Raw genomic sequence first — 121,896 nt, 5'->3', positions numbered from 1 at the left:
TACAATTTCCACATGAACTTGAACAAATATTGTACAAAAATTGGATGATTTTTTTTCATAGGGCAACATGTTACGAAAATTACAGTGACTACTTCGCAACAAATCGATAAATACTAGTTAATAGTTACCTGCCAACGTTGCGATTGGAATATTCTCCCGAAGCATTTCATCATCTGAAACGTTCTTCAAACCATAGTACTGTATATCTTTCTCTAAACTGTCCAAATAGTACCGATAGAACAGCTCAACATCAATTAATACGGCATTCTTTTCCTTGTTTTTCTTTAAAGTCATCAAACCGTATGCGAACTTCGTTAATTAAAACACCACTTTCATCTGTTTTCTTTGTGAACTAAAAGAGACCACACGTCAATAAGTATATATGTGGAATGACAATTCTCCTATCTCGTGTAATCATAATACATAACATCATAGAAAAATTATCGAGATCACGATTCTCATCATCGTTCATCATTTTGATTACCAAATAACTATGCCCTTTAGAACTTTCGAAAAAACGAGCAGGCATATCAGAACTCACCGGTTCATTTTGTTTATCTCTCTGGATTGATTTATTTTGTAGATTAATCATCTCGGTGGTCAATAAGAGTGTTGCGTCATTCATTACAATTACTATTACTCCATGCTTTCTCCTATAGCCGGAAGTGTACATCCCTATTTCTTTACTGAAAAAATAAACTTCATTCCTACTGTTGTCCACTAATAATCAATTCCGCAATCATTATCCCGTTATTTCCTGTTGTCTACCAATAATCAATTCCGCAGTCAATATCACGTTATTCCCTGTCGACCACTTATATCCTTTCCGCAGCTAGGTTCACATGATACTCTAAACTGACCGTGGGCTTCGCCCAGCCAAGCACCCCATTCGACCGATCGACAAAGGTTCTAACCTTGCATTTCATGTCTCAAGTGTCTAGGTTATATCCTTCGTAGTCCGCCCATGGTTTTGACCCATGTCCGTGATATACTTTGACTTGTCATGCTGTGTCATAGAAACAAATGTCCATACGCTGACAAAATAGGTTAATTATGAGAAAATGCAAACATTTATGTCCATGATATTTGTGATAATCTTTGTCAAGCACAGACATTTATGTCCGTGATATTTATGATAATCTTTGTCAAGCACAGACATTTATGTCCGTGATATTTATGATAATCTTTGTCAAGCACAGACATTTATGTCCGTGATATTTATGATAATCTTTGTCAAGCAACAGACATTTATGTCCGTGATATTTGTCATGCTTATCCTTTGTCTTATGATAACCTTTGTCAAGCACAGACATTTATGTCCGTGATATTTGTTATGCTTTACCCTTTGTCTTATGATAACCTTTGTCAAGCAAAGACATTTATATCCGTGATATTTGTGATAATCTTTGTCAAGCACAGACATTTATGTCCGTGATATTTATCATGTTTATCCTTTGTCTTATGATAACCTTTGTCAAGCACGGACATTTATGTCTAAGGTTGCTTGCCGAAACCTGTTTGGCCTAATGCCGAAAGGTGAAACCTCTTATATAGTGCCGAAACGCCGAAACGCCGAAACTGCGAAACCTGTCAAAATTGCGAAACTGCCGAAACATGCCGAAACCTCTATAATAGGTTTCTCCGTAGTTTCGGCATAGTTGATCATAAGATTTGCATATAGTTACGCCAAGTTACACCAATTAATAATATAATTTAGATGATCAAATAATCTACAGATAAAAGATTAAACTTCAATATTTTACCGTCGTCTTAGTTCTTCTAAGCTTTATCTAGTGTTAGAATTTTCATTTCTAACTCCCATATTAATATTATGATATTACACGTTTTTACAGTTTTTTTTTAAGGGGCTTATATTCATTAAAGGAAAATGCGTAACATGCATTTAATAAACCCAATTCCGTCATCTCCTTTAACACTGAACTAAAGTTTCTTTTACTTTCTTCCGTTTTCTTAATAATAATATTAATAATAAACTGTTTCAAATGACTGATCACATAGAAGATTCACCCATTAAAATGAAAAATAGAGGAGGTCGGCCACCTAATAGCATTTGGGAAGATATTAATAAAGGAGAAGCTGTTGGTTCTGGCAAATTTGCCGCCTCCTGCAAGTACTGTAAGAATACATGGTCACGCGGTGAAGTTTCAAAGCTCGAAGAGCATCTTTCAAACCATTGTCCAGATGCGCCAGCAGCAGTTGTTAGAAGGTATATGACTAAAGTAATGGAACGGCAAGATAAGTCCAAGTCATCCAAAAAAAGAAAATACTCTGAAGGTCAAAGTAACATGGATGATTACCATGATTCAACAGAGCTTAACGAACAAAGATGTACACGAATTAATCGTGCATTAGTTAAATTTTTTATTGCGTGCGGAATTGCGTTTAGAGTAGTGGAACATCCCTTTTTCATCAATTTTATAAAAGAGCTTAATGCCGGGTACAATACACCAACAAGGGAAGTATTAGTAAATCAACTACTTGAACGTGAATTAGCTCAAGTGAACTTCAAAGTTAATTCTGAGCTTGAAAAGGAAACGAATTTAACGTTAGGTTTGTTAAATTAAATAGGCTATCATACGTCATTTTTATTTAATCTTACTTACTATATAATATTAATTTATAATTTAGCCTTTGATGGTTGGACGTCTGGTACACATCGTTCAATTTGGAACTTCATTGTAATGACTCCGTCGCGTAAAGAATATCTTTATCAACTTTCTGATTTGTCTGAAAATTCGCACACTGCAGAATATCTAGTTACGGTAATTGAAAAGGTTATAGAAGGTATTGGAGAAGATCGAATATGTGCTGTAGTTTCCGATAATGCGGCCAATGTTCGTAATGCACGAAAAATTATACATGAGAATCATCCAAAGATTGAGAATGTGCGATGCGTTGCACATTCTATCAATTTAATTGCATGCGACATCGTCAAGGAGAAGTTTGGGGAACGTTTATTAAAACGTGTTAATATTTTGACAACCTTTTTTAGAAGTTCTCATCAGGCTAATGCAAAACTTGCTCAAATAATTAAAGAAAAAGGAATTAGTGGAGGAGGATTAAAATTATATTGCAAGACACGCTGGACTACTGCTAGTGAATCCGTAAATTCAGTAATAAATTTGGAATCAGCACTAGAAGAAATGGCCAGCGATCACGATAAAGTGCTAACAAATGATAAAATAAAACCGATTATTCAATCGAGAAATTTTTTTTCAAATTTACGAGTTCTTGGATTTGTTCTGGATCCTCTAAGAAAAGCGGTACTTTCATTAGAATCGAGAAGAGCTACACTTGCAGATTGTTTCCTGAGCTTGGCAAGACTTGCAGCTACATTAAAAAAGTTACCCAAATCATTAAATCCTGCATTCCGAAGTCATTGTATCAAAGTAATAAATGAAAGATTTGATGAATTCGATGATGATAAGTATATTACTTGTTTTTTTATGGATCCCAGATTTAGAAACGCGCCACTTAAAAAATGCGCCCTCATGAGAATTATCAAATGTGCAGCTTCAATCGGGAAAAATTTAGGTTTCGACCGTTACGAAGCTGAAACTTTATGTGATCAAATACAGAAATATATTAATGAGCAAGAGCCATTTGACCTAGATATCGGTTTTGCTAAAGATAATCCCGTGAATTGGTGGAAATATATTAATACCGAACCAGAACCAGATGTCCTGCCAAGAATTGCAAGTTATCTATTTGCAATATGTCCTAACTCAGCAACTTGCGAACGTGGATTTTCGACTTTAGGATGGCTATTTCATAAACGTCGCTTAAATCTTAATGTGGATAAACTAGAATCCATGTGCAAATTAATTTTGTATTGGAAATCCAATTCAAAAACTGAACTTGGATTTTATGGAATTGATCAAAAAAAGAATACTCGTCTTAGTGATGATGAGATCAATATACGTATTGCAGAAGCTTTTGCAGAAGATGACGATGAGGAATATAATGAGGAGCAAGCTTCTACTCAGAGATTAACTACAAGCGGCGAAACAATACCCGAAGACAATTGCCGTGTAGTAATCGAAAGTCTATGGATTGATCAATTTGTTAATTTATCGCATGATTCAATTACTAGTGAAATCGGCGATATTCCAAGAGATATATTGGATGATTCAGATGAAAATAATGCGGAAGATGATGAAGTTGATGATAGTGGTAATAACAAGAGACCCGGAGAAGGTGACTATGATTATGATATAGATGATGTATTAGGTATGGATGACGGTGATAATAATGACGATAATTATGATGATAATGAGGAATAATAATAATGAGAAATAATTACAATAGTTAATCCAATGAGAATTAATTCTAATATCATGTGATTTAAATAATGATACTATTTAGGAAATAAATGATGTAATTATGCAGGGCAAAATATTCGCGATCAAAGTCCAGTTAACATATAATTATGCAGGCAATGCAGGCAATTGTAATTTTATATTATATTTTAAAACATTGCAATTTAATTAAGGAATAAGGATAAGCATATTATATTTTAAAAATAGTGCAATTTAATTAAGGAATAAGGATAAGCATATTATATTTTAAAAATAGTGCAATTTAATTAAGGAATAAGGATAAGCATATTATATTAGAATCAATAAGTTTTAAGGACTTCGTTAATTAAATTTATTACATTAGATCAATAAATTTTAAGAACTGCGTTACAAAAAAAAATTTAGAACTGCGTTAATTAAATTTATTACATTAGAATCAAAACTGTGTTTATTTTGTTACAAATACTTTAATTATGTAGAATGTTATTATGTTCATCAGTTCATGTTTTAAACATTATAACGAATTTTAAAATTATTATAAATATTATGAAATTTGAATTTTTTTTTCGCAATTCAAAACCAAATTGTATTTTAATTTTCAAATTGTATTTAATTTTCAAATTTCAAGTTACGAAAAAATCATAAAAATAAAAAATGGCAGCATTAGTACCTTTTGTCCCACCGCCACCACCAGTATTCCAATGGACGATTAACGCAGCTAGGCAATTAATCGCGGAGCGGAGAAACTTACATCAGCAATTCGAAAGAATTGCAAACCGTCATCATGTAAATGCATGGACAATAATAGCAAATAGGGTGTTCGTTGCAACGGGATTTGCAGCGACACCCAGGCAATGCCAAACAAAATGGAATGCCCTCAAACGAGGTTATGAAAACCTCAGTAGGATAATAAATAATAATGATGACGACATTCCTATTATAAGCCCAAATAGTTTCGATAGAGCGTGTTTTGCTGATATGAACGATGAATTCTGGTTACAAACCGGTAATTATTATTAATTATTATTTTAAATTAATTTTATTTAGGCAATTCATTCAATTCATTAATATTTTTATTGGATTTTAGATCTGTTTAGACGAGAGTATCGACGGCAGCATGCTGCGCATGATCGACGTCGATATGAATATAGATTGCGAAGGGAAAGAAGAAGGTCGCGATCTAGGTCTCGATCAAGAAGTAGATCAAGAAGTAGAGATAGAAGACGAGATAGAAGTAGAGATAGAAGACGAGATAGAAGTAGAGATAGAAGACGGGACAGAAGTAGAGATAGAAGAAGAGGTAGAAGCAGGTCCCCACATAGAAGATAAAGATATTATTAAATTTTAATTTTTATTATATTTTTAATCGTGTATTTTATTAGTTTAATATTAAATATTATAAAATAAATATTTACATACAAAAAATCATATTGTCTTTAATCTTTATTCTTATAAATTGTTTAAATGCCGAAACTCTAATTAAATCATATAGAAAGTATTGCCGAAACGCCGAAACAGTTTCGGCAAGTTACGGCAGTTTCGCGATTTTGATAGGTTTCGCAGTTTCGGCATTTCTTGATGATTTCGCGAAACTAGTTTCGGCAGTTTCGCGTACGCCATTCTGCCGAAACCCTCTAGTTTCGGCAAGCAACCTTATTTATGTCTGTGATATTTGTCATGCTTATCCTTTGTCTTATGATAACCTTTGTCAAGCACAGACATTTATGTCCATGATATTTGTCATGCTTATCCTTTGTCTTATGATAACCTTTGTCAAGCACGGACATTTATGTCCGTGATATTTGTCATGCTTATCCTTTGTCTTATGATAACCTTTGTCAAGCACGGACATTTATGTCCGTGATATTTGTTATGCTTATCCTTTGTCTTATGATAACCTTTGTCAAGCACGGACATTTATGTCCGTGATATTTGTCATGCTTATCCTTTGTCTTATGATAACTTTTGTCAAGCACGGACATTTATGTCCGTGATATTTGTCATGCTTATCCTTTGTCTTATGATAACCTTTGTCAAGCAAAGACATTTATATCCGTGATATTTGTCATGCTTATCCTTTGTCTTATGATAACCTTTGTCAAGTACAGACATTTATGTTCGTGATATTTGTTATGCTTTACCCTTTGTCTTATGATAACCTTTGTCAAGCACGGACATTTATGTCCGTGATATTTGTTATGCTTATCCTTTGTCTTATGATAACCTTTGTCAAGCAAAGACATTTATATCCGTGATATTTGTCATGCTTATCCTTTGTCTTATGATAACCTTTGTCAAGCACAGACATTTATGTCCGTGATATTTATCATGCTTATCCTTTGTCTTATGATAACCTTTGTCAAGCACAGACATTTATGTCCGTGATATTTGTTATGCTTTACCCTTTGTCTTATGATAACCTTTGTCAAGCACGGACATTTATGTCCGTGATATTTGTCATGCTTATTCTTTGTCTTATGATAACCTTTGTCAAGCAAAGACATTTATATCCGTGATATTTGTCATGCTTATCCTTTGTCTTATGATAACCTTTGTCAAGCACAGACATTTATGTCCGTGATATTTGTCATGCTTATCCTTTGTCTTATGATAACCTTTGTCAAGCACAGACATTTATGTCCGTGATATTTGTCATGCTTATCCTTTGTCTTATGATAACCTTTGTCAAGTACGGACATTTATGTCCGTGATATTTGTCATGCTTATCCTTTGTCTTATTATAACCTTTGTCAAGCACGGACATTTATGTCCGTGATATTTGTCATGCTTATCCTTTGTCTTATGATAACCTTTGTCAAGCACGGACATTTATGTCCGTAATATTTGTTACACTTACCCTTTGTCTTATGATAACCTTTAAGATTAGCTATAAATAACCGTTATAACATTGTTCATTATACTTATTGTCAGTTTCTCCATAACCCATTTATAATGTTCTTTATTAAATTTAGATATTTAATAATATTTGTCAACTACAGTCAGACCTATGTACCGATATCCTATGTACCGATAATTGCCTGTACCGATAAATTTTCTATGTCCCGTTTCACAATTAATAAAAAAATCTCATTGTACCGATATTATATATGGTTTCACGATCATATACCGATACTTTTCTTTGCCCCTTTATAATTAATACATAGTAAGATGTACCGATACTTTATGTTACACTGGTATTAATTCGGGTCAACACTATGAATTTGGCCGGAGTTAACATAAAGGTTCCATCCAAATCACATGACATTTAATATATTAGCTATCCAGAGTTTACATAATGCTGGCAAGAATTGGATTTTGGCCCGCATTATGATTCACTGATGACGGTTATGTAACGATAATTTGATATACCGATATATTTTCCCAAAACAACAGTATCAGTACATAGAGGTCCGACTGTAGTTTTTTGGGCATAAATACAAATATTTATAATATTGTATATAACATTTCTTGTTAATTAGTTTATAAGGATCCGTACAAAATCCTGGCGGATCAAAATACGAAATCCTGACAAATGGCCTGCATTATGTAGAATTATACAGAGTCATGTGATGTGTTTGACCAGCATTAGGGTTCGAGATTTTGTACCAGACCCAGTTTGTAATATTTATATATAACATTTTTTATTAATTATGTTTATGATATTTAAAGGTGATGTCAGTGACTTTCTTATTCAGTTTATAAGTAATATTCCCAGTTTGCATTGGCCGTATATCTGGAAGCTTATATTTTACATTATAAGCCTATTTATTGTTACTGTAAATTATAATCATTATTAGTATAATATCCTTTGGAAAGTTGTAAATAATTGTATCATTTTAATAAATTGAGTTTTATATTGCTTCCATTTTATTACATTATATAAATAAAACATTTAAAGCAAATATTATTAGTTTATTGCCAAATTATTGAAATCCAAATTTAATATTATCAAGTGATTCTAATACTTTAGATCGTTCATCACTTTTGAGATTCGCATAATCTTTGAACTCAACATCTGATGGCCATCCTACAATCTTATACAAGATTTGTTCTTTCCAATTTTTATATGGAATTATTCCTCCTTGCACATCCTCATCTATATAGTTTAATTAAATCTTTTATTAATAATATCAGAATCATCATATTTACTTTATTAAACATACCAAATTTTTTTCTTAGGATTGCCCTAACTTTATCCCTTGTTTCTCTACTATTTGGCTTTGCATAATTTATATAATTTAACAAAGTTGGTGTTGATTCAGGGTTAGTAGGATTCATGATATTTTCCAATGCATTATTACTAGTTCCAGTGATAGATTTAATTACTCCATCTTTTTCTTATAAATCAAAAAACAAATTTAAGTAAATATAAAATTAAAATGATTAAAAAAAAAAAATAGATATTCACCTTGTTTTTTCAAAATAGAAAAACAATGAAACGGAATAATTGCTTCATTTAAAATATTATATGAGTGATAAAACTCTTCACCGATACTTGATCCAAACCAGTGACTTCTTAATTCGCTATTATTAGATACTGTAATAGCAATAAACTCCATACCACATGTAACTTGTAATAATCGGAACTTATAATTAAATTAATCAGTAAATTATTAAATATTTTAATCAAAATGTTAAAACAAAAACAAAAAGTTAAATACCATTTTTCTCATTTCTTGAATTGCTTTATCCAATTTTGTTTTTCTTGCTTTTGCATTAATTATATAAGATTCATTATCTTTTAAATTGTTAAGTTTTTTTGCCTCATTTTCAAAGTGAATGCAATCATCATCATTTAATTCTTTCCATGAACTTGCACACATTTGTTGTGCACCTGAATCCAATATTTGCATACCTAAGTAAGATTAAGAATTTAGTATTTAAATTTCCAATAAATTTAAAATCATAATTTATACTTTTATAATTAATATCATACTTTTTCCTACATTTTCCCACCAATTATTTTGCCAAACATTAAATCCACTAATTTTTCTTGGCTTTTTAATTGCTGGTGCCCGGTAATCTTTCATAATATCCTATATAGAAATAAATTTAATTAAAGTATGTTTAAATTTAGATCTTGATTTTTATCAAATATAAACATGAATTTAACCTTTATAAAATGAGATTGTAAGTTAAGTTCGCTTGCTAATAATTCAATTTCTGTATCATGTTTCTCTTGTAATAACTGGATTTTTTCAAACACTTCTGGACTTAAATCTAAAATAAATAATCAAAATACTAGATAAATATTTAAAGCATTAAAATTAATTATGCAAATTATTTATCAACACTACCTGCTACTTTAAAATTATCATTATTGTCACTGTCACTACAGTATATACAGTTTTCAATATAAAGATATAATTTGTTAACTCATAAAAAAATACAATGGTGAACATTCTTTTCATGTAATTGTACCTATCCATATTGTGAATAATTTTGCAATATATGGAATATTTAGAAATAATTGCTCCTGGTTTTTTAAGAAAAAAATCGAGATCCCATCAGTAAGTCGGATCTATGCTAATAGCACAGATTAACGCCAAATCACATGATCCTGTGAAGAAATATATTATTTTATTTATTAAAAATGTGAGTCACAATATTTAAAATAAAGGATTATTATAATTACTGGACAAAAATCGGATAATGTTGTCTTGCAATAGTCCTGTAATCGTCTTGTAATCATAATCACTTAGTAATCACAATATACCGAAAACTGCTAATAATTAAACGTTTACAATATGAGAATTGTTTAATATTAATCTAAAAATCTAAAAAAGAAAAAGTTGTTAACATTGTTTCATGTTAGTTTCATAACGCTATTCCACCATAATTTAGTATCTTTTTTTTTGTTTAAACTTTTAAAATAAATACTTACCGGCATATAAATAATATTTTAGTAAAAAAATCAATATTGTTATTGTTACATTTCTTGTATCCAGCATCGCTAAAGAAAAAATTTTATTAAGCAATTGGTTACACTATTTTTCAGCGGAGTAATACAAATTTGGCTAGTTAATTTCTAGGTAATATCACCAATTTGTATAACATCGTAACCTTAAATGGTAAATATATATTGTGAAATTGACTTTTACGGGTCTTACCACACTCTCGGTTACACATGTATCACTGTTAACCACAACTAATATACTTCCCATTTCATCAAAAATCATCATTAATCGTTATTGAAAACTTGCACAAAACAAACTAGATGAAATAAAGATCAACCACTCAAAAAAATCTAAGTCCCAGATAAATTTACGTGACATGTGACGCTAAATGTCACCATGTAACCGAGGGTGGTTTGGCATTATGATATCTTTGTAGTTATACAGTTTATTATTTTTGGAAAGATTTAGCTATAAACATTTACTTTCAAATAGAAAAACACATTAAGTTTATGAAGCATTTGTGAATTGAATTTTAATTAATAACATTCAAATATTATCAACAATAATGTAAAAAAGTTAATGTCAAAAAATCAGCAGTATAGAAACATTTGTGGTAGAATGATGGGAATTTTATTCTCAATTTCGGTATATAGTAAAAAAGCTAAAAAATAGTATAAATTACAAAGACACATGTAGTTAATTAAAAGTATACCATATATAAATTAACTGAAAATTTCTCAAATATTATGGAAGAGTATAAATAAAAAAAAATTTATGCAGATAAATACATATATATTATTATAAGCCTAAATATAAAAAAATTACTAAATTAAAATTTATTTTTAATTTATCAATAATAAATCCAGCTTTCAAATAAGATATAATTTGATGTAATGATCATCCAATTATTTAATTTTAATTTTTCCGAGATTTTCTGAATTTTCCCGAAACCCATTTTTACATAAATTAATAGGATGGTTGCATGGATCAACTATTACAGTATTACCAGACAATTTCGTATGGTTGGCTCTGGCCTTCAAGTTACATGTCTTGAGGACTTGTTTGGAATTTATGGAAGGCCACCCATTTACTAGCGGGTTGGGATGAGATCGAATTTTACATTATAGGACTGAATAAAAAAAAATGAATCTTTTATTAAAGTTGAGTTAGGATCCTTCTTTATGAGTTTTGAAGTATGTACTTCGAATTTTTTATTTTAATTATTTTGAAGAAATTATTATCAGTTATTTTTTTCTTTTTTTTCTTATGTAGGTTAATATCTATGTATTATCATGGTTTTTGAGTAAATCACCTTATCTGTTAAAGGTAATGAAGAATTTTTTTGAATCTTTTCTTGCAACGAAAGATATACTAATAATTTCTATTTTTTTTTTTGTTTTTTTTTTAGGTGACCATTCTTTATGCGAGAATTTCGGTAGGGGAGTTTTTTTTTTTAGTTTTTTCTCTTTGTGAAATGATCGCTAATACTTTTATTTTATTTTATTTTTTAAACCCAATTATGATTTCAAAAATCTCAGAAAAGTTCAAAATACACTTGACTTCTATCTTTAAGATTCTCCAATAAATTTTTTAAATTTACTATAGAATTTTGGTGAGGATTCTGAAGTTTTTTTTTGTTTCTATCAACGAAACGGTTCTAATGTTTCATTTATTTTTCTCTTTTTGTAGACGGTCAGTTCCTATAAACACTTGGATGTGTAGAATATTCAGTGAGATTGTTTTTTCCTTTAAATAATTATTCTTTTAATAAAGCATTTTTAACATTTCATTTTTTTTTTTGCAGTCAGCCAGTTTTTTCAAGTGTTTGGACACGTGGAAATTTGGTGAGGAAGATTTTTTTACTTTTAATTAACTCTTAATGAAGCGATCACTAACATTTCGTTATTTCTTTTGTAGAGACTTGTTCTTTGGAATATTTAGATGCGTGAAAAATTTGTGTGGGTCTTACTTTGAAATAATAATTTTATAATGATTTCAGTTTTTCAGATTTTTGGACGTGTAGGAAATTTGTGAGAGAATTTTTTTTTCTTTAATTTGAATCAGTTCTTTTAATGAAATGATTAAATGATTGCTGATTTTTTTTTCTTTTTCTTGACTTTTTATAGGAATTTCCGATTTGAAACATGAATTTCAGGCAGGTCAAAGATTATTTTGAAAACTTTATTATACTTTTTTAACGTTTTATTCTATCCTATAGGAATCTATTATCGCCTCAGAACTCTGAGTAAGTTTTGAAAAACTTCATTTTAAAGAAAAAAGCATTATATATTAACGACTTTTTTTTTATTTTGTAGGACTCTGACCATGATTTAGAAATACCGTATCTTAGGTAAATTTGCGATTTAAGGTTCGAAGACTATTTTAAAACATTTTTATTCATTTTTTTTTTGATTTTATGTAGGACTCAGATTTTATTTTGACCATTGTCTATGCGTCCTGGAGGTGAATAATGAATTTAGAGAATTTTTTTCTTTATTTTTTTTAACTCTTTCCCTTTTTTTTTGTAGTTATCTTCAATTCAATTCATTTCGCCATAAACGATTCTTTTTGTTACATTAAAAAGATCTCTTTTAAGGCTCGGAAGGTTGAAATACAACCAGTTGCATAAAATTCAATTAAAGTGGATGATCAATATTTTTGTTTTTAAGAATATAGGTAGTATTAATTTTTATTAAATAACCTTCTTTTTTCTAGGTTCGATTTCTGTGATTGTAGAAACAGAGATGGGTTTTTATTTTTTTTTATTGTGTGTTTTTTATCGTAATTTTTTTTTTATTGAAATGTTTCTAACTTTCAATTTTTCTAATCAGGACTACCGGATTGATGACAGAAAGTTTGGTTTGAATATTGTTTTGGAAACGGATTCATGAAGTTGAGATCTCAGTAGATATTAGAATTTCTTTTTAAATTATATCTATAACGAAACATTTTTAACGTTTTGACTTTTCTTTTTTTTTTTTAGGTGATCAGGTAGGATGCGACTGGGCCTTTAAAATACTATTCCCTCTTAAAGGTAACTGTTAGATGGTAGTAAAATTATTTATAATAATTTTTTTAACGTATACAATTTATAATATTTTTTCTTTAACTTATAACAAAACTTGTGTTTTATTTTTTTCTATCTAGGTGATTTCTGGAAGTTTTTTTTTTGATTCGAGATACTAGAAATGGTAAGTTTAAAAATTGTGAAACAATTTATTTACTATTTTTTTTTTTAATTTGGAAACGTTTTTTAATTTTATTTTTTTTAATTTCAGATTTAAATATTTGAACGCCAAAATGGTAAATTATTTTATTTTTTTTTTAAAGAAATGTTAATTATCTTGTCTCTACTCTTTTGTAGATTCCTTCCAGTTTTATTTTGATTAGAAATGTCAAACTAATGTTTCTCTTTCTTTATTGAAAAGAATTAGATGTAAGGGCTTACGATCACTGGTTAACTGATACCATCTTCTTTTGAAGCTATTTTTGAAACAATAAAACAAACCAAAATGGATTAGAATAATCTCAGATAATGGAGCACATTATCATTCATCAGAACTTATGGCTATAGTCGCACATTGGAATGAATGGTATCGAATTGATGTTTGAGATTGGCAATTTCTTAAGCCAGGAGAAGCTAAAACAACAATTGATTCCCACCATGCTGCAGTAAGTACTACTGTTATAAATAACTTTCAATAAATTTTATATTTAAAATTACCCTTTATTTTAGATTTCCAATGCAATCAAACGTATATTCGGATTGGATATGATATCCGTGATGGAGAACATCTATCTGGTACATCGCTAGCAAATTAAACCAATCAATTTGAACCTGTAGATGAAAATTTAAACAATGTTAAAAAAAAAAGAACTAAATTCGAAACCAAACTATAAAAGGTATTAGGTATTTCAAATTTGTTTTACTAGAGATGGCCAATTTCTGGTGAAATGATAGGTTATATATGCGCCCGATCACTTCCACATTTTGGTCCAAAGATTTCTGAACAAACTGAACCTGACCAATTCTCTACCAGGTAAATCAACTGAAATAGATTATTTTTTTCCATAAACATATATGACTAACATATTTTATAAATATAGAATCAGCTAGTATACCTGAATTTATGGATAATAATAATAGTAATAATGAATTAGATATAAGGTAATAAATATGAAGCTTAAACAGATATAATTCAAATTATAATCTTACTTTTTTTGCATTGAATTAATTCTATTAACGTGAATTTTCAATTTCCTATGGGATAGGCGTTGAAAAGTAATCAAAATTAGGAGAAAAGGGAAGGAAAAAGAATAAAAAAGAAGGTGAAGGAGTTGTTGAAAAGTTTTTTTTGAATGAAAACCTCAACCAAAAGGATAAAATGTCGGTAAAGTTATGTATAATGAACTTCTAATGTTCGTTGATTCTGGTGAATTAGAAGCTAAAGATATTCTAAGATAGCAACAATACAAAATTGGATCTCAGCTTATGCATGAACATTCAAAGAACAGGCTACAGGAAATATGGTAAACACACACATAGTATAGTATAATGAGCAGAACTTTGTTAATAATATAAAATATTAGTGAAAGAGAATTATTTAGTATATAAAAGATAAAAAAAATAAAAAAAAAGCCGAACTAAACCAAATAAAGGTTTAAAACTAAATAAGAACAAAAATTAACTCACTTTTGGTAAAATTGTTCGAAAATAAATCATTTAAAATTTGAATCAGCTAGAAATTATGGTCGGAATCTTACGTTCCTCCATAGCAAAGTCAACGTCATCGTGGAACTTTAGCGACTTGCAAATTTTGCAAGTGGCTTAGCTAGGATTGGCATTATTAATTACCATCTTCATGTGACGATATGACAATCCGGTAAATAGCGTTTTTAGAGATAATCTGCGTAAATTGGAATTATTAAAATTCTCCTGGATTTTTTACTTATCGGTATTCAAATCAAGACTCCAGTCAAGTGCATAGGTCACCAGCCAATTATTTTGCGGTATTCTCAAAACGGAGTAAATTAAGATCGAATTAAGTTCTAATTATCGGTATACTCTATATTGATGTTCCGATACCTAAAAAGTAAATAAAGGAGGTGGGCGAAAGTGACATCTTACCACACTTCCCTGTGATGATTTTATCACATTGTCACGTGCTAACATGTTTACGTTTTTTATTATGTTTCTGAGGGACTTGTTTTTTTTTACTAGCCTGATCTCTATTTGTCACTGCATTAATGTCACCTGTACTACCACGTTTAAAGTACTATTTATATTGTGACAGGATAGTGTGGTAAGATTCCCCTGAGATCTGTTTCACAAATTCCTATTGTTTCACAAGCTTCTTTGTTCATGATACTCGTTGCAATCAATCTTTTTTTTAAACTAACGATATTGTAAAATTTGTTTCTTTTCTTTAAAAAAATTTTTTTCCTTAGAGCGCAAATTATATTAACGAAAATACAATCTCATAGATATGTATATTACATCGCAACGATACTTATTCAGGTGACAATATTATTTATATACATATTTGATATAGTATCGATATCACTGTATTATATCGCTCGATATCGATCATTTTCATCTTTAATTAAAATAGCCTTTAAATAAATGTATTTTATTATAATTTATCCGAATATACTTAATTTAAAATACATAAAAGTTGAACTTATATTATTTAATTTATGGATTTTCCCATAATCGGCTGATCAGTTCTATTTTCAATATTTTTATTCCCACAGTTATTATTAAAAAGAAAAATATTTTATTTTTTTCAAAAAAAAAAAAATACCCACCAAATGTTTTTGCGAACTTTTCTTGTTATTTCGCTATGGGTAAAGTACACCGCTCGTATAGTTCCAAAAGAAAGGCCTTGGAATGAATAAAGGCAAAAAGAAGAGAACGAAAAAAAGAAATAAGGGAACCATTAAGTCGTCATGATAAAAATGGTAAGTTATTGTTCGGTGGCGGAGCTGTACCAATGGATATGGCTTGTGCTTAAAGTTGACTGTAGATGCTCTCGCTTGGTTCATTTTTCCTTGTCTTTTAAAGGATACTGTAGACGTCATGGATGAAGTTGGTACAGTAATGAACATAATTTACTTAACGAGTGCGCATAGTTAATCCCTTCTCCTCTTCCTTTTTGGACTGCTTCGGCAGTTTATATCTCTCAACTAGAAAAACATATAGGGTTGCAAGATGATAAAATAATGGAACAACAATCACAACTCTAACAACTGCAGGGAGAGTTGCAACAACAGCAGCAACTCATCAATAATTTGGGACAGATTGAGGTCTCCCAGGACAAACGTATACAAGATTTGGAGAAGCAGAATTCACTAATAAGAGGTAAGCTTCGTGAATATGGACTTTAGCATCAATATCCTTAACTTTTTGTTTAAAATTATAGCAAGGGAAAGTAAGATTTCTCAAGATAGTAAGAAAAATCTTCAACGGGCGTTTGGAGCTGAAGGTCGTATTAAAGATCTAAATAGTCAAATACGATCTTTAAAATATCAGATAAATAGTCATAATTGTAATTATGTATTAAATAAAATAAATTATAAAAAATAAATAATATTTAATTGATTTACAATAAAAAAAAAAAATTTTTTTTTTATTAATATAAATTATTCTCTACTGCTGATAAAACTTGTGATCGACCTTATCAAAAATAATATTTCTTTTTTGTTTGTTTAAAATAGTAATTTTAGAATAAATACATCAGTAAAAATTCAATTTTAAAATTACCACAATAAAAATTATTTTTATTTTGCAATGCATAATTAGCATAAGTAATCTTTGAATAATACCACTTAATAAAATCTATACGTCCTTCCAAATCTTCGAATAGCAATATTCAAATGGCAAAGATAATTATCATGAACCCTGTTTTTTGTTAATTAATATAATCAGAAAAAAATGTCAATACAATGACATGCAGGATTTAAAAATTATGATTACATTAAATGATCATCATATAATTTGAGTAAATTTTTTAATATGACATGCTTCGAATATAGCGTAATTAGAAAAAAATATGCAGATAATTACATTAAGATCATAAAAATTTGTAAATTGTTGCTACGCAAGATCGTAATATAGAGTTCAAGAAATTTATTATAAATATAGAGCCTTTTCTCCATTTCTCTCATTTCAAATAATTTTTTCTCAATCACTCTCAATTAAATCAATTGTTTTTCAAAATACTTTTTTTTCAATCACTCCAAATATTTTTTTTCATTCGTAATATTTTTTATTCATAATATTTTTTTTTTTATTAGTAATAATATTTTTTATATTCATAATTATATTTTTTTTTCACTCGTAATAATTCATATTTTTTATAATATATTTTTTATTCACAAAACATTTTTTTATTATAATATTTTTTTTATATTCATTATATTTTTTTTTTCATTCGTAATAATAATTCATATTTTTTTTTATTCGCAAATCTTTTTTTTTATTATAATATTTTTTTTTTCATTCGGTAATAATTTTTTTTTTTATTAGTAATAATATTTTTTTATTCGCAAACCTTTTTTTTTCATTCATAGTAACAATATATTTTTTTTTATTCACAAACTTTTTTTTTTATTCATAATATTTTTTTTTTCAGTCTTAATAATATTTTTTTTTTTTTAGTAATAATATTTTTTTTATACTTTTTTTTATTTCATATTTTTTTTTATTTGTAATAATATTTTTAATACTAAAAAATGGCCCAATTAAATGCTGGTGGTGGAATTGGAGTAGTTAATTATTACGTTACGTGGCCGAATGACGGTATTCTCTCATTAATTCAATATCGGCGGTTTTTTCAGCAAGAATTTTGTAGAACTCCAATATATGAACAAAAACAAATCTGGAACCAAGTAGCTCAAAATATAAATTTGGACCACCCAAACTTCGCCCCGACAAAAAAATAATGCAGGACTAAGTGGAACTCATTAAAGTCAGGATACGAAAATTTAAAAAGATTATTAAATGGAAATCCAGAAGGATTTCCAACGCACACCCCAACTCTTCATGATGAACATTTTCATGAAGAGTTGTCAGATGAATTCTGGCTCGCCGAACGTAACTATTTATTATTTAATTGATTTTTTTTATTTAATTTATCACATTTATAATTAACTAATTGTTTTATTTTTAGCAAGAGTTCGTGCTGCAAGGAGGAATCAGGTGGACCGTAGAAGATACGAATATCGAGAGTGCAGGCGCTCTCGATCCCGATCCTTCCATCACCGTCACGAGCGCGGGCGCTCTAGATCTAGATCTCCTCGTAGAGAGCGTAAGAGCGTAGAGAGCGCAGGCGCAATTATTCCCCTTACCCCGTGATCGAGACCGACACCGTTATTATCATTAAATAATTTTTTTTATTTTTTATTTTGTATTTTTTATTATATTTTTTTTATATTTTACATTTTATGCTATAATTCTTTTTCTATTTTATAAAATTTTTATCTATATTCTATTTTTTATTTTATTTTTATTTTTATATTTTTTATTATATTTTTTTTATATTTTTACATTTTTATATTATAATTCTTTTCTGTTTATAAAATTTTTATATTTTTATTTTATTTTTATTTTTATATTTTTTATTATATTTTTTTTATATTTTTACATTTTTATATTATAATTCTTTTCTGTTTATAAAATTTTTTTATTTTTTTATTTTTATTTTTATATTTTATAATATATATATTATTTTGAAAATAAAATTCAGTACAATGATCATTGCATCATCATTCATTTAAGCGTTGTGTTTGTAATACAAGTTGAAATTATATAATTGTTTGAAAAAAATTGACTATCCGTAATGGAAAAGTGATTAATGTTTTTAAAAAAAAGTATTTTTTTTTAAAAATATAAAGAATAAAAAATAATATAAATTTTATTTATTTTTTTTGTTGTAATGCGCATTCTTTATTTATAAAATTTTGTAATACTATCCACTAACTCCATATTATTTCTGGAAGTACTTATAAAAATTAATACTTAAACTATTCTAAAGGCTATATATACTAAACTATATACTATGCTAATTCTACTAACCATAATTTTATACCTAAATTAAAAAACCCGTTTCAATTTTGGTCTATTATAGATGGCCCCGCGTAGATTGTCTCCATTTACATTCAAGCTACAAAGACGTCAATTTTTTTGTCCTCCCTTGTAAGTAAGCGCTGAAAACTTAGATATATTTTACTATTATCTCGGTATACAACTATCTTAAATCTTGGAAAGTCTCTTAAAAATGTCATTAATAACTCTGTGCACATATAACATCCGCCCTTAAAAAAATTTGTTAAAGCTGCTAAAAGACCTGAGGTCCCTCATTGCGAATTTGCTCTACAGCAAACTTCTCTAATTCCTTTAACTTATTTCACTCCTCTTAAATCTGGGTATCTGCCGCTAATATAAATTTTAATTTTAGCAGTAAAAGAAAGTAACTTTTATTACATTTATATACTGACACTTTTTCATTAAAAGAAATAAAAAAATGTTTTTTAATTAAAAACGTCGAACCCTACGTTTTTGCCCTATCCTTTTAATAAACCCACTATGTAACTACTAAATTACATTTACAATATTAACAATTAACAATATCTACTTCCATATTGTCAACATCATTTTCATCCCTATCGCCTTGCTCATTAATTTCTTGAATTTTTAAACTAGAAATTTTATTAATACTTTTGGTCAGTTTATTTAACATTATTTTTGGATTTGGCCGCTCGACTGATACATCATCATCACTTTCACATGAATTTTTAATCGTTTGAAGGTCAAGAGCTGATAGAAATTTCAAATAATAAATGTTATCTGTTTCGAAATCTGTTATGGTCATACCGATGTCGACTATTTGGTCAAATGTGATGCCTGCATCAATTAAATCTCGCAATCTTTTTGAACTCTCCTTTCTTCAACGCTCCGTTCGTGGCGCTATCTGTTGTAACGCGCAGAACATATCTCGTTCTAATTGTCGTTCTAGGACCTCCTGTTTTTCAACATCATCAGCATACTTATTTGTAACAAACTGGTTGAACTCCTCATAGATGTAAATTAAATTAATTCTGTGGTAAAATTTATAAACTTTAAGCGCTGACTCAATCTTATCAGAACTTTCTTTTTGTGAAATCCACTGAGAAACCCGTTTCTCAGCTGATGTTATATCAATAATCTTAATTGGTTCATTTGAAAATACTTCAAATGACTTCACTAAGTTCCGATTATAATTAACGAGAGAATCATTGTTATTGGTTGCTAATTGGGAGTCGTCTTGAATTGCTTTAATGGCCTTCTCACGAAGTTCTTGTCCATATTGTATAAACTTTTCAATTTTTTTATCCCTATTTTTAAGGGCTTTATAAATGCAAATAATAAATTAATATTAAGGAAAATAATAAAAATTTTAAATATTATTTAAATATTTACCTTTTTCTTTTTTTTTAAAATTTAATTCTTCACCAGATTTATCATCCTCAATTTCTTCAGAAGTATTCTTGTTAATAGGATGATTTGTAAATGCCGATGATGGCTTTGATAATTTTTTTAATTGTTTATTAACTTTTTGTAACCAAAATTTTATCATAGGACGTAAATTATTCATACGGTCCCAATTTATGTATGCAGGTAAGGTTTCGTGAGCCCAATTTAGGTCTTCTAACATTGCTCCTCTTTTTATTTCTTCTGCGTAACCAAACATTTTATGGAGTCGTGTATTTAATTCCTCCCAGATTAAATCAATGTCATCATCTAACTTACACTTCATTAACTTAACATCATTAGTTAGTATTATATCTAGCCCTTCATTATTGGTATTATTATTGACAACATTAGTTTTGAATAAAGATGTTTGAGACACATCTTCTAATGATTGACTAGCGTTATTAGTCTAATAATTTATTAAAAGCATTTTTATTAGTAATAATTAAATTATAATTTATTCATCATATTAATAAAATAAAATAATTCAATTATTACTTGTTCAGAATCTATTTTTTTCTTAAGAGCTTCTTTATGTATTTCGTAGGTTTGTAAATCTTCAATTGCTTTATTAGCTCGAATTTCTGAAGCATTAAGTTTTTCCTAACAAAAATAAATTAATTATATGAATTAAATAAGAAAAAGTATTATTTTGTTTTTGCTTACTTTCAAACTTTTTATTGCTTCGTTATATTTTTTTATCGTATTATTATTCTTTAAATCAAACTCCTTTTGTAGCTTTTCCACCTTAATAAATAATAACAAATTAAATCATTAGATCAAAATATTAACAAATACATATCAGATATAATAACATACTCTATTCTCCTCATTCAATATATTTCTATTAACAATAGTACAATTAGACTTAACCAAGTCTATTACAATTTTTTCTTGGTGTTTGCCATAATTAATAAAGGCGCGTTGATCTTGAATCACAACATTTTTTAATCTTCCATCAAATTTCGTCCAGAGTAAGCACAAAGAAGCATTAATTTCTTTTTGGTCATCATCTGTGAGCATTAAGGGTTCGGAAGAATTTGCATTATAAGGTTTAGTAGCCATAATTATTAGCTTCTAAAATTATACAAACGAATAAATTTTAAAAAAGTCTTGAGGAAGCAAGTGAAGATAAAAAAAAAATGCGAAAAAAAATGATGGGTTTATGAAAGTAATAAAAATGAAATAATAGGGAGATAAAGATGAAAAAAATGAAGATAATAGAGCGAAGAAGACTATATATATTAAAAAAAATTGACTATATATTAAAAAAATTAGAAAATAGTGTAGTTAAGTAAATTTAAAAAATTTTTTTCGTGGCTTTTAAAAAAAAAAATTTTTCGTGGCTTTTAAAAAAAAATTTTTTCGTGGCTTTTAAAAAAAAATTTTTTTTTATTAAAAAAAATTTTTTTGTGCGTCATCTAATAAAACAAAGATTAACCAATCATATTTATTATTGTTATTCAACTTACAGAGAAAAATATAACGTGTTTTCTATTGTTCTATAAAAAGGAGCAGTTTCAGATCAATAAATAAAATTAGCTAATCTTAGTTATTCACCACATGTCTAGTATTGTTTGTTATTTTGTTTATAAAATACGTAATTAAAAGAACAAAAGGCACTCCGGTTTTGTGGGCGCGGTTTGTGTCGATCTTCACCATATAAGGAACAAGTGACATTTAACTGTCACCTGATCACGTGCAGCCACGAGTTCAAAAACATTAAGTATCTGAGGGACTTAGTTTTTTTTAGCGGCCTGATCTTTATTTGTCACTGAATAAAACATCACACCCCACCAAAAACCGCGCCCACAAAACCGGGGTGCGAAAAAAAGAAATTTACAATTTTATAAACAATAGCAAATAGTTGTTTAATTATTCTAAAAATAACATTCTTTATTAATAATTAAGAAATTTTATAATAACAAAGAAGAATAATTGTAATACGCAACAATACTATGTATAATTTATGGGCATCTTTCTTTTTTTAATACATTCTTTTTAGCTAAAATTTTTTTTAATAAAAAAGATTATTGAAATTAATCAATAATAAGCCTGATTGTACTTATATTCCAAATATAGTTTGGTTTTGCTTATTTTGATAATCTAGAATCTAAGATAGATAAAAATACTTATATGCATTAAAAAATAATTGCGATTATCTTGATTTTATTAAATTTAAAATGATTAGTAATTTTTTACTTTTTTGAAATTCGTGAAATCAAAGCATCCTGTACTATTAAAATTCTTTTATTTGAGCTACAAATTAAGCTAGTTAACCAGTAGTTAACCTCAAAAAAATATTGCTAATCATGACTTCCCAAAACTCCAGAAAATGAAAGCAGGAATAAATCTAGCCTTGTCTCTTCTCGTTTAGAGTCTTTTTTTATGACTGTCTGTTATTTTTATTTTTTACTTATAACTTTTCATATTTCACTTAATTGTCATAAAAAATAAAACCTGAAAATATTATTTATTATTTAACTATCACATCCTATGATTTTAATATTATTCCCTTTATTAAAAATCAGAAAATTAATGCTAATAGCAACAAATGAATTAATTAACTAAAAAAAATATAATAATTATTGCGTAGACTATATGATTGCTAATACTTATTAATGAAATTATGTGTATTTAGATGGATCATGATACTGACAAATCTAGATTTCACTTATCTTATAATCTATAATATAACTTTAACTGATATTTATTATCATTATTTTTCTTTGTTCTCATAGACCAGTAATATATCAAACTTTACAATAATTGCTTGTTCTACCAATTACTGATATATTATTATGATAGTATGTCTTTAATTACAATTAATTGTTTGCAAATACCATTTGTTATGATTTAAATTTTTTAACTATGTACAATAATTGCTTGTTATATATTCTTCCACAAATAATATCAATTATTTTTGCCATAGTACGATACAATTAGATCATGATACTAACAAATCTAGATTTTACATATCTAATTTTTAATTCTTTGTTCCCATAGACCAGTAATATATCAAAATTTTTTAAATTACAATAATTGTTTGTTCTATATTTTTTATGGATAACAATACAATTCCTGATCTATTATTATAGTATGTCTTTAATTGTTTGCAAATACAATTGCTAATCCATTTGTTATAATTTAAATTTTTTTTAATTATGTACAATAATTGCTTGTTATATATTCTTCCACAAATAATATCAATTATTTTTGCCATAGTACGATACAATTAGATCATGATACTAACAAATCTAGATTTTACATATCTAATTTTTAATTCTTTGTTCCCATAGACCAGTAATATATCAAAATTTTTTAAATTACAATAATTGTTTGTTCTATATTTTTTATGGATAACAATACAATTCCTGATCTATTATTATAGTATGTCTTTAATTGTTTGCAAATACAATCGCTAATCCATTTGTTATAATTTAAATTTTTTTTAACTATGTACAATAATTGCTTGTTATATATTCTTTTACAAACAATATCAATTATTTTTGCTATGGTACGATACAATTATTACGATCACATTTTAATATCAATTTTTTTTATTTATATGTCCACTTTTTTTTAAAATTGCAAAAATTTTTTATCTCTTGAAGATAAATTTAAAACAAATGCAGCAATCAGAATCTTCAAAAGTAAATATTTTATAAATATTATATTTTGGTTATTTGATAAAACAATAGTATCAATATTAACTAGATTTATTTGATTTAAAGAAAAATAGTAAGTCAGATGATTCAAAACTTAAAACCAAAATAAGCAATGAAAAATTAGGTGTGAACTTTTAGAACTTCAAAATAAAATTTTCTTTTTCTAAAAATAATGCAGTAATTCTAATTATTTTATTCAATAATTTTAAAGGACCAAAACACTATAGGCCATATTCTGTTTCTTTTAATAATAAAGATGGTGGAAAAACTGTTATAAACAAATATGCTCGAGGCTCAAAAAAATTTAAATTTTCTAACCAAGCAAAAGGTTTAAGTAATAATAAAAATGAGGAACAATCAAATGGAGAATTGGAAAATATTGGATTTGATTTTAGGTCATTAGATAATTATGGACTTAATAATCCCAAAACAGCAAATTATCAGCAAAAGCAAGACCGACTTGCAGCAAATTGGAAAGCTTTATTAGACAATATATATAATTTAATGTTGGATAATGAAACAGTACCAAACAACCCATCTTGTTTTAATTGTGATAACACTGCTATATTAAGATGCTTGGATTGTGGACCAAAAATATTCTATTGCAATAATTGCTTTAATCATTTTCATAACAAAATTAATTTATTCCATTGTTCCATATATCTTGATAATAATCAGTTCAATTCAAATGAAATTAAACTGCCACAATTGTGTGCAGGAAAATGTGAACATCCAATGAATAGAATATTAGCAATTTGTTTAAAAGGTATACATAAAATATATATTTTTTATATTTATTTTAAATTTAATTCTATTTACTTTTTTTCAGGATGGTTTTATATACAAATTCCAATATGTGAAGGGATAATAGAATCTTTAATTAAAAACAAATTATTCCCAGCATCATTCTGTAATCCAACTTTAGCATTTTCATTTGATGTATTTGATATGTATTATCAGTTACTTTTTGAGGCACAAGTATCACATTTGGCATTTTGCAAAGTTCTGGAGGCATTTCAATATCGTCAAAATATCAATCGAGTAAGTATTTTACTTATCAGTATTCAATATTAATTTTTAAATTTTAAATATATATTTATAATTATATGATAGAATATATACACTCTATTTATATCGGCATTTCATAAATATCTTGGTTTTAAATCAAAACTACAAGCTGATTTAAGAAAATCTTATGAAAGTGAATCAAACAATTTTGAGTGTCCTGCATGCCCACAGGTATTATTTGTATATTTATTTAATTAATCTAATTATTATTTATTAATTATTATATTTATAATTTACTGATATTTCAGCCAAATGAACATAATTCAACTACTATTATATCTTTTGATGGAAATTTTCAACTCAGAAGATTAAAAAGTTCAGGAAATAGTTATGAAAATAGACTTGTTAATGATAGATTTATAATTTCAGAGGAATTCTTTTCAGATTGGGTATCAAATAATCAATCATTTTATAATAATAAATTACAGGTAATATTTAATAATAATTCAGTTACATTAATTATCTGATAATTTAAAATTAATATTATTTTTTTTTTATTTTTAAAGAAGGACAAAAAAAATGATATTACGTCTTGTGAATCAAATTTTAAGGCTGCTGATCAATTAAGATCTTTTAATAAATCTAAATTTCTTGATGATACTGGTATTTTTGGTAGTACTTGCAGACATGGAGTGCCCTTGAAATTTCTTAATTTAAAAAATATGGGAGAAAGGTAATAATATTACGTTGTGTTAAGAATCTACAAAATCATTTCCAAATTAGGGTTCAAAATTTTGTTAAACAATTATTTCTAATTATTATTTAATAATTCTATAGATATATTTTAGCAGAATGCTTAATTGATAATTTTCAACATAAATTTCCAAATTCTGACCAAAAATTTATTTTTTTATATGACATTGCTTGCTCATTTCACGCTCATATTTCTAAGTCCAATAATCCTTTACATTTATATCAAGATCGATTTAAATGGGCAGTATCAATTTTTCATGCTTATGCTCATACACCAAGTTGTCAAAAAATTTATCATCCAAGGACTATAGAATCAATTGGCCTTACTGATGGAGAATCATTGGAAAGATTGTGGTCATACCTTGGAAAGTTTGTAAATATAACTAAATACATGAAATCAAATCATAGATTAGATATTTTAGGAATGGCACTTGAACATATATACCAAAAATTAATTAAAAAATTAAGTAAATCATTTATTTGTTTTATCTTTTGCGCTGTTTATAAGTCAACATATTAATAATTTCTCGAATTTATTGTATTTAAAATAAAGCCAATAATCTTTTAAAAAGATTTAGAAATGCTCAAATGGTAGAGAAAGACTCTTTAGGAAAACTGGCTACATTTGAGCAACAATATCAGATAACTTTACAATTAATTGAAGAAATAATACAAAAGCAAAAAGAACATGAATATAGTATGTAACATAATTTTTATATTATTTTAATTACATTTTTATTTATTTATTCATTTGTTATTTACTCCCATTCAATTATTCAAGCAATTAAAAATAATTTAAAAAGTGAAGATGCTTATTTCGAAGTATTGATGGAACTTAATACTATAATGTTAGTATATATTTTTTATAAAATTAATTTTTTAAAAAAAAATTATTATTTATACTATTCTATATTTATTAGTAATAATATTTCAAAAACTAATGATAACAAAAAATTGGAAACACTTGAGAAAAAAAGATTGAATGCTCTTAAAAAGATTGAAAGTCTTGAATCAAAATTGAATATTCTTGAGTCTCATCGTTGGAATCCAATGGATTCTAAATATTCTAATTATCTTATTAATTACTGTATCAGTCAGCTTAATATGATAATTAATAAACTAAGAAATGAAAGGAATGAATATTTTTTTAAAACAGCATATTTATATGACAAAAATCATAAAGGTAAATAAATTTATTTCATTTGTAAGCAATATTATAAATAATAACAGTTAATTTATTAATCAACCTATTTCAATTAAGGAACTAAAATTTCTACAAAAATCAAAATATCTAGTGCAAATTCAATTTCTAAAATTAATCAATTGATATCTAGATATAATGATATAAGAAATATTTTACCCCTACAACAACAGGCTAGTTATCCATTAGCTTTAATAAATGAAGTTCTAAATAATCAATCAACTTTTTGGATAAGTTTAGATGTTAATATAAATGTGGATATTCAAATTCCACAAATAGTTATATATAATGCTATTCAAAAATTTCATAATCTACACCGAAGTAAGGAAGAACAAAATATTTTAAAAACTGAAATTACAAGACTTGTTGATTTTTGGGCTAAACAAAATGAAAAAATTGAAAATGTTATAGCTGAATTGGAAAAAAAGGTAAAAAGTTATTTGTTAAATCATGAAACGTACAATAATTAAATTAATATTTATTTTTGTACTATTAGAATGCTATTTACTATTATTTAAAAATTGAATTGCAAAAGACTAATACAAATTTGAAAAAGTCACAGTACATGTATAATAAGATTTTTGAAGATAGTAATTTGACAAACCAAATAATTGAAAATGAAGATATCGAGGAATTTGAAAATAATATTGAAGGGGAGTTTGATTTTGAAGATATTGAAGAAGAATATTTTGAAAATGACAATAAAGAGGACATTGAAAAAGATGTTGAAGAGGATTTTGTAGAGGAATCTGATTCTGATGAAAATATTGAAGAGGGCTTTAATGAATACTATTTTATTAATAACTAAGATTATTTTAATTATTTAGCCTAATGTATTTAAATATATTTGTATTATTTTATGTTTATTAAAATATTTTGTTAAATTTTATTTTTCATGTTCTAATATGTTGATTTAGTAGTATAATAAATATTTATTATTATAAAAATACAAATATTAATTTTCTTATCAAAAATTGAAATTATTTATTGATAGAAAAGAGACTTGAAGAGATTTTCTGATTGAAAGTCTTGTATCTATGCTCCTTTGTAATTTCTTTAAGAAATATTTCCTAATGTGAAGCATGATATAAATATAAATGATTAACACTAAAATATATCATATACATTCTAGCAAGCAAAGTTAAATAGTAACAAATATTATGAAGAAATATCATGAGCAATTAACAACAAATATCATGGTCATATCTGACAAGAAGCATCATTAACAAATATCACGGACATAAATATCCGTACCTGACAAGGAGTATCATCATGAGCAATTGACAACAAATATCATGGTCATATATGACAAGGAGCATCATTAACAAATATCACAAACATAAATGTCCGTACCTGACAAGTAGTATCATCATGAGCAATTGACAACAAATATCATGGTCGTATATGACAAGGAGCATCATTAACAAATATCACGGACATAAATGTCCGTACCTGACAAGGAGTATCATCATGAGCAATTGACAACAAATATCATGGTCGTATCTGACAAGGAGCATCATTAACAAATATCACGGACATAAATGTCCGTACCTGACAAGGAGTATCATCATGAGCAATTGACAACAAATATCATGGTCATATATGACAAGGAGCATCATTAACAAATATCACGGACATAAATGTCCGTACCTGACAAGGAGTATCATCATAAGCAATTGACAACAAATATCATGGTCGTATATGACAAGGAGCATCATTAACAAATATCACGGACATAGTAAATGTCCGTACCTGACAAGTAGTATCATCATGAGCAATTGACAACAAATATAATGGTCGTATATGACAAGGAGCATCATTAACAAATATCACGGACATAAATGTCCGTACCTGACAAGTAGTATCATCATGAGCAATTGACAACAAATATCATGGTCATATATGACAAGGAGCATCATTAACAAATATCACGGACATAAATGTCCGTACCTGACAAGTAGTATCATTATGAGCAATTGACAACAAATATCATGGTCGTATATGACAAGGAGCATCATTAACAAATATCACGGACATAAATGTCCGTACCTGACAAGTAGTATCATCATGAGCAATTGACAACAAATATCATGGTCGTATATGACAAGGAGCATCATTAACAAATATCACGGACATAAATGTCCGTACCTGACAAGGAGTATCATCATGAGCAATTGACAACAAATATCATGGTCGTATATGACAAGGAGCATCATTAACAAATATCACGGACATAAATGTCCGTACCTGACAAGGAGTATCATCATGAGCAATTGACAACAAATATCATGGTCGTATATAACAAGGAGCATCATTAACAAATATCACGGACATAAATGTCCGTACCTGACAAGTAGTATCATCATGAGCAATTGACAACAAATATCATGGTCGTATATGACAAGGAGCATCATTAACAAATATCACGGACATAAATGTCCGTACCTGACAAGGAGTATCATCATGAGCAATTGACAACAAATATCATGGTCGTATATGACAAGGAGCATCATTAACAAATATCACGGACATAAATGTCTGTACCTGACAAGTAGTATCATCATGAGCAATTGACAACAAATATCATGGTCGTATCTGACAAGGAGCATCATCAACAAATATCACGGATATAAATGTCCGTATATGACAAAAGGATTATAATTTACAAACTATAAGTGAGTATAATAATATATTGTTGGATTAAATTAATTAGCATGATTTGTTTCTATGACAAAGCATGACAAGTCAAAGTATATCACGGACATGGGTCAAAACCATGGGCGGACCACGAAGGATATAACCTAGACACTTGAGACATGAAATGCAAGGTTAGAACCTTTGTCGATCGGTTGAATGGGGTGCAGCCAAGGGCTCTTGCCGCTCAACCACGCTTTTAAAAAGAGGAGATTCTAGGAACCTATGTTCCTGGGTTCAGAGTGTCATATGATAACACGTTGTTGGTTACTGAACTATTCGATGCATTGTTTTTCTGTCAGTCCGATAAATAAGCTAACAGTGGCCAGAGGGACACTGTCTCGTAGTTATGGCTTTCTCAAACATTGTACTACATGATGACAGCTAAATTATTTTTCTTTGTGATGATCATTCCATACCGTGGAATACCTTTTACCTGTATTGAATTATCCGCCGGAACAAAAAATAAAATCCCTAGACACAAATGAGCAGTTATTGTTTCGGAAGCAACGCTGGGAGGAACCGAGATGAGCATAGTATTTGTCTACTACTTGTTCTCACGAGTCTATCCCTCCATGAAAAAATATTTTAGATGTTACTATCCCTAAGAAACCAAGAATACGCAAACTATTCCAATGAATATTTTTGCAGACAAGTATACTAAAGGCCCTTCGGGCATGATGTGGTACCAGAGAATCCTTCCTTATATTATTAATAGCTTCTGTCTCGTGATATTTTGTAAAATCGTAGTACTATTTACGATGATTAAATAGATGAAGAATAATAGGCTACTTGTTGATTTCTTTATTAGTATACATATGTTACTTGGATACGACTTACATGTTTGATATAGTTTGTTTCGAGAGAAGGTAATTGATATTGAACAACAAAAAGTCTAACATCAGGCTAGGACAATGCGCCATATTCTTTCCATAGAAGCTAGTTATTTTTAAGGGTAACAGAAATAACCATTATTTTACATTACAAGCTTCAAAGGAGTTCTAATCGATTTCATGTGCGATTATTTCCTTTGTTTTAATGATCTTGTAAACATTCCTTTCACATGGAGTAGAGTTAATAAATAGAAGAAATTACGATGAGAAACGTAGGTTGGCATTTATAATGGCCGCTGCTTTTCTCCTTTTTGAACTTCTGAGTACGGAAAACAGTTATTTGTTGGGGCTTTGTTCCTGATATATATGTGATGTTTTAATCAACTAGTTTCGAGTCCATGTTTTTTCTAACCGATTTCACAATACAGCATAAAAATATATAATTATCATTTGCCCTTTGGGCAGTCTCCGACTGATGCTCCTGCAAGATTTACAATCGAGAAACAATATATCAGCATATTTTCATATGTATTCTAGCTGAACTAGGAAATAACTCTGTTGGTTTGTTCTACTTCCAAAAAAATAGGGGTCATTTATTGCGTCATTATACGTAAAGTTAGCCAATCATATTTCATTATTTTATTGTACCATGTGTGATCTACGATTGTCTAATACCGGTTATAATTTCATGCGAATATATTCATATATTCTCATCGTTTTTTCTTCTCAAATTGAAAACACAATACCCGTAGGTATTTCCACCTGGAAATATAAGTTTTGCAACTATGTCAGAATATGTGCTCTGGTGCTTCCTCCAAGGAGATTCACAAAAGTTTCCCATATCCGTTCGCAATAGCGCAGAGTCGGAAGAAATGATTTCTCACCTCAAGTATTTGATTAGAAAAGAAAAGAAGAGTATTTTTCGTTATACCGACCCTAGTGACATTGATTTATGGAAAATAGAACTTCCATTTGACGAAGAAACAAAACTGCAGAACCTCGAAAATCATCCAGATATTGATACTTATGTTGAAGAGACACTTCATGGAAAAGCATTGCTTAGTCCAATACAAACTATTAAATTTATCTTCGGCCCTTCTCCTAATAAAAACCATTTTCATGTTTTTGTTAAAAAACCCGTATTTATCTGTTCTTACGAGTTTCACGAGCTTCATCATATAATTAATAAAATTATAGAAGAGCGTAAAAATCAAGGTAAGCTTTGAGCTCTGTTTTATTGTAAAATTATCGTTCGCAAACAAACGGCATTTGTGTGCTTCCTTTTTATTTAGATACACCTTCACATACTATGGGAGTTGGAAAAGAGTTAACAGAACTATGTTCTCTGGGAATCAGAGAAGGAGATATCTTACGCTTTAAAAAAAAGTATACGAAATTACTAGGCACATATGTTAAACTCGACTTTAAGGTAAGATAACACTTGGATGACCATTTTTACATTGAAGTTTGTTCTTAATATTCATCGTAATTATTCTCATGAAATCTCACGTACTTTGTTGGACAGGTAATAAAAATAGATGATAATAGTAGACCCTTGGTAAACATTATTAGTCCGCCATATCAAAGTGACTTTATCCAACGTTTTTCTGGTATAGTGAATAGCAAGGCCTATAAAAGCTTGAGTTATCTAGAAATAGACATTATCACCCATGTCGCCAAACATCAATGTATAATGGACCTTGAACAGGATCATCCTAAAACTAGAGAACGGATCGGCCAAATTATCAAAGAACTCGAAATCCAACATATTATTGAAGAATCTGAATACCTTCAATGGGAAAACAAATTGGATGAAATAAAACAGGCCATATTAGAAAAACAAATGCCCAATATAAACTCCAATATGCAATTTGAAGTGTTGCGGAACAATGTTAATCTGGGAAAAGTTAGTGATATAATTAAACGATATCTCAAAAAAGGATAAACAGTCGTTCACATGATTTCGATTTATTGGGATGTTTTTTATAATCAGTCAGAGATTGCTCAAAGAGCAAAATTCTTGGCGTAGTCGAGACATATCTTTAATAGTCATAATACTTTCAAGCAGTCTCTTGTTATGGGAACTTTAGAAGAACAAAAAATTAGGTGCATGAGTTTTCCTTTGCCTCTAGTTCTCGTTTCAACATTTCGTAAGATGTTTCCAATGAAAAGCTTATTACGTTGATTTAGAAATGGAGTAAAGTAAGGCAACTAGTTTAATCGAAATATGTGGGCTAACAAGTGGCTAACATGTTGAAAGGACAATTTTGTAAGCTAACACACTAAGCCATTTTCGAAACATTAGTTCCACAATTTACATCCATAATACCCTATAACCCTAAGGCAATTCTACGTTGTGACTAATAAGTGTGGTTGATGGCAAGGTGGTCATCATGAAAGTTAATATCTGCAGTCGACATCCTCATATTCTTTCTCTGCAGTTATTTACATTACTCTTTTATGTTTACATCAGGACATTATAAATTACAGTTGCACTATATCAAGTAGCGGTATCACTTTTTAATGATGTGAACACAGGGCATGATTCGATTGATTCGTACAACAGACACATATGGCATTTTTTGTTCGCAAATAATTTTCGATACCTCTGCCAATAACGTTTCACAAAAAGAGTATATAAGCCAATGATTTCGTGTGAGATGTTCACGTTATAGAAAATGTCTCAGTCTGATCTGGTTTTCTATAGGTTCCACTAACATCATTGACGAAGAAACACTTAATTCGCAATTAGTTTTTGAAACGAAAAAAAGTAAAAAAAAATGAAGATTGGGGATAATGAAATCCTAAGAAATAATCAAATCAATACCATATTGGAACGTTGAAGAAAATCGCTTCGCAATGTGGATTTTGGGTTTGTCCCTTCCATTCTTGGATTACGAATTAATGCATTCCGAATGATGGGATCCTAGCATTAGAAATATCTTCAACATCGGTTTCGCATATGTGTATATTGACGTTATTGTAGACATTATCCGGGCAACAAAAAATCTCTAGACTCTTTGCTCACGAAAACATTCCGGAAATCAACAAATGGGAAAGAACGTCTTGCCAAATTATCTGCGCACAATATGATAACATATATAGTATTAGATAAAAAAAAATGCAGTAAGTGGTGATAACGGGAGCTTAATCTATTTTTGTCTGAGAAGTCACACCGGTCCCACGACAATCATACCAATTACTAATCGCAGTCGCTAAGTCTATTATCAATTATGGTATTTATGTGAGCATGAATCACAGAGACAGGACTTTGGTATGTCCGTCTCATTTACTTCAATGACGAAATTAATGGGCAGCAGAGTAGGAGCAAAAATGTTATCTAAACCGAATTTATGTGAAATAATGATGTTTAATATTCCCAAAGAATTACTTTTAGAATACGGTCACCTTAATCTAAGTTAAGACTTAAGAAATGGAAGCATGTGGTGTGAAAATTTCGGAATGGGATTTTTAACGAAGCTGATGATCACGTCTCAATGTATGTTCCTCAAGCAGAAATGCTATATTTTGACAAAGAACAAAGATTCACCATCTTCTAACGAAGATCAGTTGGCACTTAAGAAAAAAATCGACAAAGAATGTTGATGAACGTCTTAGGAACGATCATTGATAGGGCAGAATAACATTAGATTCAACTCCAGGGTTTACGTAATATATTCGCAATTTTTTTATGTATTGGTCGCAACGATTTTTATTAAATGAATCATTGAATGAACTGTATCTCGGCCATTAATCTACAATTTACATGTAATGATATTTCGCTTCCATTAATCACTATGATGCTTGAATATGATATGGGTGGATGACATTAATTGTTAACACATACGACTTGTGCTTAGCTGTGACTCTTGGGTCACGGTCTCGTTGTTTTCAAGGTTACACGATGCGCAGACATTACATAATATACACATGACCTTTATTATTAGAAGTAATCACTGATAAATTCGTATTAGTGTATCTACCGCTAATCAATCATGGATATGACATCATTGATAGAAGAATGGTTCGAAGATAGGATTTGATCAACAGAAAGTTCTTATCGGTGTACAGATAGTTGGTGTTTCCGTAATCGAGAAACACATGTAATCGTAATCCTTAATGCGTTAGAAGTGTTTGAGAAAAAAATTAGACATGAATTGAGCCACAGGGAACAAACAACTAGACTATTATGTAATTTATGATGCCATTTTGAGATTAATTATGTATTTATAATTCAATTTTCATTCCCACGAATAACCTGTTATGTGCATTCACAATTCCGTTATCTGTCCAATCAGGTTAATCCTTATTTAGGATTTTTTTGTGCATCTAATGCAACCACTTATTAATGGGCGGCAAAAATCTATTATGATCGGCATTATATGTAATACACTTCATGTAGAAACTTGCAATTGTCAAGATCTACATTCTTTTACGCCCTATGAAAGAACGAAAGAACCCATATCAATGCTGCAGACTATTTGTAAAACTGGGTTGTCGTGGCAACGGTGTGCTTTTCGAACATTTTACAAATAATGTGGAAAGGTTTTGAAGAAACGACAGATGCTCGCTCGAGCAACCATATAGTAGAGAATTTTTGTTATCGTTCATCGTAGCACCACTGGTAAGAATCTCCAAATGTTTTACCTCTCGAAGAAGAAATTTATAGTTATCGTTCGTAACAAAATATCAATTTGATTTTTTTGTACTAGTTTATTAAAATATTGTTTCTCCATTCCGTAAGACTTTTTTAAAACGTATATCATCGTATAATGGTAGAGAATAATCTCGAGAAGATAACGTGAAGAAGACAAAACAAGCAGTATTTCTTTTATTAAATCAACTAGTTCATCATTTTCTTCAAAAGAACTATGTATTTCCTGCATTGTTAATAAAATCAAGGTGTCTTCTATATCTTTTTTAATTGACATAGTTGGTTAGTATCTTTGAGAAAGAATAATCGAACACGGATTTTTCTGTTCAATTTACGTCGATATTTGATTGGCTAAGGAACAAAATAGGGCTAAATTAAGTTCGTAACTGTGATTTTTGAACCTATGGTGTGGGCGTGTAAATTGTGAATCCGAGAAATAATAAATGGTTGTGTGCCGGCTTCACAACAGAAATTACTCAATGTTATGTGGCAAATGTAAAAAACTCGCTTCATTAATACATGCAAAAAATAAATAATTTAAACTTTATTTCGAGACAGGATGATATCCATATAATTGTGCGACAATATACGGATGTCGGATGACCCGAAAAGAGCATCCAAGATTATTGACAAGTATCTGCGAGAACGAAATTTCGTAGTTTCTGATTTCACTAAGCCAATAGATGACCCGTTAGCAATTAGACTAGGTTGGGACAATGGGACCTTTACCATATTATCCCGTTATGTTTTTATTATTAAGCTTAAAACTTGTTTAATATATTATGCGTTGCTCATTATTCCTTTTGGGTGCAATTATTAATCATATTTGTTATCGGAATTAGAATTAACCGTTCTTGGCGTTTTTGATTACTATGCACCTGCGATTTCACCGCATTAATCACTATACTCTATTTATCACCTTTACTGTATAATATTTATTTATATTATGTATGAGCGTGACAATTAGGTTGCTCCCTTTTTATTTTTTCCCATGCTGAGAAAAATTAAAGAACGATAAGATAACGTGTAACTTCAAATATCATAAAAGTTTTATCTCAATATGTTAGTATAAATATCTTTGAATTCAACTCACCGAATTATCAAACTTTCAATATTTTTATCATTGAAATATCAAAGCAAAGGGAGATAGCGGTATATAATTTAAGAATTTTTTATCGATGTTTATTCCAGTGCTAATTTTTAAGTATACTTAAATGCTATATTCATTAGGTGTAATTGTTGTGCCTCAGATCGATTCTTGCCTCAGATTGAAGCTCACGCACCTCAGATTGAGATTGTCATCTGACGCACCTTAATTGCTAATAAAAATGAGCTATAATTAAACATCAAAATTTCCAATTTTAATGTATTTTTAAGTACTAAGTAAACTTATTTATCATTATTTTAAGTATACAATCCTATAATTTCAGATTAATTGGAATCATACTTATTAAATTTTTTCATTTGAAAAATGACTTAAAATTTAATGATTTTTCAGATAAAACACAAATATAAACTTCAATATAAATCGGATTTACATAAAAATTTCAGGAAACATGTAACTCATTATGGTGCACAAGTTTGTTTATGTTACAAAAAGTGGTTTTAATTAATGAGAAAAAAAGTTTACTTATAACAGACTTTATTGAATAATTCAAATGAGGTGCGTCAGGTGACAATCTCAATGTGAGGTGCGTGAGCTTCAATCTGAGGCAAGAATCGATCTGAGGCACAACATAATTAAAGCATACCTAGAAGATTGGAAAGGTACTCATAAAAAAAATGAATGGTTGCTCAGATGTGATCGACAATGTTCGGGGAATTGTTTCTCGAGTAGAAACGAATACTAAGAAACATATTAGTGTACACAAAACATCAAAGTTAAGTGCTACGGCAAGGAATAAGGTAGTTAATCGGAGTGGGGGTAATTATTTAAGTTTCCGAGCAGACATAAATAATCCGAGTTATGGTCCAGGAATTGACAATCCAAGTACTAAAAGTTGTGCTGCTAGCGGTTGTTCTGAAAAAATAGATGATTCGCTGACTTATTGTTCAAAACATAGTCAGGTTTCTTCTAGTTCTTTGTCAAAAACAGTTACTAAAAGTGAAAAAAGCGACATTTCTGAAGAGGAAGGAACAACACACCATCCTGACGGGAGTGTAACCAAATATAAAAAGAGGTCTTTTTCATCTACAACTACAACTACTACAACTACAAATTAATCTTATTTAAAGAATACGGCGATCTTATGGTAATAATGACAAAATTGAACCAAACCCAAATGTTCTTGTTGATAGTTTCTATACATAATAATACAGGTCATATTCATATATAGATTAAATTATTGTTCCGTAATTGTATTGCAGATTTCTGTTTTTTATAATTGCTCATATATAAATTACTCCATTTTCACGTGTTTATCTCAGGGTCCATTGTAAAAATATTGGTATTAATGATAATCATGCTGTTTATAAGTCGCAACTAAAAAATTTATACTTAATGTGATAATACTATAGCTTTTCCCATTTTGGTCAGCAACAGAAGTTGAATAATTACCCATGTAGTAACGTAGATTGCTTAATTTCCGAAATAACACATAACACTTGTAATATAGACCATGTTTGGACTATTCCGATATCCGAACAAAAAACAAACTTTCTAAATATAATTTTTCATTTCTCATTAGTAAACATTTTGTTTTTCTCTATATGAGGCAAAGGATTCTGTCACATAATATCTAAGCTTTTTAATGATGAGAAATATGAAAATTTTTTACAAATATTCCTAACTACTGCGCATCATCAGTTCTAAGGTCAAAAAAGATTTTTACGTAACTAATAGCAAATGATAATGTAATGAACTTACTTTGAATTTGATGTCACGAACTCACGATGGTTGGACAAAAAAATATTGTATCGCTATAAGTCCATCGCTGTTTGTTTCTATGCTTGCATCTAGTGGGAAACTTTTATCCTCATGTAATGCTTTTTTGTACGAGATGCTTAAATTTCTGTCCACTAATTTGCTGTCATCCTATCTTGAAATGATTCTCATTATTCCCATATTATACTAAAATATACAACTACTAAGAATCAGAAAAAGAATATAGTCTCGAAAGCGGTAACAAAAAAAATAGATCACTTAAAAGTCTAGTTTCGCACCAGTGAGTAATAAACAATATATACACAGAAAATTGCGCTTACTAGGTTGGCCTTTAAGTTAGATCGCTAACCACTGAATTTCTTTTAATCTGTTCTCTTCCGATGCTGCTTTTCATCATAGCTTATACCATGTATATTTCCCGTGAAACTTTGTTTTCGTAATGGGACCGTAGTGATCTCTATGTCAAGTTTAACAGTAATGTTTTGCTTTTAATCAGAATGAAAATCTTCGGCTTAATAGCTTGTTATATCCGCAGCAACTGATTACCTTATGCAATTAGCGGTTAGTCAATGGGATATCATACCGTTTAAGGAAATAGTCAAACTGCGAGACTAGCCCTGTTCATTTCTGGTCGGTTGTATTTTTCGGTTGGTTTGTTTTGTGCCAATAAGATTGTTTTTTGCGGTCGCCCTAAAAACCCAAAAAAAATATTGGTCTAAAATACAGGAAAATCTGGCCAATCAAATTAAACCTCATCCAACCGAAAAATACGACCGAAAAGGCCTACTGTAACCTTGGGTCACAGTTGATTTAGTACGAGAATTTTTTAGCTAGAACAAAGTTCTTGGAATTCATAATCTCTTTTTTATTTCATAGTCTATTATTCAAAGCGGATTTCCCTTTGCATATTACATGATAATTATATGTTATAATTGATTACCGAATATTTTTTCCATGCAATATTCGGTATGTTATACACGAAGTATTATTTTCTATTACAATTGTTGTAACTATATTAAATTCAAAGAACCGTTCCTAAATATTTACAATCTTCTAAATGTTCTTTTACATAACTAGTAATGACATATCTGTCGTGGCGCAAAACTTTCGAGAAGAGATTACAGAAACATAGTAACTTTTTTTTGTTTTCGAACTTGTCTGTAACGAGTCGGCAATATTAGACAACAAGAAAGCGTGTTATTATTTTGCAGCAGTGTTCTACAACAAGAGCAATGAGATTTTCAAGTGGGTACCTTTATTAACAAACTATCATGTACTCATGACATCAATAAAAACATATCTGTTTTTATATCAACGTACAAGGTGTACTAGTTTTTTCGGTAACTATGTTACTAATGACAAGAAAGAATCCGATGTTTATAATCCTCTAGTGGCTAACTTTTCCTATCTTGTACTGGTCAATTTTTTTATAGTCCATTTAAAAAATGAGATTAACATAAAAAATGGATAACTTGAAATCTGGAAAACTTTGTTCATTGAAGCAGAACAACAAAATGTTTACTGATCTTTACGAAGTCGAGGCGGTATATGACAAAGAGGAGTTGTCCACACAGTTGATAGTGCAAGATAACAATGCTTGTGGATATAGAGTGCTCGATTTCCGTGAAGAATTTTGGAAGTATAATGAAACTTTTCCTGAATGTTTGCGTTGTTTTTCTGAAACAATTTATGGGGAGTCACCTCAATCACCCAAAATACAAGTAGATTTTTCATCACGGTCTGAGATTCCAAGGAATGAGATTGCCGGCATTCTTGGTCATATTACTAACAAAATGTTGGAAGATTTTCGTGATAATTTCAGTGACAGAAAAGATGTTCACAAGAGTCTTAATTGCTAGTCCGGATAAGATCTGCAGTGACACATATAGCTATTTACTATAAAAATTGGGGATAAGTAACATATAAAAAATATATTGTTTTTGAATCTCAAAGTCGTCTCTTTTTTATGGCGCCTAAAGCTCGTGAAATTGTTGTTACCTTGTTAGTAGTAGGTTCTATACTATTAGACTTGCACTATGGGCCATATTCGCGTCTTTGGTGGCAAAAAAATAGTGACAATAAAGAAAATGAAATCTCAAATTATTTTCCGATTCGTATTGGTCAAACCACAAAAGCTGTTCTAAATGAAATGGACTTTTATACCACTATTTTACTAGGAAATTCTGAAAACTCTTTTGCTCCTGGGTTTATTTGTACTTCAGGCGTCTTTTCAAGCAGTGTAGAAAGTAGTTCTTCTGCTGCAGTTTCGAATCTATACGCTAGCATATTTCAAAAATGAACGCGTTTTTCTGGTCCACTTGTAATAGGATGGAATGATAAGGATATAATTTCACAATTATCTCAAAATATTCCTTTTTTTCCTTTCTCTTTTCTTCTTGGAAAATATCTAATATTTGTTTATAGTATTGGCACTTCATTACGCGAAGATTGGAATAATGGTGGGTTAGGATACAAAGCTTCACTCAACAATAAATATCATGATAAACCGGCAATATTTGTATCTACAATTGAAGATAAAGATTGTACACTTGAAATTTATCAAGATTACAAAATTAAAAACCGGTTTGTAGCCAATTCTCCAAATGAAGTATGGGAAATTTCAAAGTTTATAAAACAATATAAAGGAATCCAACTTTTTGGCCTTGAAAATTCCTTTACAAGAAAATTTATTCAAGAGAATTCAAAACCCACATGCTCGCCAGATAATTGGCACAATTTTCCTTTATTAAAATCTGTATTTGATTACAATCTTAAACGTCGAACACTTGCAAATGTAAAATGGTATCAATTCTTTGAATCTTGGGCTAAGAGTGAAAATCCAATAATTGAATTTACGTCTAGTCTTGAGAAACTTTATCCAAGTGAGTATGAGTTTAGTGATCGAGAATTGAGAGCATGGAAAACAACATTACGTGCTGCAGGTTGTCACAATATAACGCCTTGGTCATCTCATGAATCTGAGGTATGGTAATGTGTAAAAATTTATTTTTATGTATAATTTAATTTGTAAAAATATGTGTAGAAAATAGAGTAACTAAAAATTATTAGTATGAAATATATTTCAATAGTAATTATTATAATTTAATTTAGTAAAAAGATATGGCAAAATATCATGTAAAGAAAGTATAAATAGAATTTATCAAATTTTCGTTACGAAGTAATAAAAAATCTTATATGTTATAGTAGTATCCAAAAAGAGAAAAATATTCGAAGTATTATTTATACCAATTATTATTTTTTTTTTAAAAAAAAAAAAAATTACGGGCAAAAAAAAAAATTTAGATTCTCATGACCCGACCCATCAAAGAAAATTTATGATATAGCAAATAACCACCATTTTTTTTATTATAAGCTAATAAAATAATATTCTATCATCACTCTAAGTGGCAATTTTGGACGCGGTCAATTGATTACAAAAAAGATGAGAATTTATTATACATGTTATATAAATCAGGATTTCTCCAGACCAAGCCCCGACATATTCCAAACCAAACTCTAATTTTTTGGGATTGCTTTATACGTGCAATGATGATAAATAATAAGACTCCAGATGGCAAGCGACGTATATTATCAATTATTGCTGATGATTTTACATATGCTGAATTAGAATTACAATTGGGAGTAAGATATTAGTTTCAAATTATATGAATAATTAATTCTTTATTTTAAATTCTAATATCAGATATTAAATATTTAAATTTAGGTCAGTGCACATACCATTCTTGAAGCCCGTAAACATGCACGATTTATTGGCTATGGTGTTCCACCACTATTCAAACCTATTGTTCAACGAGTTAAATTATCAGAGGAATCATTAGTTCAATTTGAAGTTTTTTTTTCAAACAAAGAAAATGTAAATATGAGTAGTTATAAGACCGATAGTGAAACTGGATTGCCTGTACTGTACCTTCAAGATACTAAAGCATTGTTATGGAAGAAGTTTTCAGAATCATTCCCTAATGGTATGCGAAGAACTTCATTTATGACACGTCTCCAGGGAAATCGATATCAATATAAAGAGGATTTGGGAGGCCTATGCTCAACCTGTAATGAATGTGGATACGAAGTTTTTGTGGAGATTGAAGATTTGATTGACAATTATGTTTCTGATATTCAATTACGGGTATATATTTACCTATTAATTAATGAATAAATTATTTTAGTATTTATACTTCTAATTTAAATTTTTAATAGAAAGAATTAAAAATACAAGCACAAGTTTTGAGACGTTATTTGCGTAGAATTTTGCAAAAGAATTGAATATTGATTCATCAGGTTGTGCGAAACATAGTAAATGTATCAGTCATTGCCTACCCCATGCATTTGGTGAATGTTATTTGGACCATCCAGATACTTGTGACAACTGTGAATCCCTTTTATCATTCTTTGATACTTTACAAAATAGCCTTGAACAAGAACAACAAGAAAAGTTACCAGCCTATCAAAATCGGTTGATTATTTTTATGGCACATCATGCTCGCAAATCTTACCTCAATGCACAGTTTAATGCTCAATTCTCTCAACTTGATTCAGATGGAGCTTTAATAATTGTAGATTATAAGATGAAAATTCTTCCCAAAAAAGCTCGTGAAACAAAAAATGAATGGTTCGGAAAAAGAGAATGGACGCTTCATTCTGTTCTTGTGTATACGAAAAATCTTGAAAATAATAACCTGGAAGTGCAAGCTTTTGACCATTGGTCTGGAGATACTTGGCAGGATGGGTGGTTTACGGCGTCCTCATTACATTCAGTAATAGAAACTTTGGAGCGAAAACCAAAATGGGTTACTATTATTTCAGACAATGGAGGACATTACCGTAATACAGAATTAATGATTATTATAGGCCATTGGAAGGAATGGTATGATATAAGTCCTCGTAGATGGTTATTTTTGGAAGCAGGTGAAGCAAAAACCGCAATAGACTCTCACCATGCTCAGGTATGAACAAATACCTGATTTTTTTGTATTATTAGTAATTGATACATATTATTATTTGTTTTAGATTTCTCACGCAATAAAAAGATGGGTAAAAATAGGACATGAAATAGAAGAAGGAGAAGACATTGAAAATGCCATCAAAGACCTTTCAGGTACTCATGTATCTCATCTTGAACCAGATCGTGATAAAGGTAAATATTTAGTTTCATTTTTTTTTTGTTGAGAAAATGAATGATAATATATTTTGAATAGAAAAAGGAAAATTAGGAACGATAAATGGTATATCAAATTGGCATGAGTTTACTTGGCCTGAAACAGGAGAGAACACTGGATATATATGTACCCGTGCGCTGCCAGAATTTGGTAATTGGAATAAAATTTCCCACTGTCAAATTGATAAAATTACAAAATCACGCACCTTTGGAAAACCAACTCCGATCTATACAACACATACACAACCTTCAAAATCATGGACTGTACCATTGACATCAAGAAAAGGTAATTTTTTCAACAAAATTGTTCCGTAATTAATTTGTATTGACAAACATCATGCTTTTCAGAAAATACCCAAGGAGATCAAGAAATTCAGGAAGTAAGTAAAACGAAACATATCAATGTTTATTTTTCGTCAGGATACCTGATAAAAGAGTTGTAAACACTAAACAGGTTGAAGAAGAACAAATCGAAGATATGGATATTGATCCAATATCAAAAAGGTATGTTGTACTCCTCTATATCGTCAGTGTTATTTGAATTATCGTGAATATATTCATATTTTTTGTTTGTAGTGCCATTGTATTTGGTTGTGGATGGGCACTATCTGAAAATTTAAAAGTGAATCAAAAAGTACCAACTAAACGAATCACAGAACATGTCAAGGGATTGCTTACTATAATGTTTCACTCTGGTACTGCTAATCCTAGGCTCAAAATGAATGCTAATGAAATGCACGAGGAGCTTTTGAAAAGAGTGACTGATAACGAAATTTCCAAAGATGACGTACCAAAAGTTTCCACAATTGCGAATTGGATAACAAGCATGTCACGATCATTCAAGAAAACCATGGCACTAAGGCTTCTTGAGAAAGCGGAGTCATCTGAGCAATAAGTTTGTATTCAATTATGCAAATAAAATTAGATAATTTTGTTTTTGTTTTATTTACTATATAATTTGTATCACGATCCAATATATGATTGTGGAAAGAAAATAATAATAATAAATCTATAGCTAAAAAAAAAAAAAATTCTAATCTAATCGAACCTAAATCAATAATCTAAATTTAAAAAAAAATAAGATTGCGAAATATTCTCAAATTGCACAACAAATTCAAAAGGACTAAAAGATAAAGAATAAAATCAATAAAAAAAAATAAAAATAAAATCAGAAAAAAGATCACTTCAGAACCTCTAAAAAAATCACCGAAATTAAAGGATTCCAGGCAAATCGTTCCTAAAAGATAAAAAAAAAAATCAAAAAAAGAAACAAATCGAAACAACACCCAGAAAAAAAGATCCCACTTCCGAATCTCATAAAAATTACCGTGAAATCCTAGGACAAAAAAGATCAATTTCCTCTCCAACTCATAAGAAAGACGAGAGCGATGAACTGTTACTAAAAGATAAATAAAAAAATCAATAAAAAGAGACAAAATAAAAAAAAATCTAGAATAAAAAGGAAAACCCTTCCCATCTTCGAACCTTAGAATAATATTTACCACAAAATCCAAGGATAAATCAACAAATTCTACTTTGGATCCATAAAGAAAGAGAAACAACGCGAGGACGAACTGTTTCTAAATATTGATCCACAAAAAAATTTACAATGAAATAAATCAACTAAATAGAAATATTTCCGACTTCCGAATACATAAACTGTTTCTAATGATGAAAAATAAAATCAATAAAAAGAAAAAAAAATCGTAATCACCAAAAAACTTACCACGAAATCCTTAAATCTAAGAAAAATAGAACTCAATGTTGACAAAAAAACTGTGGTGTCGTAACTTTTTGAGGAGTCTAAACCTTTCAAATAAACAAAATTTATATTACTTTATTATGGAAAATTGCTAAATGCATATTTTATAATTTTCATAATTTTCTTGGAATCCAGCGTTCGTACATAGTAAAGTCGTTAAAAATACAACTAAAGACTGTTTTACGAAGGCTTATTCGAATTCTCTGGCCTTTTTTGCATTAGATCGTATGATTTTTGTGTGCACAAAAATAGTTTGTGTAAACTTACTATTTAAGCGTTTTGTGCCATATTGAAGTGTTCAATAAGTGATCGGCGAAATTTTACCCCAAATTCTTATATCAAATTTCTGCTGATCATATCCGAATCGGCAATTAAGGAACTTGTGATTATGGAAGAATGCGGACAAAATACTCTTGGTATTTGGTCATACAGTTATCATATACAACCCGTGTAGCTAACCACAATGAAGCGAAGATTTTTGCAAGTAGAGTCCAGTTACGTTTGCCTAGAGAGATTGCTTACTCTTTCAACCCTTGCTATCTTAATCCTATTCATTGTATCCGCATCTTAGGCTCCACCTATTATAAGCAATCACTTCACAAGAAAATTTCTCCTCTTAGTCGTTCCTTAGGAACGGCAGTTGAAGTGGATAGGGATAGACTTTCGTTAACAGATTCTCGGTTGATCACTATAACAATATTCTAGCAGAAGCAAACAAGAAAACGAAAATGGAGTGTGATCCACCTAATACATCTTTACATAGTCCCTTTCACTTCGCACCTATGATGGTCTCTTTAGGACTGAACAGAGCTCATAATAATGACACTACGATCATTAAGGATGTCAGATGTGTAGTCGGTTTTATTCAACCCGAAACGGTTAACGAGAGTAGTAAAATAACTAATACATGTTACGATATAGATATGGGCCAACAGATGGTTCATGAAAAACAGTTGGCCATTTCAATCCCATCAGGTGATTATCTTACGACATCAAAAAATTTATCATCACTTCGTGAAAACAGCTCAGAAATTGTGAACATTTTGCCACATAACACAGGTAGTCACTCCGCCTACGTTGCTAAAAGAAAGTCCTTCGCAAGTTAAAAAGATTCTTTTCCCTAATAATCAGGATGTTCTGTAATCTCTACTTCTCCATCTCTGTCTACAGATACCTCTTCGGACATTTTAACAGAAAAAATAAGGAACGTTAACATGAAACATACTCATAGTTGTACTAGAGCCAGATCACAACGTGATCAAGATCATCATTCACAGAAAAAATTTTTCCGGATGATCAACATGAAAATTGAATTATAAATACGTAACTTAATTTATTATGGGTAACCTTATTAGAAATATGACTGATATTAGGCTCACTTGTCGTATTCATCGAGAGATTGATGAAAATTTTTCAAAATTCGGGATAGAGGTTCACACCGATTATTTGATCGATTCTCTAAAAAATAAAATTTTTGAAACTGTTAAGAAAATTGATAACAAAATCTTTTCCGATATTGATGCTACTGATCTAACACTTTGGAAGGTAGAGATCCATGATGCTGATTTTTCAAAACTTGAATTGAAGAATAATGGTGCAGAAAGAACAAAGAAGATCCAGAAAATAGTTAGCGATTATTGGAAAGAACAACCATCTACTGAAATTATCCATGTTATTGTCGATTCGCCCAGCTTACATTATAAACAGGAGAATGCGGAACTACAAGAAGAAATTAGAATCATACAAGATGCTAGGATGTTTAATCGATCTTAACAAGACAGTTAAGATATAATAACTCTCGTTGTAATAACATATTTTTATGTTCTTCATTATTTTCGTTACTATCAACTACTGTTTTCATCTCCAAGTCATTCCTTTAGAAATATATATTTAACCACAATATACCGCTTATATCACTTACTTTTTCGTTACGTTCACGTTATGAAGATATTTCGGAACTTGTTTTCATCATATCTCAATTAAAGACTTAGTCTGTGATCTGGTATATTCTTGATACATGATGAGCATATATTAACACTTAATGTATTTCGAAATATATTTCACGACAATATACTCGATATGGGGTATTTTATGCCCTAATTTATTTTTGATAACTTACCACAACCAATGATCGCAATTTCATTCTCGCAAGACCCGATAAAGGGTTGCAAGTTACAATTAAGGATTTACTCAGCGATAGATATGTCGCAGTAGCATATGACTTGTTCTCGTCCAATTTATCCTTGTTACTGGTTTATAAATTCAAGTTTGTTGTTCGTGAGAACCCAATATCTTTGGTGACATACATTATGTTTTATTCTGGTCAATGAATCTTTGTCCTGTAAAATTTAGAACACAAAAAAACTATGATCAGTTTATATGCAATATCCTCCTTATACTTATTATTAACGCTAGTGATTACATGGTAACAAAGATTTTTCGGATGTGCTTATTTAGTATTCATCATGACAAATAACGCCACAAATTTTTGTACCACACGAGAATGTGTAACTTCGCAATAGTTAAAGTGTGCATGTAACAGACTAACAAATTACAATACTTTTTTGTGTGTCAGGTTAAGCCACAGAGTGTCGTACAACTGTTACCTTTTACGGTTATGTCAAGTCATTATAAATTACTGCGGTAAAAACCTTAATTGTTTCACGTAGTATTTTACTTCGTAGGCATAGCCTAGTAAATGTGGGAATGATTTTCAACAAGGTAACAACGGTATCACTTTTAAGGAATAAGCTAGGAGTAATACGTGCAACAGTGAATTTCTCACATATAGTACCATTCGGAATTTTTTTTCCGCAAATAAAATTTTTTTACTCTTGTCCTCACTTACACTAGTTCGCACCAATAACATTTCATAAAAAATTAGTATATAACCCAAAATGTCTATCACTTTGTTCTGTCTTGTCCAGGGAAACGCACTCACAAACGCTTTCCCTGTCCACGTAGATGGAAATAGTCTTGTTGGTGACCTCAAAAAAGCTATAAAAGCGGAAAAGGCACCCGAGTTCGACAATTACCAACCAATCAGAACGATAGGGGTAAATTAGTGAAAAAACAAAAATGTTACACTGCCACAAAATAAGAAATAGCATAACCTTATGGAATATGTTATTTCCGTTTATATTTGAATGAAATAGATATAAAATGCACCCATATTTTTCAGTGATGTCGTCCATTTATTATTTCGTTGGTTGAAAGTTGAAACTGTGACTACTAAACGATGATACATGTGGGCTGTATCTGGAGCAGTTTTTACTTTACGTTAACTCATACCTAGCTAGGTGACAAAGTGTATTTCTTTTTTTGTATTTTACAAAGAAAGCTATCCTTTATAGAATATAGTGTACACTTTGGAGAGCAATCTATATATTTAGGCGTAGCCCAGTCCAATTGAAATACCCACACTAATATAATGGCTTCTAACGATTTAAAAGATTATATAGTAACCCTGCAGTGTTTAGTTGTTCCCCAAGAAAATATACCGAGGCGTAGAATTTCAAACAGACTGACTATATTGACAATAAACATTTCTGGATTTTTATCCATCGGACACCTTAAAGAAACTATTTACGAAAAAAAACCTACTGCGTTTACAAATGTTTCGGCAGACGATTTGGATCTTAGTTTAGTTAAAATTTCCTGTGAGGAACTTCTGGCGTTAAGTAACGACCCAGATCCATATACTAAAATATTACCATCGAAAAAAGAGGACTCTTGCCTGTAGAAGTAATCGCAAAAATATTTCCAAGAGACTCTCCGCCACCCTCTGAACATGTCCATATTCTAGTTGAACAACCAATATGTGGGAGCTCTGATGATTTCCAATATGAAATTCGGCCAAGATGCGAAAATGACAAAATTCGGATAACAACTGCGTGCGTTTATACTACCCCAGAGACTTCTGTTGTGATAGAATCCCTCCTTCGGCAAGAGATTCGACATGTTATGCACCGAAATATCGATAACTTTTTCGGTTCCATTTTTCCTATGTCACAGAGCCAAGCGTTAGTTATTGACGAGATCATGGAAAAATGTAAACAAGAAGAGAAATGGAACAATGAATGGATAGGATGGCCTAAAGATGGATCATTGGAAACCCAGTTTTATCAACCTGTCCTCGTCTTGGTAAACTATGTGATTCAGCAGTGTAATAGAACTTCTGGTAAATTTGCAAGGACTGCGGTAGTTCACGCTAACTGCTGTCCGATACAAAATCGAATATGCGCAGTGGCTCGTAAACCAGATATCGTTTTAGTCGATTGTAGCAATGTCCAACGAAGAGAAGGGGAACCTGTAGTACATTGGAGCGATATTCACGTTGTGGGTGAAATAAAGCGTACAGACAAAAATGACAACGTAAACACGGATCTAGAACTGGCGGGATATGTTCGTGAAATTTTTGGCAATCAACCAACTAGAAGGTTTGTTTTTGGGTTTACGATATACGGGGCATCAATCCGTATTTGGCTTTTTGATCGTTCAGGAGGCATTGGCTCCCATGCTTTTAGCATACATAAAGATCTGAAAATGTTTATTTGAGTTATCACTGAGTTTGCGACTATGGAAGATTCTCAGCTTGGCTATGACCCCTCTGTCCTAGTCTACCCTTTTAGTATTGGTCGTATGGATTTTAAAAAAGATATGCATTCAGTATCGGAGGGACAAAGTGGTATCACAGCAGAAAGTAAAATCGAACGATTTGTATTAGTTAAAAAAATATTTCATCGGGCTGTCATATGCGGCCGTGCTACTGTCTGTTGGAAAGCACATCGTCTGGACGAGGATGGTAAAGAACTAATGGACAAAGCGTATATTATAAAAGACTCCTGGCGTTCCACCTTACGGGATTATACAGAAGGCGACCTTCTTAAGAAAGCAACGATTGCATTAAAAGATACTGTGAATTCTCGAGTTACGAAGTACTACTACCACGAAGATGTTACTATCTTTCCAATATCTGATCCCGCTGTTTACCAACAGTCTCAAGGGAGCAAAATAGTTGATGACACGTTTGAATGTATTAGAAAGAAGCTTTTTCTGTCTCTTGATGACAACGGTAGAGTGGATTCTGAATTTCACGCCAACAATCCCGCAGGGAATCCAGATTGTGAGATTCACGAGCCTCTTCAGAGTTGTTCGATAGGTTCAACTTCGTCTGCTGTCAATGTTAACAACATTCCGTTAAAAAAGCCAGAATATCGAATCCATACTAGACTGGTAACATCTACGTATGGGAAACCTATTTACTATTTTAATGACCATTTGGAACTACTAGTTGCTTTTCGTGATGCCATCAAAGGACATCGTAATTTGTATCAAATAGCTAGAATTCTTCACAGGGATATCTCACTGTACAACATTTTGATAGGAGATGATGGACGGGGATTTATTATCGATTTGGATTATGCGATTGATACTGGCTCGTGTCAAGAAAAGAATAAAGTACAAGGGCATCGAACAGGAACATTACCCTTTATGGCAATTGATATTCTTCTGCAACAGTCAGCTCATGGTTTTCAACATGACCTAGAATCTTTCTTCTACGTATTATGTTGGATCTGTTGTGAATTTGAAGGACCTTGTGGTACACCACGTGATAAAGGGTGTGAAAGAAAAAATTTGATCGCATGGGCTACTGGTCTTCCAGAAAACATTGGCTTTATGAAGCTTGGGATGATGCAACAATTTGATTATGTTATGGATACTTTCTCGCCCTATTTTAAGAGTTTCCATCATTTCATGAGAAAGTTACACAAAATGATGTTTACCGCCGGGAGGATAAAACATGATATATCATACGAAAAAATACTAAAAGTATTTCAAGATGAAATTAAAAGAAGGGACGATGAGAATTTGCCAACTAATTTTGGGGATCTAGGAATTGGCACATAATCGGTTCTCTAGTATTGTATATGGGATAGGAAGGACTAATATGCCCAACCAGATTTCTGCGTAGACATTATAATCAGTCGAAGACTGCTCGAAGAGCACATGATCTATAATATTTTTTATCAGATGTGTATAGTGTGACCACCTGCGTTATCATAATATAGATAGTATATACGTTTTCATTTGTTGTATAACTACGAAAAAAACATTAACAGAGAATTTATGGATAGAATGTTATTACAATAAAGCGTTCGAGATTGTATTCTCAATTCTTGATTCTTGATCCTTGTATACGAAAGCCCATGCTATTTGTGTATCTTATTTTCTCGTTAACATTTCTTTTAGTATACAGATTGAAGTGATTAACAATAGAACTATCTTCAGATTTTCCGGAGATTATCCGCCACCCATAGATTCTTCAGAAAAATATGACGTGTGTTACCAGGCCACAAAAAGAATGTAACTCAACTGTGACCCTCGGGTCACAGTCTCGTTGTACACAATGTGCAGACCTACCAATAAAAATATAATCTCGTGATCCATATTATTAGGGTAATTTTTGTTACCAGATTTCACTAATGCCTTGCCGAATATGTCAAGTGTAATAAAGTTTGTGAACGATTTTGTAAAAATTTAATTGGCTAATTAAGAGATCATCACGTGAAATTAAACCAATAAATGTGTAACGTTTAGTGGGAGTTTATGAAGGAGAGTTGTTAGATTCTTACAATATTTTAACGCACCTAAAATTCTCTTTTATATTTCACTTCAATCAGTCTCTATAAAATAGTTATCAAACCCAAGGGGCGATAAGAAGCAAAAACTTGTTTAGGTTTATGATCATTATTTGTAGAAGAAGCAAAAGTTCTATGTTCTGCCATTTCGTAGCATTTTTGCCATAACTTGCTCTCGTTATTGTTTGACAATTCTGTTTGATATTTTCCTGAACTACTATGGAACAGCTAGTTGTTAGGCAACATCCCCCCAAAGGAGCCACAATAAAAAATATTTCGAGGGAATGCCGTCACTTATTCAGGTGTCCATTCTTTATTGACACTTGTTTCAAACTACTATTTACAACAACCGAGAGATGGAATGCTACTAGGCCCCGCCTACGAAGTAAATTGTGAGTTAGAAATAGGCACTTGTTAATACAAATAGTGGTTCGATAACAGATATAGTTATTTAGTAGTTGAAAAGGAAGACAGGCGTGTTTGATCAAAAAGAAAATAGTGGACATGCAGTATTCGATTAAAGAGGCTAAAGTGGACAAATATTATTTCTGATGCAGAACCCACGGGAGTGACGGGACACATGAAGTGAAATGATACTTGATTACAGATTCACAAGAAACATATCGCAAATGAAAAATTGTATAAAAAATAATAGTTTCTTAAAGTTTCTTTGATCGCAATAAAAGCATTATTGTACAAATTTATTACATTAATTATCTAGTATTACATATATTATTATTATTATTACATGTGCTTATGTAGTGAACAAAATTATTTAGAATGCAAACAGCAAATTATCATCCTTTGATGCTACCCAATTAATATTGATCATTTCTTATAAAAAATCACAAGTACTTCGGTTTGTTGATACACAATTTAACGATAATCTTCCGGTGGATGTAATTATAATGACTATTATCAGATTGGGATAAACATTTAGTTTCCATACTATACATTACCATGCCAAAGTAAAACATCCGACTCTCACCTATAATTGGTTATTATGAATAAATCCTCTAACATCATTATTTAATAAGCTTAAATTCCAGTTGTTCCTTTATGTAAACACTTTCTAAGATAGTGCCAATAGGGATGACAATAGATATGTCACTGTATTTTTCATGGGTAGCCTCGTAAATTCCCCACAAGGCACCAGTTTCATCGTAGACTGGGGCACCTGAATCTCCATGATCCCCTGTACACAGAAAATAATTTTATTAAAAAAATGTCAGAAAAGGAATTTAATAAATAATGACTTACCAAATTTACCATCAATACCGTAAACCAACAAACCATTAGCTCTTTTAGCTTTTTCAAACAATTCAGTTATGACCACAGGTTCTAAAACAGGGATCATTCGTCCTTTGGTATGTCCTGACTCTCTGCCGACCTTATAGACATATATAAATTGATCTTCACTTTCATGATCCAAAATAGACTCTACACTGTTAATAACCACTTCAGTTCCACACGCTTTGTTAGAAATTGAATCGCAATACTCGTCAACCATACAAAAGGCGTAATCTACGAGCATTTCTGAATCATCAATATTCAAGTCCGAATATTTAACACGAGCACAATGATCATCAAGAGTGCCCTAAAAAGTAACAAGGTTGGCTTAGTGGTATCACGATTCATAATTTCCATTAACTGCATACATTATCTACCTTTCCTGGCTGAATTACTGAGTCATCAACATCACCGACTCCGTGCTTTACAGTAAGAAGATATTCATCTTTATCTTGATTTTTTACCCTAAATAATGCACATAATGTGCAAGCATTATCAATTTCGGCGTCACCTATACTGATTCCAGGCTTGAAAGTCTTCTGAAATTGGCGGTTATCGCATGATGGTTTAAAAGCCCCGTAATCGACCAACAAAGGAAAACCTTTATACTCTGCTGGAATGTTATGAACTGGCGTCCCTTCTGTCAAATTTACCGAAGCGATAATGTATTCTTTTCCATCAACAATTCCAGGGTATGTAACGGACAATGGAACCTTTTTTCCAAATTCTTTACGAAGGTCTCGTCCCACTTTAGCCATTTTTATAAAAGTATTATCATCACAAACGGGAGAGACCTTACGATTACCAACTATTGGTGCTATTAACATTTTATATTATTTTTAATGAATTTTTTTATAATATGTAATGCTTAAATTAGCCATAACATACCAATAATGTTTGGATCGTTTCTGGCTTTTGTAAAATTAGAAAGTATTGAATTGTCAACTTCACTGTCGGCAATCGCTAAAAGTGCACCAAGTTCTTCACTTAGTTCGTCAGCCCTGCCAGAAAATAATAGACAAATCATTTACAAGGTTAATAATTTGGGAATTTTACTAATGCAAACATACGTCATTTCGGCTTTGTCTGTTGTAGGTTTGAAGTTTGAATCACTGGTCTTTAGATATTGATAGAGATACTCTCTAATGGTTTTCTTCGCAGTTATTTCTTCGCCCTTTTCCAAAAAATTTGTGTTGACTATGTATTTGTGGCGCCTTTTCACATATGCATATACATTTTTATTTAGATTTTTCCCAGGATATTTATTTGGACTCCATCCCGGAATTTTCTTGATCTCCTCAGAAAGGAGATATTTGATTGTCGTATGTCCTTCAGTTGAATCTTTATTAATAGCATTATTCTGGTATGATCTGAAACAGAAAGGGATTAGTCAAACATCGTGTCAACTGCTGCAATAGCGTCATTGTGAAACTGGAACATTCATATTTTCTAATAACTCGTAATTAATTATTTTGATTTCTTTTATTTTTTGCATTCATTTTTTTATCACTTACCGTATAGACAAAGCCGTTTTCTTTCTTGACATCATGAATTTTGCTAAAGAAGTATCAGATAATATTAAAAAAATATTGCATCTTGGTATTAAATGGTAGTCGACCAATTATGATGTAACACGATGATGTAACACAAATTCACATGTTAAATTTTCACGTGATGATCATCCTTAATTAGCCAATTAAATTTAACAAAAAAAAAATCGTTCGTTACAAATATATAGCCCTGTTCATTTCTAGATCGTATCGGATTGACCGAAAAATGTATAACCAATCAGATCATAGTTACAATTGAGCACAATTTTTGATTGATCGGATTGGTTATATATCCATAATAGCTTATAGGGCAAAAACACGTAGTTGTTGTTTATTATGTTTATTATAAAATCGATCAGGGAAAAACACCAATTTTTGTAAATCGGCTTGACTGACCGCTGACCGCATCAGTAACCAATTATTTTGGAGTACAAATTTGCGGTCAATCCGGTCTGATCTAGAAATGAACAGGGCTTATATTTAGACGACCTTCATATATTAGTGATATCCTGTTTGAGTTTATGAAAGAAAGGTTAGTTTGAAACTCTAAAAGTACAAATTGTTAAAATGTAGTTGACAAATCCGTTTGTATTTTTCTGGCACTGCTATTGCTGGGCAACATATTCTCCAAAGAGGAAACAATAAATAATACTTCAAAGGCTGATGTCTATCCTTTATTGACACTATATATAGTATTGCAAGTTAGAAATTGACAACAAAAATAATGGTTCGATAACAAAGGAAGGACAGGCGTGCTCGATTAAAAAAATAGTGGACATGCATGTTCAATTAAAGCATGTTCGAATGTAAAAACAGTGGACAAATATTAATGCTAATGCAGAACCCATGAACTCGTGAAGCGAAATGATATCTGTGGATTCTGTTATTTGGCTATGAAGTATGACATTGATCAATAACAGAATACCTGGAGGGTATTCCATTGGATATGCTTTTAGCACTTTCAGATATTTTTCGGTGATCGAAACATGTATGCGTGATCGATAATAGAGGGAACAGCGGTCAAATATTAATTCGAACGTATGGTTTTTTTATTGATCGCTAAACGATTACAGAGAGCATACTAATATAGTAAGTTTATTTATTCATCGACTTTCGTTGCAGACGTCATTCCTTTGGAAATGTTATTGTGTCGCTACTTATATTCTCCTACTTCCTTTAAACAGTAGAAAGACATATTTGGACGCAATCATTTCAACGAGATACCAGTTACTTGCCGCCTCATTACCATCCATTACTCCGAAATTCTATTTAGACATTTGTCTCTTTTTGGATATCTCGTTTTGGTACTATTAATTGGACATTTGTCTCTTTTTTGGCTACCTCGTTATACTATTTGAACTAATTCGTATTTTATAAAAATGGATTATAATAAGTACGAAACATATTTAGCCGATGATTTGTCTACCAAACTTGTTGTTCAGGACCATACTGCCGATGGCTATAGGGTATTTGATTCTTTTGATGAGTTCTGGGATTTTAGTGATAATACCCCTCCACACTTACGGTGTTTCTCTGAAGTAGTGTTTGAGGATACGCCCCAGACTCCCATGGTACACGTAGGGATTTCTTCTCGTTCTAAAATGCCTAAAAAAAAGATAGTTGGTACTATTGAGTCTGTTATTACTAGCATGCTAGAGGTTTTCCATACTAGTTATCACAACACGAAAAATGTCCCTATTTCACCAAAGGACTTGGTAGTTATGGATGAATGTGGTCTTTCTTCTCACGGATTCTGGATTTACTCTTTTCATATACTAGCTCCTTCATTTTCTTTTTCCGGATACCAAGAAGCATCTATTTTTCTTGATAACTTGGCCTTACGTGTACCAAAAAAGATTCGACAGTACTTGTTTCTCCCTTGTAGCCCTCCTACTCAGTATATCCGTATCCTTGACTCTACATTTCCAGATGACGCTAGAAACAAAAAAATTTCATCATATAGCCGTTACTTAGGGACTGCTACTGATATTCCCCGGAATGGACTATTTGTTAACCATTTTCCGGACTTAAAGGTTGATAGCGTTTCACAAACAACTAGTGAGAACTATTGTAATAACATTTCCGAAAAAACAAATGAACCTATCCAAGCTGATGAGGTTGATGATCCACAACTCGCTGTTATGCAACAACATGTCCTTCCCCACCAATTTACCCACAGCGACTCTGTTGCGAATGGTAATGATTGCTCTGTTAGCTTCGTCTATTCTAAGGATGCGATTGATGAAAATATTCCGGAGATTGTTAACTCTCTAGAAAAGGACAACCACGAAAACACTGTTACAAATGAGATTGATAGGGACAACTTTAACGAGGATAGCATTCCCGAAACTGAAGAAGATGTTATCTCATCTATCATTGAAACACGAAGTATTGGACACGACATGCCAATTTCCGACAAAACTGATACATCAGTTAACGATAATGTTCACGGGATAGAAGCGAATATTACTCCGGTTAACTTATCCAACACCGAAACACAACTTGTTGAGTGTGACACTATGATATCCAAGGGATACTGTGTATCTATTTGGGACATGTGCTGGGCTATTACTGACATTATTTATGCAGAATCGCAATTTGCTGAACATAGCCCATTAATAACAATTCAAAACAGTACAGATACACTAGTCCTAAAGGGACTACCAAAGGTGCAAAGCACTGCCCTCCAGACATTTAATAGTAATATGTGTGATAGTATTAATTCCGTTGATCTACCTGACACATGTTCACAGGATATTATATATGATATGGCGACTCTGTTAAGAACAGAAGTTAATAAAGAAGAGTTTTCAGATGTACATACCAACGCACCGACTATGGAAAAAGAATACATTAAGGATATTCCTTCAGGACATGTGGTTCATCTACAAGATCATAACATCTACCCGTTGATAAAATTTCTATTATGTTCTTTAGTTATAGCAGAGCAAATAAGACGAATTGAAAATTTTGTTAAGGATGGCAGTTCTAGTCATCAACAATGTCAAAACACTACATCTCTTCGATGTTCTTCCGATTTCTTTCAACCAACACTTGAGAAGCGTCAAGACATTTTTGGCATCATCACTAAACAGACACCTTTCAGACATACAATACTCCTACATACGATATGCGTTAACAATGAAAAAACCCGTAAGCTAGAGATTCTATTACTGTTTTATTCAAAGGACAAGAGTAGTAGTTGGGGACGTTCTGTTACTAACAACATTCCCACTAATTTTCGGATTAAGTATAGTAGATGTACCCGTTCGAAATGTCTGAATATTCTGCCTCCGCATTGTATAAGATTTTGTTCTTCAACGGTGAATCACTCTTCTGCTAGAAGAAGCAGTTCCCGAAGGAAATATATTAATTGGTTTCGAGGTGCTTGTAAAACAGCTATAGTCTCAGTCGGAGACTGCTCGAAGAGCAAAATATTATCATCTGTTCCATTCTCAAATCAAGAGTTTGTTCAGGGAGCGAATCAAAAAGCTCCATTATCACGATCCTTTAATGTATCCGAAGAATGGGTTACGAAAATAGATTTCTATGTGTTCTGGGAAATAATAATCTCACATATTACACTAAAATACCTGGCACTTCAAGCTGGTGCGAAGCACATGAAGGACATCCTGCGGAAATGTAGAACACTAAAGGAAATAACTAAAGAACACATTCGGAGCGCTGTTTTATATCATAGTCTCGTAATTATGTGGAAGAATGGACACAAGTTATTTTCAACAAACAACAGAACCACAATATCTTGCCCATATGGTTGACGAATAAACAGCCTGCATTGTGAGTGGAAATAGTGTTGCTCTACTATAACTTGCAACATATATATCTGCCCTATTCTGTTCATTGGTATACTATATTAGCAGCCGAACATATTCCAGAGGAATCCAGACACTTGGGTGTTTCACAAATACGGGAGAATAACCATTGGCAAATATAGAGGGGATATGTTCATCGACAAACAGAGGGGGATTGCGTTTACCAACAAACATAGGGGTTTTTGTGTCTCCTGTCAAAGACAAACACCACGCAGTTAACAACTTCATTCAATGAAATGGGCATATCATACATCTTTGGCGTAGTACTATTCATGTGACACTCTGCACCTAGGAACCCAGGTTCCTAGAACTTCCTTATGTAATGAGCGTGGTTGAGCGGCAAGACGGTCAGTTCAGAGTATCATGTGATCTATGACGTAGCATTATTACAATCAAGAAAATTATGTGTATAACGAAAAAGGAAAGGCGGGTGAAACTATTTGTCATTAGGATCAGTTTTATTAATAATTTGTGTCAACATCGAAATCAAGAAAAAATGTAATCAGACGATAAAATCCGATTGCGCTATGTTACAATCTAAAAATGTTTCGATATAGAATTTTATTAGGCGTTTTTTAATGGACAATATTACCACAAGTGAGTAAAGTAATAATTAAAAAGATAATAGACTACGTATGATAAGTCATTTCTTGTACGCATTGTATATGAGTTGGATGTTATACTAACCATGTTCTTCATACCTAGGGAGAATCTAAGATATAATACACCGATCAGTCAGAGACTCTTATAATCTCTCGAATGTAGAGGATTTGGGCTTCACTGGTTTTATGGGAATGTCTCCAGGCGTCTACAATTGTTTTTGTTTCCTGATATTTCATAAAATATTATTCCGCAAAATAAGACGAGCCATTAATTTCATTAACACGGTAAATATACGTTATCGTATTTGTCCTACAAAAAAGAAACAATTTGTGCTCTTCGAGCAGTCTCCAACTGATTATGTCTACTCAGGTTCACTTCTATTAAAAAACAGTGATTCTGTCTTCGAGAATGGATTCATCTACGAGTATTAGTTTCGTACTTCTAATTTTTTTGCCAACCAGTTTAGAAAATGGAACTTGATGTAAAAAATTACTTCGTAAGCTTTACCTACCCGAAGGGTATGAAGTAGAATATATAAATGAAAATATGGCATTACGTTTGAGATTCGACTCCAGAATTGAAGAATTATGGTAATATCTTTCTTACAACAACAATGGTTAATGTAGGATGTATGGATCTTTATCATAAAATACAGTATTAGTATTCGTTAACTAAGAGAATATGCTGAGAATCTTCAGATTCTAGTGTAATCTCGGAATATAATTTAAGAATACGGGAGCAAAAGATTATGTTTAAAATAAGTTTTCCGGTTTAAATCAATTAATTGCAATGTATTTATGTAAACATGTATAATATTTATCAAGAAATTCTGTTTCGGTTACAGAAATTTTTTTTTAGTAATCGAATGTGAGGTAGATTATTGAATATGAAGGGAGTACTCAGAATAGCTTCCTGATTTTTGAAATAAACAGATTCTATAATCACATGAAAACGAAATTCTTGGAAGAGAATACAAACGTCCTCAAACAATTGAGGATGATAGCTTTTTTTATTTATCCCGCAAATTTATACTACAAGACACCTCGGCGAAGCCTGCTGTCTAAATACTTTGTAGCAATCCATCCACGCACTAATAATTCTCTTTTCCCTAAAAATCCACGCCATGATCGCATTTCTGTTAATTCGAATAGGAATAGTGCGGCGTTTATAAAACCTGTACAATGTGTCTCTACTAATGCTATAGCCTAATTCATTAAATTCACGAATTAACTCTTTGTATCCAAATTTAGACTTGAGTAACCATTTCTTAATGTGCAAAGTAGCAGCATACTCTCTCCATAATTGTTCAATCTCATGCGGATAAACACGTCTCTCATTATTTCCGTCATCACAAATATCTGATAATAAAAAATAATTGAAATAATGAGATGTGTAATGTGCCGGACAAATTCTAACTATACAAAAATATTACCGACCTGTGATAATATTTAGAATCTCGTTTAATTGCTCAGAATAATTTGGGTTTTTGTTCGGCACTGCTACTTCGATACACTTATATTCAGTTTCTTCTATAACGGTTTGAGAATACGAGGCATTTTCGATGTGTGATAGTGATTCTTTATTCGAATCGACTATTTTATTGGTTTCATGAAGAATTTCCTCCTCTTCAACACCTTCAAAAAAGCCAAAATAAAGTTAGATATTCGTATCAAATGAACTTTGAAAACAAGGAACTTACAATCTGACTGCGTTTCCATGGTCCATGGTATTTTTTTCTTTTTCTCTAGCAAGTAATTCCTATATTTTTCACTATATAGTTCCAACCATTTCTTGTATTGATTTACTTCACTAGTCTCATGGGCGATTGTAGACGGATCAAAGAGACTTGAAAACTACAACGGCATAACGCAAATATTTAATTATCGTATCCATTTCTGTTCTTCACGAAGAAATACATGAATAATATTTAATTTACCGAACATACCTTAAATTCTTCTATACATAATTCTTTATTTCTTGTGCGATACTTGATAGTAATGTCCCATGAAGTACCCTTCAAATCCACTAAACACGAATCGGAAATGTTTACACGTATTTCCATTGTTGTAAAACAGAAAAAAATAACATATGGTTAAAACACTACTTAGTTCTTTACATAGCTCATTGATCTTTTTAATTAAACTTGGTTTTAGTCTATGGTTACATAATTTTTCTTTCGTCGACTCATCAAAAGTTACATGGAGAACTTGAAGGTCGTCGTTTGAAATTGTACTAGGGAAACATGAAGTGTTAACAAAATTATTCGACTTGTTATTCTCTTTTTCCATAACAGGAATGTTCGACCAGTCAACAAAAGTTTTTTGGAAGCGAAAAAAATATATATATATATATATACTTCGTAGGCTTCGCCTACCCGAAGGGTACGAAGTAGAATTTCTAGCATGTTCTAGAGTAGAACGATCACATAAGCCACAGAGCATGATGAATTGATGATTAATTATAATCGTCGTCATAGTGATCAACTATGGTTACATCAATTTTATCACTAATTAGTAACTTCCATTTTTCGTGACTAATAATTTTTTTTGTTCCTTAAAAAATCGTGTATAAAATTTTGTAACATAACAAACATCAAAATGTGCGAAGCGGCCTTGACCAGTTTCACTAAATAACTGTATAGCGTGTAGATTCTCGAGGTCCCTTGAGATGTCAATGACAAAAAATTGAATACAGAAGAAAAGAATACTAAGAGTTTCGTCATATGTAGAGCGTAATACTCATACACTGCTTGAGCATTTCAAGAAGAATCTACTTCGTAGGCTCCACCAGGAAAATACATTGTACATAAAATATATGAGTATGATGTCTACAACGGAAAATAATACTTTGTTGTCAAAGGAAAGTTCATCAGTCAGAGACTGCTCGAAGAGCAAAATGGTAATGTAAACGCAAGATGGTGGTAGTAAAAAAATAAAGATAACGGGATGGTGTAGTATTTTTCGCTTCTTTGTAACATTTTTTGAAATATTTGATCGAGAACAAGGAGCATATGATAAATCGAAGTGGGGTATACAATCAGAGAATAAATACAATTATTCGACTACAAATATCAACAACAATTAGTTACGTGATTTGTGGATCTAAATTTCTGATGTAGTGAATCTATGTAGATAACCGTAATAATTTTACTACATAACTCCTAGGAATCCTTAGAACAGTTCTTTGAAGGGAAAGAGATTAATAATTCGATCACATTTTTTATGCCAACCAGTTTAGTGAAACTGACTAAAGCTACTTCGTAAGCTTCGCCTACATTAACATACACTTTTGTTACAGTTAGTTTTTTGAATTAAGTGAAATAATCCAAGGGACACGTATTAATTCGATTACACCTATTAATGATGAGAATTCGAATGAACAAGGAAACAATAATAGCTTTTTAGTAATCGAAAACTTAGACGTTATTACTTCAAAGGACACATGTAGATAGAGGTTTGATTTTGGTGGTGCTTCTTGAGCAATGCGGTTCATTAATTGTCAACAGAAATTAGTCTTAGACGTAGCAGTACAATTAAAAGAGCGACATCGTGACCTAAGGGATACTGTACATCATCTTTTTTATCGTCACCAGAACTAACAAAAAATAGACTATAATCGTCCCTTTAGAAAATTTTACAAGGACAGTCGCATTACCTTCCAGGTACGAAGTAGATATTGTCTCTTTCAAAAGTGGATATCTGCAATGGAACATATTCTGTAGTCGACGAACTGTTATATTCTCAATTATCTTGCTACTAATCACAAAGTCGATTGGAACTAATTTGAGAATGCAATAATATCATAACGGTATATTAACGGGAGCAAAAATAATACAATTGTCGTTTATAAGGATATCCGAATATTTATGAAAGAAAACTGGGACGTCTAAAGAACCATATAGAGAACGTATAGATATAATTTGGTAAAGCTGTGAAAGTTATTTCTTTGAAATTGGGAACACATTGCTTCGCAATGCCGGTCCTACTCTTGCCCTACCCTACGGGTACGAAGTAGATTTCATCTACCCTTTTAGTTCAAAAAAATAGATATATAATTCGAATACTTGCTACGATCATGGTTGTTATGTTATACTTTTTTATCGTAATAAAATTTTGCCACGTAGACATAATATAAGACAGAGAGTAGTTACAGGAAGAAACTGTCAACAGTTATTTTGGAGAAAAGAATTTCCTTTCGGACCTAGTAATATAGACACATGAGAAACGGGTTCGTATTTTTCCCCCATGAACCTTTTTTATTTCATATCTTGTCTTATATAGATGACCGTAGATGATGCATTTGTCTACCAAGATTATTCCAATGTGGTTTTACAATAAATAGAAGAAATCGTAATACAATGGACTGTTGCATTATACTTATTCCAAGTGAGAACACTTGCATTACGTCTATGCGTTGATACAATATCTACAAAAGAATCATAACCTACTATTATTACTGCGGAAATAGAAAGGATAAGATTTATTTCGGCAATGCTCTTATTGGGTACAATAATCGTCATACCGATTGTACAACCGCTCCGTAAGTATACTATTTTGTTCTTAAGCTATTTATGTTGCATGAATATAATAGTCTGAGAGTTAACGTGTTCCATTTCAATTACCCGACATAATATTACTTTAGGGTAGCTTACATCGAACACGTGGATTGACTTTTACATTATTTCCCTTGGAATTTATCCTTCAGGTCTCCTTTATTAAGTTATCAACCCTTGTTCCAGATCATTGTCTTATTTTTTACGGTGTCAAAAATTTGTGTCCCAGTACTGTTTTAGTATACGAAATCATATCTTTTTAGGTTTTGTTTTCCATTTGAATTAACATGACCTTACTAAAGAATGGAATACGGAACAGATAATTATAGCTGCCCAACAACACAAAAACAACATGAATTGTCTGTTGAGGATGTGTATGACAAAGAAGAGCTATCTACGAAATTAGTAGTTAAGGATCACAATGCAGACATGTATAGGGTTTTTCATTCACGTGAAGAGTTTTGGGAGTTCCACGATAACGTAACCGAACACTTAAGATCCTTTTCCGAAGTAGTGTATGGGGATTTACCACAATTTCCTCGGATACATGTAGAGTTCGGTTCACTCAATAGAATCTCTGGAACAAAAATAGTTAATTTACTGAGACAAGCTCTTGACGGGATGTTGGAAGTGTTTCGTGATAATTATAGTGGAATAACGAATGTGCCTAAATCACCAAATGACTTTGTTGTCATGGACGAGTATGGTCAGAATAGGCATGGTTACTGGACAAACGATTTTCACATACAGGCCACATCATTTACATTTACAGACTATAAAGAGGCTAAGGAGTTTACTCATCGTGTACGCTCAAGTTTACCTGTAGAGGTTGGACGATTCATTAGTCTCCAATACAATGACCCTATTCAACTAGTCCCTATACTTGGCTCTACATGTCCTAAGGAATCCTTACACAAGAAAGTTTCTCGTTTTAGTCAATTCTTAGGAACAAACGTTGATATTCACAAGAACGAATTATTTGTTAAAAAGTTTCCGGACTTGAGTTGCATGGTTCCTTCTACACCAATAGCCAAATGTGACATACAAAATGGATGTATCTCGTCTGGTTCATCAAATAATCATGAAAATATGAATGAAGTTCCTCACACTGTGATCAGCAGAAACGACTTTACTGTCCAACAACAAACTACCTCATTGGCGAAACAAGATGATTTGTGCGGTGAAGAATCGTTACAGAACAAAGGTTATCGTGATAAACAATCTGACAGTACCGGTAACGAACAAAGGGAAGGCACGATTACAACGTTGCCAACAAAAAAACATCTGCCTTCGATTAATAATCAGTACGCTATTGCATTAAACTGTTTGGTCCTGCTTTTCTTCATTGCAAAGGAGATTAAACAAAGCAGTATAAGACAAATGCGGAGTGGAACACATGTCACTGAATCAAAGTTACCACAGAAGAAAAAAGATGGTATGTTGGAAAGACAGCAGCATCAACGTCAACATAGAGGAAATGCGAGAATTGGAAAAGACCTTGGACGCAGAAGTAGTAATCGTTGGAATGGTTGGAAGACTCATAGTAATCAAAATATTCGGTTCAAGAACTATTTTCGCAAAAATGAGACGAATAACTGGGAGAGAATATTAGTTTCCATGATTCCACTTGTTCGTAATGTTATATGTGTACACAATACCAGTGGGTTTCGCCTAGTTTTCACTGAAACAAGATCATATGGGTGCGGTCCTCACATGTTCATAGCAATTACACCATCGTGCCAATTATACCAATTCAATCCACCATGAACAAGATATATACTACTTCCTGAAAATGTTTAAGGCTTCGAAGTAACAATGACACAAATAGCACAAATGCTGGTTAATAAAATGGGGGGCGATATCGAACATTCCAAAATGGGGGGGATTACATTTATCCAAAAATAGGGGGTTTTTGTGTCTACTACAGAACAGAGTATATTTTTTGTTTTGTTTACTAGCATGTGTACTGGAATTGAAAAATAGTGAGCAATGTTTACGTTTAATGTACCAGTGCTATATCATGATGATCTTAAATAATAATCGGGTCGGTTATAGCAAATAATAGTAATAACTTCATTATACATGGCTGTGATGATTGGATCACACTCAATCAGGTTCAAAGGTTGCGACAATATTTTGGATAAGCTATTTAGTAATCGAAACGGAGGAATATGTATCCTATCATCGAAGAAACAGGAGGACATAGTATTTGATTGCAAGGAAAAGTATTTTAGTAATAGAAGATGAGAGACGTAATGTTTGATAGCAGAGACAGCATGTTCGATAATAGAAAAAAAGTAATTTGATCATAGATATGTGGAGCGCATCCCTTGAATATGGGCAATATTCGAAAATAGGAATCAGCCATGCAATCTGGATACCTATGAAGTATAGTTGTTCTTTTTTCTGTATGTGTTCCCTTCCGATTTTTATTCTTACATATGTTAGTCGTTAGATATTGTCTCATTATATACTAGTTGTTATCTATTATAATATTCATTTACCCGTTATCGTGATATTACTTATCGACCACAGCAAATATTTCTTCGTTCATCAAAAATTGTTAACAATAATTCTAAGAATTGGATTAGCGGGTTCTGTAACAAGTAGTCGCACTTTCAACAAATGTAATATGTATCCCTGTATTTTTCGTAATATTTTTTTAATGTATGTTTCCACGTATTATAAATAAAGATTAACACTTGAAATCATTGCCAATAATTATTCTTATGCCAGTTAGTACATGGTAACATTTTTATTTCACAAGTAAAACACGTTCTCATTAATTCTAATATAGTAATCGCACAATGTGTATCTCATCATTTTTTTGACGATATTCTTTTCCAGTTATTATACTTTACCACGTGATCACATTGTTTTGATATCGTGACCCGTGGGTCACAGTGTCGTTCTTTGTCCCGCTGCGCCTTAGAACGAATTTTTGTTGACTTCAGTATGCGACAAGTAAATAATTAATGAACTACATTGAGCAATAAAGTACACCAAATTCAGCCATCCATCTAACAGTATCCTTTGGGGTAATGATTTCTAAGTTACGATTACTAAAAAACTATTACTGTTTCCTTATTCATCCGAATTCTTATCATTAATCTCACATGCGTGGTGTATTAATATGTGCTCTCCTTTGTTCTCATGGATAATTACTCATCTAGGCTAGTAATTCGTGAAACTATCTATAACAAAACATGACAATATAAGCGAAGCCTGCGAAGTAGATTGATAGCATCGGATACAAATACCTGTAGAATGTATCCTCTCAAAAACATCGTCCACATGAATGTGAGCAGATATAATCAGTCTTAGGAACACATTTCCTAAAACCTTTGCAAAGGAAGTTCTAGAAACCTAGGTTTCTAGGAAGACTGCTCGAAGAGCACATATTGTTTCCTTTTTCAAGGACAAATGTGATGTCGAAATTACGTTATCTTTTACCTTGTTAATGAGATGGGCAATTCATCTTATCTGCGGAACAATTCTTAATATTCAATAATAATAATCCTGATTTTCGGGAGACTAAAAACAAGGGTATAAAATATATGCATAGGGATGTGATTGATATCTTAAATCTTCGGGTATGAAGAGTATGGTTAAGTGGCATTCAACTCATATACAATCTCAATACACAAAAAAACGACTTACCATACGTATCCAATATCTTTTCCAAATATTATTTTACTCACTAGTAGTATTCTTATCCGTTAAAAATCGCCTAAGAAAGTTTCTATATCGAGAACATTATTGAAAATGTTATATAGCGCATATCATTGATGAGAAATATGAATTTTATTGTCGATTTCGTTTTTCTTGATTTAATGTTGTCATCAATTGTTATAAACCAGATCCTAATGACAAATAATCTTTAAGATAAAATAGTAGTACTAACTGATGTTAATTGATATCTATAATAATGATAAGCGTTTACTCGAAAAATAATACGTAATAAATAACTACACGGCTATCTCTCTCATAGGCTTGTTTAGTTTGAGTTGTTTTGCATTTGTCTACATATTATGTGTGTGTCTAATGAGGTGCAAAAAGGGTCTTTCATTGGAATAGCTTCTAATAATCAAAGATTGTCGTATATTATTATTTCGATTATAATCAGCAATACAAATACGCAAACCTTTTGTTAACATTTGAATAGACAGACTCAGATGTCATCTTCGTGGCCTACAATGAATCTTCTACGGCTCCGTTAGAGTACAGTATCTTTCCGAAAAAATCAATTGCACACCTCTTAATAAATCTATTTCATATCCTTGAAGTGTACAGCTGCCCTTTTTCCTTCGATAACGCTATAAACAACATGGCATAACATTTTATTTGCTTAAAATTTAAAGTGAAAATATAAATAGACAAAGAACAAACACTTGCACTTTATCTAAGTCTTCGCACGTAACTAGTTCTCATGTTATCTATCCATAATCAAATTCTTGCTTATTTCTATAATCTTTTGTAGGTGCGATTGCCATCAAATTTGTATTAATCCTAATGGTTTCCGGACTTCTATCAAGATATAGTTATGCCTTAGTTGATGTTATTTACTATTCTTTATTTCGCTTGTTACTCAAGAACAATTCCACCCTTCATACATAAAATATTGCTCTATCACAGCTGTTGTTCGATCTATGCTAAAAAATAAGACAATACTATTGTTAAAACAATAGACGATACATTTTCAGGCACCGAATTGCATATTAATAACAAGTGCAACATTGGTTCGCATGTAACATAAAAATTCCGTATACACAAAAAAAAAATAAAAGTTGCTTGCCATGGTAGACCTAGAACAGAAAATAGTTATGTCCTTTGGAAGTCTACAACTGAATTCACAGTTATAACTCTCTTGCGAACTAGGGACAGTAAGTGGGACAGTACATGTCGTAATATATACTCACGTGTTTTGTACAACATGATTCATATGGGAAACTTATCTGTACGACATTCTTCTACTTATTTTTCATCATCATAATATTCTTATACTCGTTTTACACCTCATCATACTTCTACTGATAAAAAACGATATTTACTGTAAACATGGCTTCTCCTAGAGATTTCGTAGCACTATCACAAACAACTCCTAATTGTTATCGAATGAATCTGTCTGGTGGAAAAATTGAAATAATGCCCGTACACCACGAAACTGGTATTCTATTTTTCGATGTACAGTAATGAGGAATGTTTAAAAATGTTACTTATTTGCAATAAAAAAAAATACCATTAGGTCGAAAGGAACTGATACTTGGTTCTCAAATTCACGCTTGGTGTCACAATAACCCATTAGTTGGAGAGTACGGCGGTGCTACTGTATGCTTCAAAATATCTGTTGATTTTTTTTTTCTTGTGCTAATATCATTTTTGGTTTTACAAATATATGACTGTAGACGGGTTGGACATTACCAACAGAAGTAGTTGAAATGAGATGTGCCGATGCATCCGTTGTACTCATGACTAGGTTTCTGAATATTATACAAATTTTGAATATGGTTTCATTTTTAGATTTTTTAACTTTTTTATCTGCTACAGATGGAACAATCTAACAAACGATGAAAAAGCTGAAGCTTATCCTGCGGTAGCGCCAAATTTCGTTATCGAATTACGCTCAGTAAACGATACTGCAGAACGAGTTCACGAGAAAATGCTTATGTGGATGAACGCAGGGGTAGAGGTAAGACTAGATATTTGTTGAGCTACGTTTATTGATCCTTGCTATTAATTATTAATATCATTTGTCTAGGAGGGTTTTTCCCTCGATCCATTTGATCAAAAGGCGAGGATATACAGAACTTTAAGTAGAAATAGGGTCACTTGGACAGAATATCAGAATCCTCCCAATTTGCGTTCAAATGTTCTCAATGGTTTTGTATTAAATTTACAGGGAATAATTTAACCCATTGCTATAGTAGAATAACTGTTTTGCATAAAAGGATTTATTTGAACAACTTAAAATTTGCTATCTTGCATTCCAATTTTAAATAGGTGAAATCGTCAGATAGTGAAAATATATGTATATGCGAAATTACTTTTACAATTTATCATTTAAAAATTCAAAAAATAAAAGCATTAAGTTTGCATAAAATTATCCTTTTTAAAATATTTATAGTTTATAATATAATAAATTTGAATAATCATCATAAACTGTATAGGAAAATATCTCCTTATCAGACTTCCTTTACTAGTTTACATCTCATGAGAAATATTATAGCGAATATAGTTAAGTATTTAAACTACGACTACGAAATGATTTCATATGATTCAACATAGAGATAAGATATCTAAGAGTGTTCATCTATTTACCATTTTTATGTAAAAATTCCGCTACGTGTGAATACCTGATGAATCCTCACCAGAAATATTGTACTTTTGATAGGTTTTGTCCTCACAAATAAATTCCTAATTCATCTGCAAATACATATTCGTGAAGTGGGTCTCTTCAATATTTCTATGCTTCATTACAAATATTCTTATGGAACAAAGCGTATAACAAATAGTCTATTGTTACGTATATACTGAATGGTTTTGATCTCATAGGTGTCCAGTTCTGTACTACATAAGGTTCCAATAAAATTGACATCCCATTAAGAATTCCATAGCCACATTATTGCATCGCAAAACTACATTGTGTCGCCTACTTCTTCTATTGTATACGGCACACTCTTGTCAATCTCGCAACATACAATAGGGAAGACTAAGTCTTTCTCGTTTTGTAAAAAATTGTTTCTGTGATGAAAAGACAATAACAAGGCGCTATAGACTTTGTGAAGTGCAATGAAATCTCAATTTTTTTTTGTTACCGAGTCCGTCGAAAATAATAAATTGAGTTTGTTGAGTTTCATGTTGATAGATAGTTCGTAGTACAACGTGCTAAAAAATACAAATATGGACATCCCTCCATGCTAATGTCATTTGTATTACTAGTAGCGTTACGACAAACTGTAAACTGTAACCCACTCTGTAACCCCCTTTTTGGATCATAAGGAAATGAAGTTCATGGTATCTTACCCGTATTTGGGAAATCGAGATGTAAACAGTGAAGTTTCCGGTTGGTCATGTTGATACTTTTGGTTGACGAAATTTTTTACGAAACTCATACTGTGCTGAAACTCGTCCTGTTCTTTGAAGTCTCTCCAATAATGACAGATAATACGGACTGTAATAACGTTATATCTTCCTCCGAAAAAAAAGGACTGCTTGAAACTCTGGGAAAGGATATAGAAATTATCAAGAAACGATTATGTGTGATAACTCAAGAAAAAGAAAGTTTTAAACGTAGGTGTACGGAACTTGAAAAAAAGAATAGGGAGCTCTCATATAGAAACGTAGAGTTGCAGAAACGGCTTGATAATTTCGTAAAAGAAAGTGAATAACAAACCTCCGATGATTACCAAAAGCTGAACTTGATTACACAAGAAGTGAAAGATATATTGGGCCTGATGAACTCCGACGAAGATGGTCTTGGTGGCAACGAAAAAGAAGTTGGCTCTAACGTAACTGAAGCTAGTGTTTCTAAGGAAGTATTAGTGGCAGACGAAAACGTTCCCAATGATGAAGAAGGTCAAGAGTCAGACTCATATACGGACGAATGCGTCATTGTTCCGATTGATCCTAAAAAAAGTACGGATGGCAAGCATAATCATCACAAGTCCACCTCCGATACTCCTGGACAAAATACGCATGTTTATTGCGAATATTGCAACAAATACATAACTTCAAAGGGATATAAAAACCATCTCTATACCCAAACTCACCTGACGAACGTATCTTTACGTGAAAAGGAGGAATAAGGATACAAAAATTCTTTTTCTATGTAATAAAGAAAGTGCGTTATGTCTGTACTTTTGGTATGTTGCATATACTATATACTGTAAATGTCTCGTGAGGCTTTTTGTATTAACTTGATGCGTGAAGCGTTAGGGTGTGCGGTCAATTAATCAAATCAAAACTATATATGGTACCATATAAAAATTTATTATTGAAGATTTTTTGCATATAAAATTTTTTTTATTAATAAACAAACAAACAATAAAAGTATTGTATAGTTAATTATTATACTTTTTATACCTTTCAGTCATATACACTTATATTAACAATTTAACAATTATTTTATTATAATTATTCAATAAACTGTTTAAAAAGTGTTGACGCAATATTAGATCCAAATTGAACTTCTTGAAGTGGAGTCCTTTGTTTAGTTCTTTGTTTTCGCATTTCTTTTAACCCATCAGTCAAGTTTTCTTTTGTGATTTTGTCTGATGATAGACGAAGCTTTGATTGTTTTACCGATGGTGACATATTTGGGTGCGTCTTTAAGTCCAATTTGTTAAAAAGACCTTCCACTTGCTGTTGATGAATAACAATGAAATAAATATGGCTTTTAACGAAATCATAAAGATTAGGAACGACGTTTATATGACTTGTGTATACCCATTGCTATTTTCCAAACTTTAATTAGATGCACAGCTCTAACGGCTCAATATTTTAAGGCGAAATTTTGTAAAAACCAATATTAAAGCCATACAAACAAAGTTACGAGACTATTCCTTACATTTGATATGAAAAACTTACATCTGATATAATTGTTTGGAATTTTTTTTCAGTTTTAAGATTTAAATTGGTATCTTCTTTTAACTGGCTGGTTGATGTAAATAAAAATGTCGTAACTTTGTAGCTGTGGTATGGAAAAACTGATTTATATTTAAAAAATTTGGAGAAAGAAAGCAATTCGAACTGGGCATCTAAAAATAGCTTATTTTTTTATAGTTAATTTATATATAGTATTATAAAGCTATAATGTCGATCAAATTTTTGCCAAAAATCATTCACTAGTTGAAAATCAGTGTGACCACATATAGTTTTGATTTAATCAGTTGACCGCACACCCCAGACTGAAGCGTATCCCTTGGCTATCATGTAATAGAATATTAAATGCAAAAAATAAAGAATTTATATTTTCAAACACACATGTTAATGGAGGAGCATCTTCCTCTGATATGCTGTTTTTACTTTTTAGGGAACGAATTTTTATGATCGAGAAGAATTTTCCGAATTTGTTGTTACACAGTGATTTTAAGATTGCATGTCTCCAACTCTCCATTATCAATTTCATTAAACTACAATAAACGGAGGAATAATGCCAATGACAAATTCTAAACGGATAGTTACTGCGGAAATTTTATTAATTATTTGTCAACTGCCGTGAGTACAAACATCTGGTGATGTAGCGCATCAAATCATGACAAACGGGTAAAATATTTGAAGTTTTCATTGTTTCATTATACGATATATTTATGTAAAAAAATAAACCCATATAATTTATTCATTCTATAAAAACTAATTGTCTCCAAATGATACAAATAAAAAAGTAAAAGAGAAATAATGATAAAGTAACAAAATCTGAATAAAGGAAAGATTCGAGTTTTGGAAAATGTGAAAAAAATTTTGGCGGTATGTTTTCATACTTATGATAAAATAGATGTGATTAATCAAGAGGAGGTTTTTGTAAATCTTAATTTTTTTGTTGTTCGAGTGTAGTTAATAAAAAAATTCGGAAGTCTTAACTTATAAATCGTGAGAACGAAACAATAGAAAAAGATAGATACTCCAAAGGAAAAACACCCGCCCACAATAACATGAAAATCTAATTTATACTTAAAACAAAATAACCAACACAAGAAAAAAATGGAAAACCCCATGCTGCAAAAAATCAAATAAACCTAGCTCCGTGTGCCGATTCAATTCTTCATCAGAGAATACATTTGCACCGTATGCTGAGCGTGGACCAAGCAGTGACCTGCGGTTGATTACATCCTTAGGAATCGAACAGGTTGACAGTGACCAGCTTCAATAGTTTCTATAATTTCTTGGAGTGTGTCTTTCCACTTGTTTGGTGTAAGGATATATTGGTTTAAAGTAAAAAACAGCCCCATATTCGTGTGCGTAAGATCCTTTCAAAAGAAATCATCCAGCCCTTTGTTTGGCTTTGACGACAATGAAGTGAGGGTGGTTGTAGCGAGGAAAATTTGTTTTTTTCATTAAAAGTATATATTCGAATAATCTATAATAAAATTTTTGGTGCGAAGATTATGTTGCGAGAGGTAAGGTACTCTATACCTTTAAGTGATGAAAAATGAAAAAATAGAATCGAAGAATTTTTTAAACTATACAGGTAAAAGTATGATGGAATAAAGTTCATGAAAACAAAAAAGCCTAATAAAGTAAAATGTTCATTATAACCCAATATAATATATAATAAGAGGAAAAAATGAAAGAAAAAGAAATTATAAAAAAGTGTTTATACTCCATATAAAAATATAAAGTTGGTTAGCGGAAAGTAGTCAATTATAAAATCGATTTATGAACCGATAATTGGGACAAATCTTATTAATCTGACAAGTATAGATCCTCATTTGCTTCGCCTTTCTTGGGAGTAAAAGTAGTTGATGCAATATTGTCTTTAGGACTAAAATTATCCGATACGATATTATTGAGTTCTGAAATCACATGGCTAACCTCTGGTCTTTCATGTGGTTCGTGTTGCCAACACTCTATTGAAATAAATAACAGCAGGTAAATTAGATTGCAATAAAAATCATAGTAAAAATGTACATACTTACTTTCATACAGCGCAACGAATTTATGGTTTGTGCCTGGAGAAGGTTTTTCTCTCGTACCATTAAAAATGTTCGACATGATTTTAAAAATTTCGAGATTGTCGTTATTTTTTGTCTCGAAATCAAAAGGCGATTTACGACTTGTCAACTCCCAAAATAATACCCCTAGACTATAAATATCGGCCTTTTCAGTTAAGGGATATGGATGATTTTGGGTTTCGGACGAACATAGGTTATGCTCAAAAAAATTAGGATCCATGTAAGGTATCACACCCCGTACTTGAGTATTACGTTTTGATCCTTTTAAATATGAACATCCAAAGTCCGCTAACTTTATAGTACCTTTACTTATTAAAATATTATCTGGATGCTAAAAAATAGGTGGTACGATAGATTAAGAAAATGAATTATAAGATAACATAGATATAATATACTTACGAGATCAGCATGTATGATTCCCACAACATTATGCAACCATGAGATTGCACTTGCGATTTCCTTAGCAAATCGCAACTGATTCTTCCATCCAAAACTTACAGCATTGTCTCTTAAGTATTGTTTTAATGTCCCGCCTTCAGCATATTCAAGGACAAGTGAGTAATTTGTTTCATCTAAAGAATATCAAAATAAAGTCAAAAATCATTATAGATTAATAATTACAAAATCGTTATTTACCCTGTAATTTAGTAAGTCCATAGAACTGAATTATACTCGGGTAAGGACTTGCCATTCCAGTTAAAAAAATCTAGGAATAAAAAATCGTAAATACTTATAGAATAAGCTTTATCATAACGTATCAAATAACATACCTCATTAACGATGGCGGCCTCTTTACTAGAACTTCTAAATTTTTTGATTGCGAACATTGTTGTATCTTCCCTACATACATTATAAACCAAAGCGGATGCTCCGGAAGAAACCTCACTAAGGATCTTAAAATCTTGAGGATCATAATAAGTAATGGTTTGTGATACTTCATCATCCAATAATATCTTTAGCCTGCTGGCATCACACTTCTCGAGACGCAGCTATCATAATATAATGAATTCGAATTACTACTTTTACTATATTAATTAGATGACACAGCAGACAATATAATTTTCAGATTTGCGGATTTTCGGCATGTACATTGTTAGTACACGTGTACATTGCTTATACTGCTGCTGTGTCATAAAAAAAAAACCATTTAAATATCGGGTTTTTGGTGGGTTTCGGTTTTCTCCCTCGTTTTTCTTATGCGGCGCAGTTGTAGTAAACTTAGTTATTTTTAACAGCTAAATAAAATCAAAAAATGAATTAATGTTGACTAGAAAACAAATGAAACGGAAGTACAATATTGAAGTAATAGCAAATCGTCTTTCTTACTTTCTATATTATTGCAGATGCTCCTCGCCATTTACTTATTCAAAATTGTTTCTTTGTTTCACTGATGTTAAGAAACAGAGCTAAAGCAATACTCTAACGGTATTAAGTTTTATAAGCGACCAAGACAGCGACTAAGTGTGGCCTTTTAGTAGATTATAGAGAACAGATGACAAGAAAAACCCGGTTGTTGTGGTGCAGTTCCTTTGGTCAGCAAATTTCTATTTAATTCCTTTTAACACCTGGAAGAAAAGCAAAATAGGTATTATAATATAGACAAAAAAAAGTGAAATATTGAAATGACAATAAACGATATTTCTGTATACCTGTGAATGCTTCTCGCTGTACTTTTTTTAAATAACTCGTTTCTTTGTTTCCCCAAGGATGAGAAACAGAGGTAAAATAATACTATAACTGTATTAGGTTTTATATGCGAACAAAAAGTGGCTAAGGGCGATTTTTTAGTAACTCCAGAGAATAGATGTTGAGAAAGTCCAGTTTATTGAACGAAATGACAGATTTAGGCGGTGAAAAATGTTTCAACAGTTATTTTCTGGGGACTAGAAATAATGGCCATTTGGTGCGACAATTAAAACTGCTCGTTAAATAGATTATTGGTCTTTATACTCGCACAGAATAGATAACTATTTCTATTTTATAATATTTCGAATACATATGGAGTTAGTCAAGTTACTCAAGTGATATGCATCTTTGACATATTACTGCAATTAGTGTGACAAAAAAAAAACCGCCAATACCTAAAAACATTATTTTCTCATCGACTGAATATATGAACAGAACTTAGAGTGTTGACTAATGTTTTTGGGCAAGATACGATAAGTTTACACTTAGACTATAGCAATCAAAACGAGAAGGATTATAGAAATGATGAGAATACAAGTGATATCACTTTCGATTACACTGTATATCGGTTTATGCACCACAATGAATATCAATTGTTGTGTAAGGATAGACATAAGCTGCTGATACTTTTACAAATGAAAACAAATATAGACTCGTAGCATTCGAAAATAAGCAAGTAGGAGACAACTTGTCACGTTTTCCCGATGGGATTTTACACTTTTTTATTAAAGCACAGTGGTACCAGAAATTAGTATTGTATTATGTGAGGCGTGCCAGATTTTCTGAAATAAGCTGACCGTGACCTTGGGTCACGATCTCATTGTTAGGTATCTACTAAGAAACAAAACAATTTCCTTTCATATCTAGATCACTTAAAAGTACACGAATAAACAAAGGTCTTGTAGAAAACTGGTGCCGAATAAACCATGGTACTATTGTATATCCGAAACGTTATTTATGCTAATCATGATGATTTACAATTCCATAATCTAATGGTATTACCGTATTCCGAGATGAAATAATTTATCCGTTATGTTGTGTATGCCAATCATGATGATTTTGCAAGGAGAAAGATTAACGAAATGACGAAAGAATTACGCAATAGAGGATGAAGATCTGGTGATCCCCTGTTCCTGCGGAAATTTTTTCGCTATAAAAAAACTGGATTTTTATTCTTTGTACCGATGGATCACTATGGCTCCCAATAATCTTAAAATACTTGCATACAATATCTTGAAAAGTCTTGGAGATGACCTTGTCAAAGATATGAAAATACCTGAACTGGGCCCATGTTCAGAGTGCAATAACGAGATTCTTTCACTAAATCTCAGACCGTTCACAACGCTCTCTTGTGGACATACATATCATAGACTTTGTATTGAGAACAAGATATTGCATAATGCAGCAAGTGTATGTTCTTTCCCGGGATGTGGAAAGACAATCGAGACCGAAGCAGTGGATACTAGACGAGATTATGATTCATCGCAATCAAGCGGAACTTCGACTATAACGAGTATGTTAGGCAGTGGTCTTAGCCTAAATCCTTTACCTGTTAAACAAGATAGGGGCTCGAATGAAGAGGAAATAGTAACTCGAGCTATAAATCAGCCCACACCCTCCAGTAGAAAGCGAAAGAATAATTCTACCTCCGTGAATAACCCCAGTAAAAGGGTTAAGAAACCAGTCAAGAACGAGGATTCTCGTATGCTTAAGAGGCTTGTTCGGGAGATGAGCACTGTTTCCCCCCGGACTTCTGACCTTAAGGAGAGAGAAGCTCTCGAAAGGGCTTCCAAACTAGGAAGTGGGAAGAATGTGTTCTTTGATTTATATTTTCAGATTTGTAATGGAAGAGGATGCTCGTTTCGAAGTGATAATAAACTACCTATTTTTTGGAGAGGGACTAGAAAAACGTCTCGTCCAGTATAACCACCTAGAAGAGCATGAGGCTCGGAAAAAGATTAATATTGAGGTTAAAGATCAACTCCCCAAGGAGGTTTCCAAAGCTGCGGTCCGAAAGAAAATAGAAAGAGCTCGGAAGATTTATGACCTTTTTTTCCGCATCACTGATGACAAAAATCAGCGGATAGAATACATCAAACGAATTAAAACATTTACGGCATCATCTATTTCTAAGTTGAGTTCGGAGAATATCGAATATGTGGCGTCCCAGGTCAGAATGAATACCAACGATTTCAAATGAACATCCCAAATGAACATTGCAAATGAACTGAACGTAGTTAGCGAAGTGGTTTGTTCCCAACTATTTTACTTATTGATATAAGCCAAGTGTGACCTTTGGGTCACGGTCTCGTAGTTAAGTTTTTATTATTATCCGCTGATCCTATCATATTGTGTATTCGAAAATTATTATAGCTAGTCTTTTTTAAAAAAATTGGGAGAGTTATTGCATATTATTTTTTGATCATTAGTACTAGTAAAAATGCATTCATATCCTAAACAGATTTTTATTTTTATTTTTACACTATATATTTTTTTTTATCAACGTATAATAATAATTTGATGAAAACCTGAACAAAAAAAAAAAATTCATGAAAAAAATTTTTTTTATTTTTTTTTCGTATTTCTTTTTCGATAATTCCAAGAGTATTTTGAAATTGAAAAAAAAATTTAATATTTTTTTTATTTATTTATTTTTATTCCTTTTGTCTTTTTTTTTTATCTTTTACTTTTTTTATTAAAATTATACTTTCTTTGACTCAGGTCAAGTAATACAACGCAGTAATATTTAAGTTCATCATTTCATGTGTTAAAACTCAAAAAAGTCATATTAAAATTGGCAAATTCTTTTTTTGAAACTCAAAAACAATGATGAAAACTTTTCACCACAATGAACGTTAAAAAGAAATTCACCAAACATATTACAAAAAAAAATTAATATTGTTTACCAATGCATGTTAATGTATTACAAGCCTGCTATTGTATCTTAAAAAAGCATGAACTTCAATGTGACTTGGTGTAAGGTTACATGTCATATTATTATTATGATTTTAAGAATATAAAATGATTTAACTCCGATACTCATGTAATATTCTTTTTATTCTTTAATGGCAGACACTAAAAGAATTATACGACGAAAAGCTCTCGGTAGAACTGCTTTTATTGGGTCTCTATATAATGCTACGAGAGATACTTTCTGTGGAACTACGATATTGAAAACTGAATTTCCAAATGATTCCATAAATAGAGCTGATATTCCAAATAGCGAATTATCTTACGAATATGAGGATTCGTATGTGGAAAAGTTCAACAAATTAGACGTCGAAGCCGAACTGAAATTAAGTGCTCTCGCAGGACTGGTTACTTTAGAAGGTTCGGGAAAATATCTGAACGATGTAAAGGAAAGTTCCAAATCTGTAAAAGGCACTCTAATATACAAAATGACTTCTGTCGAAGAAAATTTGAATATTTATCGTGACGGTGTTAAAACATGCATCTCTACTGATGGGCTTAGTAATACAGATGCCACTCACATCGTAATAGGAATAAAATGGGGAGCTATTATGATAGCATCATTTGAATGTAAAGACACAAAGGAGGATAACAAGTCCCAAGTTGAAGCAGCGTTGGAGTCTCATTTTGAAAAATTATCACTCTCTATTTCCGGAAATGATGACGCAAATATTGAAAAGGATCAATCTAATCTTATGAAACAATTCTCTATAAAGCTTCTTGGTGATGTTATTCCCCATAATAAGAGATTTCCTAAATCCATTGATGATGTGAGAAAAGTTATGACAGATATTCCTTCATACGCTAAACAATCTAATGATGGAAAAGGCTCTCCAATTGAATATGTTCTCTATCCATTATCGGAACTTGCGAAATTACTCACTCAAAATGATATTACAACCGATAATACCGATAGTACCGATAGTATGATAACGGAGTTGACCGAAGAAACTGTTTTAAAAATAGATCACATCTTTGATGATTTATTCAAACCTAAACAACGGCTCAATGATTTATTTAACGATGCAAAATCTATCTCTAATCTCTTACCTGATGATGTTCTTGATGAGATCAACAATCATGTACAAGAAATTAAATTGGAGGAGGCGAAGTTAAGAAAAGATCTCGCTGAAAGCCTTATTAAATTACGTTCTGGAAAAGGCAATAGTGATGATCTTGAAAACATAATAAATGCATTTCAGAAAAGTATCTTATCTAAGAGTTCTATTACGACGTTCATTGATCAATATAGATCAATATCCCCAAAGGCTGACTTAGTTCTGACTCTTAAAGCAAAGAAGGTAGAATACCTTGATAATAGTTTAACTATTGATCATATTCTGCATAGATATTCAAATGGTCATATCTATATACTTATTGATGAAGACATCATTGATAGCAGTAATTCGTCGCCAGTGCATATGGTATTCAGGGATTTATATAATTTAAATGAAAAATTGTGCAAATTCTTTATAGCTGACACTAAAATTTGTACTTGGATAAAAGGCCCTGATTATCCAGTAATTCACCATTATGTTAATGGAAGACTAAAAAGTGATGACTATTATAACGACAATAAAAATTTATTCACATCAAATCTTGTTAAGTTTGAAGTATGTAATTCAAGACCAAGAGATGATCCAAGCGATAAGATGCGATTAGCAATACCTTGCCCACATGTCGATTGTCCACATAATATTTGCAATTGGAGATGTTTCAATTGTGAACAGGATATAGAATATGGATATAATCGGTACTTTTATTGTGGTTGTGGCGAAAGTGAAATAACTAGTTGTAAATTCAGGTGCAATAGTCCTTATCACAATGTAGGATATATATCTTTTGAATCAAACACACTTATTGATCTATTACCAGCAGCGCCTCCGGAAGAAATAAATATATTATTACTTGGTGAAACTGGTGTGGGGAAATCAACCTTTATAAATGCTTTCGTTAATTATCTTAAATTTGATACGCTAGAGGAAGCAAAATCTGGGAATATGGAAGTATTGATTTCATCAAAATTCACGATCACGGATGATAAATATGAAACGAAAACAATTAAGATAGGTAATGATGATTCAAATGAGAGATTGGAAAATATTGGCATGTCGTCCACTCAAGAATGTAAAAGCTACGTCTTCCAAGCAGCTGAAAATAAAATTGTAAGATTGATTGATACTCCTGGTATAGGTGATACTAGAGGGTTGGATCAAGATAAGAAAAATTTTGAAAATATCCTAAAGTATATTAGTCATCACCGATACTTAAATGGGATCTGCATACTTCTTAAACCTAACAATTCTCGGTTAACCGTAATATTCAGATTTTGTATACAAGAATTATTATCACACCTTCACAGAAATGCAAAGGATAACATTGTTTTTTGCTTTACCAACGCTAGAGGAACTTTCTACCGTCCAGGTGATACACTGCCACCACTTAAAAAACAACTTGAGGAGCTCAAAAAGCGATCTAGTGTTGAAATAAAAGTAAATCTAGACACAATATATTGTTTCGACAATGAATCATTTAGATTTCTAGCGGCAATCAAGGAACCAGGTATAACATTTACGGATGCTGATGAAAAAAATTTTTCAGAAAGTTGGAAAAAGTCTGTGGATGAATCATTAAGACTTATTCAATATCTCGTAACATGCCAACCTCATATAGTGAAAGATACTCTATCGCTCAACAATTCTAGAAATATAGTGATACTTCTTTCTAAACCACTTGCAGAGATAGGACAACTTATCCAAACAAATATTAAGTTAATTAAAGAACAACAAAGTGAAATTGCAAATTCTAACCAAACAATAGAAGAACTTAAAGATCAACTATACATTCCACAAATAGATCTTGAACCAGTAACGTTGGGGTATCCAAGAACTGTATGTACCAGCATTAGTTGTGTCCGATCATTGCAAATTGATGGAACGAACGTTAGTAAAATAGACTACATAACACATTGTCATCAACGCTGTTATTTGAAAAATGTCAAATGTGATGAAATAAACAATGCAGCATTGAAAAGTTGTCAAGCAATGAATTCAAGTGGAAAATGTAATAAATGTGGCTGTCAATGGGAAAAGCATATGCACATCACTTATGAGAACAAACAAGTAACTAAAAGGATTATTGATCAAAATGTAGTATTGTTAATTTCGAAAAAGAAATCAGATCAAGAAACCAAAAGAGCAATTATAGAAGATTATCAAACAAGGGTTAATCAGCTACAAAAAGAACAACATACAATAAATGAAATTAGTCTGAAGTTTGCACAATTTCTAAGACAAAATGCAATAGCTGCTTTTAATGATGCATACGCAGATTACTTGGATCATTTTATAGGAGAAGAAAAGATTAAGAAGAGCGTTGACCCTAATAATTATGATGATGAAATTCTTAAAGGACTTGAAACCACAAAAAGAAATTATTTAGCACAGATTGAAATTATAAAAAAAGCGATCGACAGCAATGATCCTTCTATGCCTCCAATTTTGCCAGATGACATAGCTGAACTCGAACAGAAATTATACGATTTACCAATTAATGGTCAAACTTTGAGAAAAATCAAAGACGAAGCAAAGCGTGGTCAGGTTAAGGCATTTAGGTATAAAGAAAATTATTATATGCCTTCTTGGAAGACAATAACGAGTAAAAGAAAATTTATTTCAAATAAATTTGTAGAACTTTTTAGATGGTAAGATTAATAGATGATAGTTATTACTATTTGATAGTTACTTTTTGAACCGATCATGTATAAGTTTTATTTATTTTTATTTTATATTGTTGTATAAATAAATTTTATTTGGTTAAAATATAAATTGTTTAAAAATTGGCCTAAATAAATAATTTATTAATTCTATATTGTTTGCAATATAATGCTTTAAATCATATAACCCATTGTCTTAAATTTAGTATTTAGAAATTACATACTATATATGATACGTTTGCAGAAATTTTCCAAATTTTTCTTAAAATAAATATAGTGAATGAATAATTGTATGGGGTAAGTAATGCCTGATAATCAGTATAATTATCCACAATAACTAAATTCATGAGTTTACTTATTAATTGTATTCAACATGTCGCTATATACAAAATGATCGAGCATAAGTTTCATTAGAGTCAAGGAAGAGAAAAAATGATGCCAACTCTTTTGCCGCTTATGAATATATTTACATAGAAAAATAACTTTTCAGTATGTGTGTTCTGAAGTTTGATGATACGTTATTTTTTATTTAAATTGTATTTTGACGTAACCGATGACGTGATCACTTGACATTTTTTTTTGTTAGCTTTCAGACCGTAATACGCTTTGCTATTATGAATTGAGAACTTTTATATTATGCAAAATTTTGAATACTGGTGGTTGACTAATGACTATATAGTAATTAAGGAGAGTGTCATAATAAAAATTAGAAATGAATTCAACAAAAACTTTTTTTTCAAACTGATAAAAGACAGAACTATATCGTTTTTAAAATTTTGATTTTATATAATCTTTCTATATTTTTCATTATTACTCATAGTTATATCAATATTTTATATTATGATAATTTTTTTACCATATCTTTCTTTTTCCGTAACAAAAATGATATTTGCGCACGTGATCATCAGCTGATAATTTCGCAAATTCTATAAAATCGTTCGGCTCGAGCCAAGCTACCTTATGGCTCGGCTCGAACCGGCTCATGCGGAGCTTTAATTAAAACTAGAGATAGCAACGGTCACGCTTCTGACCTGCATGCTTGCTAATGGCCAGATGTATGGTGAATTAACCTACAACTGTTTCTCCTGAACACCACGTAGACCAGTAAAGGTGGCAAGCTCGTTCAGGTAAACAAAACTAGTTTATAATTAATAGGTTGAAATAAATAATATTTGGGTTGTTAAGAACAAAAAAATGGGTAAAGACGTTCACTTTTATTATATATAATCTGTGTTTTTTTTAGTTATGTTCGGCCCCAGATACTACTACTTTTGCAACAAGTGCATCAGAACAAGAAAGAAATTATTTACGTAAAATCAAAATTAATATATATACAATACGTACTATGTACATACATACGACCGAGCAATAAGCACAAGTTTCTCTACTCAAAAAATTTGGTTAAGTATTGTTTTAAATTTTAACGGTTTTTTAACGTGGAATTGGTCGTACCTACTATTTTATACCTTACATTTACCATAACAAAAAATGAAAGAAAAGAAGAGCGAGAAAGGATGAGAAAGGAAAGAGGAGGGCAAAGCTAATAAAGGGGAAAAGTGGATGTCTTTTAATTATGTATTGCTTAAATCGTAATATGATGAACTCTAAGTTATAATTGTACTATTTCAGTAATTACACATTTTCTATGAAAATATCAAGAAAAATGTTGTCTTAAAAATTCCATTTTTATATGATTTTGCGTAACTTATCTGTTACAGTATTTCTCAATTATGTGAAATAATTTAAGGATATGTAATTTCATATTTGTATTATTTATCTTTTAAAGAACTTTCACATACTAATTAGGTGGATGGAAGATCTTTTACTACGAGACAAAGTGATGATCTATCACGCCGCGTAACTGACTAATGAAAATGTGCTATAACATAAAAGCTTTTTGAAAAGTTTTGTTATATCGTGTGTATCAGTGTATGTAATCAGAATAGAGAGTGTGAACCCTGATACTATTAATAAACTGAGTCGAGCAGAGTTAAACCGAAAACCCGGTTCGGTTCTTGTCACTTCAGTTCAGATTTCCAGATTCGAGTTAGTACGCACCAAAATTTATCAAACCCGATTTGGAACTGATTACCAAACCGAATAGAACGAACTGATTCAACTCGCTCAACCTGATCCCTAGCAAAGGAATACCTTGAATCCTTGATAGTTGTAAAGCAAATCATGGGAAAAGGTACGTGTTTATGTTAACTAGATAGTTAACGTTAGTAGTGCCTGGCCATTCAGATTAAAAAACTGCGGCTAAAGACGCTTATGTTGCTAATAAAAATTCAACTTTTTTAATAATACTAGCGTGAAATTAACAAATTTACGTCACATTTTTATCGGTATATTGTAATATTTCGAAAATAATTCTTTCCATATTTGGTTAAGTTAGTACTATGTATTTTCTGACCTTATTTATTGTAGATGCTACGATAAATATAGTAAAGAAATGTGTTACTAAAAAAAAAAAATATTTCGAAAGTAAATTTTATTCAGTGTGAGACCTCAACGAATCAATAGTTTAATGATTCAAACTTGTGAATATATTTATTGAATGAAGTAAGTTTTGATGGTTGTTTTTTTAATACCAATATCTGTTAGTATTGATTTGTTTCTCTTGTTTTCGTTCTTAATGCATTTCCACATGAAAATCATTATACGCATAAGTACTCTAATCTCACAATCCATTGTGTTAAATCTTCCTATTTAAATAGTTATCCGTTTCTGAACATCATGGCATACGTAATTATATTATTATCAATGAGTCCTTTAATCTATTTGAGATAAACCAGACAGGTAAAATATCATGACGGTCTTTCCTTTTTTAGATAATTTCAGGGGAAGCCATTGCCTTTTTGACCGAAATTATCATAATTCCAGCCCTGAAGAAATGCGTGCGGCTAATAGAATATTTTGAATGGATAAATTTGACTTATAATATTTAAGCTTCGCTCAAATTTTTGGAACTTTACATTTAAAATCAAAAAATATGATAAATAGTAATTTATTGATAAGATATATTGCGAAAATAATTATTTAAATTACAGACTAAGAATTTTTATAATAATGAGAATCTTTAAAGAATTTTTCTGGGGGTGATAATCAACCAGTGACTGAAATTAAGATGATCGACCAGCATTAAAAAATATAGTGCCGGTAAAATTTGATAATTCTGGCCAACGGTGATGATCACCCCCGGGCCCCGGTCCCGGTGATTTGAAGTAAAAAAAACATTCAATTGGTAGATCATCTTTCTCAGTACTTCAGTAGTATATTTGATATCAGAATACAATATGGTCTTGCTCAAATCTAGAATTATTTTAAAGACTATACTAGTTTTATTTGAAAGTCAATTTTTCTTATTTCTGTAATTATTTAATTGAAAGATGATGTCATGTTGGTATACCCTTTGAAACTCGACCGCCCGTCTGATTGACAACATAACAGTAAACTGTATTTATTAATCAAAAAAAAAAAAATTCAAAAAATGAGATTAGATCTTTGAAATCGCAAGTAGGGAAGGTAAGAATTCCTTGTCTTTTGTTATTTCGCGTCTTTTTTTTATCTGACAACGTTATTATCACACTCTTTTTTTAGAAACACTGGACTTCGGTATGTCTTTTTTTTTTGTTTGAAAATATTATTATTGTGTTTTTTCTCTCTTTTTTTTAGGAGCTTTTTCTGAATTTTATTCACTATCTACTTTCGATCCGGATAGAACCCGTTATCCGGATAAACTAAAAGCAATCTTGAATTGCATCACTATATCAGTAATATCACTATATAACGTGATACATGAAAGATTTGCTTCGCAAAGATGACTTTAAGTTATATTTATTAAATCTATGATATTAATTATAATTTAATGATATTATACTTTGTTAAGTATAATGATGAAAATCTAGAAAAAATGTTATATTATGCAAAATATCTAAAAATTCTATAAAATAAAAAAAAAATAATTAAAACAATAGAATGTTCAAATGTTTATTGTTTTTCGAATGATTAAGGAATGTAAATTATGAGTTAATAATTTCTAGTCTTCTTTGTGCATCTCTATTTCCTCCTTTAGCAGCATCTTTATATAATTCAACCGCCTTTTCTTTATCAATTTCGGTTCCAATTCCACTCTCATAACAGTATCCAAGATTATATAATCCATTTAAATAACCTTTTTCAACTGATTTTTTATAATGTTCAAATGCTTTAACTTCATTTTTTTCAATACCAATTCCATCTTGATAACATTTACCCAAACAATGATACGCGGCGACATATCCATTCTCAGCTGCTTTTTTATACAAATCAATGGCCTTTTCTAAATCTTGATCAATTCCTTCACCATTTTCGTATAAATATCCTAAACGACATTGTGCGTTACCATATTCTTGTTTAGCTGATTTTTCATACCATTCAATTGCCTTTTTCATATTTTTTTGCGTTCCTCTACCATTTTCATAAAAATATCCTAAATTTAATTGTGCGAATTTATTTCCATTCATTGCTGCTTTTTCGTACCAATAATATGATTTTTCTAAATCTTGATCAATTCCTTTTTCTTTTTCATTTTCATAACATAAACCCAAATAAAATTGTGCAAGTTTATTTCCATTTTCTGCCGATTTTTGATACCAATAAAAGGCTTTTTTAGGAACCTTATAAAGTTTACCTAAATAAACTTGAGCCATAAAATAATTATTTTTTGATGCTTTTGAAAATAAAGCAAATGCTTTATCTTCATTTCTCTTTACAATAATTCCATTAAAATAAAGAAAACCATGAAAGAAAATATATTTTGATGATATTTGATTTTTAATAAGCCAATCAAGAATGTTGTCTAGTAAAGGTTGATTGATATATTGAATATTTTGTTCAATAATTTGTTTTACTCCTGCCAAACCATAACCAAATTCATCATGTAATTTGATTAAATGATCTATCAATTTATCAATAATATTTTCAATGTCATCCGAATCTGTTATATTAATTAATAAATTATTTTGTATAATATTCCAATTTGCCGAACTGATACTATTTTCGAATTCTTGTTTATTTGTAAACTCGTCATAATTAAAATATGTCATATAATTATTCTCAATTACTTTTTCTATCAAATTAACATGGTCGAAATCGTTGGTTTGAATCATTGACATATTGATAATGAAAAAAGAAAATAAAAGCTTTGTTTAATATCAAAAAAAAAAATAATTTTTTTTATAAAAATTTTTTTTTTACAGAATTTGTAAATAGGTTCAAGTTAAGCAGCGTGGGTTTAAATAGTTAATTGAACAGGTATGTCTTTGTTAAGCGTTTTCTGCATATTTTTATTTAAGTCGATCAAATTTTTAAACTCGGTAAAAATTTTCCACCAACAATCATTTTTTAACTATCATTGATCTTCATGCAGAATTACATCAAATTCCATTTTGAAAACAAAAACTTTTATTTCTCTTGTTGATTGTGATCGGCAATAAAAGCAAAAGTTGCGCCACGCAAATTTTTTGTGATGTAATTACTGCGCAAATTCAATTTGTAAAAATTTTAATTGAATTTATTCGCGCAGTTGGCGCATATGACTTCATAAGTTGCATAACAAAACTTTTATGAATAATCTAAATTTCCGAAACAATAATGAATATCATAAATTAAATGAACACAAAAGAAATAGGAAATTGTAGAAGTGCATGATATAATTATTTTTTTAAAAGAATAAATTACCAATAATTATCCTACAACCAAATAGGATCATGCTTTTTTCATCATGCTGATAATTTTCTTTTATTATATTTAAAACTACAATTGCATAATTATTGTTGATATACTAAATAACATCATGTACTAAATATCGTACTAAATATCATGTACTAAATATTATACCGTAGATATTGATACCATTTTTATAATAAATTACTATGATAAATTAATCTTTCTTTTAAGTTGGGAGATTAAATCGCAATTAAATAACTCTTTAAATTGGTCGCCAATTTCCTAGTTATCGGTTAATGGTAATTGTTTTTTTAAAGAATTTTGATGATCCTCGTGAAATAATACTAAAAAATAAATTAGAGACAAATTAATAAAGTTACAAAACAAAAACATATTAATAAATAAAACAGTGCCTGCCTTTGCAGTTTTAAAGTCATTGTTTTCTTTCCCATTATTTGTTTATTATTTTCACATGAATCTTGGCCGTTTAATATTTTCACCCTTTTGTCGTAGCAAATATGGAACTAATTATTTTACTTAGAATAATTCTTAATAAATTAAGTCATTAATTTGATTGTCCGAAAATACTATAAATACTATGCAAAAAAGTTCGACTGTTCCCACGTGATTTTTACACACGTGATTAGGTGTATACACATCTACAGGAGTCAGTAGTGTTAAATAAACTACTTTTTAACTTTATTAGTTTCAATAATATTTAAATTAGGCTTTGTTATTTTAAACTCTGATAAACTTTAGATTAAACTTTTAAGATTTAGCTTTTTGTTTTTTGAGATTAAATTATTCTCGTAAAAATAAAAATAATTTAATAAATAAATATATAATCAATTACGATAATGTCCTTTTTATGCTATTGTCATTTGAAAACTTCGATATATTAAAAATGCAAGAGGCAGCAAGAGAGATTGTCTGTAGAAAAACGATTAATTTCAGTAATTTCTTAATGTAATTTTATCTTTTATAAACAATTTAAAATTACTAAAATTACAGTGTTTAATTTTCAATTATTTAACTATACAAATTATCTATTTATCGAAAAAAAAATTAATTTTTAACAATTATTTAAATCATTAATTAATTAGAAATCATTAAATTTAACGCAACCAAAATAAATTTCTTTTTTTTTTCTGAAAAACTAGAACCGAGGACGCTCTGGATTTTCTAACAGTTCCATCACTAGTTTATTTACTTAATTATCATTTGTGGAACTAATTAAAATATTATTTGATTTAATTCAAGAATTATAATTCAAATTCAAAATAAATGGTGTTAAAGTCGAATACTGACAATTTGATTTTAAATTTAATACAATTAATTATACAGTAAATCATTCAGAAATAAAGAATTTTATATATTATTTCAACATTCGTGGCTTATTATATTAGAAATATACTTTCAAGGAACGTGAGAGTTTAAATTCAAATTAAGAAATTGAAAATCTGTCCATAATTCTTTATTTAATTTAGAGAAAAGAAGGTCATATATAGGTTTATTTTAAATGGAGAATATACATTATTTTTTAATCCTTATTTTTCTTTATTATACGAAATTCTTATTGAGGATTTAATTTGCAATTTATTGTTATTATTTTTTTTAATAAAGCCAAATAAAAGCTTATGGTTTATCATTAAATGGTAATTATAAGCTACGTTTAACTTTAAAATATTGTAATATACAGTAATGTATATTTAGTTATTGTATATATTTAGTTAACCAGACTAAAAAATTTTTGCGTTTCCATCATTCTCATCAATATGACATTTTTTTTTTATTACTTGCACTATTTATTAATTAAGTTTTTATATTATAGCGTTAACGTTAACAGATTTTTAAAGTAATGACTAATTATATACCCTTGAAATCAGTCATATATTGTAAATGAAAATTAAAATTTAAAAATTAAAATGATTGTTAAATCGGTCGTGGTTTTATTTTCATGATGAATAATAAGGTTTTCTCATTTGGTAATGTTTAGGACGAACTATCATTAATTATTGCCGTTTTGAAATTGGTGATCTGCAAGGCGATTCAAAAAACACTAATGTGTAATGTGTGTCATGTAATACGAGATCACGCCTATTGCCGGTAAGCCACAATTGATCATCGATCACGTGATCACGACAATTATTTTTAGATCAAACAAAAAAATAAAAAAATCATTGTTACAATAAGTTATTACTTTTTTACTGCATTATATAATGTGCGTTTTTTCGATGTTCATAATTTTCTAATTTTAAAGTAAATTGTTTTTTGACGATCATATTGATCAATGTGTATGTCTTCTTAAAATCATTGATTTAGAAAAAGAATATTTCTTGGAAATAATATTTATTATATCATTGTAATCTTAATGCATGCATAAATTATACTTTATTCGTCTTCCAAAGTTCAAAAATTGTTCACTTTGGGAGGACTTGGTATTGTTACACAAATTTACTCGTCGCAGTAAATTTTTTCTAAAATCAAACGGCTGGTTTGTCCTACTGAATACTTCTAATCATTCCGATTGTATAATATATTATTATGCTTCATATGATTTACAAACTTTTCATACACAAATAAACTTTCTGAGACGGCTGATCAGCTATTGTCATCACTACGATACTTTTGTGCGGAATTTAGATTAGTTGGAATTTGAAATGGAAGGATATAAGTTTTTCGAGAAAAAAAAAATGATGGCGCAGTAAAATGATAAAATTAGAATTGTCTTTTAATAATAATTTGATTATATTTTTAACTATTTAAAATATAAATTTATTACCAATTTGAACTTTTATTATTCTATAAATAAGTCATTGTTAAATAAGAAATTTAATTGTAAGTTTATAATCACGAGTCACGACTCATTTTTTTGAACAAAAAAAATTTTTTCTTTCCGAAATTTATTTATTTATTTATTTATTTTTCGATAAAAATAAAACCTAATTTTCACTAAGAACTTTCAATTTAGATATTTTTTTTGAATTTAAGTCGATTCTCTGAACATTGTACCGCACATAAAATGATTTAACTCAATCTCGTATTATAAAAAACTTAAACAACAAAGTCTTGTATCACCACCAAAAAAATTATTACGATTGATGTAATTTACTACTTATCTATAATTTAATTATTTCCGTATTATATGAAAGTGCATGATCATTTTCATCAATCGTAATATTAAAAGTTCCAAATTAACACTGATGTTATAACGCTTGGGTTTGTCTTAGAAGATAGTGCAATTATATCTGAACAGTTTATCATCAAGCAAGAAAACCCTGTATTTTCCTAAATAATATCAAGATAATTCACTAAAAAGATATATAAAAAAAAGAATGAATTATTTGTTTAGTAAAAGTATCAGCTACAATATCTTTTGAAATTGGAGATCAACGGAACTTATCAGACTATCATACCGAGTTATTACAAATCAAAGAAGAGCAGCAAGCTTCTAGAAGACTGTAAGATATTCAGTAACAATTTGAACATGTTACAAAGGAAGACACACAACCTTACAATAAGTGAGTTGAAGTTTCACCAAGTTATTGAGCATTAGGCGCGCTTGTAATAGGGTTCTTTCGATAAGTTCCTTGAAAGAAGTTGCCAAACAGTTATGATAATAAGATTGAGAATTGATAAAAAAATCAAGATGAATAAAGTGATGCAAACTCATTTCTTTTTAAGCGTAAAAGTAAATGAATCCTTATTTGAATTTTGAAAATTCTGGAACGCCAAACTCAATAACATTATTTTCAACTTTCACGTGTCAGTGAATAACGCCAGGATGGTTACAAAAAAAAATTGTAAATCTGGATGTTGTTTACATGAGACGTCAGACGTCTGAGACGCGATTTTTAAGTTTACAAGTTTGTTTTATTTTAATAATATATTATCTTTACGTTTAAAAATGGATGGTTTATTTAAAATAAATAATTATTAAACACATAGTTCCATATTGGGCCGGTGACCTACAATACCGCAGTACGGCTAAAAAATCCTATAAGCGGACTTTGATCAGCTAAAATATTATCAGACTAATCGGGACTATTAATTATGAGTCATCTCTTTTGTCTCATGATTTTGATTATGACATAATCGACTAACAAATTTATATAAAAATCCACTCCCGAAATTTTTCTCTTTCTTTCTCTTCACTCTTGTCAATAAACTTATTTTTTTCACAGTATTTTATCCCTTCCCTTTTTTAAAAAGTTCTTAATAAAATTTTTTTATTTTATTTTTAACTTAAATTTTTACTTGTGTTAATACGTCCTTCTGTCTCTCTCTCACACATTTTGGGGAAGACTTATGATCTAAAGCTTAGGGTGGGCTTCAAAGCCTAACAAACAAAGATGTCACATATGCCTAAGAAAGGGACGAAGTGTCAAAATTTTTGACAATATTTTCAGCAAAGCTAATAGTAAATATTTATTACTTTATTATTTTTATACTTGAATCTTTATTACAAATATTAAAAAAAAATCTTTTTTTATTATAGAGTGATAGGATAAAATGAAAATGAAGGTGCACATATTTTCTTAGAGAAGTTCTTGAAAAAGAGTGCGTATCAAGTATTAAAAACACGAAATTTTTTTTTTGATGTTAAAACAATAAAAAGATATTATTGGGCGTTTTTTATAAAACTAGTAACGATTTTGTTGATCATTTTTGTTGATCATTTATTTTAAATTTATTATAAATTTTGTCACGAGATTTTCTATGGAAATCATTTCTCAATTTGTTATTAAAACACCTGCTGAATTGCCTCGAAATTGAAAATCATTTCCCTTTTTATAAAAAAATTTCCTTTTTGGTAAAAAACTCTCAGATTAATCTTATATAACTTTATGTAAATGTCAATGACAATGTCAATGTCAGTGACAATGTCAATGTCAATGTCAATGTCAATGTCAATGTCAATGACAATGACAATGAAAAAAACTTCTAATGCCAACTTTTCGCAAAAACTCTTCCTGTGCCACTAAAAGTCCCTGTTAAATTGTTGCATCATTCAATATTTGCATAATTTCATTTTTTTGTTGATCATTAAAATTTCATAAAATATTGCAAAAAAATAAAAAAATTGTAAAAAAAATGTTTCAGCGTTTTTTCATATAATATTATTAAAAAAAATGCCAAAAACTTTTTTTTTTGCATTACTATTAAGAAAAAAACATTTGGGCATTTTTCCATATAAAATTATAAAAAAAATAACGCAAAAACGTTTTTTCTTCATTTTTTATTTTTTTAACAAAAATGTCAAGACTGACGTTTTTAATTAAAAAAACCAATATTTTTTTGATTTTTAATCACAAAAATGTCAAAGTCTGACGTTTTTAATTAAAAAAATCATTTTTTTTTTATTTTTTAATAACAAAAACGTCAAGTCTGACGTTTTTAATTAAAAAAAACCAATATTTTTTTGATTTTTATTTTTTAATCACAAAAATGTCATGTCTGACGTTTTTTAATTAAAAAAATCATTTTTTTGATTTTTTAATAACAAAAATGTCAAGTCTGACGTTTTTAATCAAAAAAATCATTTTTTTTTTATTTTTTAATTACAATAATGTCAAGTCTAACATTTTTAATCAAAAAAATCATTTTTTTTAATTTTTTAATTACAAAAACGTCAAGTCTGACATTTTTAATTAAAAAAAACAATATTTTTTTGATTTTTAATTACAAAATGCCAAGTCTGACGTTTTTAATTAAAAAAACCAATATTTTTTTGATTTTTAATCACAAAAATGTCAAAGTCTGACGTTTTTAATTAAAAAAATCATTTTTTTTTTGATTTTTTAATAACAAAAACGTCAAGTCTGACGTTTTTAATAAAAAAAAACCAATATTTTTTTGATTTTTATTTTTTAATCACAAAAATGTCAAGTCTGACGTTTTTTAATTAAAAAAATCATTTTTTTGATTTTTTAATAACAAAAATGTCAAGTCTGACGTTTTTAATCAAAAAAATCATTTTTTTTTGATTTTTTAATTACAATAATGTCAAGTCTAACGTTTTTAATCAAAAAAATCATTTTTTTTGATTTTTTAATTACAAAAACATCAAGTCTGACATTTTTAATCAAAAAAATCATTTTTTTTGATTTTTTAATTACAAAAACGTCAAGTCTGACATTTTTAATTAAAAAAAACAATATTTTTTTGATTTTTAATTACAAAATGCCAAGTCTGACGTTTTTAATTAAAAAATCAATATTTTTTTTGATTTTTAATCACAAAAACATCAAGTCTGACATTTTTAATTAAAAAAAACCAATATTTTTTTTGATTTTTAATCACAAAAATGTCAAGTCTGACGTTTTTAATTAAAAAAATCATTTTTTTGATTTTTTAATTACAAAAACGTCGAGTCTGACGTTTTTAATTAAAAAATCATTTTTTTTTGATTTTTTAATTACAAAAACGTCAAGTCTGACGTTTTTAACTAAAAAAATCAATTTTTTTGATTTTTAATTACAAAATTGTCAAATCTAACGTAAAAAATAATTTTTTGAATCATAAAAATGTTAAATCTGACGTTTTTAATTAAAAAATCATTTTTTTTTTATTTTTAATCACAAAAATGTCATGTCTGACGTTTTTAACTAAAAAAATCATTTTTTTTTTGATTTTTTAATTAAAAAACGTCAAGTCTGACGTTTTTTAACTAAAAAAGTCATTTTTTTGATTTTTTAATTACAAAAACGTCAAATCTGACGTTTTTAATTAAAAAAATCATTTTTTTTATTTTTAATCACAAAAATGTCATGTCTGACGTTTTTTAACTAAAAAAGTCATTTTTTTTTTGATTTTTTAATTACAAAAATGTCAAGTCTGACGTTTTTTAACTGAAAAAGTCATTTTTTTTGACTTTTTAATTACAAAAACGTCAAGTCTGACGTTTTTTAACTGAAAAAGTCATTTTTTTTGATTTTTTAATTACAATAACGTCAAGCCTGACATTTTTCAACTAAAAAAGTCATTTTTTTGATTTTTTAATTACAAAAACGTCAAGCCTGACGTTTTTCAACTAAAAAAGTCATTTTTTTGATTTTTTAATTACAAAAACGTCAAGTCTGACATTTTTTAACTAAAAAAATCATTTTTTTTTATTTTTAATCACAAAAATGTCATGTCTGACGTTTTTAACTAAAAAAAAACATTTTTTTGATTTTTTAATTACAAAAACGTCGAGTCTGACATTTTTAATTAATAAAATCATTTTTTTTTTGATTTTTTAATTACAAAAACGCCAAGTCTTACGTTTTTAACCAAAAAAATCAATTTTTTTTGATTTTTAATCAAATCTAATGTAAAAAATGATTTTTTAATCATAAAAACGTCAAGTCTGACGTTTTTAATAAAAAAATCAATTTTTTTTATATTTAATTATAAAAACGTTTGATGACCCGACCCAAAATTTTTGAGTCAATCTGACAGTATAATGATTATAACTCACTAATAATTACCAAGTTACTCTAGTTTATACTTTAAATTTGTTATCTGACCTCTTATCATTGAATTGTATTTATTCTTCGTTTATTTATCAGTTATAGCACTATTTTGTATTGAAATACTGGACAACAGATGAAAGTTCTCTGAATAGAGTATTACTGATTTCTAGATGAGTGTAAATGGCGCAAAAGACTTTAAAAGAGGTGTGTATTTTTTTATTTGCAAAGTGGGTAACTTCCTAAGCTAAAATTAGAACGGATAACTCATTTGAGTCGGGGAGTTCACAAATTTTACTTAGGAGGGTACTGGATTTATTTGTTTGGGTTGGGTAAGGGTGAGCAAAGTGGGTAATTCCTATGAAATTACCTGCTTTTTATTTTATTTTATTTTATTTTATTTTTATTTTTATTTTTTTATTCCCTTTTTTTCTTTTTTTTTCTTTTTTTTTATTTCTCTTGTTTACTTGATAACCAACTCAAGCAAATAACATCCTACTTTGTTATTGATAAAGTCTGCTAATTCTAAAGGAGGAATTGGCTATGTCTTCTTTACCATTAAATAAAAATTTAGCACACTATTAATAATTTTTTCTTTTTTATAATAGGTAAATGCAGAGATTTACAATCACTGGTGAAATGAAGAAATTTCCTAGAGGAATTCTTGAAAAAGAGTGCATATTAAATATTAAAAATGTGAAATTTTTTTTTTTTTAATGTTTATACTTTATATTTGTTATCTGATTTCTTATTATTGGATTGTATTTATTCCTTTTTTTATTTATTAGTTACATCACTATTTTGTATTGAAATACTGAACAACAGATGAAAGTTTTCTGAATTTCAAGCATTACTGATTTTCTAGATGAGTGAAAAGAGGTGTGTATTTTTTTATTTGCAAAGTGGGTAACTTTCTAAGCTAAAATTAGAACGGATAACTCATTTGAGTCGGGGAGTTCACAAATTTTACTTAGGAGAATACTGGATTTATTTGTTTGGGTTGGGTAAGGTTGAGCAAAGTGGGTAATTCCTATGAAATTACCTGCTTTTTCTTTTTTATTTTATTTTATTTTTATTTTTATTTTTTTATTCCCTTTTTTCTTTTTTCTTTTTATTTTTTTTTATTTCTCTTGTTCACTTGATAACCAACTCAAGCAAATAACATCCTACTTTGTTATTGATAAAGTCTGCTAATTCTAAAGGAGGAATTGGCTATGTCTTCTTTACCATTAAATAAAAATTTAGCACACTATTAATAATTTTTTCTTTTCATAATAGGTAAATGCAGAGATTTACAATCACTGGTAGAATGAAGAAATTTCTTAAAGGAGTTTTTGAAAAAGAGTGCATATTAAATATTAAAAATGTGAAATTTTTTTTTTTTAATGTTTATACTTTATATTTGTTATCTGATTTCTTATTATTAGATTGTATTTATTCCTTTTTTTATTTATTAGTTACAGTACTATTTTGTATTGAAATACTGGACAACAGATGAAAGTTTTCTGAATCTCAAGCATTACTGATTTTCTAGATGAGTGAAAAGAGGTGTGTATTTTTTTATTTGCAAAGTGGGTAACTTTCTAAGCTAAAATTAGAACGGATAACTCATTTGAGTCGGGGAGTTCACAAATTTTACTTAGGAGGATACTGGATTTATTTGTTTGGTTGGATAAGGGTGAGCAAAGTGGGTAATTCCTATGAAATTACCTGCTTTTCTTTTTTATTTTATTTTATTTTTATTTTTTATTCCCTTTTTTTCTTTTTTCTTTCAATTTTTTTTATTTCTCTTGTTCACTTGATAACCAACTCAAGCAAATAACATCCTACTTTGTTATTGATAAAGTCTGCTAATTCTAAAGGAGGAATTGGCTATGTCTTCTTTACCATTAAATAAAAATTTAGCACACTATTAATAATTTTTTCTTTCTTATAATAGGTAAATGCAGAGATTTACAATCACTGGTAAAATGAAGAAATTTCCTAGAGGAATTCTTGAAAAAGAGTGCGTATTAAATATTAAAAATGTGAAATTTTTTTTTTAATGTTTATACTTTATATTTGTTATCTGATTTCTTATTATTGGATTGTATTTATTCCTTTTTTTATTTATTAGTTACAGCACTATTTTGTATTGAAATATTGAACAACAGATGAAAGTTTTCTGAATTTCAAGCATTACTGATTTTCTAGATGAGTGAAAAGAGGTGTGTATTTTTTTATTTGCAAAGTGGGTAACTTTCTAAGCTAAAATTAGAACGGATAACTCATTTGAGTCGGGGAGTAGTAGTATGAAAACCCCAATTCTGGCTCACCTACTTATCTCATAATCTAAACCGTTTATTAATATTTTCACCTACTTATATGCTACATATTTTATAACCTAAATCACCTTTTTTATATTTTTACCTACTTATATCCTACTTATCTCATAATCTAAACCGTTTATTAATATTTTCACCTACTTATATCCTACTTATTTCATAATCTAAATCATTTATTAATATTTTCACCTACTTACCCCCAACCGAACAAGAAATAGGATTTCAAAGCCAACGGAGCCAAAAAAGGTAAGGAATATTAACCCATCCAGGAAACCAGCCATGGAGTCAATAGAGCGGAATAGCAAGGCAAGCAATTACCCTTATACCGAGAAAAAATGTAATTGAATAAAAGGTAGGTATCAAGTAACTATACAGATAAATAGTACATAACATGGTATATACCGCAGAAAAGTTAGCAACAATCTTCGGCTGCACAGTCTCCGATCTTATGGCTATCAATAGAGAAATCCTAAAAAGCTGTCAAACCCCGCACGCAGTATCAGCAATCCCTGAACTTGTAGGCCATATCCTGGAATACATTCCAAGTAACAATTTTGGACCGCATCTTCTAGAAGTCAATCCAATCTGGAGAGCCGAAGCTGAACGAGTACTCTGGAAGCGGCGCATACAAGCCGAGGAGGCATACGAACAGGTGGCAAATATATGTAAGAAAGCTGAAAGGGCTTTCTGGCGAGATTGTGCAGATGGTGGTATAAATTTTGATAAACTTTCCGATGAATCAACTAAAATTAGTCAAGAAAAGTATACCAAATTCAAAGAAATGGTAGTCATAGAACAAGCTATTCTCCATTGTAGTTTTATATCAGAAGAAACTAATAAGGGAGAATACATCCGAATGATGCGCAATTTTGAGTTATTTAAGGATGGGGATACTCCTGATGAGAATGCGTTCGGTGACTCGGATGATGATGACTCAGATGACGAGGAATAGATTATATCCAGATAAATTTTAGAAGGCGATATTAACCCGCCTTCATCTTTTTTTACTCTCATAGGGTAGGGAGACAATTAATTTTATTTTCAGAAAAAAATCTAATTGAATAAAAGAGGAGTATAAAAAGTTTACAAAATGTTAACACATCAAGCAAGAAGTGCCCAACACAGACAAGTCGTCCGATCAGTTCTAGCTGAACTCAAGCAGGTACCTGTCAAGTCCATCCCATATCCCCGCTCAAATGCAAAATTGCAGGAATATGAGGATGAGATCCGCCAAATCCGTGAAGTACAAGCGGCGGTAACCAATGAAGAGATAACCCGCATGATGCAAATTGACCTAGACCCACATTATGAGGTAGTCTTTGAACGTCGTGATCAGGTACGTATAGGAAAGGAGTTAACAGACTCAAACTTTACGGCTGATATTGCTATAGGAATACCTGGAGAGCATGACTATGCTTCATTTCTTACAGCACACAGTCAAACAATCCAGAATATTCTTCGGGATGAAAGAAATCGATTGGGATCAATAAAAGTAAGAATTGGAATATTTGCCACAATAAGACGTTTAGATTCTTACCTTGAGGGATTATTCGGAGATGGTAACTTTAGTGAAGATGATGGAGTAGAGTATATCTACAGATATAACATACCATTTAAAACTCGCAATATGCCAATCCTACCATCAACAGATATTAATGGTACATTTAACTTTGCATTAGCAAGAATCATGCAGAAAGTAGAAGACTATGTAAATTACGGATCAGGTTGGGAATTCTATCGTGTAGAAAAAATATTCATAGAAATCTCGCAATTCCAACCACCCACAGGAGCAGGACATATACCACTCCCAAAAGATCTTGCCACGAAAAAGGGAGTAGTAAATCCAGCTAATGATGATGACAAATGCTTCCAGTGGGCAATCCTAGCAGCATTACATCCAGTAGAAAAGAACGCAGAAAGAATTTCCAAGTATAAGGAGTATGTAAATGAGTTAAACTTTGAAGGTATCGAAATTTCCAGTACAAGCTGATGAGGTAATTCTAAGAAGATTTGAGCGACAGAACCCAACTATTGCCCTCTGCATCTGTGAATGGCGTGACCACCGCCTATGTCCAATATATGTTACCGATAGGGATGATGCAAAGGGCCGTAAAATAATAGATTTAGTACTTATCAGTAACGGGGAAAAGCAGCACTATTGCTGGATTAAGAATATGAGCCGTTTAGTAAATAAACGTACAAAAGATGGACATGCAACATTTGTCTGCCGATGGTGTATCTCCCACTTCACACATCAACAAGAAATCAATGACAAATATGTAGCAATATGTCGAGGATTAAAGAAAACCCCACAAGCAGACCGAATGCCATCAGTAAAGAAAGGAAATGATATATATGAATTCAAGAACTGGAAACGCCGCATGCAAGTCCCATATTACTTTGTTGCAGACTTTGAAGCCCTAGTAATGGACATACCACCCACAGATGAAGACAAAGATAAGAAAACCAAGAAAGTACAAGAGCAAATCCCCTGCTCATACTCGTATATTAAGGTAAGATATGATGGTGTAAGTGAATCACAGAAGATATTTACAGGAGAAAATGCAGCACAAAAATTTGTAATCGAAATGCTAAATGAGGCTGAAGCAATCCGTAATGAATTCAGAAACCCAATGGAAATGATGCCGTTAACAACCCAAGAGCAAGCAAGTTATGATAATGCAATAAACTGCTGGATATGTTGTAATCCCTTAGATGGAAATAAAGTAAGAGACCACTGCCATATTACAGGAAGGTATCGAGGTGCAGCACATAGAGAATGTAATCTTGACTTATCCATAAAACCTCGTGAAATGCATATCCCAGTAATCTTTCACAATTTATCAGGATATGATGGACATATAATTATGCAAGGAATTGGTGCAATGGAATGTGAGGATGATATTGATCCTATCACTTATAACATGGAAAAGTATATGGCATTCAAGTTAGGTTCCCTCCGATTTATAGACAGCTTACAATTCATGAAATCAAGTCTCGACAAATTAGCATCCAACCTAGGCGCAGAAAAATGTAGAGCACAAGAATGTAGTAATCCACAACACTTATGGCGAATTGATGCAGGTAGATGCTTTGCACATCCCAAAAACTTTAAGATAACACGAAGTTAAATACCACCTGAATTACTCGAGATTTATCTTAAGAAAGGTGTCTACCCGTATGAATATATGGATGACTGGAAAAAGTTCGAGAAAACTAGTTTACCACCTAAAGGAGCATTCTATAGCAAACTTAATGAAACCCACATTAGTGATAAAGAATACGAATATGCACAGTATGTATGGGAAAAAGCAGGATGTAAAACAATGCAAGATTATCATGACATTTATCTCAAAACTGACGTCCTCCTACTAGCCGATATATTTCAGAATTTCCGAGAAATGGCCTTGAAAAAATATGGGTTAGATCCTCTCTGGTACTATTCAACACCAGGCTTCGCATGGGATGTACTATTCTTAATGACAGGGTAAAGATTGGATCTTATAACTGACCAGGACATGTATATGATGGTAGAACAAGGATTACGTGGTGGAATCTCTATGGTAAGTAAACGATATGCTTATGCAAATAATCCAGGTATGGGAGAAGGTAAATGGACCACAGATAAGCCCAAGTCATCTATTCTATACTTAGACGCAAATAACCTATATGGATGGGCCATGTTGCAATACTTACCTACAGGTAACTTCCACTGGATAAAGGAGGAAAACGAGTTATCTAACATTCAAAGGCAAATAGAAAGTAATGAAATACCAGATGATTCTTCTGAGGGATATATCCTTAAAGTCAAACTGGAGTACCCTCAAGCCCTCCATTCACAACACACAGATTACCCCCTTGCACCAGAACGAATGAAGGTTAAGAAGGAATGGCTTAGTAAAAAGCAGCAGGAAATAATAGCACGTTCAGGACAATGATATACACCCACGGATAAGCTCATCCCTAACCTATTTGATAAGGATGAATATGTAGTTCATTATAGAAATCTCCAGTATTATGTTAGCCAGGGCTTAGTAATCAAGAAGGTCTATGAAGCTATAAAATTCGAGTAGGCTCCATGGATAAAACCATACATAGAATTTAACACCGCCGAACGTGCTAAGGCTAAAAACGATTTTGAGAAGGACTTCTATAAACTCATGAATAATAGTGTATTTGGTAAAACTATGGAAAATCTCAGGAAACGTGTACGTGTCTCAGTAGTACAACCCCAAACCCATCCCAAGAAATATAAAAAGCTTACCTCAGATCCTGCATTCAAGGGTCGTAAAATATTCTCAGAAAATCTTGTTGCAATCCACCGACAAAAAGTAGAGGTAATGCTTAACCGTTCAACATATGTGGGTATGAGTGTGCTTGACCTCTCGAAGCTCTGTATGTATCAATTCTACTATGATACTCTTAAAGTACGATATGGTGAAAAAATCCAGTTATGTTATACAGACACAGACTCACTTCTTGTACAAATCCAAACTGAGGATATTAATGCAGACCTTATAGATATGGCAGACCAATTTGACTTCAGTGATTATCCTAAAGATCATCCTGTACGAAAAGCATTAGGTGATAAGACTGACATAAATATGAAAATCCCAGGGAAATTTAAGGATGAATGTAATGGAGCAGTTATAGCAGAATTTATTGGCCTCCGTCCCAAAATGTATTCCATTCTCAAGGTAGGGGATGAGACCACCAATCCAAAACATGGTATCCGTAAGGCTAAAGGTGTCCCCTCAAAGGTAGTTAAAAAAGAGTTCCACCATGAGCGGTATAATAAAGCACTCTTTGATCCTAAACATAATGATACAGTCACCTTTAGAGCAATCCGATCTGATAGACATGCCATAAATGTTATAGAAATGTCGATGGTGGGATTATCCCCTATGGATAATAAAAAATGGATTGCACAAGATAATATCACAATGTATGCACATGGAGATTATAGGATACCACAACTTGAAAATTAATATAATATATGAGTAGGAGGCAGCATAGTATCAGATGGCACAACTAATAATTCTTCTCGAGTAAATATTTTTTTAGGTCCATCAGATAACCTATATATAACCGGCTGCCCATCAACAACTGTGGAAGATTCAATTGTATAAACTTTAGTAGACCATATTGGATCAGTTGCACGTCTCCTACCTTGGTAATCTGAGTTATCAAGTAAGTATCTCACAAGAGAACCAGCTGGTAAACGTATTTCTTCTGCACCTACAGGTCTATCCTTCCAAATTTTTGAAGGTAGTGCATACACTTGATCTTTCTGGATTGCCTCAACTGGAGACATACCTAGTAGACGAGTATTAGAATTATTTAGCTCATTCACAATATCAGAAAGGTTCTTAACCCAGGCAGTATTCACTAGGGATGGCAACGGTCGGTCATGGTCAGTCATCGGTCGGTCATAACCGGTCAAGAACCTTTGACTGACCGACCGACCGTTTGACCGACCGGTCTGACCGACCGGTTAACTGACCGTTTGACCAACTGGTTAACCGATCCTGAAAATGTTTGCGACGTAATTTAATTGAAATACTTAATAAAAAACGTTTTCGCAACGTTTTCTATTAAAATGATTAAAAAAACGTTTGCGAAACATTTTTTTTATTAAATTACGTTTCGCAAACGTTTTCAGGATCGGTCAAACGGTCGGTCAAATGGTCGGTTAACCGGTCGGTCAGAGGTCTTTGACCGACCGATATCGGTCACGGTCATGACCGGTCATAACCGGTTAATGACCATGACCGTTGCCATCCCTAGTATTCACACCTTCTGTAAGGAGTTCCTTTGCATCCTGTATTTTGAAAAGTCTCTCTGCTAAAGTTCGATTATACCGTTCAACAATAGCCTGACTCTTATGAGTAGTACCCACCCGAATACGCACACCTTTTTCATCCATTAATCGGATAACTTCATCCTTAAATTCTGATCCCCCATCTACTTGTAAAACTCTTGGCCAAATAAGCGGGCAGTCTGCTTTACTATAAATCTTTTTAAATGCCTTAGCAACACGTGCAGAGCTGCGATCTTCTAGAGGTACTGAAGCTTTATATCGGCTAGCAACATCTACAATATTCAGACAGTATTTATACAGCTTTCTATCTACAGTATCATAGGGCATATATAAGATATCTGCTTGATGATACATATTTGGTCAAGTAATCTTATTAAAAGAAACCTGTGGAACATACTTGGGTATAGGTGAGTGTATTTGCCATATAGCCTGTTTATGCAACCACTCTGTAATATCAGATATGTTAAAATTATGGCCTTCAGCTTGCACTTTAGCCCAAAGTTTTTCAGGAGTACGATAATATCCACATGGATGGTAATAGATTTGTTGAAGGATATAATTTTGTTCGATTTGTTTATTAAATGTAGGGTCTATAAAAATCTGTGGAACTGGCAATGGAAGATACATCGTTAAAGACACAGATTACAAAGCTTGCACATACATTGCAATCACAAGAGCAATATATAAAATACCTGTATGGTGTAATCGAGGGTCATGAATCTGAGATAGAAGAACTTAGGCAAAAAAATGCTGAGTTGCGTGCAAAGCTTAAGAAAGTATTAGAAACGGCATCACTAAAGGAGGAAGGGCTTCAAGCATTAGAACGTCAGCTGATTGAAGTTGATACTCTAAATATTCAACTCAAAGATCGAATAAAAGAACTTGCTAATAGACAACGGAAAAATATGGCAGCAATTCCTCCTGACCCTATTACAGAAATCTTAAATAATCGGACAACTATAGCAAATATATAGTGTAGCTGGTATTCGTATTCACCTTGATCGTACAACTATAGCAGCACACCCTCATATAAATCATTTATTTAACACTGCAAATGATAGTCTTGATGCCATTATCCGATATGCTAATGAGTTGCGAAATATTATAGAAGATCAAGATAATATGGAGGATAGACTTGAAGGTTTGTTAGATGATGCACATAACCGTGAAGAATATCTTAGACAAGAACTTAATAATACACGTGCTACTATACTAAGAACAAGACGTACCTATGAGGATGCATATGCAAATGAAGTGCGTCATCGCCAACATTGGGAAGGCCTTGCACAAAATACTCAGATCCAATTGGCTAACATCCAGGCTCAATTTGCTAACAGTCAAATCCAACTAGCTAATGTCCAGAGAGAACGTGATGAGAGTAGAATAAATGCTCATAGATTATTACAGCGCTATAATACTGAAACAGAGCGAAGTAGAAGGCGGGCTAATGGTATCATTCAGCAAGCTCGAGCATGGAGAGGGCAATTTTTAAACTGTCGCAATCATGGTCAAAATTTGCAAAATCAGGTCAATAATTTGAATCAACAGATTCTAGCATTACAAAATAACCCTCCGGTAATACAACAACCTATAATGGCAGGATATGCACCTAAAAAATTTAGAGGAGCATCTGGTGAAGATCCAGAACTTTGGCTTCAAGAATTCAGGCAATGGTGTGAGTCTGCTGGACTTGATCCTGCTGCTAATGCTAGGACTCGTGTTAGGATTCATGGGATCTTTGAAACTTTACTTGAAGATGATGCTAGAGATTGGTATGAAATACATATTAAAGGAAAAAATTGGGAATGTGTAAATCTTCTGGATAATACTGGTGTGGCCAATCTTGCTGCTTTTAATGCTTTGAATAATGGCGCTATACAGGCTGTAGTGGCGAATCAATTTCGTGGAGGGGCTGGTGTATTACATGGACAAGCAGCTGCAGTTAATACTATTACTGGTGCTAATTTTATACCTGATCATACTGTATGGGATGAAGATTGGTCAATAGTCAAGGGTCGTCCTACTGATATAGCTGTTAATAATCCTAATGCTAATAATGGAGGTACAATTGTGGCTCCTGGAATACGTATTGGACAATTAATATATCGTTTTAAGCATTACTTCCCTACTATAACATCTGAAAAGTCTAAGCTTGCATTTAATGCTATTGTTCAGGGTAGTGATACTGTAAGCCGATTCTATTCTAAATTACGAAGAATGGTTAGACTTGCATATCCAACTCTTCCAGAGGTAAATCAGAATGAATTAGTATGGCAACAGTTCTTAAATGGTCTTTCCAGTGAAAATAAGTTGGATGCGCGACGTATTGGTTTAGAAAATTCAGTTGCATCTATTCTGAATAAATTGGAAGAAGTTGAGAAATACAGGACAGATATGCCACCTACTCCTATAGTTACATACCAGGGTCCAACTTTAGCGGATATTGAGAATCTTATAAATTCTAAAATTCCTATGACTACGGCTAGATCATCTGCAGTACCAGTACCATCTTCTAGTCCATTTTCAAGTCCTCAAAATGATACATCATTTCAGAGATTACTTGCTTTAGCATATAAATTAGGTCTTCCAAGAGATATCGATATAAGTAAAGTAACCCTTAGTGATCTTGAAATATTTATTGATACAGAACTTAATAAAAATTTACCATCTGACCATATTTACCGTGGTAATCAGGTATTTGGTATAAGTTCAGGTACACGCAAACCAAAGAAATCAAAGAAATGCTCAAGTTGTGGAAAATCTGGTTATACTAAGAGTTCCTGTCCAAAATCTAAGAAGGGAAAGAGGAAAACAAATTATGCACATGACTCCTCTGATTCCTCTAACTCTTCTGACGCCTCTGACTCCTCTGACTCCTCTGATAGTGATTCAGACTCTGGACATGCCTGCTATGAATTAAAAAAAAAAGCCTACAGAAAGGAAACGTGTAGATAAAAAGCCTACTGATAAGAAAAAATCACAACTTGAAAGGCAGCGTATTATCTTTGAAGTTTTTATACAACTCTTAAAGCTTCTGGTTCAATCCTTCGTTAATGCTGTACCAAAAGAGACTGTTATATCTGCTTACAATGCTCTGAATGCTGAATTCATTAATTATAAAGAACCAGTACTCAGTCAGCTTAAAGGAGAACCCTTGATAAAAACACGTGAAAAAGTTTGGGATAATGTTAAGGACCTTTTCACATCTATCCTTCATCCTATGATTTCAGTTGTAACTAATAGTATGGCTGCAAATTTAATCCGTAAAAATGATGATGTTATATGTAATAATGACTTATGGTCTTCTATAGCAGGTATTGGAATTGTTAACCGCAAGTCTGCTAGTGATGTAGTCACTATTAAGACCAAAGTAGTCGCACCTGAGAGTGAAAAATCTTTAGTTATTCCTACGACAATTTTTGATACTGGTTCTGATAGTTCTCTGATATCTAACAATATCGTGAAGCGCCTAAATCTTGATGTCGATAGAAGTAATGCTCCTGACCTTAGTGGTGTTGCAACAAAATCTGATACTATTGGGACAGTATATGGTCTTAGTATTCTTGTATATGATGGGGAGAACTCTAAAAAAAATTGAAGATGACTTCATGGTTGTTAAGAGTGATAAGGACTTTTTATTGCTAGGTGTACCTTGGATTGATCGTGCTAATGTCATTCTAGATTTCCAAAATCGGCAACTGACCATCCCTCTATCATCACGTAAAAAAATTACCATTCCAATTTCTCTACATAAACGGAAAACTAACGTGACTTCCTTGCAGATGGATACTATCGACTTAAAAAAAATTCACACTCTCGAGGAAGATTAACCTGTCATCTATGTGGAGCAAGTTTTGACTTTCCCTCTAAGTTAAAGCGTCATCTTGCTAGAAAAAATCCATGTGTTTCCCAAACTTCTGCGGCAATGATGGGCAGTGGCGGGCAGTGACAGGGCAGTGCCCAAATTTTTTCGGCAGTGACGGGTAGTGACAGGGCAGTGCCCAAATTTTTTCGGCAGTGACGGGCAGTAACAGGGCAGTGCCCAAATTTTTGGCAGTGATTAGCCTTTACAAATATTACATTTGCCATGTTACTCTGATTTCTAGGTCTTTACGGGTTTCTATGAGTTTTTCAATGGCATTTCTATTTTTAAAATATCGACTATATCTGATATCTAGCTTTTGAAGGTTTGGTAATATATGCAGGATTTCACTTAGCAAATCTCTAACGTCACCTTTTCCACCATAGTATTGATAATCTATTATGCTAAGTTCCTGGATATTGGGGCAAGCTTGTAGCATTTTTACAATACAGATAGGCCATAATAATACTCCATCCATATTAAGCTTTCTGATATATTTTCCACATACTGTCCCTGGTTTTGTGAGATGTTTGTACATTTGGAACTCCTTAATATTATAGAGGTTATAAAGGTCTGTTTCACCCCATAGGAGAGAGTTTGCTACTACAGCCCATTTTCGACATACTAATGCATAATTGCAAAGATAATGCCAACGGGAGTAAGTACCTTCATATGAAGTTTTGAATATCTTTTCTAAAAGTTTGAAAGGTAAGCTATTGTTTGTCATGGTATCTCATATGAGATATTGATGAAGAAGTTTTATTTAATTAGATTTTTTCTTAGGATAAAATAATTTGAACATTTCTTTTCTATCAATAGAAAAAACCAGACATGCTTACTTTTAGTGAACTTATTCCATCTCTTACTATTACTGAATTTAAGATCAATGTTGAAGGACTTGATTACACCGTGCTTGGTCATAAGCTTGAACCTACTAAGGATGTTATTGCCATTAATAGCAACTTTATTCATAAAGCTTTTGAGGGTTATGAACAGTACTTGTCTAAACCAAAAGGTGAGAGGCGATGCAGACGAAGTACACCTGACAATCCATTAAATAGACGGCGACGTACAGGGGATGGTAGCACTTTTAATGCATGCATTGAGTTTGTTATCATCTTAGCTGATACTGTACATACTATTCATTATTTTCCTAAATCTGGTAGTATACAAGTTTTCGGGTCTTTTGATCCTGTTGCTATCTTCTTACGTTACCTTTCTGAATGTTCCCTACCTGAATTTTCTTCTGTAGAACTTGTGGGTGAAAATAAGGCTCTCCTGCGCAATTATAAATTTGTGATTAATATTGGGGGTGATAAGTTTATTAATCTTTCTACCTTAGCATATGCTTTAGAATCTATAGATGGTATTCGTGAGATTCTTCCCTTTCCAATAAAGTATATTAAGAATGATGCAGGTGATATTCATTCTAAAATTGCTATAATCTTTACTTCAAAGATTCGGGTACATATCTGGCCTAAATCTGGTAAGGTTAATATATTTGGCACTAAGACTGAATTGGATGCTGATATGGTTTATAAGTTCTTACAGAAGTTGTTTTCTAATCCATATGATTTTAGAGATTTTATTTGTGATGCACCTATTCCAGATTGCGAGAGGTAAAAAAATGGTTTCACTGAAAACTAGAAACCCTCTATTTGTAAAATCCAGCAATCGCATTCATGACTTCTTGTTGGCATAAGACATTCGTCACATAGAGTTATAGCCAACTCATTTTTTAGCCTATCCAGCTGACTCTCGGTGGTTGGTGCAAGATTTTGGTAGTATTCATTGAATTCATTCTGCTCTTCTTCATTTATGTCTTCATCTATATCTTCATCTGTGTCTTCATCCATATCTTCATCTCCTTTTATATGATAGATGCTGAATTCATTTCTATATTCATCATTAGGATTTGTGAATATTCTTTGTATATTGTAATCTATAATGTTGAATGTTGTAGGTTTCTTTTTTGATAATATTTCTACTAAGTCTAATAATGCATATGCTAATTCTTTATCCTCTGAGAAGTTCTTAATGATATCTGAAAATCTTTCATATATTGCCATCTCATCTGGTAGAATAGAATATCTTATTCGTGATAAAAGTGATGGATGTATCCATATATCATCACCTTCTAACATCTCATCAAATATTTCTACTAGCTCTTCTAATCCAGATACTAACATACTTTCTTTGCTAAATTCGGAATCTAAAGCTTTTAAATATGCTATATCTAAATACCACATTATTTCCTTTACCCATTCTTCTATGTTGAGTTCAAACTGGCCTAGTATACGTCTTAGTAATGGTCTGTATTGTGACATCTTGTAAGTCTTTTATATGTGAATCTTTTATTCAATTACATTTTTTCTCGGTATAAGGGTAATTGCTTGCCTTGCTATTCCGCTCTATTGACTCCATGGCTGGTTTCCTGGATGGGTTAATATTCCTTACCTTTTTTGGCTCCGTTGGCTTTGAAATCCTATTTCTTGTTCAGTTGGGGGTAAGTAGGTGAAAATATTAATAAATGATTTAGATTATGAAATAAGTAGGATATAAGTAGGTGAAAATATTAATAAACGGTTTAGATTATGAGATAAGTAGGATATAAGTAGGTAAAAATATAAAAAAGGTGATTTAGGTTATAAAATATGTAGATATAAGTAGGTGAAAATATTAATAAACGGTTTAGATTATGAGATAAGTAGGTGAGCCAGAATTGGGGTTTTCATACTACTGGGAGTTCACAAATTTTACTTAGGAGGGTACTGGATTTATTTGTTTGGTTGGGTAAGGGTGAGCAAAGTGGGTAATTCCTATGAAATTACCTGCTTTTCTTTTTTATTTTATTTTATTTTTATTTTTATTTTTTATTCCCTTTTTTTCTTTTTTCTTTCAATTTTTTTTATTTCTCTTGTTCACTTGATAACCAACTCAAGCAAATAACATCCTACTTTGTTATTGATAAAGTCTGCTAATTCTAAAGGAGGAATTGGCTATGTCTTCTTTACCATTAAATAAAAATTTAGCACACTATTAATAATTTTTTCTTTCTTATAATAGGTAAATGCAGAGATTTACAATCACTGGTAAAATGAAGAAATTTCCTAGAGGAATTCTTGAAAAAGAGTGCGTATTAAATTTTAAAAATGTGAAATTTTTTTTTTTTTGATGTTTATACTTTATATTTATTATCTGATTTCTTATTATTGGATTGTATTTATTTCTTTTTTTATTTATTAGTTACATCACTATTTTGTATTGAAATACTGAACAACAGATGAAAGTTTTCTGAATCTCAAGCATTACTAATTTTCTAGATGAGTGAAAAGAGGTGTGTATTTTTTTATTTGCAAAGTGGGTAACTTCCTAAGCTAAAATTAGAACGGATAACTCATTTGAGTCGGGGAGTTCACAAATTTTACTTAGGAGAATACTGGATTTATTTGTTTGGGTTGGGTAAGGGTGAGCAAAGTGGGTAATTCCTATGAAATTACCTGCTTTTTCTTTTTTATTTTATTTTATTTTTATTTTTATTTTTTTATTTTCTTTTTTCTTTTTTCTTTTTATTTTTTTTTATTTCTCTTGTTCACTTAATAACCAACTCAAGCAAATAACATCCTACTTTGTTATTGATAAAGTCTGCTAATTCTAAAGGAGGAATTGGCTATGTCTTCTTTACCATTAAATAAAAATTTAGCACATTATTAATAATTTTTTCTTTCTTATAATAGGTAAATGCAGAGATTTACAATCACTGGTGAAATGAAGAAATTTCCTAGAGAAATTCTTGAAAAAGAGTGTGTATTAAATATTAAAAATGTGAAATTTTTTTTTTTAATTTTTATACTTTATATTTGTTATCTGATTTCTTATTATTGGATTGTATTTATTCCTTTTTTTATTTATTAGTTACAGCACTATTTTGTATTGAAATACTGGACAACAGATGAAAGTTCTTTGAATCTCAAGCATTACTGATCAAAAGACTTTAAAAAAGGTGTGTATTTTTTTTATTTGCAAAGTGGGTAACTTCCTAAGCTAAAATTAGAACGGATAACTCATTTGAGTCGGGGAGTTCACAAATTTTACTTAGGAGGGTACTGGATTTATTTGTTTGGTTGGGTAAGGGTGAGCAAAGTAGGTAATTCCTATGAAATTACCTGCTATTTTATTTTATTTTATTTTTATTATTATTTTTTTTATTCCCTTTTTTTTCTTTTTTTTTCTTTTTTTTATTTCTCTTGTTCACTTGATAACCAACTCAAGCAAATAACATCCTACTTTGTTATTGATAAAGTCTGCTAATTCTAAAGGAGGAATTGGCTGTCTTCTTTACCATTAAATAAAAATTTAGCACACTATTAATAATTTTTTCTTTCTTATAATAGGTAAATGCAGAGATTTACAATCACTGGTAAAATGAAGAAATTTCCTAGAAAAATTCTTGAAAAAGAGTGCGTATTAAATATTAAAAATGTGAAATTTTTTTTTTAATGTTTATACTTTATATTTGTTATCTGATTTCTTATTATTATTGAATTGTATTCAATTATTTATCAATTACAGCATTATTTTGTATTGAAATACTGGACAACAGATGAAAGTTTTCTGAATTTCAAGCATCACTGATTTTCTAGATGAGTTAAAAGAGGTGTGTATTTTTTTATTTGCAAAGTGGGTAACTTTCTAAGCTAAAATTAGAATGGATAACTCATTTGAGTCGGGGAGTTCACAAATTTTACTTAGGAGGGTACTGGATTTATTTGTTTGGTTGGGTAAGGGTGAGCAAAGTGGGTAATTCCTATGAAATTACCTGCTTTTCTTTTTTATTTTATTTTATTTTTATTTTTATTTTTTATTCCCTTTTTTTCTTTTTTCTTTCAATTTTTTTTATTTCTCTTGTTCACTTGATAACCAACTCAAGCAAATAACATCCTACTTTGTTATTGATAAAGTCTGCTAATTCTAAAGGAGGAATTGGCTATGTCTTCTTTACCATTAAATAAAAATTTAGCACACTATTAATAATTTTTTCTTTCTTATAATAGGTAAATGCAGAGATTTACAATCACTGGTGAAATGAAGAAATTTCCTAGAAAAATTCTTGAAAAAGAGTGCATATTAAATATTAAAAATGTGAAATTTTTTTTTTAATGTTTATACTTTATATTTGTTATCTGATTTCTTATTATTGGATTGTATTTATTCCTTTTTTTATTTATTAGTTACAGCACTATTTTGTATTGAAATACTGGACAACAGATGAAAGTTCTTTGAATCTCAAGCATTACTGATCAAAAGACTTTAAAAAAGGTGTGTATTTTTTTATTTGCAAAGTGGGTAACTTCCTAAGCTAAAATTAGAACGGATAACTCATTTGAGTCGGGGAGTTCGCAAATTTTACTTAGGAGGGTACGGGATTTATTTGTTTGGTTGGGTAAGGGTGAGCAAAGTAGGTAATTCCTATGAAATTACCTGCTTTTATTTTTTATTTTTATTTTATTATTATTTTTATTTTTATTTTTATTTTTTTTATTCCCTTTTTTTTTCTTTTTTTTTCTTTTTTTTTATTTCTCTTGTTCACTTGATAACCAACTCAAGCAAATAACATCCTACTTTGTTATTGATAAAGTCTGCTAATTCTAAAGGAGGAATTGGCTATGTCTTCTTTACCATTAAATAAAAATTTAGCACACTATTAATAATTTTTTCTTCTCATAATAGGTAAATGCAGAGATTTACAATCACTGGTAGAATGAAGAAATTTCTTAAAGGAGTTTTTGAAAAAGAGTGTGTATTAAATCTTAAAAATGTAAAAATTTTTTTTTTGATATATACTTTATATTTGTTATCTGACTTCTTATTATTGGATTGTATTTGTTCCTTCTTATGATTGCCAAGGTACACTACCCAAATATACATTTGTTAGAAGAAGATGAACATAAGTTTGGTAAGGAATAAGGCAATAAAAAGAAATATTACATTTAAAATCTTTTTCAAAGTTCATAGCTGTATTTTTTTAGTATAACTGTCTAAAATATTAATAATATTTAAATATGATTTTTTATTGATTAAATACATTTATTTTATAAATTCAATTTTAGGATAGTTTGGATTCAATTTTTCCTAGACTTTTTCTGCATTATAAAGATTAATTTTTTTTTTTTGTGACAAATTTTTTATTTAAAATATATATATAATTTTCCATATAATGCAAATGTATTTGTAACTAATAAGTTTCAAAAAAATATAATATAGCGTAATAAAATCATAATATCATATTATTTTTGCGTCATTTGATGCACATATGACGCAATCATGCAAATCGCTTAAAATTATTTGTAAAACTCTATTTTGCCTTTATTATTTGAGAATATTTATTAACATATGTAGTAATAGATAATTTTTAAAAAAATACGGGATTTATTATTTACAAGGAAAATAAAGCAAGCTGAGTATTTGGATCGATAAAAAATATTATTTTTCTGAGGCGCAGGAGAATGTTTGCAAAAAGTTTCCAAAAAGTCTGTATTTGTGCTTAATGAATATGCATAAAGAAAAAAATGGAATTTTTTTTTCACCAAAAAAGAAATTCCAAAGAAATTTATCACATAGATTATCGTAAATAGCTAAAATTTACATTATAATGAAATTTCATGCAATTATATGCAAAGTTATGAAAGAAGAAATTGAAAATCAGAGATGATTTTCTGTTCTATAAAAAAATCCCCAATATATTCTTATATGGGAGTTAATTGAGCTTTTATGAAAAGAAAAATGAAATATAAAAGACTTAAAATAATATCCTTGCGTTAAATCTTTCTCCTTTAACATTAATAAAATATCAAAAAATTTATGAATTATATACGTATAAATACTGATAAAATGACATATCATTTCGAAACTGAAGTAACCAAAGCGCTCGAACAGTTACTTAAAACTGAAACTGATTATAATGTTATCATTTACGCTGGAAAAAAACATGATTCTAAGGTCATTCTAATATCTTATGATGTAGATCCAAATATTTTGATAATATAATTTCTGATAAAAATGTTGAGAAAAAAGATGAAAAATATGTAATTTATAAACTAAACATTTCTCCTCAAGTTTTTGACGTTATTCTTAAGTAAGTTATTTTAAATAAAATACAATTTTTACAAATATATTTCATTTTTTAGATATCTTTATGCTGGTTATGTTGATATCACAGACAAAATTGGAACTGAACTTTTAAATATTATAATCGCTTCAGATAAATTATATTTAGAAAATTTAACTAGGTTTACTAAAGATTATATCGTTGAACATCGCCAATTATTACAAAATGATCCGGTTGGAGCTCTTCAAACTGTTTTTTTATTATGAATCTCTCATTAATTTACGAGATCTTTGTTGGAAACAATTTGTATTGAACCAGAAAATTTTTTTAATTCAAATAAATTCACTCAACTATCCGGTCAATTATTGGAAATCATTTTAAAACGTGAAGATTTGAATATAGATATAGAAGAAATTGAAATTTGGGAAATATAGTTAAATGGGATTGGCACAAGAATATAATTTTAGTAGAGATGTATCTAAATGGAATTAAAATGATATTATGACCTTTAAAAGGATTATTTGCAGGTTTATTCCTTTAATTAGATTTTATGATATATCTCCTAAGGTTTATATGATCAAAATTAAACCTTATGAAGAAATTTTATCAAAGGAATGTAGAAATGATCTTTTGAATTATTGCATGATCCCTGAATACAACCAAACCTTAATAATTTTAGCATCAAGATATTTAAAAGATATTAATTCCGTGATAATTGATCAAAGACATGTTACAAATTGGATTGATAGAAATGAGGAAAGAAAATTTAGTCTCTATAAATTTAATCTTTTATATAGAGCTAGTAGAGATGGTAATACGGCCACAGAATTTCATAAAAAATGTGATAATAGGGGGCTACTATAATTGTATTAAAAATTAAAAATTCTGAAGGAATAATTGGAGGATATAATCCACTTGAATGGGATTCAACAAATGGTTCTTTTAAACACACGAAAGATAGTTTTTTATTCTCATTTATAAATAAAAAGAACGGCCAAATGGCAAAAGTAGGTTATAGTAATGGTAATAAATATTCTATAGTTTGTTATCCATATTTCGGTCCAATAATTGGTTATAATTACTTATATTTACATAATGATGGTACTTAGACAAGTTATGATAATCCATGTTCTTATCCCAAACTTGATGGTATCCCAAAAGGAACCTTTGATATGGATGATTTCGAAGTTTTTCAGGTTATAAAGAAAACGAAAAAAAATTAAATTTAGTGATTTAAAATCAATATTTTGGACGAAAAAAAATATTAAATTATATAATTAAAAACGTCTTTTTGTGTCAATAAAAAAATTTATTATATTTCTTCTTGTTTGTAAGTGATATGAAGTTATTTCACAATCTACGATCAAAAAATTCTCAATCCGTATACTACACGTTACACAATTCAAGTTAATTTAAACAGGTTAATCTAAATATGACCAAATTTTTTTTAATTAAATAGATATTAACTAGAATGGAAAGTATTCCAGAGCTTATAATTTTATTTTATTTTTATTTTTATTATGAAGACATGATCCGGAACTACAAGCAACTGCTAGTAGAACGAAATACAAAGATAACGATACAAAACTAAACTAGTGCGAGTTCGTCCAATCCCCCAGTATCTTGAGAGGAATCGTCCAGCCTATTATTCATTCGAATCCTAGGCAAAACCAGATTATCCAGAACCAAAAAATCAATCAAATAAAAATGATCCGTATTTTCTTTCAACCAAAAGGCTGTCACCCGTAAATACTGTCGGGAGTGAAGTGGTTCAACACTATACAAATTTTTTTTTGATGTAAAATGTGTTATAAAATAACAATAAATTTTGACGTAGGCTAAAAAAGTACTACAAGTAAAAGAGGGATAAGACTCATTATAATATAAGAAAAAAAAATTGTCTATGTAAGTAAATTTAAAAAATGTTAATCAAACCACTGAGCTTATAATAGTACGACGTGATTGGCTTAGGCAGACTTATTTACTACTCACGTGACTGAAATTTTAGTATCGTTTCGGACATTCGGACAATAAATAATGAATAATAAAATAATTACACTAATACGGTATTTTAATTTTTTATTTCCAATAGGATAGAAATAAGGAACGGGCAAAAAATATATATAACATTCTATTTATAGCTGCATTACACGCACGCCCGGTTATCGGTATATACCTATTTTTAATTAAAGTTATCATGTCTCCTGAATACTAGAGCTTTCCTTGAACGGATAAAATCCTAGGATTTATCCGGATTATCCTATTATCCAAATTTGTATCCGGTTAATTTTAACCGGATATCCGGATTTAAGAATTTACAAATGAATAAAATTTTAGATTATCCAGATTATCCGGATTATCCTATAATGATTAACATTTATGTCGCACATATAACTATTTAGTATTAGTGTACTACTTTAAAAAACGTGGTTTTATTTCAAGACAAAGAAAAAAAAAATTAACAAAGAAACACTTCGAAGTTTAGCATTATTTCTAAATATGTCAACCGAAAGAACTATAGAAATACGTTTACAATCTGAAGATAACTATATTGATATAATTGATATAGAAAATCTTACACCACCAGAAAATCTTTTACCACCTTTAGAAGATACTAATAGTATAGAAGAGTATACAAAAAATGCGTTTGATAAACTTCTTGATAAAGAAGAATATAATTTAAATTTTCAAACTAAAAGTAAAGGAGGATCAAAACTTCGAAGTTGGATATATAATTGGGGAGAACGAAAAAATCATCCAACCAATTCAAATAAGTATATTTTTGAGTGTAATCAAAAATTAGATAATGGCGAAAATTGTGCTGCACAGATCGAAACTTCAGGTCCAACTGGTAATATTATTAGTCATCTTAATCGAAAACACAAAATATATGAACATTCTAAACCTTTATCAACTATTACGCCATCCTTAAAACAGGTAAAAATTGATCGTTATGCTATTTCGTCAGATTCACATTCACAAATGACAGAAGATCAACAAAAATATTTGAAAACTCTTCTTTTTGAATGGCTTATTCTAGATTTTCAACCTCTTTATCTTTTAAAATCTCCTTCTTTTCGTTGATTTATTAATGCATTAAATGAAAATTTTGAACTTCCAACTGATAGAGAATTTCGAAAAAGAATATTTGAAGCATATGGATTTTCAAAAAATAAACTTAAGCAGTATATTCATGAAAATGCAGTTTCAGTTTCACTTACTTCATCAGGAAATTATATAGTGCGAAAAGTTGCGCAAGTTTACACATCATAATATTTCGTAAGCTTCCAGACCCGCCGCAAGTTTGCGTAAGCGTAATATTTCGTAACTTTTTAAAATATTTCAAAATATTACGATATGCAAAGCTTCGTAATTTTACGATTTGTAATATTCCGTAATTTTGCGGTTCGCAATATTTCGTAATTTTACATAATATTTCGTAAGTTTTCAGACCCGCCGCAAGTTTGCGTAAGCGTAATATTTTGTAACTTTTTAAAATATTTCGAAATATTACTGTATGCAAGGCTTCGTAATTTTACGATTCGTAATATTCCGTAATTTTACTGCGTAATACTTCGCAACTTTTTAAAATATTTCGAAATTCTATGATGCGTAATGTTCCATAATTTGACGATTCGTAATATTCTGTGATTTTACACAACTTAATATTTCGTAATATTTCAAAATATTTCGATAAATAATACTTCATTTTCTGTACTATAAGTTTATATAATGTATGTTTTATTAGATATAATCATAAAAAATTACAAGTATTTATTAATATATACAGAATACATAAAAGTAAAAAAGAGAAAGAGTAGAGTAACAATATTATTAGACGTAAAAAGAAGAGAAACAGCTATAGTAACGTTAGTATTAGATATAAAGATAAAAGAAATATTGTTATTATTGTTAGTATTAAGGTAAAAAGAGTTAAAGAAACAGTAAAAGGAGTAAAAGAAACATGGATATTATCGTTAGTATTAAAGTACAAGTAAAAAGAAATAAAGGAAACGTAGATAGTATTGTTAGTATTACGACATAAAGTAACAAAGAGGTAAAAAAAAAACGCGTTAATATTAAAATAATTAGTATTAATAAATAAATATTTCTATACCTGCAAAGTAATTGAACAAAAGAATAAAGAAATAAAGAGAAAGGAAAAAATAAACATGTTGTTAGTATTGTTAGTATCGTTAGTATTAAAGTACAAGTAAAAAGGAATAAAGGAAACATGGATATTATTGTTAGTATTACGATACAAAATAACAAAGAGGTAAAAAAAAATGAAAATAATTAGTATTAATAAACAAATATTTCTATACCTGCAAAGCAATAAATTATGAAATATATGTAAATATATTGTATATAATTAAAGAAATAATAGAAAGAAGAGACAAAAAAATTAAAAATATTGAACAAAAGAATAAAGAAATAAGAAACAAAAATAAATAAGACAAAAACGCGTGCATGATTAAATGATTAAATGATTAAATCACATGCAAGGATCAGCCTAATTTGATTGGCCAGAAAATACGATATCGTAAAATTACGGAAATCCGCATTTTAAAAAATCACAGAAATTGTATATGCACAATTACTAAATATTATCCCCTCGTGATAAATTAAAAATTATCAACACAAATTCAACACAAATTTAACAAATTTAACGAAATTTGGCCAAAATTAACAAATTTTTACCAGAATTATCAACACAAATTGAACACAAATTGAACACAAATTTCAGCCACGATTTATTTATGTCACACCCGTGTTGTTAAGAATTAATAACCATTTTATTTATTAAAACTATATTAATTATGGTAAAAAAAATGCTATTACGTGTGATATATATAAAAAATAATATTTATTTTTTATGCAACCCATAATTCTCTAATAAACTATTTACATACCGACCTTCCTCCTCCGTGTTATAAGAGTCAATAGAAAGTATATCATCGTCAGCTATGCCATCATTGGCCGCACCATCGTTGGCCGTACCATCGTTGGCCGCATCATCGTTAGCCGCACCATCGTTAGGCCTACCATCGTTAGTCACATCATCATCAGCCGCACCTGCTCTATCGTCAGCTGCTCTATCACCACCATCGTCTACATCATTACCATCATGAGAATCATCATCCGAATGTGTAAATTTATCCCTATTTTCCAACTTTTGCTAAAAATCAATAAATAAATAAATAAACTGTAATTCAAATAATTCACATTTTGCAAATTGTAAATTAAAAACTTACTAAGTTGTTGATTATCTTCGACTTCATTATACTTTCGCTCATTTGAATGTTTTGATTATTAGGATTTAAGTACGTTTCACATATGCTAATCGCATACGCTATTTGTGTTTTTGAGGGATTTTTATTTTCTTTTCGCAACTTATCAATTATCAGCGACATATATGTCGTAGGTTGCCCATCTTTAACCTTTTTAAATAGGTTGTTGTAACATCTTTTCACCTTTGCTTTACTCTTCCATTCCTGAATCTTTGACGGACTAGCCTGAGTGTTAATAGACGGTAATTTATGCCCAGTCGCTTCGAAAACAGAATACATAACGTCTTTAACTCTAGACGTGAACGTCCCTCGTATGCTTCTATGTTGTTGTACTAACTATTAAAAAAAAATGTTAGTATGAAATTTAATAAAATTCATAATTGCTTTAACTTACAGTCGGGGCAATTTTTTTTTTCGAAAAAAATAATCCATTGATTTTTTTTGAACTGGCGCATAAATTCCGGATTTTCGTCTTTTAAATATTTTTCGGTAGCGAGTTTGTACTCGTCTTGCGAAGGATAAACAAAATTTTCAAATAAAATTTTCGACACCTTCTTAACGAGCTCCTAATCAAACGAGGTTAGCATTTCAGGTTTACATTAAATAATATTCATCTTTATTACCTTTACATACTCCGGATCTATTGTATTATTATTATTTTTGTTATTATCATTGAGCTTTTTTTCTATGCTCGAGAGACGGGTTTCGAGATTTTTTTGTCCGGTGATAAGAACTTCAAGCTTAGAAATTATCTGCGAATTGGTTCTTAATAGTTTTTCTATTGTTTTTTTATTAACTTTAACAATAAAATATAATTTAACTATATATTATATAATTTCTTTTATAAAGAATATGATACATATTATGTCATATATACCATCAACACTATCATCGGATATTCTCACTCGCTTCTCAGCTTCGCTACCCTCAGTACTACGTTTTGAAAATCTTTCATTATCGTCAATTCTTCGTTTCTCGCCACGCTTTGTAGCCATTATGATAATAAATTTGAAACGAAAATATGAGAAAAAGGAGGAAATATATGAGAAAAAAGAGGAAATATATGAGAAAAAGGTGAACTAGAAAATTCGAAAAGGATGAGGAAAAAGGGGGAAATACATGAATCAGAAATTCAGAAAAAGGAGGCAAGCTGTCATAAGGTAATTTCCGCCATTCTATACTAAAAAAGAAAAAAAACTTGCGAAATATTGCGAAAAATGGATGAACTAATGCGAAATATTACAAAAAATGAATGTACTAATGCAAAAATTTTGCATCGTGATATTACGAAAAAATATTGTAACACTTTCATAAGAGAACTTTAAAAAAAAACTCTCGTAAAAGCACATAGTACAATCGAAATATTAATCAAATCCAATTTATAAAAAAATAACATGTTACACATGTTGGGGCTTTTATGCATGGAAAAAAAAAGTTGCAGCCAGTGAACTCATTTGGCTG

At 30.6% G+C, this 121,896-nt stretch overlaps 31 protein-coding genes across 31 annotated transcripts; 19 read left to right on the top strand and 12 right to left on the bottom strand.

The window, feature by feature from the left end:
* Nucleotides 1–250: 250 nt before the first annotated feature.
* Nucleotides 251–673, bottom strand: OCT59_002381 (uncharacterized protein; the record flags this gene model as incomplete). Its single annotated transcript, XM_066144461.1, has 2 exons — nt 251–352; nt 485–673. 2 exons carry the CDS (start codon nt 671–673, stop codon nt 251–253), a joined length of 291 nt encoding a protein of 96 aa, XP_065995622.1.
* A 7,569-nt stretch (nt 674–8,242) lies between these two features.
* OCT59_002380 (uncharacterized protein) lies at nt 8,243–9,748 on the bottom strand (the record flags this gene model as incomplete). The annotated part of the gene is made up of 8 exons (XM_066144460.1): nt 8,243–8,415; nt 8,483–8,656; nt 8,728–8,905; nt 8,981–9,174; nt 9,256–9,355; nt 9,433–9,539; nt 9,617–9,651; nt 9,741–9,748. 8 exons carry the CDS (start codon nt 9,746–9,748, stop codon nt 8,243–8,245), a joined length of 969 nt encoding a protein of 322 aa, XP_065995621.1.
* Nucleotides 9,749–13,802: 4,054 nt separating this feature from the next.
* On the top strand, nt 13,803–14,333 carry OCT59_002379 (uncharacterized protein; the record flags this gene model as incomplete). Its single annotated transcript, XM_066144459.1, has 4 exons — nt 13,803–13,888; nt 13,953–13,971; nt 14,150–14,256; nt 14,324–14,333. The coding sequence occupies 4 exons, from the start codon at nt 13,803–13,805 to the stop codon at nt 14,331–14,333; spliced, it is 222 nt and encodes a 73-aa protein (XP_065995620.1).
* A 3,617-nt stretch (nt 14,334–17,950) lies between these two features.
* OCT59_002378 (uncharacterized protein) lies at nt 17,951–18,572 on the top strand (the record flags this gene model as incomplete). The annotated part of the gene is made up of 3 exons (XM_066144458.1): nt 17,951–18,106; nt 18,188–18,311; nt 18,388–18,572. 3 exons carry the CDS (start codon nt 17,951–17,953, stop codon nt 18,570–18,572), a joined length of 465 nt encoding a protein of 154 aa, XP_065995619.1.
* Nucleotides 18,573–19,830: 1,258 nt separating this feature from the next.
* OCT59_002377 (uncharacterized protein) lies at nt 19,831–20,088 on the bottom strand (the record flags this gene model as incomplete). The annotated part of the gene is made up of 1 exon (XM_066144457.1): nt 19,831–20,088. The coding sequence occupies one exon, from the start codon at nt 20,086–20,088 to the stop codon at nt 19,831–19,833; it is 258 nt and encodes an 85-aa protein (XP_065995618.1).
* Nucleotides 20,089–20,163: 75 nt separating this feature from the next.
* On the bottom strand, nt 20,164–21,791 carry OCT59_002376 (uncharacterized protein; the record flags this gene model as incomplete). The annotated part of the gene is made up of 5 exons (XM_025329517.2): nt 20,164–20,603; nt 20,676–21,135; nt 21,225–21,329; nt 21,393–21,473; nt 21,546–21,791. The coding sequence occupies 5 exons, from the start codon at nt 21,789–21,791 to the stop codon at nt 20,164–20,166; spliced, it is 1,332 nt and encodes a 443-aa protein (XP_025167806.1).
* A 9,877-nt stretch (nt 21,792–31,668) lies between these two features.
* Nucleotides 31,669–32,828, top strand: OCT59_002375 (uncharacterized protein; the record flags this gene model as incomplete). Its single annotated transcript, XM_025328169.1, has 3 exons — nt 31,669–32,098; nt 32,176–32,312; nt 32,409–32,828. 3 exons carry the CDS (start codon nt 31,669–31,671, stop codon nt 32,826–32,828), a joined length of 987 nt encoding a protein of 328 aa, XP_025167804.1.
* A 4,491-nt stretch (nt 32,829–37,319) lies between these two features.
* On the top strand, nt 37,320–37,760 carry OCT59_002374 (uncharacterized protein; the record flags this gene model as incomplete). The annotated part of the gene is made up of 1 exon (XM_066144455.1): nt 37,320–37,760. The coding sequence occupies one exon, from the start codon at nt 37,320–37,322 to the stop codon at nt 37,758–37,760; it is 441 nt and encodes a 146-aa protein (XP_065995617.1).
* A 2,124-nt stretch (nt 37,761–39,884) lies between these two features.
* OCT59_002373 (uncharacterized protein) lies at nt 39,885–40,280 on the top strand (the record flags this gene model as incomplete). Its single annotated transcript, XM_025311844.1, has 1 exon — nt 39,885–40,280. The coding sequence occupies one exon, from the start codon at nt 39,885–39,887 to the stop codon at nt 40,278–40,280; it is 396 nt and encodes a 131-aa protein (XP_025167803.1).
* A 107-nt stretch (nt 40,281–40,387) lies between these two features.
* On the top strand, nt 40,388–41,413 carry OCT59_002372 (uncharacterized protein; the record flags this gene model as incomplete). The annotated part of the gene is made up of 2 exons (XM_066144454.1): nt 40,388–40,667; nt 40,749–41,413. 2 exons carry the CDS (start codon nt 40,388–40,390, stop codon nt 41,411–41,413), a joined length of 945 nt encoding a protein of 314 aa, XP_065995616.1.
* Nucleotides 41,414–41,970: 557 nt separating this feature from the next.
* On the top strand, nt 41,971–44,489 carry OCT59_002371 (uncharacterized protein; the record flags this gene model as incomplete). Its single annotated transcript, XM_066144453.1, has 8 exons — nt 41,971–42,063; nt 42,146–42,565; nt 42,684–43,382; nt 43,447–43,573; nt 43,635–43,880; nt 43,943–43,974; nt 44,049–44,098; nt 44,171–44,489. The coding sequence occupies 8 exons, from the start codon at nt 41,971–41,973 to the stop codon at nt 44,487–44,489; spliced, it is 1,986 nt and encodes a 661-aa protein (XP_065995615.1).
* A 219-nt stretch (nt 44,490–44,708) lies between these two features.
* Nucleotides 44,709–45,911, bottom strand: OCT59_002370 (uncharacterized protein; the record flags this gene model as incomplete). The annotated part of the gene is made up of 8 exons (XM_066144452.1): nt 44,709–44,717; nt 44,802–44,831; nt 44,922–44,930; nt 45,097–45,174; nt 45,239–45,259; nt 45,321–45,403; nt 45,501–45,531; nt 45,879–45,911. The coding sequence occupies 8 exons, from the start codon at nt 45,909–45,911 to the stop codon at nt 44,709–44,711; spliced, it is 294 nt and encodes a 97-aa protein (XP_065995614.1).
* Nucleotides 45,912–46,084: 173 nt separating this feature from the next.
* Nucleotides 46,085–46,675, top strand: OCT59_002369 (uncharacterized protein; the record flags this gene model as incomplete). The annotated part of the gene is made up of 2 exons (XM_066144451.1): nt 46,085–46,415; nt 46,488–46,675. 2 exons carry the CDS (start codon nt 46,085–46,087, stop codon nt 46,673–46,675), a joined length of 519 nt encoding a protein of 172 aa, XP_065995613.1.
* Nucleotides 46,676–46,715: 40 nt separating this feature from the next.
* On the top strand, nt 46,716–47,129 carry OCT59_002368 (uncharacterized protein; the record flags this gene model as incomplete). Its single annotated transcript, XM_066144450.1, has 1 exon — nt 46,716–47,129. One exon carries the CDS (start codon nt 46,716–46,718, stop codon nt 47,127–47,129), a length of 414 nt encoding a protein of 137 aa, XP_065995612.1.
* A 1,657-nt stretch (nt 47,130–48,786) lies between these two features.
* On the top strand, nt 48,787–49,913 carry OCT59_002367 (uncharacterized protein; the record flags this gene model as incomplete). The annotated part of the gene is made up of 2 exons (XM_066144449.1): nt 48,787–49,036; nt 49,099–49,913. The coding sequence occupies 2 exons, from the start codon at nt 48,787–48,789 to the stop codon at nt 49,911–49,913; spliced, it is 1,065 nt and encodes a 354-aa protein (XP_065995611.1).
* Nucleotides 49,914–49,934: 21 nt separating this feature from the next.
* Nucleotides 49,935–51,266, top strand: OCT59_002366 (uncharacterized protein; the record flags this gene model as incomplete). The annotated part of the gene is made up of 1 exon (XM_025308790.2): nt 49,935–51,266. One exon carries the CDS (start codon nt 49,935–49,937, stop codon nt 51,264–51,266), a length of 1,332 nt encoding a protein of 443 aa, XP_025167798.2.
* Nucleotides 51,267–53,022: 1,756 nt separating this feature from the next.
* On the bottom strand, nt 53,023–54,833 carry OCT59_002365 (uncharacterized protein; the record flags this gene model as incomplete). The annotated part of the gene is made up of 6 exons (XM_066144447.1): nt 53,023–53,192; nt 53,258–53,594; nt 53,665–54,104; nt 54,176–54,288; nt 54,358–54,657; nt 54,802–54,833. 6 exons carry the CDS (start codon nt 54,831–54,833, stop codon nt 53,023–53,025), a joined length of 1,392 nt encoding a protein of 463 aa, XP_065995610.1.
* A 1,383-nt stretch (nt 54,834–56,216) lies between these two features.
* Nucleotides 56,217–58,616, top strand: OCT59_002364 (uncharacterized protein; the record flags this gene model as incomplete). Its single annotated transcript, XM_025328168.1, has 1 exon — nt 56,217–58,616. The coding sequence occupies one exon, from the start codon at nt 56,217–56,219 to the stop codon at nt 58,614–58,616; it is 2,400 nt and encodes a 799-aa protein (XP_025167796.1).
* A 1,683-nt stretch (nt 58,617–60,299) lies between these two features.
* OCT59_002363 (uncharacterized protein) lies at nt 60,300–61,561 on the bottom strand (the record flags this gene model as incomplete). Its single annotated transcript, XM_066144446.1, has 6 exons — nt 60,300–60,381; nt 60,454–60,631; nt 60,710–60,907; nt 60,973–61,126; nt 61,219–61,298; nt 61,390–61,561. The coding sequence occupies 6 exons, from the start codon at nt 61,559–61,561 to the stop codon at nt 60,300–60,302; spliced, it is 864 nt and encodes a 287-aa protein (XP_065995609.1).
* A 2,567-nt stretch (nt 61,562–64,128) lies between these two features.
* OCT59_002362 (uncharacterized protein) lies at nt 64,129–65,592 on the top strand (the record flags this gene model as incomplete). The annotated part of the gene is made up of 1 exon (XM_025328166.1): nt 64,129–65,592. One exon carries the CDS (start codon nt 64,129–64,131, stop codon nt 65,590–65,592), a length of 1,464 nt encoding a protein of 487 aa, XP_025167794.1.
* Nucleotides 65,593–68,883: 3,291 nt separating this feature from the next.
* Nucleotides 68,884–69,736, top strand: OCT59_002361 (uncharacterized protein; the record flags this gene model as incomplete). The annotated part of the gene is made up of 5 exons (XM_025332743.2): nt 68,884–68,992; nt 69,071–69,153; nt 69,231–69,301; nt 69,373–69,514; nt 69,584–69,736. The coding sequence occupies 5 exons, from the start codon at nt 68,884–68,886 to the stop codon at nt 69,734–69,736; spliced, it is 558 nt and encodes a 185-aa protein (XP_025167793.1).
* A 1,243-nt stretch (nt 69,737–70,979) lies between these two features.
* On the top strand, nt 70,980–71,213 carry OCT59_002360 (uncharacterized protein; the record flags this gene model as incomplete). Its single annotated transcript, XM_066144445.1, has 1 exon — nt 70,980–71,213. The coding sequence occupies one exon, from the start codon at nt 70,980–70,982 to the stop codon at nt 71,211–71,213; it is 234 nt and encodes a 77-aa protein (XP_065995608.1).
* A 66-nt stretch (nt 71,214–71,279) lies between these two features.
* OCT59_002359 (uncharacterized protein) lies at nt 71,280–71,630 on the top strand (the record flags this gene model as incomplete). Its single annotated transcript, XM_025311841.1, has 1 exon — nt 71,280–71,630. One exon carries the CDS (start codon nt 71,280–71,282, stop codon nt 71,628–71,630), a length of 351 nt encoding a protein of 116 aa, XP_025167792.1.
* Nucleotides 71,631–71,958: 328 nt separating this feature from the next.
* Nucleotides 71,959–72,940, bottom strand: OCT59_002358 (uncharacterized protein; the record flags this gene model as incomplete). The annotated part of the gene is made up of 3 exons (XM_066144444.1): nt 71,959–72,186; nt 72,412–72,530; nt 72,808–72,940. The coding sequence occupies 3 exons, from the start codon at nt 72,938–72,940 to the stop codon at nt 71,959–71,961; spliced, it is 480 nt and encodes a 159-aa protein (XP_065995607.1).
* A 1,286-nt stretch (nt 72,941–74,226) lies between these two features.
* Nucleotides 74,227–75,642, bottom strand: OCT59_002357 (uncharacterized protein; the record flags this gene model as incomplete). The annotated part of the gene is made up of 6 exons (XM_025321851.2): nt 74,227–74,390; nt 74,460–74,826; nt 74,895–75,067; nt 75,132–75,201; nt 75,266–75,484; nt 75,640–75,642. 6 exons carry the CDS (start codon nt 75,640–75,642, stop codon nt 74,227–74,229), a joined length of 996 nt encoding a protein of 331 aa, XP_025167791.2.
* Nucleotides 75,643–77,367: 1,725 nt separating this feature from the next.
* On the top strand, nt 77,368–78,919 carry OCT59_002356 (uncharacterized protein). Its single transcript, XM_025311840.2, has one exon. The coding sequence runs from the start codon at nt 77,376–77,378 to the stop codon at nt 78,105–78,107; it is 732 nt and encodes a 243-aa protein (XP_025167790.1). The 5' UTR covers nt 77,368–77,375; the 3' UTR covers nt 78,108–78,919.
* Nucleotides 78,920–79,135: 216 nt separating this feature from the next.
* OCT59_002355 (uncharacterized protein) lies at nt 79,136–82,968 on the top strand (the record flags this gene model as incomplete). Its single annotated transcript, XM_025321850.2, has 2 exons — nt 79,136–79,157; nt 79,254–82,968. 2 exons carry the CDS (start codon nt 79,136–79,138, stop codon nt 82,856–82,858), a joined length of 3,627 nt encoding a protein of 1,208 aa, XP_025167789.1. The 3' UTR covers nt 82,859–82,968.
* Nucleotides 82,969–86,888: 3,920 nt separating this feature from the next.
* On the bottom strand, nt 86,889–88,022 carry OCT59_002354 (uncharacterized protein; the record flags this gene model as incomplete). The annotated part of the gene is made up of 1 exon (XM_066144443.1): nt 86,889–88,022. The coding sequence occupies one exon, from the start codon at nt 88,020–88,022 to the stop codon at nt 86,889–86,891; it is 1,134 nt and encodes a 377-aa protein (XP_065995606.1).
* A 10,779-nt stretch (nt 88,023–98,801) lies between these two features.
* OCT59_002353 (uncharacterized protein) lies at nt 98,802–99,305 on the top strand (the record flags this gene model as incomplete). The annotated part of the gene is made up of 1 exon (XM_066144442.1): nt 98,802–99,305. One exon carries the CDS (start codon nt 98,802–98,804, stop codon nt 99,303–99,305), a length of 504 nt encoding a protein of 167 aa, XP_065995605.1.
* A 10,374-nt stretch (nt 99,306–109,679) lies between these two features.
* OCT59_002352 (uncharacterized protein) lies at nt 109,680–110,363 on the bottom strand (the record flags this gene model as incomplete). Its single annotated transcript, XM_066144441.1, has 1 exon — nt 109,680–110,363. The coding sequence occupies one exon, from the start codon at nt 110,361–110,363 to the stop codon at nt 109,680–109,682; it is 684 nt and encodes a 227-aa protein (XP_065995604.1).
* A 9,648-nt stretch (nt 110,364–120,011) lies between these two features.
* OCT59_002351 (uncharacterized protein) lies at nt 120,012–121,430 on the bottom strand (the record flags this gene model as incomplete). Its single annotated transcript, XM_066144440.1, has 5 exons — nt 120,012–120,323; nt 120,400–120,767; nt 120,830–121,001; nt 121,059–121,231; nt 121,313–121,430. 5 exons carry the CDS (start codon nt 121,428–121,430, stop codon nt 120,012–120,014), a joined length of 1,143 nt encoding a protein of 380 aa, XP_065995603.1.
* Nucleotides 121,431–121,896: the final 466 nt, after the last annotated feature.

The sequence above is a fragment of the Rhizophagus irregularis genome, chromosome 10 (assembly GCF_026210795.1).
Source record: "Rhizophagus irregularis chromosome 10, complete sequence".
Classification (NCBI taxonomy): domain Eukaryota; kingdom Fungi; phylum Glomeromycota; class Glomeromycetes; order Glomerales; family Glomeraceae; genus Rhizophagus; species Rhizophagus irregularis.
This window is presented reverse-complemented; position numbering and strand designations above follow the sequence as displayed.

What these genes read in the sequence shown, in the direction of transcription:
- OCT59_002356 (XM_025311840.2), top strand. Translation starts at nt 77,376, where the DNA reads ATGGCTCCCAATAATCTTAAAATACTTGCATACAATATCTTGAAAAGT.